General features: G+C 38.0%; 7 protein-coding genes and 1 long non-coding RNA gene across 10 annotated transcripts; 4 read left to right on the plus strand and 4 right to left on the minus strand.

Annotated features, from left to right (window-relative positions):
• The first annotated feature begins 605 nt into the window (after window positions 1–605).
• pde8a (phosphodiesterase 8A) lies at window positions 606–24,229 on the plus strand. Its single transcript, XM_038274299.1, has 16 exons — window positions 606–722; window positions 1,020–1,160; window positions 1,621–1,709; window positions 1,796–1,847; window positions 1,937–1,979; window positions 7,832–7,909; window positions 8,075–8,145; window positions 9,482–9,646; window positions 11,571–11,619; window positions 11,743–11,878; window positions 11,977–12,175; window positions 14,394–14,611; window positions 18,862–18,994; window positions 19,539–19,703; window positions 19,801–19,930; window positions 22,126–24,229. Exons 1-16 carry the CDS (start codon window positions 606–608, stop codon window positions 22,230–22,232), a joined length of 1,893 nt encoding a protein of 630 aa, XP_038130227.1. The 3' UTR covers window positions 22,233–24,229.
• A 2,490-nt stretch (window positions 24,230–26,719) lies between these two features.
• Window positions 26,720–35,930, plus strand: LOC119776325 (KH homology domain-containing protein 4-like). Its single transcript, XM_038274723.1, has 14 exons — window positions 26,720–26,877; window positions 27,464–27,731; window positions 27,807–27,926; window positions 28,012–28,082; window positions 28,683–28,735; window positions 28,867–29,072; window positions 29,622–29,830; window positions 30,432–30,492; window positions 30,762–30,819; window positions 31,003–31,241; window positions 33,866–33,970; window positions 34,964–35,049; window positions 35,123–35,244; window positions 35,681–35,930. The coding sequence occupies exons 1-14, from the start codon at window positions 26,849–26,851 to the stop codon at window positions 35,809–35,811; spliced, it is 1,758 nt and encodes a 585-aa protein (XP_038130651.1). The 5' UTR covers window positions 26,720–26,848; the 3' UTR covers window positions 35,812–35,930.
• Window positions 35,931–36,633: 703 nt separating this feature from the next.
• LOC119776255 (fibronectin type III and SPRY domain-containing protein 2) lies at window positions 36,634–47,630 on the minus strand. The gene is made up of 13 exons (XM_038274601.1): window positions 47,510–47,630; window positions 47,020–47,294; window positions 46,657–46,752; window positions 44,592–44,825; window positions 44,408–44,430; window positions 44,061–44,182; window positions 41,421–41,585; window positions 41,155–41,289; window positions 40,333–40,486; window positions 39,703–39,836; window positions 38,759–38,891; window positions 38,497–38,673; window positions 36,634–37,013 (listed from the first exon to the last, which is right to left on the minus strand). The coding sequence occupies exons 2-13, from the start codon at window positions 47,260–47,262 to the stop codon at window positions 36,764–36,766; spliced, it is 1,866 nt and encodes a 621-aa protein (XP_038130529.1). The 5' UTR covers window positions 47,263–47,294; window positions 47,510–47,630; the 3' UTR covers window positions 36,634–36,763.
• A 536-nt stretch (window positions 47,631–48,166) lies between these two features.
• Window positions 48,167–62,288, plus strand: LOC119776402 (WASP homolog-associated protein with actin, membranes and microtubules). Its single transcript, XM_038274822.1, has 11 exons — window positions 48,167–48,832; window positions 51,125–51,298; window positions 51,426–51,576; window positions 52,689–52,858; window positions 54,396–54,606; window positions 57,864–58,048; window positions 59,256–59,342; window positions 59,458–59,553; window positions 59,903–60,314; window positions 60,817–60,956; window positions 62,088–62,288. Exons 1-11 carry the CDS (start codon window positions 48,251–48,253, stop codon window positions 62,241–62,243), a joined length of 2,364 nt encoding a protein of 787 aa, XP_038130750.1. The 5' UTR covers window positions 48,167–48,250; the 3' UTR covers window positions 62,244–62,288.
• Window positions 62,289–64,672: 2,384 nt separating this feature from the next.
• On the minus strand, window positions 64,673–99,867 carry homer2 (homer scaffold protein 2). Of its 2 annotated transcripts, none has more exons than XM_038275015.1 (9): window positions 99,621–99,867; window positions 87,050–87,206; window positions 79,973–80,104; window positions 79,656–79,748; window positions 79,045–79,181; window positions 74,759–74,915; window positions 74,098–74,208; window positions 68,042–68,122; window positions 64,673–66,398 (listed from the first exon to the last, which is right to left on the minus strand). In XM_038275015.1, exons 1-9 carry the CDS (start codon window positions 99,623–99,625, stop codon window positions 66,210–66,212), a joined length of 1,062 nt encoding a protein of 353 aa, XP_038130943.1. In that variant the 5' UTR covers window positions 99,626–99,867; the 3' UTR covers window positions 64,673–66,209. The 2 variants fall into 2 exon arrangements, with proteins under 2 accessions (XP_038130943.1, XP_038130859.1); XM_038274931.1 differs by having other exon boundaries at window positions 79,045–79,184.
• A 19-nt stretch (window positions 99,868–99,886) lies between these two features.
• On the minus strand, window positions 99,887–100,460 carry LOC119776604. Its single transcript, XR_005279800.1, has 2 exons — window positions 100,257–100,460; window positions 99,887–100,104 (listed from the first exon to the last, which is right to left on the minus strand). It is a non-coding gene; the product is annotated as an uncharacterized LOC119776604 (long non-coding RNA).
• Window positions 100,461–101,311: 851 nt separating this feature from the next.
• Window positions 101,312–103,105, plus strand: LOC119776118 (RNA guanine-N7 methyltransferase activating subunit-like). The gene is made up of 3 exons (XM_038274416.1): window positions 101,312–101,403; window positions 102,261–102,431; window positions 102,502–103,105. Exons 2-3 carry the CDS (start codon window positions 102,262–102,264, stop codon window positions 102,695–102,697), a joined length of 366 nt encoding a protein of 121 aa, XP_038130344.1. The 5' UTR covers window positions 101,312–101,403; window position 102,261; the 3' UTR covers window positions 102,698–103,105.
• Window positions 103,106–111,980: 8,875 nt separating this feature from the next.
• Window positions 111,981–127,217, minus strand: LOC119776639 (BTB/POZ domain-containing protein 1-like). 2 transcript variants are annotated; one of them, XM_038275290.1, is made up of 8 exons: window positions 126,607–127,217; window positions 126,226–126,382; window positions 117,354–117,459; window positions 117,065–117,262; window positions 116,717–116,846; window positions 116,533–116,620; window positions 112,740–112,886; window positions 111,981–112,643 (listed from the first exon to the last, which is right to left on the minus strand). In XM_038275290.1, the coding sequence occupies exons 1-8, from the start codon at window positions 126,999–127,001 to the stop codon at window positions 112,485–112,487; spliced, it is 1,380 nt and encodes a 459-aa protein (XP_038131218.1). In that variant the 5' UTR covers window positions 127,002–127,217; the 3' UTR covers window positions 111,981–112,484. The 2 variants fall into 2 exon arrangements, with proteins under 2 accessions (XP_038131218.1, XP_038131145.1); XM_038275217.1 differs by having other exon boundaries at window positions 116,717–116,909.
• Between the last annotated feature and the right edge of the window lie 16,962 nt (window positions 127,218–144,179).

Consider the following 144,179-nt stretch of genomic DNA (forward strand, 5'->3'; position numbering starts at 1 on the left):
CTAACTAGAAAGCAGCATCACCAGGATAAGAAAAGCTCTTCCTGGAGACAGCAACATTTTTCTCTTCTTTTTTTTCTCTATCATGCAGCAATTAGACTAAAAAAACTATGAATTAAACCCATTTTTCAACCTATTTCCCTAGATAACCAAGCAAATATTGTTGAAAGCATCTTTTTTGAAGACTATGTATTTTAAAAAAATGACATGAATCTTTGGAACAGTTACTATAATAGAAAGATCAGTAAGAACTTATATTTTAACTCAAGAAGTTTAAATTGAGCCAAAATAATTCCTACCCCTGGGTGGAAATAAGGTTTTGATTTTTACCAACATATTTCTTCTGGCTACAAATAAGATTGTTGTTTGCAGTGGCCAAGCTTAGAGCCCTGACTTGAATCTGATGGAGAATCTAATGGATATGTTGCTGAAGATTAGAGATAGCTTAGAAACCTTCTTACATTAAAGGACATCTGCACAAAAGAAAAAAAAAACTTTTGCCTGTGTGATCCAGCTGTTGAATTTAAAATACATTTATACATAAATCTGCCAGGGAATTAATGTTTTTGGGCTTAACTTTGTGTCTTTTTAAAATTTATCAAATGTTAATGTGTGCTGCTCTTTGTTTGTTTTTTCTGCCTACCAGAGCTAGCAATGCCATATTCACAGCTCTGGAACAAAGCCAAGACGCCATAGAGATCACTTCTGAAGATCAAGTTATTCAGGTGGGAGGTTTTACTTTTCTTTTTATAATTTTTCCCCGCCAACCAAGCTTGTCTTTCCTTCTCTCCCTCTGTTCTGCTCTGTTCCTTTTTATAGCTCCTGTTCATGTCTTGTGATCTCAGATCTCTGTCAGCAGTAGTAGTGGATTCTGACATTTAAATGCTCTCAAAACACTGCAGCCTGTGTTTCCACAGAGTTTTAATCGAATGAGCTGAAAATGTTTTTATTCCTTCTGTTAATGAAGCGACATTGGTTTATAATGCCTAAACTCATTACTTTTTTCCCCCTCCCCTGTACAGTATGTGAATCCTGCCTATGAGTCCATCATGGGCTACCAACAAGGCGAGCTTATAGGGAAGGAGATAATAGAAGTGCCTAAAAGTGAGAAGAATAAGCCTGATCTTCTTGAAACGATAAACTCCTGTATACTAAAAGGAAAGGTATGTATACCTCATATCTCTGTGCCCATTACCACAATTCTAGAAAGCTGTCTCTGGTGCACGTTGCTTCACTATCAGATCACTTGTGCAAGCACCTCAGATATCTGCACCATGCGTGCTGCGCCGCTGGTCATCCAGCAGCTCCGTTTCATGTGCAGTAATCTCACTACACAGAGCACGAAGGTCAGTCCCAGACAGCTCAGCAGCAGGAAGGGTCTTTTTAAGCTGCGGGTGGGAGTGGGTGGACATGAAACAAGTGCACTGGACTCCAGTGGTGCTCCCTCTATCCATTAAAGCAAGCTGCCATTCTCTGAAAATACTCTGACCCACACCGTCTCACCACCTGTTACACAAACACTGGCACGCTAACGGGACGCTTTTAACTTTTACCTTTCTTTATTTTTAGTCATACGTTGCAAAAAAAAATACCAATAAGTCGTCCTGTTGTGTTGCCTTTCAGGAGTGGCAGGGGATTTATTATGCCAAAAAGAAGAATGGAGACAACATTCAGCAAAATGTGAAAATCACACCTGTAATCGGACAGGGAGGGTGAGTGAGTTGAAGAGTGGATTCCTCCATTTGTCGCAGCTTTTTTATTACATCTGATGTATCGTTGATGCTTTTGTCCTTTGCAGAAAAATCAGACACTATGTGTCTATCAACAGGCCTTTGAATGATAATAATAAGGTGAGATCCGTGGTTCTGGTGAATAGTGAATAGTGAAAGGGGGTTTGTTTTGGCGTGTGTCAATGTGCTTTTCCCGTTTTTCTGTGCAGAGTGAAAAATCCACTGAACGCGTGCAGGCCGAGTCGCAAACAGGTGAGATCGACATTTTTTTTTGTTCCCTAAAACAAAATTTTCAAGACCTCCATCTGCTTCCTAAGCTAATTAGTATATCTGTTTCCTGCATATTGTTACTGCCACTGGACATTGAGTGCAGCAATATATTAGAGATAATAGATTGAATAAATAAACTTTAATTATTTATTAGTAATAAATTCTTATTTTTTACATCAATGTGTAATCAATTCATATATTTAAAATGTCATTATTTATGCTGGAATTGTGCATCATGAATTAAGAAAAAACGAGGAAATGTAAAATCTCTGTAAAAGTGCAGATCTATAAAACCATGCCATAATTTCTTTGTTAAATTTTGCCCATTGATTCCCAGGACCATTTGTTTGGTACATATTCAATTTCAAAATGAAAGATAGTGGGAATAATTGTGAAATCAAATGAAAAGAGAATCATTGGCATTTTGCCTAAAAGCAATAGAAATATCAGGCGGTGGCGAATTCAACTTCAACTTCCTAAGAAATAATCTAAGAAGGGCGTGAATTTTCATTTATTGAACCTTGGAAGATGTTCTTTGGTGCTGTCTAAGCGGGTCATTGTTCCTTGCTGTTTTGTGGTACCAACTGGAAAAAGAAGCTGCAGCTGTGACTGATTTCAGAACGCCGCAGCTAGACGTCTGACAAGCCAACAATAAACAGGGATTGTATCTGTAGTTGGTTTGCGTCACTGGCTCTCTTCTGTTTGTTTCTGAAGCTTCACATGATGTTCTTGTGCAGTACATCTCAGTGCGTTCCCTCTGCAGCGCCTTTTCACCTTGTGGCTTTTGATGAGAGGCGGTGAAGGTGGATTAGGCTTTAATTACCTTACTAAAACCTTCTTATCTATTGCTTTCAGCATGGATTACTTTTAGTTCATTGTTTTTGTTTTTTCTTGATTTTTTTCAAATTATTCAAGTTTCCTGCTTATAATTTAGTTGTGTCTGTTTCCATTTAGAAATCCCAAACCACACTTTTTTTTAATCAGTGCTGTGCTATTAATTAATCTTTTATTTCCTTGCAATTCTTTTTATTTTAGACATGCAAATGTATTTTAATTGTTTTATATAAATGGTTTGTAAAAGGGACAGAAGGAAGAGTAGTCAACAAGTCAACGACAACTAATGGGGATTCAAGTAATAAACAAATGATAATTAAAATCTACAGGATCTCCAGAAAAGGACTTTTTACTGTCTGTAAAAAAACCTGGACGGTAAAACTCCATTGCACCAGAACTGGCTGGTTAAAACAAAATATATCCAAGACGCGAAAGTACAAACTCCATTCCATGTATGAAAACATAATATTTTTTTAATGTTATCTTAATTTCACAGGTGCTGAATAGCACTCTCTATAGTTATTCTCTCCCACTGTACAGGTGCTGGTCATAAAATTAGAATATCATGAAAAAGTAGATTGATTTCAGTAATTCCATTTAAAAAGTGAAACTTGTATATTATATTCATACATTACATACAAACTCATATATTTCAGATGTTTATTTTGTTTAATTTTGATGATTACAAATGACAACAAATGAAAATCTCAAATTCATCATATCAGAAAATTTGAATATTGTGAAAAGGTTCAAAATTGATGGCCCCTGGTGCCACACTCTAATCAGCTAATTAACTCAAACCACCTGCAAAAGCCTTTAAATGGTCTTTCAGTCTAGTTCTATAGGCTACACAATCATGGGGAAGACTGCTGACTTGACAGTTGTCCAAAAGACGACCCTCGACACCTTGCACAAGGAGGGCAAGACACAAAAGGTCATCGCTAAAGAGGCTGGCTGTTCACAGAGCTCAGTGTCCAAGCACATTAATAGAGAGGCGAAGGGAAGGAAAAGATGTGGTCGAAAAAAGTGTACAAGCAAGAGAGATAACCGCACCCTGGAGAGGATTGTGAAACAAAACCCATTCAAAAATGTGGGGGAGATTCACAAAGAGTGGACTGCAGCTGGAGTGAGTGCTTCAAGAACCACCACACACAGACGTATGAAAGACATGGGTTTCTGCTGTCGCATTCCTTGTGTCAAGCCACTCTTGAACCACAGACAGCGTCAGAAGCGTCTTGCCTGGGCTAAAGAGAAACAGGACTGGACTGCTGGTGAGTGGTCCAAAGTCATGTTCTCTGATGAAAGTAAATTTTGCATTTCCTTTGGAAATCAAGGTCCCAGAGTCTGGAGGAAAAGAAGAGAGGCACTTCATCCACGTTGCTTGAAGTCCAGTGTAAAGTTTCCACAGTCAGTGATGGTTTGGGGTGCCATGTCATCTGCTGGTGTTGGTCCATTGTGTTTTCTGAGGTCCAGGGTCAACGCAGCCACATACCAGGAAGTTTTAGAGCACTTCATGCTTCCTGCAGCTGACCAACTTTTTGGAGATGCAGATTTCATTTTCCAACAGGACTTGGCACCTGCACACAGTGCCAAAGCTACCAGTACCTGGTTGAAGGACCATGGTATCCCTGTTCTTAATTGGCCAGCAAACTCTCCTGACCTTAACCCCATAGAAAATCTGTGGGGTATTGTGAAGAAGAAGATGCAATACACCAGACCCAACAATTCAGAAGAGCTAAAAGCCACTATTAGAGCAACCTGGTCTATCATAACACCTGAGCAGTGCCACAGACTGATCGACTCCATGCCACGCCGCATTGCTGCAGTAATACAGGCCAAAGGAGGCCCAACTAAATACTGAGTGCTGTACATGCTCATACTTTTCATGTTCATACTTTTCAGTTGGCCAACATTTCTATAAATCCTTTGTTTTTATTGGTCTTCAGTAATATTCTAATTTTCTGATATGATGAATTTGAGATTTTCATTTGTTGTCATTTGTAATCATCAAAATTAAACAAAATAAACATCTGAAATATATGAGTTTGTATGTAATGTATGAATATAATATACAAGTTTCACTTTTTAAATGGAATTACTGAAATCAATCTATTTTTTCATGATATTCTAATTTTATGACCAGCACCTGTAAATAAGTGTAAACAGCATTAAAATGAATGCAATTTTTAAGGTGTGACTTTCGTCTGGTCATTTCCTTATTTCAGTAAATCATCACAGACTTGCTTGCTTGAATGTCATGTCCTCTTATGTTTTCCATTTTGAAGATGTGCTGAGAAATATAGCCCTCTGTTTCTTGCCATGTTTTAATTTGCCTGGGTCATGGAAGTTGTTTAGGCTTTAAAATTTGCCTAAGACTTTAACCGGATTTTCAACAAAGTAAGACATGTTAAGGAAATGTTGGACTCCGACAGGGCTGCCCTCTGTCACCGGTCCTGTTCATAACTTTTATGGACAGGATTTCTAGGTGCAGCCAAGGACCGGAGGGGGTCTGGTTTGGGGAACAGCGGATCTCGTCCCTGCTTTTTGCGGATGACGTAGTTCTGCTGGCTCCCTCCTGCCAAGACCTACAGCGTGCGCTGGGGCGGTTCGCAGCCGAGTGTGAAGCGGCCGGGATGAGAATCAGCTCCTCCAAATCCGAGGCCATGGTTCTCGACCGGAAAAAGGTGGCTTGTCCCCTTCGGGTTGGAGGGGAGTCCTTGCCTCAAGTGGAGGAGTTCAAGTATCTTGGAGTCCTGTTCACGAGTGAGGGAAGAATGGAGCGGGAGATCGATAGACGGATCGGTGCGGCTGCTGCAATAATGCGGACGCTGCACCGGTCTGTCCTGGTGAAGAGAGAGCTGAGCGAAAAGGCAAAGCTCTCAATTTACCGGTCGGTCTACGTTCCTACCCTCACCTATGGTCATGAAATTTGGATCATGACCGAAAGAACGAGATCCCGGATACAAGCGGCTGAAATGAGCTTTCTCCGCAGGGTGGCTGGGCTCTCCCTTAGAGATAGGGTGAGGAGCTCGGTCATTCGGGAGAGGCTCAGTGTAGAGCCGGTTCTCCTCCACATCGAGAGGAGTCAGTTGAGGTGGCTCGGACATCTTCTTCGGATGCCCCCTGGACGCCTCCCTCGGGAGGTGTTCCAGGCATGTCCCACCGGGAGGAGGCCCAGGGGACGACCCAGGACACGCTGGAGAGACTATGTCTCTCGGCTGGCCTGGGAGCGCCTAGGGCTTCCCCCAACAGAGCTGGAGGAGGTGTCTGCGGAGAGGGAAGTCTGGGAGTCTCTGCTTAGCCTGCTGCCCCCGCGACCCGGTTCCGGATAAAGCGGGAGACGACGAGTACGAGTACGAGTAAGACATGTTAAGGAAATGTGTCATTTGCATAATTTTACAGGAATAAATGGTGATTTTATGAATAAAATCAAAATAACATGTGGTTTAATTCTCCCCTTAATAGCTGTACCCCCTGTTGAGGATATTTCTATAATTTTAATGCAAAACTAAACCTAAAGAGCTTTTTTTAAAGTTCTGTTGCTTAAACCGATTCTTTTCTTACACAAAGAAGCGTAATTATTATTTTAAAGATGTCACATTTTTTGAATAATGAAAGATAACCACAATAATAAATGCACTTTGTAGTGAGACGTATGTCTATATATATATATATATATATATATATATATATATATATATATATATATATATATATATATATATTAGTGCTGTCAAAATTATCGCGTTATTATCGCGTTAACTCGAGGCCATTTTAACGGCGATAATTTTTTTAACGTGAGATTAACGCTATGTGGTTTTATGGTACAATTTTCCAAGTACATCCCGCTGCATCCTGCGAGAAGGCGGGGCAATTTCCCCCCAGTCTATGCATTTCTCATAGGCTTCGAGAGCGGAGCTCCTCAGGGGAAAAAGACGCTCATACACTGGGTGACGCTAGTGCCTTTTCTTTAAGCCCCACCACCAACAAACAAGTTGAGTGTCTGGTAACTAGTAGCAACCTGAAATACGCTGAGAAAACAGATTACTGAGGTGAAATGGAATCTGCTACGGCACTCTTGCTGTCTGTGTACGCCACAGGTCGGTATCGTGTGTGTGGGTGGGTGGGTGTGTCTGTGTGTGGGTGTGTGTGTGTGTGTGTTCTCATTTTTGTTAAGAGGCTGAAAAGTAACTTTCTAGAGCATAGACTACCTCCATCTAGTGATGTCGTTCTATTGATTTTGATGTATTGATTGAAAATTCTTCATTATTACCTTGGTTAATTGACATCTAATGTTAACTGTACTACATTTTATAGCAGTAGGGTAAAATGCTTGTCTTTGTTCAAAAGACTGTATTAACTGTAAAGACTGTCTTTTACATCAGCCTGTTTTCAGGGCCTTTTTTTTTGGCTACATATTTGTTATTTTTTGCTACATGTTTTCCCATCTTCTTGCCAGATGTTTCTATGGCATAAATCAGTGTCTGTGACCTGTTTTCATTTTAAAAAAAGAACATTGGCACAAACCTAGCCTGTATGTATTTTTTGTATGTCATCGAGAGTATTTAAATGATTTTCAATCAGAAAAAAAATTTGCGATTAAAATGCGATTAATCGCGAGTTAACTCAGGCATTGATGCGATTAATCGCGATTAAAAAAATTTAATCGATTGACAGCACTAATATATATATATATCACATATTTTAAAACAGCATTTATATATACATTAATATATACAAAATTTGCTAATTTGCCATAAACTAATCCAAGCTTTCAATTTTGAAACTAATATTATAGTTAAAAAGTAAAAATTCTTTCTTTTTTTAATTTTTGCAGCTTTTACCTTTTTTCTCACCTTCAAACACGACTTAAAATGTAGCAACACAACCAAAAAAACTGCTTAGTCTTGCAAATATATGCAGACTTAATGATATGCAGTCAAAGACATTGATTATATATGTAAATGTGAATAATAAAAAAAGCGTTTTCCCTCCTCCAGATATACAATCCAGTAAGCACAAAGACCGAAGGAAAGGCTCTCTGGATGTCAAATCCATCACGTCTCGAGGGAGCGATGGTGAGAGTGAAGGGACATAGATGATGGAAACACTCTGCTTCTTGTCAGCTTATGAAACCTTCCCCGGTGTTTGTTTGTGTTATGTGTTGTTTGGATACATGCACACATTAATTAGAGCAGGGCTTTAAACTGGCTCCCTAAGATTTCTCTCTTCGATCCTAACAGGGAGCTCGCAGAGAAGACACTCCTCGATGGCCCGAATTCACTCCATGACCATAGAGGCTCCCATCACTAAGGTGGGTTCATACCAGGCCCCTTCCTCAGGCACAGCATCCATCATATGATTATCACTTAGTACCCATGGTTAGACTCTAACCACTAACCACTTGTGTTCTAAAAGTGCTATAAACCTCATGAGCGCTTCTTGTATCGCTACCTAAATGGAATGTAGAAGTCACACACAAACACCCACCATTTCAATTGCAGATGGGCTGATAAAACGCCACATTTCATGCACAAGGCGAGGAGAGCATGTCGGACCAGAATGACCCGCTTTTTAAGCAGTTGGTGAAGCGAGGCTGGTCGGAAAAAGTGAAAGTCCCTAGGGAGGGGTCATATGACACACTGCTGTACTTCTGCTGTATCATTTGACTGTGCAGTCAGTCCCTGTAGGCATTGTCCTCTGGAGAATAAAGCAGTGATACAACCGCTGCCTGTGTGTGGAGATGTGCGTAAGCAAATTAGTTCAAACTTGTGTTCTTGTACATGCATTGCTGACCTTGCTACTGGTGCCTATTGCTGGAGCCTTCTTCACTTTTTTAAATGTTAAGAAAGGCTTATCTTTTTTGCACATAAGAGAACTCTGATTTTAAATAATGCTTCTTTAATTAGTGGAAATTGAACTCTAAGCTTTTTATGAAAATAATGCACTGTGCTTTTCTTAAAACTTTATTTTTATAATATTTTTTAAGGTACAAGAGTCTGACTAAATTTCACCAATCACGTTAAAAGACCAAACTTAAATCTATTTCTTGAGAAAATTTGACAGAACGGTAAAAGCTAAAGCATAATTCTGAGGTGGAAGTCTCCACAGCGACACATTGGGTTCTGTGGAGATCTTTTTCCACAGCAAAGTTGGACAAAAACTGATGGGAGGATAGGTGGAGCTGGAAAACGAAAGAGAAAACCGTTTGATTCTGCCCCACTGGTTAGGAGTGACGGCCCTGATGATTCACCGGGATGTCCCAAAATGTTTTGCATAGCTCCATAAAAAGACTGAGACATAAAAAGCTCCATGAAAAGACAACAAATATCAAAAAAGTTATCGATGAAAGATTGTCTGTTGTGCTTCCTACAGGGGCTGCGCTGGTGTTTCTTTTGGCTGTTCAGCTAGACTTTATGGCAATTTTTTTCTGCCTCTAATGGCAGAAACATGCCGTTTGTGTCCAAAGGTTTTAAATGACCCATATACTGTATAGTGGTGATGATTAAGTCTGTTATCAGACTTTTTATTTTGCAGTCTTTACTACAGACCATACAGCATATTCAAACCTTTTTATTTTTTCATTTTTTTTCATTCAATTTTCCTTGCACTATTACAGTAATACGTTTTTTGTTTTTTTTATTAACTAGGTCATAAACATCATAAACCAAGCACAGGAAAGCAGTCCTATGCCTGTGGCAGAGGCCTTGGATCGAGTACTGGAAATCCTTAGGACTACAGAGCTGTATTCCCCCCAGCTGGGCACCAAGGATGAAGATCCCCACACCAACGACCTTGTTGGAGGGTTGATGACGGTAAGTGGTAAATACTGGGGCAAAGTCATCCTCAGTAGGTGGAGAACCCATTTTTCATTTACTTTGAAGGTCTAAAGATGACTGCAACACCCAAACAACATCTTTTTTTCTATTGTATACAAATTGAATCCATTTGCTTTGCAGCAATGTCTACTCTAACATCTTTGATTGGATTAATAAAACAACACGAGTTCAGAGTGCGTGGATAGTTTTTTTTTATTTCCAGAGAGGAAGAGATGAAGAAAGATTAACAGACATTAATGCTGAAGAATAGAAGTAGTGCCAAGTTGGCAGTCTTGGCAACAAATCCAGAGGAAGTGTTAGATTGTCCTTTGTGCTCCTGTAGGCTGGAGAGGAAAGCCCACCCTACCCTTTCTCTCTCTCTATGTCTCTGCACACATACACCCAGTCACACTCGTTGTCCTCTCCACTCCACAAGCTCGGAAACATCCTGTTCTTTGGACCCGATGAAAAAGCCCAACTTTACTTCTACATGAAGAAGGCAGCGAGGTGATGGTTCATCCCTGGAAAGATTCATTCTGTATGAGTGATAAAAGCCAGGGAACGCTGGGCAGTTTGTCTGAGCTCAGAAGGTTTTATCGGGACAGATCTCATCAATGAGGTGAAGATTAAAAAGGGGAGCTATTTCTCTCTCTCTCTCTGTTCTTTTTTTTGGGGGAGAAACGGTCCTAAAATAGGACTGAGGCAACACCACCACGAGACAATGCATGGGTCAAAGATGATCCCGTCTCCTCTTCCTTTTTCACTTGTGAAGTAAACACTTCCCATTGTGACACACACCCATGCACTCACTAACACCCAGTATATAATATAACCTGTGCTGTGCACCATGAGCAAGTTTGAGCAATTTTCAGGGATTTTTTCTGCACATATGGGGAACACAAAGATGTTACTGTGGTGGAGACATCTCTGGATGACGAATAAATTTTATCAATCAGCGCCCTATATTAAAAAAAATTAAGTTTGTAAAACTGTAGTTTTTAGTTTGCAGATTTAAAAACTTTGCATGGTTGCCACAATTTCTTACAACAGGTCAAACTTTTGCATGGGTTGCTGCACACTTTCATGCAGTTTCTTTTTAAACACCCTGAGTTTTGTGTTAAACAGTGTGCCCCATGTTTTCTTTGCTTTTATACACAAGAGGCCTGATCAGCTAACAGAAGGTACAAAGAAAGCGCTGACATCTGCAGGTTTAAGAACATGAAATGCAGATTGAGGCATTGATTTATTTTGCAGTCGTCACAAATGGCTTTTTTTGAGGTTTGCCCAAGAACGTATATATGGGAGACAATTCTGTTTTTTAAGTGCAAACAAATGGAATTCAAATCTTTATAAAGGCCCAAGAAGTAATATAAAAAAAATGTAAACCGTTCTTTTTTGTGTTATTTGTTTTGCCTTTTTTTGCATGTCTCAAAAGGAAGTAGGAAAGTTGCCATCATTGCTGTTAATGTCTTCAAATTCTTAAGAAGCAGGCTGTTGCACAGCTGGTATGAATTAGTACTTAGAGAGCCGGATCTTTTGACTTCTCTCTGGATGGTTGATAATTAGGGCGACGCTCTGTTTGCCCTCTGATAAGCCCCATTTGCTCAAACATCATCCACTAATACCCAAAGACAGACAAAGGGCTAAATCAAATAACTTTCCTATATATTGGTTCACATATGGACATAAAATAATATTGCTGTCATTAGTGACACGCCTGTCACAGCTTGTAATCCTGATAACTGTATCTTTAAAGGACTCTGGATAAAATCTGTTAAAGCTCTCCTTAATGTCTTAGTCTGTTTTTTGGAGAAACCCTTACAGAATATAAGCTGATGTTCTTACAAATGAGGTAAGTTTCTACTGTGAGGTTTACAGAGAGGCTATTTGAAACGTCCCTTCTCATCTCTCATCTGAACAGGACGGTTTACGGAGGTTGTCAGGAAATGAGTACATCCTCGCCACAAAGCGTAAGTTCACACAGAAGGTTAACCACAACCAAAACTTTACTGGGTTGTCTTTCCCTCAGCTCTATTTATTATGAGTCTAAACATTTTTTTTTTACTTTTCTCCTGTTTTTATTTTGCTCACAGAACCCCACCATCTGCCGAGTCACCTGGCAACTCCCCTGTCGTTAAACGACATCCCCCCTCGGATTGCTCAGACCATGGAAACTGAAGCATCATGGGATTTCGACATCTTTAACCTGGAGGCTGCAACCATGAAAAGGTGAGGCTTCCCAATCTTGAAGGATTGCAGGCATGTTATCTTTATGGAAAAGAAATTGCATTGACTGCACTGAACTTCCTCTCTAAACCCTCCTGCAGGCCTTTGACCTTTTTAGGTCTGAAGATTTTCTCCCGCTTTGGGGTGTGCGAGTTTTTAAACTGCCCTGAAGCTACTCTGCGCTCCTGGCTGCAAGTCATTGAGGCCAACTACCACTCCAGCAACTCCTACCACAACTCTACCCATGCTGCTGATGTCTTGCATGCAACTGCCTATTTTCTCTGCAAGGAGAGGGTCAAGGTAAAATAAGGGAGGATAATAATTTTTATTTTTATATTCTTGCAGGGAAATGCAAAATATTTCGTCATCTTTCATTTCTTCATTTCAGCTCTATTTCAGTTCTAAAAAATTACTTTATCATAAGTTTTCTTAAGCTATTAAGTCTTTATGGAATTTTTTTCCCTGTTTAAACACACTTTGATTGCTTCCTTAGTTCAAATTTATGCAATTTGTTACTGGCACTTCCGTCTTATTTCTGTAAAGGCATCAATGGAAAATACCAAATATTAAAAAAAAATACTTTAACATAAACATGCTGATATGCAGGGAATTAGGAAGCTAAGTAAATGTTCACACAGTGGTCATGGTCCTTCTGGCCTCAAACCACCGTTTTTTTTCCAAACCTATTTGTCCACATGATATACTGTTTAGTTTACGTCTGGCTTCTTCGAAATAAAACACACTGACCGTGTGTGTTTAGAACCTTTAAGAAAGAGTAAATCACAAAATAAGCTTCGGTCATCTTCCAACCCAAACTTCAAACCTTTTTCTCTCTGGTTTAACAGGACAATAAACACCAAGAACAACACATAGTAGTGTGGGAACTTGGAGGGTTGTTTAGGGAACATCACTGAAAAAGCATCTTGGAGACCAAAGAACAGAGAAATTTTAAGCAGGAATAGATTATTAAAAACCATTTTCGCAGGGCTCTGTTTAACACTGGTACTTGTCCTCTGGTTATTTGGAGCCGGTGTCGGCAGAGAAGTCCAGATTTCCGTCTTCCTTGAAGCCGCCTCCAACCCCTCTGGGCGAAGGTCAGCTGAGACACAGAGTACCTCCAGTATTGGTGAAGGCCTCTACCAAAACGCACAAGACATTTCTCCTGATTTAGAAAAAATGGGGCCCCATCCTGTCCTTGGCAAGGTTACTTCTGGCTGGACCAGCTGGGCTGAGCTCGAACAAGTGGCAAAACCCCATCTCATATTAGACCCACCCCCTGCATGGAAACAGTGAGGGAATTGTGCATGCACAGGGCCGATCTTTGGATGCTTAAACTGATTCTGTTCAATCTATTTTTACATCTTCAAACCTACAAAGAAATGACCATCTACCTAACAGGCCAGGCAAGAAAAACTGTCATCACTGAGGATGCCAAGCAGCCTGTTGTAGCGCTGGAGGGGCAGCAGGGGGACTGAGATCCATTGGTTTGCCACCCCACATGAGCTACTAATGGAAAAGCACCAAGAAGAAGGCTATTTTCTAAAAAAAAAAAAAAAATGCATAATATTCCCTTTTAAAGTTTGGAGCAAGCTACACAGCGGACACAACAAATTGGACGAAGGTGGTCTTCACAAATGGGAGCTAAAGTGAACCTTTTAACCGTCATGTGGTGCAATACTAACTCTGCTCATCGCACTCATCGCACTCAACACAGTATCCCTGATGTCGCACATGGCAGTGGGAGCATCATGGTATAGGGAGGCTTTCTTCATCAGGGACAGGAAATGTATCCCTGCTAAAGGGAAGCTGTTCCAGACAGATATTTACAACTCTAAATGTGAAAAGATGGGGGAAAAAAAGAACAAATCTTTCTTGTGAAGAATCCTAGACTGACATTTGAGCTTGTAATGTAAATTAAAGGGCAATAAAGGTGTATATGTTGTCATTGTTAAAATTTAGTGTAGTTTATACCTAAATGCTACCGATTATTAGCATTGTCTTCTGTCAAAACAGAAGACAAATAGCCTTTTGTGTCAATAGTCCATCTAATTCAACTTGATCCTAGAAAGTCAGCGTTTTGCCCAAGTGTGTCAGTGGTTCAGTAATGTGTTGACGGTTTGGACCTGCTAAGCCGATTACCACAGCGTCTATTTCTGATCTCGGCCCAGTGATCTTTTAGGGCTTTAGCCAGTGAACTGTAAAGTTACATCACACAAGGTTAATGAGTCCCAGGATTTCTATAGGTCAACATTTTATGTAAAAGGTCACTTTATTTTTACAGATAGCCTGTTTTAAGAAGTTAAATACTGTTTTGTTGTTGTTTCTTTTTACTTTGCGTTCAAAAGGACGCAAAGGACACATTAAATGAATAAAACGAATTCTTTGTTTTAGAGTAATACCATCCAAGGCTTTTGTTTATCTACTCAGTCAGATCTGCCACATTTAGGTACAAAGATAATGGAGTTTTCTTTATGCTTGTTCTTTAATACTTTTTTTGTTGTTTGGTTTATCATGACAGCAAAGTTTGGATCCCATTGACGAAGTAGCTGCTCTGATTGCTGCCACTGTGCACGATGTGGACCATCCGGGCCGGACAAACAGCTTCCTGTGCAATGCAGGAAGTGAGCTGGCCATCCTCTACAATGACACAGCTGTGCTAGAGAGCCACCATGCTGCCCTGGCCTTCCAGCTCACAACGAGAGATGATAAGTGCAACATTTTCAAGCACATAGAAAGGTAAGGAGATCTTATTAGATTAGACATTGCAGCTTGTCACAATAAAATACGAACAGATTTACTATACTAATTTGAATCTATAAAGTTGATTGAGTTGATCTATACCTTAAATATAAGGATGTACAACCTAATAAGACTAAACCTTTAAAGAGTCATTTTATAGGCATTTTGTTTTTTTCAAATAAAGCTCTAAATAAGGTATGTTTTTCTCTGGTGTGTACACAGCAAGGCCTATGTTGCTTATACACCTGCTGCAGCGTTTTAACAATATTAAAAAATAATTTTAAAATGTTTAAATATTTCTTACCTATACAGGAGGTAAAAGTAAATTGGAAGTACTTGGAACTCTTAGGCAGATCTTACTGTAAAGACGCATAATGCTATAAAATATAGATTACCCTGAATTTCAACACAAAAAGAAAAGTTTTGTACATTAAGTTTATTTATTTTTTTTATAGTACCGTTTTTATTTGCATTTCGCATAATTTCTGTAAACCCATCTATGTATATGCTATTCTACATAACTGTAAAAACCCTTTTTATAGTAATATCCACCTGTATATTATATTCAGTACATATCCAGCTGTAAATTTAGTTCATAACACTAGTGATCTATATATTATATTCATTATTTATAATAGTATTCATCTCTATACTCATACAGTAGAATCCCATGTCCTATATTTATGGAACCATTATTCATCCTGCACTTGCTGTAATTGCACTTCTGGTTAGACCTAAACTGCATTTTGTTGCCTTGTACCTGTGTAATGACAATAAAGTTGAATCTAATCTAATCTAATCTAATCTAAAAGGCATTCAAGTGAAACTTTCAATTAAAATCGCAGTTGTTTACTTTTGTTTACGATTGATCAGATTGTTGAATTAACTTCCTGTTTCCCTGGGCTATAAATATAACCTGGCACAGAGGTCAGTGTCTCTGGATCACTCTTCAAAATGGGAAAGAAAGGAGAACATCCAAGCATGTATTACAGTTGTTTGGTAATCTAAATTTGTTAGTAGATGCAAGAAGAAAATCTGCTTGCTTAAACTTTATAACTTATTTCTAAGAGGCACCTGTGGAAGCGTCTTGCAATCAACAAGACAATAAAAAAAAGTAATTGGTCAGTTTTTCTGAATTAACTAGATAATTTTTACAAAATTAAATAAAAACTCTATTTTTCTTATTTAACAACATAACTTAAAAAGAAATAAAATGCTCAGTAAAATGCTCTGTTTTACTGAAATTCACAAAATTATGCTGTTGTGATTTCATAATGGATGTTCTGTTACTGCTCTAAGCAACAGACATCTTTCCTTGAGAGAAGCTTCAACATGTTCCACTAAGTTGAATCAATTGTGACTTTCTTTTAGGATTTAGACACAGAAAAATTTTCTTGTCTCTTAATTATGTAGATGAGATCATTGTTGTTGCAAAGACACCTGCGCGTTGGGTGCTGCTCATTTCACGGTTGTTTTCCTCCCTTCTTTTTTTTCATCTTTTAAAAACAGGGAAGCAGTTACTTTACTTGCCGTTTTGTTCAGATGCTCATGTCTATAGCTAGGGCAAGAATTAAAACAAAAAAGTTCAACAGAACTGGAAATGTGAATTAGGAATCTGGATGCATCTAAATCTTTTCTGCCTTCATATACAGTAAGGAGAATGGGAAATCTCCAAAACTGCAACACACATTTTTCCAGTGACATTATTCTGTTGATGTTGAGATTAATTTTATACATCTTAACAATTCAATTTAGTTTATTTATATAGCGCCAATTCACAACATATGTCATCTCAAGACACTACAGTTCAACCAGATCATACAGTCAGATTGATTCAAAGTTTTCTATCTAAGGAAAATCAGTTGATTGCACCGACTCATTGACTCAAATACAATCCCTCACACTAAGCATGCTTGTAGCGACAGGGGAGAGGAAAAACTCCCTTTTAACAGGAAGAAACCTCCAGCAGAACCAGGCTCAGTGTGAGCGGGTCCATCTGCAGAGAAACAAGACTTCACTGAAAAACAGGCTGATCTCCAACATCTATGAACAAAGGTGTTGATGGCAGCACAGAGCTGATATTTCTCTCCAGGATGGTGTCACAGACAAAAAGAAACAGATGAGGTGAAGCTACTATGAGAAAAAGCAGAGAGAGCTTAATGTTGGAGATTGAACTAAGAGATTCTGCACAGTGGGAGAATAGAGATAGAATGAAGCAGAATGATGAAATAGGGGTCCCAATGTCCTCCAGCAATCTAAGCCTATAGCAGACTATAGGCTTAGAGATAACTATAGAGATAGCTCAGGATAACCTGAGCCTCTCTAACTATAAGCTTTATCAAAAAGGAAAGTTTTAAGCCTACCTTTTGTATTTAACAGGAAGCCAATGAATAGAAGCCAGGATAGGAGAGATATGATCTCTCTTTTTAATTTTCATCAGAACTCTGGCTGCAGCATTTTAACCAGAGGTGTCAATAAATATGAAGGGTGGTATATGCTGGTCAAACCTAAACTGGATTATTTAATCCTGTTATGTACTGCTATTTGCTATGTGAGAATAGCAAAAACTGAAAAATTTAGTCCATAGACTCTACATAATGAAGCAAGCATTTCCCAGCTGGATTTTTCTCTTAACTGAAAGGCCTTTTCATTGTAACTTTAAGAAAACTGTAGGATTATCGATCATGCAGTTGAAAATCTAAATGCTTAAAAGGTCCAGACAGAACTGGATAACTCTCTACTGAACAAATATTCATGAAAATGATCTCTGAAACCTCAACTCACTTTGTGAAAACACAAAAAGCTATTTAATTGACCTATGGAGCATTGAGACTCTCTTAGACGGAAGCATGCTGGAAAAGGGTAGTCAAACCCACACCCAATTATTCTAAAGATTCTTCAAAATCTTCAGTATGTAGTTAACACCTTGTCTCATTCAAACCTGCTATCATACGATTTTCTTGTCTCCTTTTTTTACATCACTTGAGCAGGATGTACCATTTGTCTAAAAGGTCCTGAATATCTGCAGCTGTTATCTAACTAAACAGTTTATTTTTGCTGATATATATGCATCAATATGACAAGACCTCTTTTTTTACTATTTAAAGATTAGCCTCTGGACTCCTCTGTTTAAAACTGGTTTTATTCTGCTATTCTGTCCTTTTTTATGCATAGTTTATTTTAATACACAAGCATCTCGTTATCCAAGCTGAAGTCAGTCTCTCTTTATATCATCATGTAACAGGGGCATACAGTATTTTCATAATGCATGCACTGTTTTCGCATTTGTTCAAACATTTAACATGTTGCTTTAAACTTAAGGATTGTTAAGCTGCTAGACATTTTTTTGTTGTTGTTTTTTTTGTTCCATAATTTATGACACATTACAATAACAAAAGACAGAATTTCCCTGTTTTATGTAATCAGCTCCTTTTTAAATAAACTTAAAGCCACAGAAAACGGTACCTTTAACACATATATCACCAAGTGAAACGTATATATGTGATTTTTACCATTTTAACATAATTACTAAACTAAACTAATGAGATTTATTTTTTTTTTGAGGCACCTATTGATGTAAGTTGAAGAAAATTATGATTCTTTTATTTATTTTGTTACTTTCTCTATTAGGAAATATTTAAAAAAGCACATTACTGTAACTTAACTGCTACATAATAGTAACATCTGAAGATAATATAGCTAAACTGATTGCTACCCTAAAACAAGTTCAGCCTTGTAACATAATTGTATAATTGTCTATTTAAACATTTTATTATAAGGCAGCTCCTCTGCTTAGGCCCCTATGTTTTGCTCAGGGTTAAATAAATATATCTAAGTTCAGAAGTTTTGGGCATTATTTTGCATTCCTAATTTATTTAAGCGATTCTTCTATGTGCATTCATTATTATTCATTTTTGAAAGAGACTTGCATTAACTAATGCAACAGGCAGTAAAGTATGTTTGAGTTCATGCTAATGAAAGATCAGAGTGTGTTTGTGTACATGTTTGTGTGTTTGCACTGGTGGGACAGTAATGCGATTTGAGCCCCAAAACAGAATAGCTCACATGAGCTGGTCCCCTCTAAGGGGCGGGGGGCAAACAAAGCAGCCATTCATGGCTGCTGTCACTGCCGTCAGTAGAAAACTGTTTACACAGGTTTCTATGCTACTTAGCATGCTATCATTCTCACTCTTTTCCTCCTCATCTTCTTCTCTTTTTTTTTTTTTTTTTTCTTTTCTTCTCTCCAGGAATGAGTATCGAACATTAAGACAGGCCATCATAGATATGGTCCTCGCTACGGAGATGACCAAACACTTTGAACACGTCAATAAGTTTGTGAACAGCATCAACAAGCCGCTGGCTGCTCTGGAAGAGAATGGGGTAAAATGAAAAGTGTTAAAGTGAAAAATGTATTATTTTATTATTGTGAAAATAAAGATCATATAGTTTATTGCTTATACAGAGATAACATTTATTTTTTCCCTTCCAAGTAATTGGCATAATATGCTTAATTCACACACACACACACACACACACACACACACACAGCTAGAGATTCATATATCAACAGTGGGGATTTAAAAGTTAAAGATTTTTAAAAATAAGTGGAAAATCTTAAGGAGATGTATGACCTGTTGAGTAAAGAAATATTAGAGCAAGGAGAATTTGATAACCTGGTTCTATCTTTACCAGTTTAGTGTGGAATAGTCGACCTGGAAACAAATGTTTCTCTGGCCTTTAAAAGGCAGAGTTTGCAACAATAAAGAAATATCAACACCCTGTATTTAAGTCCGATGCATTGAAATAGAGAGTGCCTAACCAAACAGACGAAACAAAAAGGTTAAAGTTGGTTTATCTAAGAAATTTTGAGCTGTAATTAACTGCAGTTATGTTTATACTAATATCCTGGATTTGTTTTGTTTAGGGAAACAGCGATGAAGAATCTGTCAAAAGCGTCCTGACGTCCCCTGAGAACCGCATCCTCGTCAAGCGGATGCTGATCAAGTGCGCAGACATCTCTAATCCATGCAGGCCTTTGGAGCTCTGTATAGAATGGGCTGGGCGCATCTCAGAGGAGTATTTTGCACAGGTAACCATTTCCCTACTGATTATAACCATAAACATTTGATAAGATGCTGTTTTACTGTTGGGCATGATGGTCACTTGTGTTCTTGTCTTTACTGCAGACAGATGAAGAAAAGAGACAAGGTCTACCAGTGGTCATGCCTGTGTTTGACAGAAACACATGTAGCATCCCAAAGTCCCAGATTTCCTTTATAGACTACTTCATCACAGACATGTTTGATGCATGGGATGGTGAGGCAACACTGCATCACATAGAAACGATTTATAAAGGTTTTTTTCTTTTGGCATAAACAATATAATAAGCAGCATTTAGAAAGAAATTTCAGGCATAACTGTATATTTAAAAAAAAACTTAATCTAAAAATAAAACTGATGATATCTGAGTTAAATGATTCATTAACTACAGATGCGTCACTCAAACGTTTCTGGCTGAAACTAGTCTCTAATTTGGATTAAAGGGATATTGTGTAATAATTACTACCATCTGGCGTTGAAATGGTGGTATTTCATTCAAACAAACACTTTACAATAACGCGTCACTACCTCAAACACGTTTTTGTGGCAACAGTAGCCGCTGTGTGTCAAAAAGCCTCGACAAAACAGATGTAACCATGTCAAATAAATAAATAAAACATTAAAGGAAAATTCAACAACACAGAGACGGCAGTGAAATGAATGTTTACATGGCTTCAGTAGCTGTAGTCGTCACGATGAAGGTCGATAGGAAGTCTTTACCAGCTGTATTTACTGTGACGAAAAACTTTGACAGGTACTAAACCCACGTAATCCTACAATTCTGTACCAACAAGATTGGTATAGGTTTGCGTGATCTACTGTTATGCTTCCTAAGGTAATGAATAACTCTGTCCAAATAAACCGTATGGAAAAAGTTTGTTTTGAGCTACTCAATGCAGTACGGTTCACTTAAATGTAAAGGAAAATAATGGCAACTTCAGGGTCCATTTTTTAAACTTTATGCTTGCTCGATGTTGATCGTCGATTTATCTGGGATTTCTGTTTTGGTGCCCATGGTTTCATTGTCTTTTAAGTTAGCTTTTTGGGGGATGGTGAAACGGTTTCTTGTGCTGCTGCTGCATATGCATGGTCCTGCATTGTGCTGCAGTAATGCAGACTTTCAGTCATTCTCCAAAATGATCTTCACCGCTGTTTATTAATCCCCAGCGCTTCAAGATGGCATACTGTTCTGGCGCTTTTAAAACAGGTGACCAGACTTATTGATAATCGAATATAACATTCTTGGCTGATGACAATGTATCTGATTATTAGTGGAGGTAATAATACACCAGTAATAACACACATGTAAAAGTGGTAAAAAATTGAAAATAGAATAGAATGGAGAATTCCATGAATTGTCCCAAATGGGGAAATTCTAGTGTTACAACGGCAAAAGATTGTAGCAAAGTGGTCACACAAGTGTGCATAAATACTGTGCATCTGGAGAATAAACAATCAATATACAGATGTTACACAACTTGTTACACAATATCCCTTTAAGGTTGTACCTGGTGATCACTTCATCACCAACGCCTATAGATGAAAACATTTCTTTGATGTAGATAGTGGGCTGTTACTAGACAAAAAAAAAGGAACTACCAGTATATCCTGTATGTGATTTCTACCTAACTTTAAAACTTTCATCAATGTATTCACTTGTGTAACTCTTTTGATGCCCTTTGCCAGTAAGAGCTTTATCTTAACAATGTTTTAATCTGATTAAGTCAAGTTAATTTGAGTACTGCTGTTGATTAAAGACCAACAATTTATGGAGGAACCCAACATCTGTCAGCATTCGACCTGCCAGTCACCAGTCTGAGGCATAAAGGGAAAATTGCAGATTCTAAATTCACTCAGATAAATGTATCTCTAATAATATTTGTGCCTTTAGGACAAAGTTATGTCGTGACTACGCAGGTCATCGCTAAGCTATTTATGAAACAGAATTAATAAACAGATGTGTGACTATATTTGGTGTCACTGTGACAAATCTGGTTTTGTGCCTTCATACGTATGACAGTTATATAGCCATATGGCTACCCATATCATTGCCTTTATTTCCCCCTAATTTTCTTGTCCTGGAGAGATATTTAAGCAAAGTTCCCAAACCGAATCTTAGGAGTTCCTTTTCACAATTAATTTAGGTCAATCAGATGTCTCTTGGTTTGAAAAGCATTGTCTTGGTTTTATACTGCTGTAATAATACAAACACTTTTCGTGCAGAAACCTGGCATGCTTTGCTTTCTTAACAACCACTCATTACTTCTATGATTGATCTTATGTAGATATTGTACAGTTAACAGTCTTTCTGATGATGGTTGGTGCTTAGTGATTGCTGGGTTGATGCTGGTTGTGTTTATTCACAACTTGCCGTATATTGCCTCTCAAATTACTTTTTCTTTCCCCACCAGCTTTTGCGGACCTCCCTAATCTTATGCAGCACTTGGACAACAACTTCAAGTACTGGAAAGGCCTTGATGAGCGGAAGCTGCACAGCCTGCGACCGCCTCCAGAGTAGCTGCTGCATCGTTGGGACCCTTGCACGCACCTGAAACCAGGGCAGAACCTTCTTTCCGCCTGCTAGGGCGTCTCTCTACCTGTCGGCCCAGGCCACACAGGACGTCCTCGCCTCCACTCTCTTGCTTCTGTAGCACGCAGAGGGCCGACATGTCCGTCCACAACAGAAACCCACAGAGAGACTTCCTGACACTGTTGAATTGCTGGTGGATATACAAGCCTGTGTGATTGGAACTGTGACCGTCGAACAAGGACATCCAGCATATGTACTTCTACACTCGCAGTGTAGCTGTTGGCATGACTGAAAGAGGGGCGAGGGTCCTCACAGGTCCTGTGGCAATGCATTCATCCTTTGATTATCACGGAGGCACTCCCGGGTGCCTGCGAAGTTGCTGTTAGGACTTCAAAACTGTGTCTACACCACGTAAAGCCGTGTAATCACTTTAGGCGTCTAGCTTCTGCACTCGCAGCGAGGCAGGGACGCTCCTAGAAACTTTTGGAGGCCACGTTCATGAAAGTACACTCCGCCGCTTATCTTTTGTTTGTTTGTTTTCAGACAATATTTCCACGTGTTCTACAGTCACACAAAGTTGACACAAAGCTGTAATAACAGCAATGAGAGCAGATTCTTCCTTCATCTGGGTTGGACCTTAGTCCCAGGCCACTGCTCTTAGAAAAAAAAAGAAACTCTATATCCTGGTCATAGATATCTAATTAAAGGTTATTTGGTATGCTAGTTTTTTTTTTTCTTAAAGGTTTCATATTTCCTATATTAAAATCCACCAACAAATTAGTACAAAGGTAAGAACAGAATAATGAAATAAAGCCAAAGCTATTAAAGTCTAGCACTACTATAACACTCAGAAAGAAATTTATAACTATTAGTCATGCAACCTTATTAAGCATTTTTATTTTCTTATCAAGATTACAGTACCAGTTTGAATAGACGAATGAACCCTTTTGTATTGCACTGTATACAATATTCAAAGTGTCTACGTCTCACTGATTTGTGCAGGAACGGGATGTTGCATTGGAGAATAAGCTGTCTTTCTGTTGATCATCAGGAGATCGCCTGCTTGTGTGAACGCGTGTGGGAGTGTGTTTTTTTTTGTTTTGTTTCTTTCTTTTTGGTCGTTGGTGTGTGACTGCACAGGTGTGTTCATTATTGCAGCAATCCCATACTCTTGGTTTGATGCTGTAAAACACGCTTGACATTTTGACAACAGTAGAAATATGTGAAGAAAAAAAAAGTTTTGGACTTGAATAATTTTTTTTTTTTTTTTTTTGGTCCTCCCAGATTTTTTTTGTATCTGGTTTATCCTACTGAAAAAAAAGACTGCCTTATTTTGTACAATATTTATACAGTACACCCCACTGTGCAACTGCAACGGACATCTGGAGTTTTTTCTTATAACACAGTCAGAAGGTTACCTTCAAGTAAATCTCAATATTTTTATAGACGATGAATTTTACACTGGATTTGAAGCAGATGAGATCAACCATAATAGCTATCTGAACACCTGTGAAGGAGAAAGCCACACAGAAGGTGCATATGGAGCTGAAAGGTAAAGCAGGATGAGGATCGCAGCGTTGTCTATCACTGTCTTTAAAGCAGTCTCCTGGAGGCCTGCTTGCATTGATTTCCTTTTTTTTATTATTATGATCAAACATCACTCTATTTTTGGCCAATCATCCAACATCCTTATGCACAGACCCGGGTAACTTATTTTTTGTTAAAGATTGAATTCATATTAGGATACTAAAACATGGATGCTTCATAAAAAGATTTTCTCTTTAAACAGTATATAAATGCCATAACAGCTAAGCAAGTACTGGTTAAAGAGATGCATTAACCACCATTTAATTTTGTTTCTCTCTTATGACAGAATTGTACACTTAATCAGGGGATTTGTTTGTTCCTTCTGATTCACATTTTGGTCTGAAGGCACGGGGGATAATAGAAACTATTCAATGAAAAATAAAATAATGTCAACTACATCCTTGCTGTGTTTTTCCTGCAACAATCTTGTCTCTGTCCTCAAACCCCCTCTACCAGTTTGGGTTAAAAGGTTTGTCACCTTGCCCAGTTTTTTTTTATTGTATTTATTATGATTTTATGCCAGGCCAACACAAAGCAGCATGTGGTTATGGAATGGAAGAAAGAAAAAAATACTCTGTTTTCTAATTATCTGCTTAACACTGTTCCATCCATCTGTACTTACCAACCCTTACTTTATACTTATTTAACTACCTTTCACTGCAGTTATACAGAACTCCTGATGGGGTACATTTTGGCTCTTTCTTATTGGTAAAATATATAGATTCCGTTAGGGAAAAAAATAACACGTTAAAGGAGTTATCCAATTCATACTGTTGATCTGTGCAGCTCCTCCAGAGTCACTGTTGTCCCCTTTGCTGCTACTCCGATTATGGGGTGATATCTCTCTGTTTGCATTTACTTTCTTATCATTTTGGTATTTTTACAGTAGTAGCACACTTTCCATTTTTAGATGCTGGACTGAATAGTATTCTTTGAGATGATTAAAGGGTGGAATATTGTTTTATAATCTTACCTTGCTTTAAACTTCTTCATAACTTCTATTTGTTGACTGATTTTTCTCCAATCAGCCCCAATGTTGGGTTCGCTCTAAAGGTAATTAGCAACAAGAAGTGGTTTCCTAGTTAAAGCATCATGACATCTTTCAGTTTTGTGTCAATATAAAACATAATTATGTCTTACTTTAGGTTAGATTTAACTGAGATGTGTGACATGGGAAGAGACATGCAGCAAAGGACCACAGGTCGGATTCGAACCCAGGTCAGCCACATCGAGGACCAAGGCCTCTGTACATGGGTTGTGTGCGCTATCCATTGCCCCAACTGCTTGCCCTAACTGAGATGTTAAATATATTCCCATATTATGCAAAATTCAGATTATGTTTGTATGGAGTAAGTATGAATAATTTTGCAATGCCGTAAATGAACCGGATATCTGCATTCATTTCTTCTAAGAAAGAAAAAAACCTGACAATTATAAAGTGATTGTATAAAGCTTAAAGTAGTTTTCTTATTCAAGAGCCAAAGCTACATCTCCTGCGTAGATTTAAGAAACCAAATGACCAAAATTAAATCCATTCATCCACCTTCTTCTGTTTACCGGGTCGTGGGGGTAGCAGTTTCAGTAGGGAGGCCCAGACGACCCTCTCCCCAGCCACTTGGGCCAGCTCCTCCAGGGGAATCCCAAGGCGCTTCCAGGACAGCCGAGAAACATAGTCCCCTCCTGCGTGTCCTGGGTCTCCCCTTGGGCCTCTTCCCAGTGGGACGTGCCTGGAACACCTCACCAGAGAGACGTCCAGCAGACATCCTAATAAGATGCGCAAGCCACCTCAACTGGCTCCTCTCGATGTGGAGGAGCAGAGGCTCTACTCTGAGTCCTCCCTGGATGACTGAGCTCCTCACCCTATCTCTAAGATAGAACCCAGACACACTACGGAGAAAACTCATTTCAGCCGCTTGTATCCGGGATCTCGTTCTTTCGGTCATTACCCAAAGCTCATGACCATCCTCCCTAACCTAGGGTTGGGGAGGATGTACTGCCCCTAGTGGAGGACTTTAAATAATAAAAACAGTTGTCTTAATTTTTAAATTAGGTTAGGTAACAAAGACCAAACAATTATATCCCCCCTGGAAATGAAATTTATTTTTTGTTGGATTTTTTTTTTTATTGGAAATCTTTAGAGGGACCATGCTTGGAGAGGACAGCCATCTTTCTTAACCATATGGGGTTTAGGGAACATGGGAGAGAGGACACCAATTCCAACAGATGGGACTGTGCTTGCTGTGGTTTACAGCACCATTGGTTTTTGCTGTCTTTTGCATTAGTAGCATGCAACTCCCTAGATTATTTTCTTAGTTTTTTTGTTTTTTTTTAAGATTCAAAAACAAGCTGTTGTATTTACATTTACATACATATGTCAAACTCGAGGTATCTAGGAGTCTTATTATCCTTAATTAATCAGCCGAAAATGATAAATTTAGTTACCCCACATACTTAATTTTCTCATCTAAAAAAAGAGGTCTTTCTCTCGAAAATGCAGGGAAGCTAAAACTGGATTTTTTTATGAAATGTAGATTTTTTTTTTTATCACGGTGCATGTTTAACATGTTGAATAAATGATTAAATAAGTGATTGATTCAAACATGAAATGAAATTAATGAACAATAGTCTACACTAGGTAAAAGCTCTGCGAAAAAGGATGTTCTCATTGATATAACACATTAAGATGTAGGTCTTCTATTTATTTATTTTTAGATTTGGACTATGGGACTATTTTTATTTGAAAAGACTCATACGGTGTAAACTCGCATAACCTGAGCAACAGCGGTACGGGATTTATATGTAAACCCTTTAAAGTTATATATTTTTCATACATTTTGCGCAGATTGTTCCAGAGACTTTACGTTACGTAACATGGCAACAGCCCAACTTCCGTCAGATCATCTTTGCGACAAAGTCGCAGAGGAAACAGTCAGCGATATCGGACTGATGGCTGCGGTCGTTCGACATAAACTATATTAGAGACAGTTAAAAACTCTTGGATTTTCTGGGGTCGTGCTATGTCTTCGGGAATGACAGGACAAACGCCGTGAGTATAACATTTATTTTAATTAAATATGCTGACATAAGCAACAGGCTAAGACCGCGTAGGCCGTGTTTAAAATATGTACTGCTATGCTAACGGTTAGCGTTAGCAGAGCAACTTGGCCTAGTCGTAGCGGATAAATGAATGCATGTTAGTGTTATTTGTAAGTTTCAAATTTTACTTTTAGGCTATTTTACATATGATTTACATTCTTGGTTTTGTAAATGCTTATAAATACACACGTTGGTGATGTAAACCTACACAGCTAGAAAGGTAAATTTAGATGTGCTAACTCCGCACTAGCTTCACTGTCTTCGGATCGCTAACTAGTTTGTTTGTTCTAATAGTGGATAAAATTATTACTATTGCTCAGAGACACGCGTTTCATCAAATATTAAAGGCTGTTTGACTTGGTTTTAGTTGTAAAATCGAACTATATTTGAGAGGGAAGAAAGGTGTGGAGGGAAAAAAAGATTAATTGACCTGGTATTTCATCATCATAACGCAGCTTTCCTATTAACTTTGACATGAGTATCTAGGTGTCTTCACTTCTTCTCACTTATCTGTCATTGTTTTTTTGCTTTCTTAGCTGCCTAACCAGTCGCTGGGACCAGCCAGCTCAACCTAAAAAGAGTGTTGATGCACGGCAACAGGAAAGTTTTGGAAATGCAGCTCTCCCTGTCTCCTTGCAAGGAGTTGTCGGCTCCGCTGGTTCAAACAGTCCAGCTTCTCAGCCACCTGAAGCCGAGGAAACGCCTAAGGGGGGAGTCGAAAAAGCAACAGCAATGGCTGCAAAAATAAATGCCATGTTGATGGCGAAAGGGAAACTTTTAACTCCTCCGCCATTACTTCCTAAGGTGCATAGTTTTAGCAAACCTGTAAATGAGTCTTTGTCTGTTTTCGCAATGCTAATAGTGACACTTTTTATTCAGAAACCTCCAAGTATCCCGGTACCACCCCCTACAGAAGAAATGGTGGTCACTGAAGTGGATATAAATGACGTACCGCTAAATTGCAGAGAACTGCTTACTAAAGGCAAAACACAGGAAGAGGTAAATGTGGAAAAATGTCCCTTAGTTAATTATATAAAAGTCAGTGTCATGTCTTTTATTTTTAATTTCTCACCCTGTCTTTCAGATCAGATTGTTTAGCGGAGCGGTTGTCTCAACTAAAGGTCTTTACATGCCTGAAGTCATAACTACAGGAGGGTATGTTCCAAATCGAATTTTATATTATATTTTCCATTACTTCTTTTTCAGAATTTGGTGCCTATTTTGTCTGAGTCTATGACAAGAAAAACACTTTTGGGATCCCAACATTATAAGACTTGATCAACACATTTTTCTCTTGTGATTTTGACTGGCTTTAGCACATCAGAGAAATGACAAATAACTTGTTTATAGTAGCAAGTTCTCACATTCACTCTTTAAAACATAAAAAATAATAGTAATAATAATAAACACATAACAATACCAGTGACAGATTGAATTAACATGACCTGGGATGTAAAGCAGTTTAGATTTAAAATTTTTAACTTTAACCCTTATAAAAATACAGTATATTTAAAATTATATGACATGTAAGCTATACTTTAAATGTATGAGTTTGATTTACATTGTTATCATGATTTATTACATACAAATCTCACTCAGTTACTCTAAAGCTATCATAACATTGTCCAGTAGGGTGTTAAAAATAAATGGTAGAATTGTTTGTTTTTTTTTCTTAACGATTTCAGTGAGAAAAGTCAGTATTACCTTTTATGGGGAAAAGGGTTTCCCCTGACATTATGATTTGTTTTCTTTCAGACAAAGACCTTTGTATTTACATGTTCAGGGAAAGACGCAAGAACAGGTCAATAGTAAGTAGAACCTTTTGACTTTATACACGCAAGCAACATCTTGCATAGTTTTCAATGATTTTTTTTTTTTACAAACTTTTCTTAAGCTATTGCACATTCCTCACGTTTCTCTTTTTCCTTTGGGATTTTAGAAGCTGTAATGAGGATAAAGGAGATAATTTCTGAAGATGCGATAAGGGCCTCGGCAGCATCAGGAGGACAGCAGGCTCCTGTAATTCCGCCACTAACACTTTACCCTCAGCCTCCTCGGCCTGTCGTCCCAACTCCTGTGCCACGTGTGCCCAACACAAACTCTGTGCCTGGCCAAGGACATAGACCAGCAGCTCCTCACATAGGGGTAGGCAAACATCTTATTTCTGTTTTAGTCCAAGCAACAAAGCTTCTTGTTGTTTAGATGCCTAGTGTTATCAAGTTCTTTTTATGTCAGTATTGCTCAGACCTCTGTATAAGCAGGGCCTTTTCTCACTTGGTGAAAAAATGACTTTTCCTCTTTCGCTTCTCGCACAATTGTGATATATTTTTTGAGATATTTAGATCATGTGCAAAGCTAAAGAAACACACAACTGGTAATCTAACAATTGAAAAGCATTTTTTCTCTTGTCGTATATAGATATATTTAACTGTTTGGTATTTGTTAGAATTTTTTTCTGTCCTGAAGCACTCTTTAATGGAGGTGATTTTAAGTGAGGTAAATTAAGGTAGTTGCCTTCACTGATTCCCACCTCCAAGATTAACTGGCAGAGAGAACATCCTTGGTTTGCAGTGGAATGCCTCGGGTCGCTGCATCTGCTCACAAATATTTTCTATCTGTGAAATATTTGCCGATTTAACTGGAATGATTTGTTGACATTCTTCTCATTCTTATTATTTTTTTTTTATCTGTCAGAGTTTTGTGCATACCAAAATTTTTGTTGGCCTGGACCAAGCGTTGCCCTCATTCAATGTAAAGGAAAAGGTCGAAGGTCCCGCTGGATCGTATCTGAGTCACATCCAGACTGAGACAGGGGCTCGAGTCTTCCTCCGGGGAAAAGGGTCTGGTTACATCGAACAGGCATCAAAAAGAGAGTCTTTTGAGCCTCTTTATGTCTACATTAGGTATGTTCACTTTTGAAGGGTTCCATAAACCTTTTTAGTAGTGTTGCACCCATACCAGTATCGGACGGGACCCCAAGCTAGCACTAAAATGGTGGTATCGGTATCGACGAGTACCAACAAATAGGGCACCGATACCATTTTGAGAGCCAAAAGTATATTCAACTATTGTCACCCATTCCAGGTAGGCTATAAAAAGTTCTACTGGATTCACCTTGTATTAGTATTTTTCCTGCTTCACAAAGGTAGGCAGCAGCTTGACAAAGCAATGATGGCAATTATTTTACATCCAAGTTGTATGCACTTCTTCATATATATGCACACACATCAATTTCAAACAGATTGTATCAGTATGGTATCGGCCAATACTGCACAGCCAGGTATCGGGGCCTAAAATGGCATCGGCGCAACACTACTTTTTGTATGATGTACAGGAATTTCATCTTTAAATGAAGCAAATAATCAGAAATGGATGTATCCCTCTTGATAATGTGTAGTTTGTCACTGCTTGCTTTGAAACTATGAAATGTCTTTTGCTTTGCTCTGTGTGAATCACTCCTGTCTGCCTCATTCTACTTCATCAATGGTCCTTTGTGTGTTGCAGCCATCCGAATGCAGCTGGATTGGAGTCAGCTAAGAAACTCGCTGAGAGTCTGCTGGAAACTGTAGGTCCCTATAGTAAATTTTACTGTGTTAACCAGAGCTAGAGATTATAATAGGAGGTGTAAGAAGGTGAAACTATTGAAGCATATAGTTTTCTCTGATACTCACCTCCAAAATGAATGGTAGCGTGAACCACCTGATCTCCAGTTATAGATCTTGAGTGCTCTGCACCTACCCACATGGTCATTATTGACAATGAATTGCGGTGTTTAAGGAATTTAGTCATCTCCCAGGTATTTTTTTAGTTATTTTTTCCATTTTTTTCCTGTAGGTGAGAGCCGAACATGCCCGGATGATGTCGATGTACACAGCTACTGGCGCACCTCAGCGTGAGTATTACTTCACAAGTTGAAACTAGAAGGACAAAGTCCAATAAGTTAATCTAATGTCAGATATCAGCTGGCTGAAATGTTCTTTTGATTAAAGAATATTCCCCTGGCATCTTTAGTGGTTGAGTTGGTAAGCCTTTATTTAATTTATTTTGAAATTAATCGTCTATAATTTCATTTCAGCATACGCAGCACATGGATTTCCAACTAATAGCAGTTACTCTAGCCAGGGGTCCTGGTATAACTACCCAGCAAATGGGTATGCTGGCGGCTATGCAGCGTATCCAGGAGCCGGTGGTTATTGGAGTAGTGCAAATGGCCCCCCAAGTCAATCTAACCTGTCGACAACCCCATCTCCATCTTCTCAGGCAATGATTCAGTACCCAGTGTGTCCCAGGAAACCACATCCTTTTCTTGTCCAGGTAATTACTGACTCCTCAGGATTAGCTTCTTATAGTGTTGTCATGTATTATCAGAACTCAAAATCTGTTGTATGTTTTTCTCACATCCTAAATTATTTGGTTCAAACCAGGGAAACTCATTGATTCATTACAACAATGTTTATATTTAAAGTGTTTATTTCTGTTAAACTTGTATTTTTTTTATTATCCGTTACATTTATGGAAGAGCCAAAATCTAGTCTCTATTAGTATAAAAGGTTATCTAGCAAGCCAGACTGATGAGCACTAAGGTCTTGTTCTACCTGGGAGCATCTGGGTTCCCATCGAGTCTGTTTGGGGATACGAGGGGCTTTCAGCAGAGCCGATTGAGCAAAGTGACTGCTAGTGTCCATCTACCAAAGTTTTTTTAGCCCATCATAACAAATAAAAATGTCAGTAGATACGAGAAATAGGGATGCACGATACTGGGATATCCGATATGCCGATATTTTAAAACTCATGTAGCCGATAACCGATATCGATACCGATGTTATAGCTGGACAAAAATAAGTAGTCATTGAAAAAAGCAGTTTTGTTATCCATTTCTGACACTTTGAAAAATAATATACTCAAATATATTTTCATATCCTGATATCAAATTGATTTTTAAAAACGAGGTATCGATCTATTTACTTTCAAAATCTCGTGAAATTTCATCGTTCTGTTACAAACTCTCGTGATATTTTGCAAATTCTTGTGAGATTTTGTTAGTAAAATAGATTGATACCGCGTCAATATATCAACATATAAAAATATGGCAAAATTTTGTGAATTTTCGGGGGATTTCGTAGCATAACGATGACATATAGCAGTATTTTATTAGTAAAAGAGTTTGATATGGTGTTTTTAAATGGCAATATATCAGCATATGAAGATATTGTTATATTTTAATGTATCAATGTTTTTTCCCTCGTCTTTAGAAGTTTTTAATTCTGTAAAAAAGTTTTTGAGGAAGAGAAAGAAGTAGTATTGTTTTTTTTTTTTTAGACTTTAGAAACTCAGAAGCTGATCAAATATCGGGTTAAATATCGGTGGGGTGGCCGATGTCCAATATTCAGTTTTAAGGCCGATACAGGCCGATACCGATAGGGGGCCGATTATATCGTGCATCCCTAACGAGAAACCACCACTGCTTTCACTTATAATACTCTTGCTTTTTATCTTTTAAAGATTAAATAAGGGATTCTGAAAAAAAATTGGTAGCAGCAGCGATGCTTGGATCCTCCTCCGCTGCCATGTTTTCCATTCGGCTGTGGGCTTGGCAGCTCTTGCGTCTAAATATCCCACATTAAACCATTGGTCCCAAATGGTCGAAGTGGGAAAGATAAGACAGCTTGTCATGTGTATGTGAATGTGCTAAGATAAGAAAATGTACTTGTGTAATGTGCAGTTTATGCAATCAATGTTTGGTTGGGGCTCCCTTTGGCTTTAAGTCGCATGGAAGCCATCGGCCTTGGCTGAAAATGGCATATTTGCGGTTCTATGAGCCCTAATGCAAGCCTGGTTAAAAGCCCTAGAATGAAACGACAGGTTTCTTCCTTTTATGGTATGCTCATCAATATTTAGATGAGCTGTGCGCTGATTGGTTGGTTTACAACGAGCAAAGCTGCTGAGAAAACACACATCATAGCAACAAGCACTCACTCACTGAAAAATCAAATTGTGGATATGGTAGGTTGACCAGATGTCCTCCTTTTCTCGGACATGTTCTACTTTTCATACCAAAAAAATGTCTGGGGGGAATTTCAAATTCGTCGGGGATTTTTGTCGACTACAGTGCAGCACGTAGTTGAAACACACCAGGCACTCAAACCGAGCTGTCTGGTCCGGGAATCCCAGCGGACGGGGGCAGCGAGCCAGCGGGGATGGAGGGACTGAACCAGACCCGGTAACGGTAGCCTGGACACCAGCAGCCCCTTGCTTCCCCCCTCCTCTGGCTGAGGACGGGCATCTCAAGGCTCTCTGCTGAGATCTGGTCCAGTCACCGGCCCAGCAGATACCATTTTTTTCTAATTAAATCAACAGCTAGACAAGACATGGGGAAAAAAAACAAAAAAACATGTTGCTCCCAAATTAACTGGTAGGCGGGTCGCTGCATCTGGTCGCTGCATCTTGGGAGATAATTAGATGAAGAAGGGCAACAATGTTAAATTGCATAGCTTAAAAAAATAATCACCCTGAACCTAAACCAAGGTTATGTTTCTTTCTTCTATACCACACTGAATGGTTCATTAGTGTGCTTGGATTCAGCTCACTGTGAGCAGCCATCTTTATTAGGAATAAACAGCAAGGTTTTCCACAACATTGTAGTAATATAACTTAAGATGTAAACATTAATTTTGTTTTTTCTGAAAATCGATGTATTTAGGGTTTTCATTCACTGCAATTATAATTAATATAAACACTTTAAATATATTCTTGTGTTTAATGAATATATATGTTTGACGATGAGACACACTAACAGAAGAACATCTGAGTTATTTAGAATACATTGATCATTCGAATCGATGGTCACCTTTGAGTGGTTGCAGTATTTTGTTTATTTTACGATGCTTTGAATGGCCTGGCCCCAGCAGTGTACATATGTTGGTTGTGCTCTACTTAAGGATCCAAGCAGCGGTGAGACAGTGGAGCCTGAAGGATGTTTAAACACCCCCCCTGACTCAGGAAGTCCCAAACATCAGCTCCAGGAGGGGGCTAAGGATGAGCAGGTTAGCTGGAGCATTGACGCCTCGATACACGGATCCAAGCTCATTCTGTCCGTGCTAAAGCTTTGGATCTGTTTGGATTTAGAAAGCTTCAGGCATCACTGGTACACCTGGAAGCTCAATGTTGTATTTTAAATCAACATTTTGCTGCAAATCTTTCTATTCCTTTAAATTGTTTTTTAGAATGTTTTCTCTATGTTTTAATATTGAACAGACCTAAACGGTTCATTTGATACAGTGATTAAAAAAAAAAAGGAATCTTTTTTACAACCTCAATATCTTAAGAAAATATTCAGTTTTAATTATTGCAAAATTGTAAAGTTTAAAGAATGTTCGACTCTTTGAAATATATGCAAAATGATGAACTTGTATTTAATTATGACTTTGGTCATAAATGTAATGAGTATTTTAAAAATATTGAAGTACCTTTATGGAGAAAACCAAATGCTTTTTTTTCTCTAAGGCAGTAGCCGATACCAATGGTTTTCGCATCAGATCTAACTGATCACTGATATATGCTGTCGATCCTTTGTTTTTAATCTAACATTTTTCTAATGTTGCACATATCTTCACTTAAAGAGAAATAAACAATTACTACCAAACCAAAAAACATCAACAATTAAGAGCAAATAGAGCAGCAGTGTATGCACTTTACGTGGCCTCCAGGCATGCACTAATGCACTAATGAATCTGCAAACTTTTACAGGTATCACACAATAAAAGGGGAGGGGCATACATATTGGCCTACCTCTATTCACAGCTAAGGATTATGTAGCAACTCCTACGTGTTAGAATATAAGGGTGACCCGTTTGACTTCCTCTCTATTTAATACCTCCAGCTGGCTGCAGCCTTACTACAGTCTGAACATGGTTTTTATTTTGTTGAGAAAACAGAAGAATTACCTATTTATGCAGCAATAGGCAAAAAAATTGCATAAAGAAAATCTCAGGCGTGGTCCACCCTCTCAATTTAACAATCTTAAATGTTTTTTGTAGCCTACCAGCTGCCCTCCAGAGGGTCCGGCTCACCTGGAGTCCACCCTTCCTTCATCCAGTGTAGGAGAGGAGAAAGTCGTAGAAAGGTCTGATTTCTAAACGTTCTTTCATCTTTCTTGAGATGATTTTTAGGTATAAAACTTTATTTATTCTCTTCAGGATTTTGATGCCGCCTCCACCACCACCCTTTGTGGTTACTCCCCCCGTTGCGCGCAAGAGGCCAAGAGAACCAGAGCCAGAAGACCCATCTAGTCCACCGCCCAGCTCCTCCGCATCAACGGGTATGCGTTTCTTTTTTTCCAGAATATTCCGAGAGCCTGAGAGCTCAAGCATAAACTTCGGTGGAGTTCTGTGTTGCATGTGGTAGCATCTCCCCCCGTGGATCCATGGGGGAGGAGTGGAGACCTGTATGAATCGCACCACAGTTGAAACTCGCTAACACGCTCTTCTTGTATATGTTTTTTGTCTTTCCCTTGTTTTCTCTCTCAACATGTGTCCACGGACGTGCCTGTAATGGATGTGTGCTGTGCTGCCGTTTGATTTTGATATCTTCCCTCCCCTGGCCCTGGATCAAACCAACTCATAAACCTCGGCTTATGTGGGGCTCCTCACTGGGTTTCCATTTGGTTTTGTTCTTTCTCTTTGGCCCCCCTCCCCCTGTTTCTTCCCCACCTTCCCCTTTTCTCTGTTTCTTTTTCTCCTATTGTGCTCCTACAGGTGTTCAGGAAGAGGTGTCTGTGAAGAAGACTAAAGTGAACGCTGATACTTCTGGGCTTGTGCCCTATGGGGGAGATTCCTCAGATGAAGAGGATGAGAGGACCCACAGCAGTAAGACAGAAAACCTATAACCTCTGTCCACCTCATCCCCACTGCCCTGTGATTTTTACTGACCAGAAGGTTCCACTTCAAGTATATTCTCAGAACTCTTTAAAGTCACAATAAAAGCAGAAGTCTGCCCTGAACTGCCTATACCAGCATTTTGATATATTTTCTTGTTTTTCAGTGGTTTAGCTTTTATTCTTTGAGAATAAGTTTTCATCCTAGTTCTACAAGTTCAGTGAAAATTTCAGTTCATAAAAAATAATTATTTCAAGTAGGTTGGCAGACTTCAAAGAATAACATACAGTATGTGATTTATCACTTAAGCTGCATAGGTTAGATGCATTCCTGTGCTTTACTAATCGAAAAAAAAAATCTAATTCTTTTGTTCTTCATGTTGAAGTTGGCCTCGCAAAAGAAAGTCAGATCTCTCTGTTTATTTTTAAAGTAGGTCTTTGCTCTCAAATAAAACTTAATCTGATGTAAATAGAAATGAAGCCCATGAATAGTTCACAGCTTGCTTGTAGTCAGATATAACTTTGAACTCTTTTCACTTTAACCTGACTCAAAGTTAATACAGGGGATTAAGTAAAAGCAAATCCCAACCACTGCACTTGTCAAAATATGGAGGTACACAGGGCGGACTTAAGATGTAAATCCAGCTGTATATTGACTTTTTTTCCCCTCAAACTTGTTTTAAAAAGTCCCATATTTCCCATTTTTGTTTTTAAACATCTGGTCTTGCTGCAGTTGCATATGGTTTAAATACATAAACTTCAGTGGAACCTTTTCTTATCTTGGAAAATGGTGAATGCCTGTTCCCGTGGAATACTATAATAAAACAAATACAATACCTGTTTTGTCTTTATTAATGTAATTCTGTCTGTGGAATTCTCATTGTAGCACACAAAGAATGTCACACTATTGAGAAGTAATGCAAACTTAGCTGTCTCATAATATTGTTAAATCAACTTCCTGCAGTCAGATAAATGCATAGTCAGGAGCTGCTATGCCATTGTGTAGTGTAAGAGCTCCTGGGTTGTCCAGGCTGAAACAGGGGTGAACATAATTCTGGAAGTGACAATGGAAGGTGTGCAAATGTTGCTCTAGATTAGCGTTGAAAAAGCTCAGTGTTCCCCTGTCGTAGTTGAGAGCCACTCCAATCCGCAATGGATGCGCTGTAATCCTCAGGTCTGGACTCCAGCCATTATGCAGGAACTCATATTTGTGTCTAAAAGCAAAAAGGACAATGTAATGTTTTGGGGGGGGAGTTCTGTTTTCCTCTAGTGTCTTTGCTGCACAACATTAAACCAAAAAAAAATGCTGCATAAAAGTTTGTGTAGGCAGGATGAACATGCTGCCCACAATGGGAATCACATTTGAAGCTTGTACGATACACTGATCTAAAGGTTTCTCTAAATGTGACAATTCAAGCATCCTGGCATACCAGAGAGGTTGCTATGGAAACTCATAGAAGGCAACATACTTCTTTGTCCCTCCTTTAAGCTTAGGCTTTCACATAGCTGATGCCCACTTTTTTTTAGGTTGCTTAGGAAAGGGAAATATCTAAAAATACAGTCCTGCCCCAGTTTCTGTGGTAATAATCCCTTTGAGGATCAATGCATTAATGCTGATAGATTGGATATTAAAAATCTGCTTGGTCTTCAGTGCTGTTAAAATGAGAGCCAGTTTATTTTTGCAATCTGCTTGGTCTTCAGTGCTGTTAAAATGAGAGCCAGTTTATTTTTGCAATCTGCTTGGTCTTCAGTGCTGTTAAAATGAGAGCCAGTTTATTTTTGCCTGCTTGTACTAAAATAAATGATTAGGCAGCAAACTTATACCCCAGAAAAAAGTAATACATTCCTGAAGAAAACAGGTTTTCATACGTATACCTTCCACGGATGCACCTGGTTTAAAGTGTTTACAAAACCTCATGAAAGTTTTTAGACACTTGATATCAAAGTCAATATAAATATTGACTTTTATGGAGAGCATCCAGTATTATAAAGTAGTCACATAAGCTACCACTTAAAATGGCTAAAATACACAGCTTTGTCAAATTCAAGACCATGTTTGGCATTAGGCTTTTTTTTTTTTTTTAAACCACAGATACTTTAAGTCTGAATGTGAACAAAATGGTGAGATGAGGCCTGTGTCACTGAGCAGAAAGGTCTTCAAATCAATGGCAATGGCTGACTGTCCAAGCTAGTTCAAGAGCAAAATGCAACAAACACTCCAAAACCTATAAAGTTCCTCACAGGTCCTAAACTGACTAGTGTTATAGCTTTATTTTTGGGTTAAAAGAGGAACCCTTTGATGTTTGAGGAAAAAAAAACGCCCATCTAATATTGGTCAGAGAAAACAAAGCTAAAATGCAGCGTTTGAGGAAATTTCACAGCAACTGAGGCATGAGGGCGGGCACTTTATGTAAAAGCCAAGAATTTCACAATCCATCTGAAGCCTGATGCAGAAATTGTTATGCAGCCGATAAAAGCTGGACCCTGTAAGCAACAATGACCTAAGAACTATAAAGGACTTGCTTAAATTTAAGGAAGAACAGCCAGAAACATTCCTTGAGGTGATGTGATATTGGCTCTGCTAACTTTTTACCCATTTATTTATATTTTGCAACTGACACCACTTCCCAAAATTGGACAGTACAAAAAAAAACCCAAATAGGTATAATTCTTGATCAAAAAACACTTTTTTGTTACCTGGATGGGGTGCGAATGTGTCTCATACACCAGGAGCTATTGTTTGCCCCGAGGTACGAGTCCCTGTCTGCGTCTTTGTACGCAACTCCAACACGAAACTCCGTCTCATCATCCACCTCAACTTCCCAGTAGTGCCTGCCTCGCACTGGGATAAGGTCTCCCAGTATGGCCACACATCTGTGCATGAAGACAAACACATCTGCATTAGGAGTCAAAAGTTTCTATAGCATTCAGTCATACAAGCTAATGTTGAATATTTAACCTTGTGAAAGTATTGTCTTCAAACGCCATTGCTGTTATGGGCAATTCCTCATCTCCATAGAAGATAGTGAAGCCATCTTCTGACATGGAGAGGCAAGGATGAGCAGTGTCCTCCAGAAGATAGAAGAATGTACCTGTTCACACAATAACACACAATACAAGCCTGGTTAGGATATTTTTTTAATGTGAGACCCTATTTCTAATATCCGTCATAAAATCCATTCAATATTTATTTAAATGCATTCATTTGTCAAGTTTGGTTGTTTTTGTACTGAGATATAAGCAAAGCTGAAATGTTATTTAGTAATTTGATTGTTTTTAGTAGGAAATTAATTTCATTTGCATTAGAAAAAGCTGTAGGAGGTGGTTTATCATCACTGAGGTCCTTCAGTTTTTGTTCTTGTAAATAGCATTCTGTTGTCCCTGGAAATCTGAAACCTGCACTTTTCAGGCACCTATTTAGAAACCTACTTTTGACTTTGCTGTTCATGCAAATGACATGATCCTCAATAATGAAAATCTATAAACTTAACATTTCTTTAAAAACAATTCTGAAGAAGATTCTCTACAATCAACAAAGGACATATTCTGGAACAACAGAACATTTTAGAAGTTTAACAGTCTTTAAGTCTTCACAGTAAAGTAAGCAAATAAAAACTAAATTTTTTTAAAAGTAAATGCTGAGCAATCAGACAAAGGTATGGTTGGCCCAGCATTCTATCCAAAATAGTTAATAAGTTTAACAATGTTTTAATTGATCATAGAAACCATAAAGATCATGTAGCTACATTGCAGTACTTGAAGAGGTGTGCTGCACATAACTCGTAATTGAAAAGAGGGATTTGTGTCGTTAATAGGGTATTTTAAATGAAAAGCTCTGAGTGAATTGTCAATCATTTTATAAAATCACAGAAAGACTGTAAGCAAGGTTGTTTTGTTTTCTACCTGTTGTGGAGATGCTTATAGGTTCACTCCTGTCACTGGGACCACCAACGTTGACAGCTCTCACAAAGATGAGGTAATGTCGCCCTGCTTGCAGCTGGATCATACACTGACAGGTGGGCACAGCTACTATAGACCTGGAAATATCATACGAGGGGAAACAATACTTCTTTCTTAGAGGGTTTTTACAGCCTAGAAATTGCACTGTACCTAACTTTGAAATACTGAATAAATAAATTTAAAGTCTTAACTTGGAGCTTCAAATTGTATTTTGCAACAGGAGGATAAAAGATAGCAATGACCCCAAGTGAGGACACATAAGGAAAACACTGCTGCAGGAGCTAAAGCTAAAAATAGATTTTCTGGAATAGAGGACATCTTGATTCAGCAGCTGTAAGACCATGGGGCCTTGAAACATTTTAAGGCAAGCACAACCCAGGCTCTTTATGAAGGTAATAACTAAAAACGATCCTTTCAACAAAAGCAGATGGGTATTATTACCATAGGTTGCAGAACTTTGCAAACTTTTATCACCTTGCACGGCATTTCCTTCTATATTTAACATGAACATTTCAGTTTATTGCCTGGTTTATTAAGCAAGCTTTAATAGGGTTTTAAAAGCTTTGCTCTTACTCGGTAATGTTGCTCTTTGCACCACCAGTTCCTGTCTCACTGAGCTCCACAGTATAGGAGTCTACAGGGTTGGTGTTCCCCGACTCCCATCGGATCAGAGCAGCTTCTGGGCAGCTGCTGCACTCCCTCTGCTTGATCACAGGAGGCGACGGCACTATGGAGACAAAGCTTGGACTGTCATTTATAGCCTCAAAAACCTCCGACTCCAGGCTTACTTTATCGGCTCATTCATTGAAAAAGTTTTATTACTAAGTAGGGTTTTAAACGAAAAACAGTTGACATAAACACATTTTTTTCCAAATTCCACATTGATTCCTGCAATCAACCACCTGAATATAAATCTTCATTAGGTTTGCTGATCAGGTGCAGTTTCAGGCAAACCTGAGTATGTCTTAGACACTTACCTCAGAGACCAAATTTTAGAAAGACCAGAGAACTTACCATGAATTCCGATTAGAGATAATTGCATTAAAAAGAAATGATAGCAAGGCTCTGAATGTCTGGAGAGACACAGGTGGAGGGTTAGTTCACATGTTTAAAGTTGAAGCACAGACCGCTACACAACCAGGACATTGTTGTTGAGGAATTAAGGGGTTAAATTAGATTCCTGAGGAGAAAACCCTTAACTGGCTGGAAGAAGGCATGCAGGAAGACTTCAGAGGTTTTATTTTCTGCATAACTGGACTGCACACTTAAAATCTCTATGCTTCCAACATGTTAACCACCACTGACCCAAAACCACAAGAAAAGTCCCCTCTGATTTCTGTTCTGTGGAAAGATGAATAAAAACATGAACTTTTGGATTAGCAGCATTTTCATTACCTGTCATGTATAATGTCTTCTCACTAGCTGGGCTGATGCCTGTTGTGTTGGTCGCCGTCACCCAAAGCTCATACTGTGCATTAGGGAGCAGATCAGTCACAGTGCAGTGAGTCTCCTTCACTTTGATCTTGCTTTCTGAAAGAAAAAAAAAGTTGTATATCGGCTAAATAAATTCAGGAAAAAAAACAACTGCTTTATCTGTTAATGCTTCCATAACTCTGCATGGATTTATCTAGCAGAGTAAAGCAGATTGAAGAAAGTCATACCCTGTGGTGCAAAGGTATTCTCTGCAGACACATCCTCCAGCACTGGTCTGTAGTAAAGCTCATAGTACTCAACCGTGTCGTCAGAGAATAAACTCCAGCACACATGGAGGGATGTCTGGGTGGCTGAGTTGGGCAGCTGGGGGTTGATCACTGGTGCAGACGGAGCTGTTTTTTCAGAATGCACACAAACAATAAATCATTCACTTATCAAAATACCAAAAATGTCATGTATCAGAGTAGCTTTATCTACAGTAGACTAGCATAAAATTATCCCATGTATGAGTATAAATCATTGGCTTATAATTGATAATGGAATAGAGTAATATTTCCAGGAGGCAAGTTAGCATGACTTGTACAAACAAGAAAAGGGTGGTTAAGGTTGAATTTATTGAATTTTCCCCGATCAACACAGGATCAAAATTAAAAAACTGGGTTTAAATATACCGAAACACCAAACTAATCTTTGCTAAAAATGCCCCTCAGCAAACATTCCCTCAACCACACCCTTTTCATAGCAATTGACAATCTTCAGCCATCTTCCTGACTGATTATTGGACTACAGTGAAGGTATATGATCTACCTTGGGAGGTTTTCCTGTTATGGAAAAAAACACACTTTTAAGCATAATGCATAAACCCACCCTCCTGAGGTCTGGGCTTTGGGAAGGCTGCATTAGAAGTTTAATGTCCACCTGGTTTATCCATTTAAAAACCCAGTGTGATGTTTGTCTTTGCATTCTGGTCAGAAAAGTCAGAAAAATCTCAGCTGTCTCTTTGAAAGACATGTTATGGTTGGATGAGATAAAAAGTAAGCAATTTGGCCACAATAACTAAGACTGTAGGAGCAGAGGTTAATCTTCCCGATGTAAGGACAATAAATAAAGCATGGTAGTGGTAGCATCATGCTCAGGGTATGTTTTAGTCAGTTTGTATTGTTGAAGTTGATGGAGTTATAAAGAAGGGAAACTCTGTCCAGTTCCCTTACCTTCACCTCAACAAAACACTATGGACGCAGTTTATTGCGCCAACAGAACAAAATACTGAAACTTTGGAACAGGTCAAACAGTAATAAGCTATTGTAACAGCTCTACTCTCCAACCGTGCTGAACTTTTAAAATAATAACCAAGCACTTAAAATGAGCTGTACTATTTCTGTTAAGAAGAGAGTTTTAAAATCCAGTCAGAGTATTTTTCCAGACGCTTGTTGACGAGCAGTGTTGGGTAAGTTACTTTAAAAATGTAATCCGTTACAGTTACAAGTTACCTTGCTTAAATTGTAATTGTAGTGTAACTTTTTCGATTACTTTTAAAAAGTAATGTAACTAATTACTTTTGATTACTTTTTGTTTACTTTAAGGTTTTAATGAGTATTGACCCATGTTCAACATTTAATTTTTGAGAACTGAATGTGAACCTTAAAAAAGCACTAAGCTGAGAGGGAACTGCTGACAGGCTTCGTCTATCAGTGAGTTGCACTAACCTCTAAATGTTTCCTCAGGTTTTACATAGATTGCTTCGACGTGGACAAGTTCTTGATAGCCGGCAAACACTTCTTGCAATGCACGGTTAAATTTGAGCCATTTTCACAGATGTAAATGAAATGCTCCCTAAATTTCCAGTGCTGGAAGGCTGTCATTTTTGAAGCGCTGCCTGAGCTGAAATAGAACCGTCCGCTCACTTGCTGTTCCTCAAGGAGGCTCCACCAGCACAGGATGGATCATCAGAGTGGCAAATATGATAGAGACAAGGAGCTGTAGTGGGAAACGGCGATACAGGGAACGAAGCAATAAAAATATAATAACATATTTCGCAAAGGTTTTTCTTTATATTTAAAAAAAAATGTAACTAAATTTGTAATTCTTAATATTTTCGGAAGTAACTGTAACTGAATTACATATTTTCTCATTGTAACTGTAACAAATTACAGTTACTCTGTTTTTGTAATTAAATTACGTAACGTCGTTACATGTAATCCGTTACTCCCGAACACTGTTGACGAGGAACATTCAGCCAAATAAGTGACGGGGGTGTATTTATACCTATATGTATGCTGTCTACCCTGTGTCAATTAGAGGGAGTTCTATAAATTCAAACATGTGCATCAAGCAGATTTTTTTGATAATTCTGGTCTCTCAAAAAAAAAGGTTTAAATTGTTAATTTAAAACATCAATAAAGGGAAGGCATGTTAGAGTGCAGCTTTTGTTGAATCCCAATTTCAGAACCTTTGATAGATGCATTTCCATCTTTTTATCCTATCTTCCAAATTATTAAGTTAGGACACTAGTGCCAGAAATAGAAAAAAACCCTCTTCTAATAGAAAAATCGAGGCAGCTATAACGACATCTACAAACATTTCAGCTTTGTAGATGTTCTCATTTGCTTTTAAGCATTTCCTCCAAGTTATTTAAAAAACTGTAATGTGTTAAATAAACATTGGTTTTCATTGTCTTATTATACATTTCAGTAAATAGATATACTGTGTAACTAATGCAAGAAATCTATGAAATGATTTAGAACTCTGGCTGTCACAATTATCATTAACGGCTCAAAGTTATGTAAGACTTCTAAGTTTAAAATGCAGTGCCCTATGCTGATGATGCTCTGGTTTACTGCAATATGTGATGAGCTGATAAATCACACCTGGAACAATATTGATGGAGTCCATCATGGTTTTCACATCTGACAGATCAGCAATGGGTGTGCTGAATTCAAGGCCTGTAGACAGCGCGAGGTCAACCTCTTCTTTGGCAAACTCCTCGACTCTAGTGAAGCATGGAGGTCATTCTTATAAATCACATGATACTAAAACAATGGCGAATATTCAAGGTTCATGCTATCTGGATCACACACAAACTTCTGACTTGAATATGAAAATAAATCATGACATGGTCATAGTCAATTGCCTTAAATGTTAGGTTTCCTATAATCACTCTTCAGTCATTGGTAGTGTCACAGCATGCATCCACACAGAGCAGCGTAATGATTACCTTTTAATGGTGGGCATAACTGTCTGTCAACAAAAATCAATAGGAAATCTATCAAACAGGAAGCTTTTATATTAAAAAATAACACATCAGCTGTAGTTTTTATACATTTGGAACTAATAATAAAATGGTTTAATTTAGTTTGTGTAAGTAAATTATGGGGGGACATTTCTCTAGGATGAGGCACCTTTAGGAAAAGTCTCTTGTCCTGACAGCGGTAAATCTCTTTGGCCGTTTCAATGAGTTCCTTTGAGGCGTCCAGGGCCTGACCACAGACCAGCAGCTGACTGTACAGGGATTCCAGTTTAGCCTTCTTCTCCTCCTGCAGTCCACTCGCCCTCTCATCATAGCGCTGAGACAATGTCTGCAGCACATCATTGTAGTGCTGCTCCAAGTGCTGCTCTCGACGGCCAAAGTTCTCCTGGACAAACATTCAGGCAATCTGATGGGGCTGCAGCCTAACACATTAATCTCTATATTAATCTCTATATTATATAATCTCTATATTATATTAATATAATAAATATTATACAAGATCATGTGTAACAAATATTTTATATATGAATTTTATATATATTATACTATATAAATATATAATATTTGTTAGCCATAATCTTATAATATATTAATATAAAACTTTGTGTTTATCATATTAATATTTAATTGCAAAACATATAACTTTGCATATATTTCATCCAGTTTGAGGCCAGTTTAAATAGTTTCTAATCTGAATAAATATGTGTAATCCAACTGAAAGGTAATTTTTTTCCGTTGTGGCTTTTACACATATATATATATATATATATATTGCGGCTTTTGTATTTGTCTTGCGGCTTTTGTAATTGTGTTGCAGCTTTTGTAATTGTGTTGCAGCATTTGTATTTGTGTTGCAGCTTTTTTAATTGTGTTGCGGCTTTTTTAATTGTGTTGCGGCTTTTGTAATTGTGTTGCGGCTTTTGTAATTGTGTTGCAGCTTTTGTTTTAGTGTTGACACCTCTGGGCCACAGTGCTCTAGTAATGGGTACATGGAAATTGAACTGAATTGAATAACATTTTTAATTTAAAAACTTAAACTTTTATCAATCAAAAAGTAATTTTTAACTTTTTGATTGATAAAAGTAAAGGTTGATAAAAGTAAAGGTTGACCTTTGATGACCTCTAGAAATATTTCTTTATATCTTTAAAACGATAGCGGCACAAACATTTTTGCTGCACAAACCAGCACAAACGTTTGACACTAATTTTGTCTGATTTGTAGAAGGTGGGGGGGCCAACTTCATTCAGGTCGCCACCGGGCCCTCTCCACCATCGGTAGGAAATGAAGGTGAAGTGCCAACCCTTCGATTTTAGGTCAACACCTACACTCGACACCATTGTCACGCCGACAGGAGCTCATCAAAGCAGCTTAGGTGTCTTGATGAAAACAGAGTAAAACTAATTACGTCAGTCTGACTATAATTTTTGTTTTGTTTGTTTTTTCTAGTTCATCAAGTTTAAATGTGATCATAAGGGAGTTAATTAGAGGAAATACTGGTTTATAATAGGATTTTATTCTGTAGTTCGATTCCTTACTACCTTCCAGGCAACAAATTTATGTTATTAAAAATTTTTGCATGTTATTATAAAAGTTAAATGCTCAAATTAAAACATTAAGTAAAATAGTCTTTATTTATATTTCCGTTATTGTATGTTCCACTTTTCTTAAACACAATGTTTTGTTTAAAAAAAAAAGTATCGGTTAAGAGGTGGGCATTTTTTGTGGTAATTAACTAATCAGTTGGACCAAATTACATTCAGATTTAAATAAAATACATAGATCCTGCTATATTCTATTTAAAATACAAGAGCTGAAGGTTTTAATATGAGTTTTTACTTAAGAAGGCATTTTAATTTCCAACTTACAAAGAATAATTAACCAAATCTTATGGGAGGATACGTTTAGTTTCATACACTATGGGTTGTTGATTATTTATTCTCCAGAAGCACAGTATTTATATTGTAAAAACATTTTATTTTTTAACTCTGTCCCTAATTCTGTTCTATACTATTCCATTCTATTAACTGAAAACTGTAGGTTACAGAAATTAAATTCAAACACACTAAAGTTTACAACAATTGTTTGAGCACTATAGCCCTTTCACATTGTGAATAATGAGTGTTTGTACGTAGACTTAACTAAAGAAAGATGAGTACCAAATTCCACATATATATTGCGTTATTTAATTAATAAAGAAAACCACTAGAGTTTTTACCTCCACTGTAAGAAAGATTTCCTCCAAATGACCGGCAAAGTTCTCCATTTCAGTGACCTTACCCTGCAGCTGATTTCTGATGGAGATGATCTCATCCTAAAAGCAAGTGAAAGTCAGGATTCAATCCTTTCAAAACTACAACGTACTTTATAGAAATGAGAAAATAACAAATAGAGTTGAATCAATGATCAAATAGTTGAATCATTTCTGCATGTCTAATAAAAGTGTATTTTACTGTTACTATCTCTCAAATTTTAACATCTGTTAGAGTTTTTGTCTGTTATTTGCAGAAAAAAAACATTTTAAAGCAGTTTATTGAAAATCATTAAACAGATTTTACTCCTTTAGTGTTAATGCCCCCACCTCATATTCTCCTTTGTCAAACACATCATCATGTCCGTCTTCTGCCCCAGTGGGGGACGGGCAGCTGTCTTCACATGGCTCAAAACGCAACGATTCATTGGTGTTGACTGAGAACCTCTGAAAGGTTCTTTCTCCAGGCTCTGGAACAGCACGGTATGCCTCCATGGTGCTCGATTGTCTGCTGAAGTCCTGCTGCTCGCCTTCTTCAGCAATCACATTCAGTCTGCCCCCAGTCAGGTCCATAAGAACACAGGTCCCAAGTGGATGATGGCAATCTGGAAATGATAGATTATGCATATAAGATTAATTTAGATCATCTTCTAAATAATATTAACATGTAGATCTATAACCAACTTTTAAAAACAATACAACATTTTGTAGTTTTTAGTGACTTGCTTGTGTATGAATAAATAAGTTGAATTGGAAAATTATTGAACAATTAACAAAAGAATAACCGGAATGACTCAATATGATAATAACAAATCCTGACCTGTGTTGATGCCTGACAAGCAAACTTTGTGAGAGGTCCAACCCTGAAGCTGTGACTAAAATAGATGGAGCTCACACTGCTCATGTGACACAGCTATTTCAGACATCTACAGGGAATATGTGTTATATGAATATATATTAAAACGAATTTAAGACTAACATGGCAGGGAAAGAAACAAAATGTTAACAATGACAATAAAAATCACCAAGACTAATTTTAAAATATTATTTAATATGGAAATCCCCAAACATGTGATTCAAAGGTTAAAGTTGAACTCAAATCAGGATACTGTGGGACGTTCGTGAAACCTCGGGAATTTGCCTTAATATCCCAAAATAAATATTTTATTTGATTTTCATCTAGATATTAAACTGCTTGTTAACTGTGTGTCGAGTTAGCACTATTTCATCTTTAATATTGGTCTTAAATCCGTCCATTTAAGTTTTATTACAGTTTTACCTGTATATGCCGTAGTCTATTTATTACGCCTACTAATTAATGACACATATTTTGTGTATTTTTTTTCTTCCTTTCATATGTCTCGTACATATTTTAATGACATATGACAGTAATGAGTTTGCTAAAAATAATTTTTCATTGTTTAAGTCCTGATCATATGTGCTTTCATAATTTCCGAGCTTTTATGTGATACGTGAAGCCATCATCCGTCAGACAAATGGCGGACGTTGTAAACAGAGCTAGCAGCGTCACCGGGGCCACAGCGAAAGTCCTGTTTTTAACATGGACAGCGTAGAGTTTGAGCGTCTGGACAGCTTGGAAGGATGGGTGGCCGTTAAAAGTAACATTTTTGAAGAACACGAGCCCTTTAAGTTGGGTTTCATCGTTCAGTGGAACGTTATCGAGTCGAAGTTCGCAGTAACCTGCCACAACCGGACGTTACAGCGACAGAAACGTAAGGCTGAGCTGCCCTCGGCTGGCGAAGACCCCCAGATGAGCTGGGCAGGACTGTTCTCCGTAAACGACCTAAAACACGTCCACCAACAGTTCACATGCGTGGCGGACGTCCTGGGGGGCTGCTTCCCGGATTTGTCCGACTTTGAAGAAAGTAACATTTGGGATTTGCTGCTGTTGAATCGGAAATCCGGTGCAGAGGATGACGAACGCAGAGACTTTGACGCGCCGTGCAGGAAACTGGAGAAATACTTCAGCACAGCCATTGACCTCTGCGGGAGAAAAATCGTCCTGGAAACTTTATTTACCCAGGATGAGCGGGACGTTGATGAGTACTTTGAAAACATGCAGGAGTTTAAAAAGAAGAGCATGCAGGAGGAGATGTCAAGAGCCAAAACTCACCTGAAGGAGGTGAGGAGAGGCACTGCTGTCATATCTGTGCAGATCAGTCACAGATTATCATTAAATCATCCTTTATTGTCCCACAATTTCCCCATTGTGGGACAATAAAGTGATTTTCTACTTGATTCTATTAGATTTTCTGATCTGCCATTTGTTTTCTTTCCATATAGAATAGAAAAACAGTAGCAACCAATATTTAAGCATCTATTTTGTGAAACAGCTGTTTTCTATCATCAAGACCTGCTTTACTCATTTTGTTTTTGTTCCTGAATCTCCTATTATTGTTCAGCTTTTAGCAAATAATTCCCTCATCTTTCTGCTTTCCATATGCTAAATGTAGAGCTTTCCTTAACCGCTGGGGAAGTTTGTCTTCAGATGTTGTTTTGTGAAAATCTTAACTTTCCTGCAACAGAATCTTACAACTTATCAACATCTTTCCACATTTTCTCATGCATGACCAGTGAGCACTATGATTTAAAAAACGACATCACGATAACAAAAATATTACACAAGTCTCAATTTGAACAAAAAGAATAAAAGATTATCAACAAATCAAAGAAAACATTAACAAAGGATGACAAGTGAAAGGAACAACAATGCAAGTATTAATAAAAGTATTAATCTCATGTACTTATTGGCCAGAAAATGCAAATATTGGCTCAAAATATCAGCTGGCTGATGTATTTGTCTATCTCTTGTTACAATTTAAGTAGTGCATGTAAAAAAAAAAAAAAAATTTGAATAGGCATAAAGACCTGAATAAATAGTTTATATTTTGCTTGTTTCCATCCCCAAACAACATATTTGTTAATCTGTCAAATTATTTCCACGCTTTGGCTTTAATACTGTAAAAATGAAATATATGTTGTTACAATGTTTGAGTTGTTTTGCCTTATTAATGGAAAATGTTATTTTAGAATAAGTATTACTTTATACATTTAGTTTACTTTGCTGTGTTTTCTCAGGCAAAACAGTTGCCTGTTTAAAGAGCGCCCCACAGTGGCGGTGGAAAGATCTAAGATCAGGATAGAATGATCTTTCCTGCTTTCAAAGACTGAATAAAAATGTTAACTAAAAGAAAATGGACACCATAGAGGTTGGTTGTTTAAGCTGATGAATGAGAGGGATCATAAACACGATTGAAACACTAGACTAAATGCAATTTTATCCACACTAATAGTCTGATATATTATTCTTCGTTAGGTGCTACACTTATTAAAAGCACATGTTTGTGTTTCAGGGTGCTTTTTTTGCAATCACTATAAAAAGTAATCAGCCTGTTTGGATATTTGATCCTTTTATTGTTTTTGTTCTTGAAATTATGCCTGATATAATTTCAAGTTTTGAACCAGAATTTAAAAGAAAGTAGTTCTCAATGTCAAAGTGAAAATTTGGTTTTACAAAACTTAGTAAACTAGTTAAAAATGATAAGAAGAAGTGAATGATTGCCTCAATATTCAGTGAGGTGTGGATTTATTTTCATTAGGGATAGTGAAAAATCTACAGTGCTAAATGCTCTAAAGGGAACAAGGTGTAAGTTCTATAATTAGCATTTCAGATAGCAGATCTCAGTCCTGTTGAGAGAGCTGGACTTGGAAGACAGGCACTCATATCTGATCCTTGAGTGATTTAACATAGACGGCTGTTTAAAGGAGCATGAGGGGGGGACATGGCTTTCTAGACGGCGACTGTGATTGCAACAACTAAGGGCAGATATATATCTGTTTGTTTACTTTGCCTTTTATTTGTTGTGTAGATATGATTAGTCTTTTGTTTTTGCTTCCTTTCTTAAAATTCTTGTCCAAAAAAACCATTAATTCATTTATAAAAGCAAATCAGTAAATGGGCTGTGTGTTTTTTATCAAATTTTTATATACAACCAGAATAATTGCGTCCTTTTTACAACAGAATTTTTATGACAGTCCTCTTAAAAAGCTTCTGCAGCATCTCAGTCAGACAGTGACAGACTTTTCCATCTGTCTGGATTTATGAAACCTGCGCCTACATAAATATTTGTTCACAGGTGAACTCAATCAATTGAATTGTTTTATTAGCTATATTTAACCACCCTTACATAGCTTTGAAAGGCTATAACTTTAAGCCTCCCGCATCCTGTTTGAAAGGACCTGCACCCACTGTGTGTGTGATATCGATTGAAGCACAACAAACAGCCTCCACCAAAGATTTTCTCTCTCATCTGAGGTATGAGAAGTCATACAGGGTCATTCATAGGCCAGATAGGCTGAGAATCAACGAATGTGAATGTGTCTTTATCTTTGTTTGTTTTTTGTTTTTTACCAGATGCTGCAGAGTCACAGTTCTACTAATGGGATGGTAGCGCTGCTGAGTATCTATGAGAAGGAAGATGAGGCCTATCAGGACGTGGTGACTGTTGCCACCAGCTTCTTCCAGTACCTGTTGCAGCCTTTCAGAGACATGAGAGAACTAGCCTGCCTTTACAAGATGGAGATTCTGGTAACTGTCTGGTTTTAGGATGAAGCAAAATTCAGTGTAAAGTAGCTAAAAAATCCATTCTTTAACATCAAATCTCACTTTATCAGAACTATAAAGTGATGATCTACACCTCTGTGTGTCTTTGCAGAAGTCTTTGGAGTTTGAGGAATTGGGTCCCAAGAGAATTACTGCACTGGAGAAGGAGGCGGAGGAGTGGAGAATGAAAGCAGAGGATGCAGTTGCCTCCATTCAGAGCATCACTGTCACCTACTTTGCACAGACTTCAAAGGCTCTGGCTGGTACAAGTTTTTGGTTGCATACGTTATTTGTAAGGATCAAGTCATTAGTCTAATTTGGAGGAAGGCTTGGTAATATATTACAACAAGTCCTCCTTTCTTCTAAGAAATTTTTTTGTAATATGAGAGAAGCTTTCATTAAAAGTATATTGGAGGATTTTAGCGAATTTTAGAAAAAGACCCACCCTCTCTTTTTAAAAAATAAAAATGCACATGCACAACCCTATACCCACTCCCAAGAGGGAACGCCTATGAAACGCATGCAAGAGCGTGCACAGGCCCATTTCTCCTCGTTTGCATTTCTCATACAAGCTTACTTTCCAAAAGAAGATTAGAATGTCTCCACAATGTCAGACTCACCACCAGTAAGTGAAAATGGAGACGAGCACGCAGGATGGCCTTATGTAAACATATCACCAAAATGATTGACAATTAAGAGGACCACTTATTTTAATGATCCACCTGGAAAAAGAACAGCCTCCACTATACCTTTAATATAATCAAAAAATCTTCCATGCTTAGTCTTTGGTAGAAATCTGAACTTTTTGAAACTGTCCTGCAAAAGGGTTTACACTCAGGTAAAAAACAAACAAACAAAAAAAAGGATATGAGATTTTAGTTTTATAGGTTTGGAGATTCTATTCTAATCGGTTTTTGCTGTTTTGGAAAAGATGACTTCAGAAGCTTTTTTTTTTTCCAGCTCTCCTACTCTGTGCAGCATACAGATCGGTTTGTGGAACAGTTTGACATTTAGGCTGGAAAAACACCACGTTCTGTTTTCTGTCAGTTCAGTAAAACTCTGGTTTAATGGAATAACATATGAAATAAATAATGTCAGAATTTAATATTCTCTGCCCTCATTGCTGCTAATTTTGGAAGAGTTACAGTATAAGGATACCGGTAGATCTGTTTTCACATTGTGACCTTGAAAACCCCACATATGTTAGCTGAGATTTTGCTATCAGATCTGAGAAAAACACATCTCCAACATAAGTATTTTCGATTTTCTGGGTCAAACTTTATTTATTTTAGGCTTTTTAGTGGTTTGTTTACAAAATTTCCTAATGTTTTTGTGAGATCTAGCCTTTTGACACAGTTCTTGTGTTGATGTCCAGTTATGGTCAAACAGATGGAGGAGGATAAGAAGCGTTTTGGACCTGCTGCCTGGGCGTCTGCAGCTCCCAGACTAGAGAAACTACGTTTCCTTTTAGCTAAAGAAACCTTGCAGCACATGCGAGCAGCAGAGATGTGCCTTAGCCGCAAGAAGGATACTATCAAACAGAGGGTATGTCTTTCAGCAGCTTTCATGGGGCTCCTGTAATCGGTGAAAACATTTCGCACTTAATTCTTGGTGCTAGAAATAGATGTGAGCCTTTGGAAATCTGAAGCAATTTAGAGTTGTTGTTTTTTTGGGGTATTCTACTCTGAATGGATGTGAATCTCTGGCTGCAGAGGTTCTTTGATCTATTTATAAAACCCTCTCTGAAAACTGAAAACCTGCTCGCATGCATGAACAAGTGAGTGTGTCTGTGTGTGTCTGCATATTAACAATGTGTTGTGTGACTAAATGGTGTGGAACAATTTTCCTGTTAGAATCACTGGATGTAGGAAAAAAACTACAGCAGGTTCACTTATACTTATAACCTATCAAAATGTGCATTAGAGCAATTACTTTCCGGTTTTTTTTGGTTGTGAAACAGCATCTTCACCTGCATTATTCATCTGATTAAGCTTGTTAAATAGTCCGGATATTTAATGGATGCAGGAAATGGCTCAACATGGTGAAATCTAACTAACAGTCAGGGGAAATGATTAGACTCAATCAGATATCTTTGAATGCATGCAAAAAAAACAACAACAAAAAACCACCTTTTCTAAAAAACGAAAGCGATCACAGAAGCCAGATATTGAAATTTTAATAATATACTGAGCTCATTTGGGATATAAATTTTTTTCTTCAGCGTTTTATTGTCAATACACTGACACAATTATTGCGCAACGAAATGAACAATCTACATTTAACCCATCTCCTAGCAGAGCAGGGGGCTGCTATTGTGCGGTGCCTGGGGTGGTAGGCTGTGGTAGTGGGGCTCGAGGTCTTTCAGAACTTCTGGATTCCAAGCTCTATGCCCTAACCACCAGGCCGCTGTTCTGTCAGATCAACATACCTATAGTCAATACGCATGCCCAAGACGTCAGATTTGCGTTTATACCTTTAGCTTTGTACGGAAAATACACTTTGAACTACCTCAACAGGCTTATATCCCTTTAGTCATGTCCCAAAAAACGAATTTAACGTCAGATCGCCATACGCTTCAAAAAACACCAATAAGTAAGTAATTAAATAGGTTTTTTGTACATGACTAAAGGGATACATGCCCGTTGAGATAGTTTAGTGTGTTTTTCATACAAAATTGAAGGGATAAATGGGTTTTGACTATGGGTATTCTCATCTGACAGTACACCGCCACTCCCCACTGGCAAGGTCAGATTATTAGTATAGCACAATTCAATGCAAAAACTTTTGAAAGTGCTATACATGAATTAAACACTAAATAGAGGCAAAATAAAAGCAAGTAAAGATAAAAAGTTGATAAAAGCTGCCAATAAAGCAAACAAAACATTTGACTCAACCTCATTTGGGGCATAATACAGGGCATCATAAAACCTCTTTCTGTTTACAGGAAAGTGCTGTTGCATTTTGGGTAATTTTGTTTTAGACCGGGGACCTGGCTAACAAGGCTACAAAACTATAAAGCTAATTGTGACCCAGGTTTTAGAGGTGATTTAAGAAGCTTGTTTTGTTTCTTTTTTTTCTGCAGCTGGAGAATTTATCAGGAAGAGTCCAGAACCGGAGAGCTGACCAGAGATCTGCAGATCTCGAGGACAATCATAAACACGACACCGTGGACCAGCTGGAGCTGCAGTTCTATGAAACCCAACTAGAACTGTATGATGCCAAGTTTGAGATCCTGAAAAATGAGGAGCAGCTGCTAGTGGCTCAGATAGACACTCTGCGTCGGCAGATTAAAGGTATGTAAGATTTTTATAGAATGGACACGCTGCAATCTGAATAAGAGAGAAGTACATTTGCAGAAAAAATCTCTAAGTGAACTAGCGCAGGCTCTAAAAATATTTTCTGGTTTTATGTTTTCCTCTTTTTTTGTATTTTTTTCACACTTACATTTTTTAGATATTTATAGTGTTTGCTGTCCTCGGTAAGCCATAAGCTGCAAAGCACATCCTATTAGGATCTGATGTAAATCTAAGGCATCAGTGGTAGCATGATGGGTTGGGACTTAGTTTGAATTTCAGGAACTGAATGATTCACTTTAAATACTGAAACCAGGAATTCCCTTTAGTAGATCCTAAAGGGAAATTATTCAGCTACTAATGTATGACTGAAGTCCACTGATTAGGTGCAACAACAATGATCCAAAGTCCACAAGAGATATTAAGATATATAAAGATATTAAGATGCTGTAGCATGACCTTAACCAAACTTCTCACGTTGGAAACCCCACTAATGTAGCTAAATGAAACAATTATTCTAAGAACAGTGGTGAAAACATTCCTCTCTCCATGTAAAACACACTTTGCCAGTTTTTGTGAACACTTGATGTCGTTAGTTCCACCAGTGGTAGCAAAACCTTTAACTGAGTTCAGGGTGTGATTACTTTCAAGCAGGTCAGGGTCAGGTCACTAGCACCGTGTCCCTTTACCACTTATAACGATATTCCTTTATACAGGTGCTGGTCATAAAATTAGAATATCATGAAAAAGTAGATTGATTTCAGTAATTCCATTTAAAAAGTGAAACTTGTATATTATATTCATACATTACATACAAACTCATATATTTCAGATGTTTATTTTGTTTAATTTTGATGATTACAAATGACAACAAATGAAAATCTCAAATTCATCATATCAGAAAATTAGAATATTGTGAAAAGGTTCAAAATTGATGGCCCCTGGTGCCACACTCTAATCAGCTAATTAACTCAAACCACCTGCAAAAGCCTTTAAATGGTCTTTCAGTCTAGTTCTATAGGCTACACAATCATGGGGAAGACTGCTGACTTGACAGTTGTCCAAAAGACGACCATCGACACCTTGCACAAGGAGGGCAAGACACAAAAGGTCATCGCTAAAGAGGCTGGCTGTTCACAGAGCTCAGTGTCCAAGCACATTAATAGAGAGGCGAAGGGAAGGAAAAGATGTGGTCGAAAAAAGTGTACAAGCAAGAGAGATAACCGCACCCTGGAGAGGATTGTGAAACAAAACCCATTCAAAAATGTGGGGGAGATTCACAAAGAGTGGACTGCAGCTGGAGTGAGTGCTTCAAGAACCACCACACACAGACGTATGAAAGACATGGGTTTCTGCTGTCGCATTCCTTGTGTCAAGCCACTCTTGAACCACAGACAGCGTCAGAAGCGTCTTGCCTGGGCTAAAGAGAAACAGGACTGGACTGCTGGTGAGTGGTCCAAAGTCATGTTCTCTGATGAAAGTAAATTTTGCATTTCCTTTGGAAATCAAGGTCCCAGAGTCTGGAGGAAAAGAAGAGAGGCACTTCATCCACGTTGCTTGAAGTCCAGTGTAAAGTTTCCACAGTCAGTGATGGTTTGGGGTGCCATGTCATCTGCTGGTGTTGGTCCATTGTGTTTTCTGAGGTCCAGGGTCAACGCAGCCACATACCAGGAAGTTTTAGAGCACTTCATGCTTCCTGCAGCTGACCAACTTTTTGGAGATGCAGATTTCATTTTCCAACAGGACTTGGCACCTGCACACAGTGCCAAAGCTACCAGTACCTGGTTGAAGGACCATGGTATCCCTGTTCTTAATTGGCCAGCAAACTCTCCTGACCTTAACCCCATAGAAAATCTATGGGGTATTGTGAAGAAGAAGATGCAATACACCAGACCCAACAATTCAGAAGAGCTAAAAGCCACTATTAGAGCAACCTGGGCTATCATAACACCTGAGCAGTGCCACAGACTGATCGACTCCATGCCACGCCGCATTGCTGCAGTAATACAGGCCAAAGGAGGCCCAACTAAATACTGAGTGCTGTACATGCTCATACTTTTCATGTTCATACTTTTCAGTTGGCCAACATTTCTATAAATCCTTTGTTTTTATTGGTCTTCAGTAATATTCTAATTTTCTGATATGATGAATTTGAGATTTTCATTTGTTGTCATTTGTAATCATCAAAATTAAACAAAATAAACATCTGAAATATATGAGTTTGTATGTAATGTATGAATATAATATACAAGTTTCACTTTTTAAATGGAATTACTGAAATCAATCTACTTTTTCATGATATTCTAATTTTATGACCAGCACCTGTATTTATACAGCCTTTTAACATTTATAGTAACTGTTTAGTGTGACCGTTGTGAGTTTACAGACTTAATTCCTTGTCATGCTGTTTTAATCCTTAAATACTATGAAAGAACATTTAGAAGTGGTTCAGATTTAAATGGCTAATCTTTGTCTTTGCTGTATCCAAAACTATTTTGGAAACAAAGAAGTAGCTTAAATTGTTCATGTTTTCTGGATCTTAGATTAAAAAAAATTAACTATAAGCTAAATTTTGTTTCTTTGCTGAAAAAAAATGCATCACAGATAAAACACTGTAATTTAAAGAAGTGATTTTCAATAAATAATCTAGCTCAGACAAGTTAAAGTGATTTACATTTTCAAATGAAGTCTAAATTGGTTCCTATAAGAAACCAACTTCTGCATACTTTATTTTCAGTATTTTTTTAACATGCAGATAAGAAAACAGAAGTGCTTATTTTTGCACTAAAATCTCCAGACTTGCATATTAAAGCTGCAGGAAAATCTAAATCATGTTATACATATGTAGATTTCACATAAACATTGAAAAGGCTCTTTGATTATGGGGTCACCCTGGGGAATTGGTGGACTATGTTTATATAAATATTGCTCTAATTGCTCCTTTAGGGACATGGGGTTGTTTGCCTCTAAGATGTGTGTGCAGTATTAACACGCTGTGTTTGTCCACCTGTATTTTTACCCTCTCAATGGATTCCAGATTTTCTAAACTGAAACAGCTGTGCGACCTTGAACATTCATATGAAAGATGTGTCAGAAAAAAAAATGAATCTTACGAAATAAATTGTCTGACTTTATGGAGGATTTAATAGAAAGGACTTCCTTACAAGGGACAGAGAGAGAGATATTTTTAATATCATTATAAAGACAGGTAATTCTGTAGCATATAGTGGTGTTGTATGAAGGTGTGTTTGTTTCAGAGCTGAAGGAGGAGGTGGTTTACTACGATGTCTGTGAAGATCCAGAGGAGCTGCATAGCATGGTCCACACAGCATTTCAACAGGCTGAAACTCCACTAATCCGTCAGCTTAGAAGACGCCTGCAGAGCCTGGAGACCAAGAGGGGAAACATCTGTGCTCGGAGGGCTTATCTACGCAACAAAAAGGTGTGGAACACGCTGCAGCCCAGTTTTTTTTTTTTTTTTTTTTGCTACCTGTGTGTTAATTTAACAGAAAAATATATTTTTTGTCACTTAGCGTTTCTTAAGGGTAAAAATACAAACCTTTAATCTGGATGATAGAGCAGTTGGTTTTTATTATGGATTTCAGCTTTATGGAGTCATTATATGCATCATGATTTCTTCAAGTTATTTAAAGTAGAAATTATTTCCATGACAGCTGGTAGCAATGAAAAGCCCTCAAAGTGAACTAAAGTAGACCTTCCTATTGCATGATGGCTGAGCCCCCATGCTTCATAGTGTAGAGTTATGTGACGAACCCCCTGTGGCCTTCATACCCAAAGCAACATTCATACTGTTAGCAGGTTATGCTAAGTCTCTGTCAATCATGGTTTTCTGACACATTGTAGGCATTTTTTCCAGCATTGTGACTTGTTAAGGGCATCATACTGATGATTGGCTCCACACGGCTGTCCTCTAATGTTTACAGTGCTTATAGGCCTTTTTCAACCATCTGAGGCTCAGTCTTTTCCACTTCAGCTATGCTTTGATTCATTTAGTTTGCAGTGTAAGTGTTTTTCTTTTTTTTTTTCCTCTTAAAAAGCATTTAAAGTTTTCAGATTTTATCATATGTACTCTTCAATTAAAACAGAAATCTTAAAAAAATAAAAATGTCATTGCTTGGTTTTCAAGCGTTTTATTTCATGACGCATCGGAAAAACAAATCCGCAACCCATCTTCAATGCTCTTTCTGAGGTTGTTGGTTAAGGTCTCTCCCCATGTGGCTCCATCCATCCTCATCACAGTGCAATCCTCCTGTTCCTTTGCAGAAAAAACTTCCCCAAAGAATTATTTCTTCCTCCTCCATGCTTCCCCCCTGAAATTTTCTTTTCCCTCTGCTGTTCCTATCTCCAATTGCCTTTTTGATCAAAGTACGCCATCCATGTGAGCAACGTTTGGGACGTCTCTTTTTATTACGGTACGCTTACCAGGCAGGAATGCCCAATTCCCAAGATCTACAAGAGTTGCTGATTCCATCCCTAAATAATTACAAACTGGTCTTCTCTTACTGCAACAACTGGATAACTGTTATTTAGCGAAATAGTTTCAACCAAATGCTTTTTAATTTTAGGTTGCTATTATTTTGAACATAAAACATAAAGTGGCTTTAGATATCGTGTGTGTGTGTCTTCAGGATCAGTGCATGGAGGCCCAGGAGCAGAAGCAGCTGGCAGCCAAGCAGAGCTCCATCCTTTTCAGCCAGCATCATCAGGTTCACCTGGTACGTCACCACAGCAACCAGACAGCCCACACAAACCCTCCCAACGCCGTCGAGGTAGCGGACTTAGTTTTTTTTTCCTTCAATAGTTCTCAATGTCTCCCTCTGTCGTCTGCAGAAACGGGAGAAGAAGAAAGAGGAGGAGCAGAGGAGGAAGCAGTGGGTGGACGAAGAGCGGGAGAAGACCCTGAGCAGATTACGAGCCTTTAGAGAGGTCAGGCTCCGCCTTCTTTCTCCTGGAGATCCTCCTTTATTAAAAAGAGAAAAAACTGTATGTAGGTTCCTAATGCTTCCTGTTGACACCTATTGTAAATCCATATTTACAAAAAAAAAGCATTTATTTTGAATTTGGTCAGTTAGCATAACAGAAATTATTTTCAATAATAATGGAGAACTATAGAGATTGTTCATTACTTCAGTTATATTATGTTTTTTAAATGACCACTTTTCCTCTGGATTAATTTAACCCCAGGCAACAGAGAGGCATAGAAAGAGATGATTTGTCATTTGTTTGCAGTGCATTTTCATTATTTTTTACTGTTGTATTGTAATATTCTTTCTAGAAGCGTCAGGGTCAGTACATCCTGAAGACTCCTCATTCCAGGAGGTCTCCTTCTGAAGTGTCCTGTCCCTCCCAGCCATTGTCTATCATCAGCCTCTCACCTTCTGCCTCTCCTGAAGAACCTTCCTCCATCCGTCCGGCACCAAGGAGCAACAAAACCTCCAAAAAACAGCAGTCTAAAGATATCCCTGTTCAGATATTCTCTACACCACGTCCGCCAACATTAACCTGTCCCACTGCACCTCCTCCTCCACCACCACCTCCACCGCCACCTCTTCCACCACCGCCGCCTCCTCCTGCTATAGCACCTCTTCCTGTCCAAGCTGCACCTTCCCCTAAGGATATGCCGATGGCTCTCAGTGAAAAAGAGGAGCCTCCATTTCCAGCCAAGAACACGCTCAAACAGAATATAGGTGAGACTGAAGCACACCACATAATTCAGACTTTGAAGGGGAGCGTGCATTGAAAATATAAGCACAGAAAGCTTTGAGAAAAAGCCGGTGGGTATGGAGCAGGTGATGTAACATCTCCCCAATGCTGGTACAGTTGTTTGTTTTAAGGAAAGCGTGTGTGTGGTGTGTGTGTTTGCACATTCTGTCCTGCCCTATATTCTCCATGTTTCCCATGAGGAGAGACAAGGCTTCTTACCTCAGTTGCTGTCCTGTTCTTGCACACCTTCAGCTAGTCAAGCACAGATTTCTTATTTTACTTATTTTCTAAAACTATTTGATTCATAAAAGGACTCCATTTGGAAGTCTCACCTTTAAAAAATTTTTTTAAATCTCTGTGCCTTTTTTTTATTTTTATTAACAGCTGAAGAAAATGGTATTCAAAGTTGCCCAATAATGCATTCCAGTACTAGATTTTGCTTTGTTTTTCTATCTTTTATCTATTCATGCATTTCTTTTTTTGCAGGAACTATGGATGAAGTGTTGGCTTCCCTCCAACGCGGGCAGATTAAACTCAGAAAGGTCCCGGATGCCAGGGCCAATTCTGGGCAGGACGCGAGGAGCAATCTGTTGTCCGCCATCCGACAGGGAGTCACATTGAAGAAGGTTAGAAACTTCAGTAACTCAATAATTAATCAAAGTCAGTCAAATCTGACAGCGTTAAACATTGCTATACAGCTTAGCTGTTATCTTTCCTAGAAAGCATTGTTGGAATAATCAAAGGGGAAAACTATGCAGAATGGTGTGTATTTCCTTAAAAACATTTTACACTTCCTTAACACTCAGGAATAACAGCTTTTGGTTTACTCTCAGATCCTTTACCAGATTAAATTTCACAGCTGGGACTGTTCTGTTGCAGAACTATATGAAATGACTATTTCAGCTAAACCACTGAACAATTTGGTCGGAACTCGCTTTTACTAACGAGTATGGGTGATATATGCACTTGAAATCTTATGATAATTGGTGGTATTATTGTGATCAGAGATGACTGCTTTGGTTTATGATCCATGCTTTACTCAAACATGATGGAGCAAAGTGTTTATTTCCAAAAGTTACAGTGCTTTGCTAAGTTTCTGTAAAACAGATATGTTTTCAGGAATTGCAACTTGTATTTTAATTATCAGACTAAACCTAAAAGGCATTTCTCGTTTTTGATTGTTCTGCTAAAGATAATTTTCATAGTGAAAACAAAGTTTTACTTGTCACTATGGTGGCTATAGGTCAGTTGCTAAGTTTCAATATCTAATATTAGAGAGGACTAAACAGTACATTTCTAGTTTATCATAAATATATTCATAGAATAAGTGTCTAGGTTGGCCCTCAATAATAGCAACAGTTGCTACTTTAACCTTTAAAATAAGAGCAATGCTCTTAATTGTAACATTTGTAGTTAAAACAGTAAAAAATGTAGGTTTTACATCATAGTAGTTTAGTTGCACACTCATCAGGGCAATGAGTCAAAAGCCTTGCTAACGCAAACTGTAGGACTCTACAGAAATATTGCTGCTGTAAAACAGCTGATAACAAATACATGTGGTTTAAATCATTCTCTATTAAAATTGTTATGAATATTATGAGCCCAACTCAAAAGCTTCCATTAAAGGTGAAACATTCACTTTAGTTTCCAGTTTTTTATGAACGGAATCAGCATCTTGAACTGTAAAATAGTAGATCTGAGTTGCACTGATAATTGTTGTGTAGGAACGGGCCACATTGTGCCTCTTTGTGTTGAAGGTGGTCGCCACACGGGAGGAAGTCCAGAGCGGCACAGACAATGACCTGGAGCGCAGCATTAAAGCCGCCATGATGAGGATGAAGAAGGTGGCAGCAGACTCAGACGATGAGGACGAAGGTGACAACGACTCGCAGAACACAGAGTGGGACAGCTGAGACCAGAGCCTGTTGACCCCACCCCCCCGCTCTGTGTCCTTAACGGTTAAAAACTAGAGCTTGAGTTTTCACCCCCCCAACCCCTAAAAAATGCTGCTTCTTCTGACGAGGACAGGATTACGCCTTCTTCCGCTTTAGTTTAGTTTACTTAAACGCTTTAGTTTGTCTGAGCTGTCAAACTCTAATCCCGTCGGTCGTCATAAAGTAGCACTTAAATGTAAGAGATCAAAAACAGCTCTGATCCGACTAAGTATCAAGTGACAGAATCAGGATTTAATCTCCTCTGAAAACCTTTTCTGTTTTGGAGACGTCTCAAAGTGAAAGGCTAAATGGGATGGTCTGTATTATAAAGCAGAGTCAGAACCAAATCAGTTAATGATTGAATCCTAGCTGCCTGAACGCCTTCTGTTAGGCTGCTGCTCAATGGGGGAAGCCTGTTCTGCACCAAGAAACTGATTCCTCTCTTATTTCAGAATCTTATCCTATTGAATGTAATAAAGACTTAATTTTCTTAACTTAACCCAGTGGCTGTTTGCTTTGAAAAGCAATGATGTTTACAGTGTATACTGGTAAAGCCTTCAGCGTTGTTTGTACTAGAAGCTCCTGTCTTGTCAAAAATGTAACTGGTTAGAACTTGTCTAGAAATAAATCCATTTCTTTCCTCATGTTGCCAAAAGAAAGGAAGCGATCGATTAAGAGTGCAAGATAACTTTATAATGAATTCTGTTAAATGAAGAAACGTCCTATCCTCTCAGCCTTGGTCTGAATTGATTTCTGGTAAACAGCATTAAAGAGTGCAGAGTGAATAAAAAGCCTGTTAAATGAGCTGGTAATAACTGCACTGAAAAACATATATGCACCACTGTTTTAATAAAAATGTAATCAACATAAATCATTGCAGATTTAGCTTTAATTCAAAGCTTGCTGGACTGAGGTATCTGCTGTTGTGTTTGCTCCTTGTGACCCCTGATCTGCACAGACTCGCTGTACCTGGATCAACATCCCCTCTGCTTAAACGTGCTCTACAGAGGTTTCAAAGCAAGAGCAGGTAAACCCTGATGACTGCGCTCCAGGAGACTTTTCGCCCACCTTAATGAGTCATAGAGAGCTCTCCATCCAGACAGCTGTGGCTGTTTTCAGCTGTGTAAAAGTCAAAGAACAGCTGTTGGTGGAGATCCTTTCATCCTCTTTAGTCTGGGGTGGGAGGGATCTGTGGTTTTTTTTCTGTGGGGAACAACCAGGTCACGCATCTCAAGGGACCCAGACAGCAGGTACTGCTGACAAAACCAAGCCAATTTTGCATCAATGTGAAATTCCTCAGCCTGTTACTATGGTAACAGCAAGTCTTGGTTGTAATGGCCCGCAGTGCTAGGTTTTTCTGTCTCTCACACATTTACCGAGCAGCATAGTGTCTTAATGATGTTTCACCGAGTCGCCCACTCACCACCAGTCACACAATGAGCCTCGCAGAGACAAACGGCAGACAAGAGAGAAATGCTGCTTTAACTCTGGACTGGCATTAGGTTTTGGTGTAAAAATGTTTGTTCCAACTTCAATTTCAGTCAGATTTGATGAGCTATCTAAAGAAAAACACCATTCTGAGATTCCAACGTCTCATTTTTCAAAAAATGGGAATTGACGTTCAGTCTGCATCAAGGCAAATCATGGAAACGACCGTTTCTCATGAGGCCTGGCGTATTGATCCAGTTCATTAGGTTCTGCTGCACTAAATTCACTTTATTTGTGCCACACTTAATATATGCGGTTATAAGAACTTGAGGTGTCAGTTTGAACTATTGTATTTTTAATACTGCAGAATCGTTTAGTTTATATCAATTAGTTTTTTTGTATTTGTTGATTAAAATAACTGGATTTATTTTTAAAAATAGGACTAGTTAATAGTTTTGTTGTAAAAAAAAAAAAAAAAAAAAACCCTGCTTCTTGCATAAGTAAGACTTGACAGAAAATTCATAGTTTATCCGCATATTGATTATTTTTACACTGAGTGCCACTTTTATATACAAAAAAAAGTTGAGTAGGATTGAGTTGCCAAGGCAACACGTCCTCTGATTCACTGCAGCAGTACTGTGATGATGTTTCATGTGTTTCCCTTCCCCCGTCAGTCCCCAGAATGTGTTTGGTCTCATCTCCACACAGACATGTCAGCTGCTTTGCACATGTAGGTCTCCGTTATGATTAGCACCATGTTTGGCTCCATGTAAATCAACAGAGGAGGAGACAGGCGGTGGTAGAGCCTCGACAGCCCTTTGCTCCAAGTGTTCCTCCTCCTGAGGACTTCTCATCCAGGGAAAAAAAAAGGACTGTTTTAATTTGAGGAGGATTTAGCCATTTCTTTCACACACAAACACATTTAAAAGCTCCCATCTCGTCACACCGGAGAGCAGGAGAAAAAGACACTCACTCAGCAGTGTAATTAAACTAGACTTTACCAGTTTCAGTTCTCTAGGTACAGTATTGGACAAGAATCACAAAAGTGCACAAGAGGCATTGGTTCAACAGGAAGAATCATAATGACTCAGGTGAGTTACAAACAGGGAAAACACTTTAAAAAAAGTCCCTTTGATAAATATCTCAGAGTTAGGACAGATCTAAAGAGTCATGAAAAATAGTCCAGTGTAATATTATTACTGGGTAAATATTTTACTTTGATTGCAAACATATGGTCTCAAAATTGACTTCCCAAAAGCAGCTGCAACACAGTCTTATGAAAACCTTTAAATCCTCAGAGTTTGGTATAACTTTTACACATTATCCTACATCTGAACAACAGATCAAGCATTATTAGCCTGGTCTGGAAATACTAGTTGTAGAGAGGCACCAAAAATAAACATACAAGACTAAAAGCAAAGACGTTTTAAGCAGAAACAAAAAAAAAAAGGCTTGTTCCAACCAAATGTTTTGAGTGAAGTACACTTTCACATGATTCACCTGTCAAGCAGCACCATAAACCTCATTCAGGAAAAATACAAATTAAATAACCACCACCATGAAAAAAAAACCTAACGTCAGGAAGAACTTATCGGACACGTGCAGGTCTGTTCACACTAATGCACGCAAACGCTCTTTTAACACTACACCCATGGCGGATAATGGGTTATTGTCAATTTGGAAGGAAAGATCCTGAGTTTTCCTTCTTTATGCAAATATAATATAAAGCATCTCTACAATAAAGATCCTGCTGAAATCTCCTTTAAGGATCATTTCCATACTTTTTCAAGCGAACAACTCAGGACAGGATGATCCATTTGTTTAAATGGGAGAACTTATCTTGATGTTATATAACAGAAATAATCGTGTCATTATGGGGGTGGTCACTGGTTGGCCTGTTTTCCTTTCCAGGGAGATTTAAACTTACCTGGAGGCACTTTGTGTCACGGCCATTTATTATGTTTATGTGCATATAATTGAATGTATACAAACTGTCTTCTAACACACCTGAGATACACAAGAGGCAGCAGCAAGGACAGTCTGTAGAGGACTTCAGATCTGAAGGGGAGGGGCACCTTTTTTACCACTAATTATTAGTTTAATTCTGCTGTCTTTTTATTTTAGCCCTTCAAAGTCCCACCTTATGCAGCTTATAGAGACGTTCTGCAGCCTTTAGAACAGAGAGATGGACAGAATCTAAGAACCCACCACCAGCTTTTTAAGCCGCTTTACCCCCACTGAAACAGATGAGTAAACTCAGTGTGAGTGGGAGTAGTTTCAAAGCCAGCACCCAAAAAATGTCACCATTTTGTTAGACTTGCTGGCCTTCTTTCTTCTTTTAAAGTCTGCCAAGAACTCAATCCCTCCCCCCCATAAAGTTGTGTTATTAAAAGATGATCAATTCAAAGAGGACATCACTTTGGGGGAGTAGGTGCCGCATAGTTTTTGTCCTCAAGAGACATTTTACTGAATCCTTCATGCCAGACCTCTCGCCCTTTCAGCTCAGCAGCACTTTTCTCAGTTATCGACACCGAGCTTAGAGAGTCCCTGTCTGAACTCGTGCAGCTCATCCAGCTTTCCATCCAGGATATCCATGAACTTCTTCAGCTCGCCCTTCATGTTTCCCTGTTTCTGTCGACTGTCGTTGACGTCCATCTGAAGACCCTCCACCTTCCCTTCCAGCTCCTTGTTCTTTGACTCTGCAGTCTGCAGGGCAGATGTTAATGGGGTTAGATTAGAGAAGGAAAAGTCCGAATGTGACAAAAAGATCCATTGATTAAACCTGCTTGGGGAATATTTCTCTTTTATCATTTAAATCAGTCTCAGAAATCTACATACCTCTCTGCAGACAAAAGCTTTTTTATTGTGTTTTTTTTTTTTTATATTGCAGAACTTTAGGCATCATAAATGAAAACTTGTTAGATGGTATGATGATGCCTCCACCATGTGAAGCAGAGTGATTTGCAGGGTTGTTTTCCTCCACATTTATTGTTCTGAATTCATTTCAAAGTTGAAACTCTGTCTCATCTGACCAGACGTGAAAAATGTGAAAACTTGTGTCGGTCTGGCTGCTCAAGAGTTCACAGCTGTACCCTGACACAACATGAAAGCTGCCTAAAACCTTTCCAAGACACAGTAGGTATGTATAAAAAAGTGCAGAAGTCCTCAGTACAATAAAAGAATGAAATGCCAATTTTCTTTTATCTGAAAAGTACAGTATCAGGAAGGACTCATGTTTTCTGGGTAAGGATGGTTGTGCAAGTATGTTTCTCTGACTAATGGGCAACACATCAATGCCACAGATACTTTTGAAGGGAGGAGATTAAAATAGAGGTTGCCAAATGGGCCCGACGTCTGCATGACTGCATCCTACAGCTGACTCCTGAAACCTGATCTGCTCATGAGGAGGTCATCTTTAAATAGAGAGGAGCTCCAAACTGCAGCCCAATAGAAAGACACTTTATAATTATAACTTTGATGCGCTCAAGCGATTTCTTTTGTTAATTAAGACTGCCAGAGTTGAGAGACAGATGACATCTGGGAATCCCAAAGTTTATGCATGTTGTCAGGTTAGATGAACAGTTCCAGCCACAATTCTCCATCCAGCGGGCAGAATGAAATCCAACAGTAAAGTTTGTGTGATGTTGGAGCTGCAGGAACTACAGGAATGCCACTGTTGGTTTTACTCTCCTCCACTTTGTGAACGAAAGGCACCACATTCTTGATTGTTTGGACTGTGGGTCGGCCAGCGCGGGGTGAAATAAGCTCAGCTATCAACAGGCTCATGCCTGTTGCTGTCATCAGTGAGCCTGGCTCTTCCAGTTTCACAGAAAGTCTCACTGAAAGTAAAACTCGTTGTTCTCAAGACTTCATGTACCTGCATTGTTTTAGGATTAATATGTTTAAGAGGCACAGCCCATGCAACTCCTGAAGTGTTATAAGAACTAATCATCAAAGCTTTATAAAAACCTCTGGAAGCACTCCAATCATTTTATCTACTGTTCCACTAGAAAACTAGAGTATCCCGATAATATTGCAGCTCTTTTAAATTAAAAAAATAATAAAAAAAGCTTTTCAAAAAGCCATAATCCATTCAGTGCTCTGCTGGGTGCAGACCTTCATTAACAAATGAAGTAACGACAATGTGTGCTGGTGAGACATCTGATAGGAATGTAGTGTCACCAGCCCTTGAGGAGAATGATGAATAGAAACTCTCTGAAAGGGCTACATACAGCCTCACATTCTCATGTGTTCAAGGCCTGCACCGCTCCCCAGGCTCACCTGTTTATTCAGCTTTACCATGAGGCTAAGAAAGGTAACAGGATTGTCACTTTGAGCTTTCAACATACCTTCAGTTTTGCAGTGATGCTCTCACACTCTCCCATCAACTGAGGGATAATCTCTGCCTGCCTCCTTAAATTTTCCAACTCCTGGAGAAAAAAAAAAAAAGATAAAGAAAAGCTATTCAGAATGTTGAAAAAAATGCATTTCAGGTGAATATATTTTAACATGATTAACTCTAAGCTTTGAAACATACATTCATCAAAGATGCAGAAATGTAGTTTCAGATCAAAGTAGTTGCGTCCAATATTCAAAAACTTTTTTTTCAGTTCTATTCTAGTATAGTTTTGAGTTCTAAATATCATTCCTCTACCATTTGAAAGCAATCTGCTTTATGCAGAATACATTAACCAGAAGTGATAGCTCTAGTCTTTGGAGTAACCTGCGGCAGTTTTGTCCTTTTAGTTTCCGTTTTACCAGCACAGAGGTCAGCACCGCAGAGGGTCCTAAATAATTCATTGGCTTGTTTTTAATTGGAGGTAGTGACAATGTGCATCTACAGAAGGTGGTGAGTCACTGGGCAGATGAGACTCTGTGGGCCGCCTGCTGCATCAGTGCTCTGCAAACAGCGAGCCTCTCTCTCCAGAGCCCCCGGGTCAGTGTTTGGAACATAATGGCCGACATAGCGTGGAGAAGAAATGCTGGCACTCCCAGAGGGCTGCATATTTCACTTGTAATCTTTCAAAATAAGCTAGAGCATCTGAACTACTTTCCCTCCTGACAGTGTGCGAGATTCCCCACTGTCAAAAGGAAGATGTATATGTTCTAATAATATTCCAGCTGCCGGGGCGTAAACTAGTACTTTACAGAAACAGTTTACCTCAGAGTCAGTGTGAGAGTTTCTACTGGCAACATGGTTCCTAATTGTATCAAGTATTATTATAGCAGCGATAGAAAAAACAAAACTTAATCCACACCATTGCCTGAAGCTTACAGTTCCAGATCAATAAAAGTCCACCTAAAGAGTTTAATATTATCGAGTGCAAGTTAAAATTGAAATAACACGTATTACAAGACTCAACCTTAGTTCTCACTGTCTAACATTGGATCAGATAAACCCTCTTACTGCATTAGTCCAGTTAAGATTAACAAAATTACTTCAATTTGCTAAATGGCTGAAAAACAAGAGTTGTTTAAGATTTATTACTTTCTTTAAAGTCAACAGTTTATATGCTGACAGACTGCTTTGACTTTAAAGAACTGCAGGGAGTCAGTAGGATGCCATGTTTCTGTAAACTTCTGAAGGGTGCTCCTCAAACACAAAGCTTCCTTTTCTAACATCAAGGCATACATCTGTAATGAAATCCAAAAGCAAGGAATTGTAGACTCCCACAAGTCGTGTTTGGTCTTGGGTATGGAAAAAAAGCACCATCTTTAATTGTTCAAATGATTATGAACAAGGGTGGGAATATCTAGCTGTCCTTAAATTTACAAGGGAAAGGTTGTGTCTCAGAGATGAATATATGGAAAAAAGAAATCTATGCATCGACCAAAGAGCAAAAGCAAAGACCTTATGAAACATGCAGGATGAAGTTGGTTAGTAAATCATTATCACCAGTGAAAATCTCCCATAGCGATATGTGCTGGAAGACCAATTGTGTAGATACAGTTCATTTACACAAGTGAATAAAGTGAATGTGATTGGTGGTTTATCAAGGGGCCGGGATTGTCGTGGCGGAAGGTTCATAAGTAAGTTTGGTTGTGGCCGGTTTATCAGAAGCATCTTATTATCCAGTTAGCAACTTAGTGCTAGCAGGTTCCCAATGGGAAATTCCATTGGGACAAAGTAGCACTAAATTGGTGACTTAGAAACGACAATGTCAAGGAACGCTATGGACAGAGGAAACATGCAAGAGGAGGAGAGTTTTGTGTCGGAGGTCGTGGATGAGTCTCCTCTGTCATACATTTTTATTTAGAGGAGGAAAGCAGGATAAAGATGTTGTGGAAGAGGACGCCAGGGTGGCAGAAGCTTGGTTTGATGTAGAAGGCTTACAGCCGTACATGTTTGAGCCCTTGCCTCGCAACGCTGCCAGTTCTGTTAGCTCTACGCCTGCTGACATTATTCAAAAAAATATTGAAGTGTTAACTTCTTCTTCGCTTTAACATCTGTGACTTTCTTACGTAACATCAGTATAATTACCTGCAGAAATCAGTCCTTATATTTAGACCCAATTGTGCTTATATAAACTAGCAACACAGCAGATGAGTTAAGATTACCGTATTTTCACGACTATAAGGCGCACTTAAACGTCTTTTTTTCCCCTCAAAATGTGCGGTGCGCCCTATGTGTGTTGTAACTGCGACTTTTGAGACCACCTCATTGAGGAGATGATGAAAGAGTGGCTGAATGTAAGGAGACCAGGTGTTTTTTTTCCACTCATCACCATCGCTGTTAATATGTGACTCCATGCGTGCCCATCTCACAGCTGATGTGAAAAACATGGGGAAACAAATTAACGCTGTGCTCGCTGTTCAACCGCTCGACATCGGTGTGAACCGGACCCAGCAGGTGCAGCAGAAGCAGCGAGTTTACATGCAAAGTCAATGGTTGACGCGCGTATAGGCGCAGCAAAAGGTCCCGCAGCGCGTTTTGAGCAGCAGCCGCAGCGCCTCGGAAGCGTTAAAGCATCTGACGCACCGCCAACGCGCTGCTGCTGCTCGAGATGGAAAAATTGAAGTTTTGCTGCTGGACGCGCCGCATCAACCAATCAGAGAAGCTGATCTGGGAGCTGACAGCGAGACAGACACAGCGCTCTGATGACATATGATATTAACGCAAATGAAAAGGGCTGGATGGATGAGGAGATGATGAAAGCGTGGCTGAGGCAGGTGTATGTGAGGAGAACAGGTGTTTTTTTCCACGCATCACCATCGCAGTTAATCTGTGACTCCATGCGTGCCCATCTCACAGCCGATGTGGAAAAAAAGGTGAATCAAATGAACGCTGTGCTCGCCGTTATCCCGGGAGGTCTGACAAAGGAACTTCAACCGCTCGACATCGGTGTGAAGCGGCCGTTCAAAGTAAGGCTGCGAGCGGCGTGGGAGCGATGGATGGCCGACAGAGACCACAGTTTCAGGATAGGTGGAAGGCAGCGCCGGGCAAGTTACGCCACCGTTTGCGGATGGATTGTAGATGCTTGGACTAACGTGTCTGCTGGCTCTGTTGTTCGAGCTTTCGCAAAAGCCGGCATTATTTCTGAGGAGCCGCCCGGCACGGAAAGTGACTCTGACAGCGAAGAAGGAGAAACTGGCATTTCTGATTTAGCGCAGCTGTTTAATTCAGAAACAGAGGATGATGACTTTGATGGGTTTGATTAATACTTTGTAATAAATACATAAATAAAGCACAATCATACTCAGTTTTGCTCCCGCTCTATTTTTCTACCTGAACACTTAATTCAACAGCAGCCTCTGGGCCGGGTCTCCTCCTCTTCACCGCGGCGGCTGGCAGGTGTTTTTTCATCTAAATAATCTAAATCTTGCAGCTATATTTGCTGTGATCAGTGGGAATAAAGTAGTTTTAATATGTTTTTAAGTGAGAAAGTCCACCTGAAAACTTCATAATTGCAGTCAGTTCATCCAGATTATCTATTTCTGTCGGAGGCGCTCAGACCCCCACATACCAGCGGTGCACCGACAGCAGAAATCCTTTCATCAGCAGCCTCTAGGCCGGGTAGCCTCCAGGTTCACCGCGGCTGCTGGCAGGTGTTTTTCATCTAAATAATTTTAGCTGCAGGCACCAGGATACCGGTAATAAAAGCGAACAAATTCCGTCGGCAGGTTTCAGGATTTTAAGTTAATTTAGGAGTGATCACAGCGCACTGTCATCTGCGATGTGTCTGTCTCACGGCCAGCTCCCAGGTTTGATTAATAGTTTGTAATAAATACATGATTAAAGCACAGTCATACTCAGTTTTGCCCCCGCTGTATTTTTAAATACGCAGTAGAGGTATTTAAAGGTAGTAGAGGACATGTACCGGTATATAAAAAACGCGCCCTATAGTCCGGTGCGCCATATGTGTGTGTTAAATACAGAAATGGGACACATAACTGAGAGTGCGCCTTTTAGTACGGTGCGCCTTATGGTCGTGAAAATACGGTAAGCAAAAAAAGGAGCAGTAATCAGGGAGTCATGCAATAACTATGGTAAGAAGCACTAATCGAGAACATTGGGCCACCAGCAAGTTCAGCAAGGTACTAAAAAAAATATACTCTGAAAGCGAACACTCATTGACATAATAGCAATTGTGGTTTCTGTTACAGCTACAGTGGGGCCAAAAAGTATTTAGGCAGCCACTGATTGTGCAAGTTCTCCTACTTAGAATAATTAGAGAGGTCTGTAATTTTCATCATACGTACACTTCAGCTATGAGAGACAAAATGAGAAAAAAAAAAATCAGGAAACCACATTGTAGGATTTTTTAAAGAATTAATTTTTAAATTATGGTGGAAAATAAGTATTTGGTCAACCAGAATCCAGCAAGTTTTCTGTATAAAAGACACCTGTCCGAAGCTTCAAACCGTCACACTCCAAACTCAACCATGGCCAAGACCAAAGAGCTGTCCGAAAAACCAGAAAGAAAATTATAGACCTGCACCAGGCTTGGAAGAGTGAATCTACAATAGGCAAGCAGCTTGGTGTGAAAAAAAATCAACTGTGGGAGCAGTTTGTAAGAAAATGGAAGACATACAAGACAACTGATAATCTCCCTAGATCTGGGGCTCCATGCAAGATCTCATCCTGTAGGGTCAAAATGATCATGAGAATGGTGAGCAGAAATCCACAAACTAAACGGTGGGACCTGATGAATGACCTGCAGAGAGCTTGAAAAAAAGTAACAAAGGCTACCATCAGTAACACACTACTCTGAGAGGGACTCAAATCCTGCATTCCCAGACGTGTCCCCCTACTTCAGCCAGTACATATCCAGGCCCACCTGAAGTTTGCCAGGGAGCATATGGATCCAGAAGAGGATTGGGAGAATGTTATGTGGTCAGGTGAAACCAAAATAGAACTTTTAGGTAAAAACCCAACTCATTATGTTTGGAGGAAGAATGTAGAATTGCATCCCAAGAACCCCATACCTACTGTGAAGCATGGGGGAGGAAATATCATGCTTTGGGGCTTTTTTCTGGAAAGGGGATAAGAGAACTAATCAGTGTTGAGGGAAGAATGAACAGAGCTGGGGTCATGTTTCCTTAGATTTTAAGCCCAAACCTCCTTCAATCAGTAAGAGCCTTGAAGATGAAACATGGCTGGATCTTCCAGCATGACAACGATTTCAAACACACCACCCCGGGCAAAGAAAGAGAGGCTCCGTAAAAAGCATTTCAAGGTCCTGCAGTGGCCTAGCCAGTCACCAGACCGCGACCCCATATAAATTTGTAGAGGGAGTTGAAAGTCTGTGTAGCAAAGTGACAGCCCTGAAACCTCACTGCTGTAGAGGAGATCTGCATGGAGGAATGGGCCAAAATACCAGCTAGAGTTTGTGCAAAACTGATGAAGACTTACAGGAAATGTTTGTAACATAAACTTTATTGGCAAAGCATTAAGTTTAAATTTAGTTATTGACCAAATACTTTTAAAAAACTTTTTTTTTCATTTTGTCTCTCATAGTTGAAGTGTACCTATGATGAAAATTACAGACCTCTCTAATTATTCTAAGTAGGAGAACTTGCACAATCAGTGGCTGACTAAATACTTTTTGGCCCAACTGTAAGAGGTGTGCGTTGACACAAAGGGGCAGTGAAATGGTCTAGGTTTAGCTAGACAGAATCCACATACAGCTGGGAGAAAAAATAAATTACCACCACCTGTGGTTTCTTATGTAGTAGTATGAAAATCTCTTGAGAGGTTAAAAAAATAAATGAATTAGTTGCAGCAACTTCAGAGAACTGGAAGTTGGAGAGAAAACCTTAAAGCTGTAATTGCCTTCATGCAAGAGGATGGAGTAAATCACAGTGCTTTAAGTGGTAATAAACCACTTGTTGTTTTTATAAGCTCTTAGAGAGACGCCGACTGTGGAGAACGAGTCTGTTTAAGATGGATGTGCTTTAGTCTCACCTGCTCTTTCTCCTGCAGCTCTGCCTCTAGCTCCTTCACTCGAACGGCCAGCTGGGCGTTTTTCTGCTTTTCCTGATTGGCCTCATTGCATTGGGCCTCAAGTTCTGCAATCTGAAAAAAAAAAAAAAATAGCTTTTGTCTGCAGAAATGTAGTCAGGGAGTATACCCAAGGTTTCTAGCATACACCCACTTCTGAAAGCAGTTGTCAATGATCTCAGTCTCAGTGTCAGATTATAGCTCTACGGGACAAGCTGGGTCACAGTGAAAGCTGACAACTGATTAATGATCAAGTAAAATGTATGTTACATAAGTAAAATCATGGTTGCAACACGTGCCCAGCTGTAGAAACACAGAGATTATGACACTGAGCTAATTCTATTATTGCTACAGGGAAAAGAGTGGCTAATTAAAAGTATGGGACTTAAGTAATAATCGTTTCTCCTGTGTGAGGGATAGAAGTTATATGAACAATTCTCTCATCCTATTGAATGGATTATAATTACCATTATTGATGAGAATGTAATCTATTAGAGACGGAGAGTGATTCAGTTGTCTATTTTCCTTGAGGCAGAGATTTAAAGCAGGCAGCTTCTCGACCAACAGGATTGATGAGTTTGTATACACGTTTAAGCTTCCCTGCAGGATAGTGTGAGTGCGTTACCTTTTTCCTGAGTGTGTCACTCTCTTCTTGACAGGCAGTAAGCTCCTTCTTCCAGCTTTCTACATTAGCTGAGGACTCCTGCAGTGCATCCACCAGTCTGGCATTATTTTCTTTTAAAGTCTGAAGCTCTGTTTCATACTTCTTAGTGGTGGTGTTACTGCCAGAGAGGAGAGATGGAAATATCAAGGAGTGTTATTATTCATCAAGTTAAACCGCTCAGTGCTGAAATGGTCGTGGCTTATGGGCACAGAGTTACATAAAATTATTTCATTTATCAAACAAAAGAAAAAGTATGAATGCTTTAAGCTTAGACCATGTTTTCTATTGAAAAATGGCTGACGATGTTTCGATACATTTACTATGCATCACTGTGTGTTTATTTATGCATGGCTGGTTGATGTGTTCAACTCCTCTTTAAAGAGGGACTGGGATGCTCCTCTGCATCTGCAATCCTCAGTTTCTTTAGTCCTGTTTTCCACAAATCCAGATCCTACAGTCCCGATAAAGGAGAAAGTCCGAACAAGATGGGGTTCAAAGCAGAATTACTCCAGAAGCTGAAAGCTTCAAGTGAACAACTTTTTTTAGGATAATCCTGGTCTCATTCATGAAGAGTAAATTGCTTTTGAATATCATTACAAGGACGCTATCTTTATTATGGATCCCAAAGCATTTGCTTTATAAGTACAACTGGATATGAGAAAAGCAGAGAAAATGCTATTAACTCTAAGCCATAAATGATTCCCAAAATGAATAAAAAATTAAAGATGAATGAGAAACTAACTTGCCTTATGAATGCATATTTTATACATCATTCTGCTAGAAAAAGTCCCCATGTTTGTTTAAATATAAGAATTTCTGCAGACAAATGTGCAAGTTTCATCAGTACTTCATGTTGCAAACTTTTCCACCGATCTGTTCGACAACAGGATGAAGAACGTACAATTAAAGAAGCAGCGGCTCTTTTTGGTTGCTGCCTATTATTTTAATTGGCTCTGCCACCCTGAGGCCTTCTAATGCAGCTGGTTCCACATCTGGTGTCTTATAATTATAATTCAGACTCTTGGTATCAGGACTGAGGTCCAGATAACCTAACAGGAATAACCCCGTTATCAGAAGACAATCAGAAATGCAGGTATTTGTGGATAAGTTAGCTCCCATTATTATACAAAAGAAATGTTTAATAAAATAAATGAAAAACACTGTAATTGATGAGGAACAGCTGTCTGGAGTAAAAATAATGACAAATCCACCTTTGCTACACTATGTTGAGATAAAGAGTTCATGAATTTGTATGCCACTACATTAAAAGTGTAAACATGGATTAAAATGATCAGACTCATGATCCGTTTTACATATATTTATCATCAAGTTGATGAGTGAATTATCTTCAGTGAGAAGCATCTTAACGAGGGAATGAAGAGAGAAAATACAGATTTCAAAATACATTTATGCTTACAATTACAACATAACCAATTTAAACAGAAATTAATTGCATTGGAACAATTTAGCATTATTCTATTTTAATTATTAAGTACAGAAACAATAAATAAATAATGAAATGAAAAAATATTAAACCAAGCAACTGTAGGGTAATGTACAAACATATTAAAGGTATTGTGGAGGATTTTCACAATTTTTTTTAAAAGACCCACCCTCGCCCGGGAGGGAAAGCCTATTAAACACGTGCAAGAGCATGCAGGAGCCCATTTCTCCTCATGCACAGTCTGTTTAAAAGCTGCTGTTCTCATAGATCATACCAGCTTACCGTGTCCCAATGTCCACCCTAATTCCTAACCCTTCAATCACTATATAGGGCGGGGACCATATAGTGGACTTTATACTGAACTCGGTTAACTGACTGTTCAGACAGATGATCACTACTTTTTGCTTCCTGCTGGTCACGTAACTCCTCCTCGACCACGTGGTGCCTGCGCCATCTTTGTTATTAGGCCGCTGTGACAGCAAATCCCATAATTATTATGAGATATATCTGCCTCTTCTGAGGCCTTTCTCTTCTGTCATACACTTCGTAGACACTTTTTCTCTTACAACCCTCGGCCATTTTCAAAGAACCGTGGTGGGAAAGGTGAGCTTCCATGGCTGTCTGAAACCATAACTCACCACAGATATACGCCTGAAAGTGCGCATGCGCAGAAAAAGATAGCTAACTGAGCGAGCATGTATGACGCCCTAACGTAAACATATCACCAGAATGATTGACAATTAGGAGGGGCACTAATTTAGATTATCCACCTGGAAATAAAATCCTCTATACCTTTAAGAAAAACTGTTCAGGATGTTTATAATCTGCACATATTTAACAATTTCTATTCATTATATTTAACATCATTATGTTACGTTTACAAAAAAATGGAAGACTCAAGCAAAGCCAAGTCTTAGCCATTGATCCAGGTCACTACTGACAGAGAAAAACAGTATAACAGTGTACCTGACCCGGGTCTGCTGCCAGACCATCAGGTCTATGGAAACCAAATACAGGCTTCATCAGAAGCAGTTCCCAGGAAACTGCCCGGGACCTTTCTCACCGGGAATATCTCGACACACAGCTGCACAGTTGGCTTCGAATGGTTCCCGTTTTCAGAGTTTAAAACTGAACAAACAGCATGAGAATAAAAAAATAATAATAATTGTACTAAATAAAGTGGTTTTTTCCACTTATTTCAGAAGCTTGAAAGTAAATTATTTCTTATGAATTATAAGTGTTAAATACAAATAGGTATAAAGAACAAATCAAGTTGGGCAACTAAATTCAAAGCAGGTTGGTCAGGCTCGTCTTTTTATTCCAGATGAGGGTTGAGGTTCTTGTGAAGGGTTTGGAGCGTTTTAATTTTTACAGAAAATATGAGTCAGATTTGGGCAGCTCATAGAAGTTACGCCCTTTGACATCACCAGGTCACATGACCCAATAAGAATGAGAACTGAGTAATGCATATAGCCACCTTATTATAGGTTCTTAAGCAGGACAATAACAAAATCATCTGTCTGGATGACAGCATTGGTATGTCCAAAGTTCTAGACATGCAATAATTAACAATTAAAAAAAGAAAACAAAAATAAATGACTATTCATGATTTGAATGAGGGTCATTCCACAAGTTTGCAGACCTTCAAACTAGCAGAGTGAAATTATTCATCTTAAGAAATTCTGTGATGTGTATTTAAATGATATTTTTTTTATTTAAAAAAAACTGTTTTCAAATCACCACATTAATCTAGGATCTCATGAACATCTACAGAGTAAAAAGGGTTTCAGCCCAGTTTAAAGCTATTTTCTGAAGTTTAGGTCTGTTAAGTAAAATGTTTGCATAAATATAAGAACGCTGGGATTTGTAGTCCCTAAATGTGATAAATCCATTTAAACTACATAGGTAAAAATATGGTGGAATGGGTTAATCCCCAAAACTTTCTTTGGAGACAAAATGTGTCTGCAAAGCTTGTTTTATATTTAAACACAATTAAAAACAAAGTTTTCTAAAGCAAATCAATGTTCAGTTCAATCAGAGCCTCCAGCAGCCAAAACAGTACAGTGAAATCTGATGAAATTCAATAAAATAAAAATTTTCTCCTTTACAAATGGCTCCCACTAGCATAAAAAAGCACTAATAAAGTGTGCTTGCCTTGAGATTCAATCTCTAGTTTCTTAAAGGTTCGTAGCTTTACTCTATGTTCTCGGCCTCCAGCTGGTCAGTGCAGGCGGCTAATCAATCCCTACCTGTGATAATGAAGGACGCTCTATGAGCTCTTACAAGTTGGAATTGCTGCTTTTGAATACAGATGACTTAGAGTCTGAACTTTTTTAACTGAGCAGAGCTGAAATTATTACATTGGAATTTAACTTAATGTGGCACCCGAACAACATTTTTGTGAATTTCCTTAATAAATACGTATAAATAAAATTGAATCAAATGGGGAAAAAAGTGCTAAATGTTGGAAAAACTGTAAATCATATACCCGCCTCAAGTTTACATTTGATCACCATGTTTACATCACTGCTGCGTTTTAGAAATGGAAATGTCTTGAGAGCTGTACTGAATTAAATGTAGTTTTATACACTCTGTGTACACAAAATGACAAGGTTTGTCTATGTTTAAGTTAAAATAAAGATTGTTAAAAGTAGCAATTATCTTTTACCTTTATATAGTATAGGCATAGCTTATGCCAGTACTATATAAATAGAAATAATATTAGATGAGGAAAACAATGACTCACTGATGTAACAGACAATGTTGAAAAGTTCTTTTTTTTCTCCATAAATTAAAACGTTACCTTTGTTCTACGAAGCTTTTGAGACGTTCATTTTCACTTTTCAGCTGAGCAGCTTCTGGACTGAAGGAGATTTTCTCATCATCCGTCCCGTTGATGCTCGACGCCTGGTTTGATGAAGGGGTCTCCCGTCCAGACTCCTGCTACAAGAAACAAGTCAAATTGTATAAGAGATGAGATTTCCACTACGTTCTCTCTACCAAAGGGGGTTTGGGTGATATTTCAGCTGAACATTGTAAAGAAGCTGAATGTGTAAGCCCTGACAGAGGAGAGACAACTTCTGCCAGCATTTATCATGTCATACGGCCTTGCAGCTCCATGTGTCCCAGGACTGAGAGTGAATCTTACCATCTGGACACACTGTTCGCCTGACAGCCGAGCTGGCAGCAGACAGACAGACTTCTCAACAATGTTTCTCAAAACATCTCATCACACAAAGCTTATCTTCCAGATATCTGGCCTATTATGAGCTTTCGACTTTTAATTCTTATGATATATGTTTGCAAATCTGTCTAAACCACATGCTTTCATCTGAGGTTGGATAAAAGATTTCTGTTGCAGCGAGTTGTGACTTTACAGGGAAGAATATGTGAAACAGCTGAGGGATTCCTTACCTGGGAGTGGTTGCTTAATGTGTCCCCCTTTTCTTGCGATTTGTCCTTTGCCAACTTGGCTGCGTCTTTTACTTCCTGGAACTTCTCTGCAAACTGAAAGCATAACAACCAAGAGGTGTAAAAAGTGACAAAACAAAGCAATACTAAAATCACTACTTTAATTTCTTAACACCTTAAATGATTTGCCCTTGAGTGATTTTAAAAAACTGTATACACAAGTATAAATCTACAAAAGCAGGTTTATTTTAACCCAAGACAAAGAGCTGTATCCAAAATATTAAAGCGTTTGTGAAGACAGAAGAAATGTTCAATGTCACCTTTGACAGCTGTTGCTCCGAGGCAAATCCCAGTCCAAACACAGTGTTGGCCCTGCTGTCCGCCCACTGGCCAAACTTCTGGGACGTCTTTGTAAACGTCATGTTCGGTGTGATTGTGCTATTGATAATAACCTGATAAATAATAAACACAAATTAATATTATTGCATTTCATATATCAAACAGCTGCTGTACTTCTTTATTAGATCCATGCTCTTCCCTTAATAATCAGTTGAGCTTCCACAACAGAAGCAAATAAATATAAGCTGAATTTTCAATACTCAAGCATACAAAAATGAAGCATTATGATTGCTTCTGATGCGTGACACACATTCTGTTCTTCTAATAATATGTTCTCCTGTTGCTGTGAAGTAGCAGGTAGGATAGTGAGAATATCCTGCTGCAGTAGTAGACTGAGGACATTAGGAAATTGACTGGTAAAGAATAAATCACCTGAACATTTATGTTTTGCCCAGCAGACAAATCTAAAGTTATATTTAAGCAGAGATATACAAATAAGCCAAAGACGCTGTAGACCAGAACCAAGAACCCATCTTCACTACGATTATCTAAAAACGTACTTAAAAGAAGCACATGTTAATTACACCAACAATTAAGAAACAACAGAAGACAGATTAATCACAGTGCAGGCCTGGTCTCATAGCAACATGGCTCCGAACACCAGATTACAGATTTCAAACTGTTGATAGACTCGTGTCCTTTTCTACGCCCCCACCATCTCCCTCTTCATCCTTTCAGTGGCCAAAGCGTTCAAAACATTTCCACTGAATCATTGCTGGACACACAAAAACAAATGAGGAGCATAAGCTTAAAATAATCCTCCTGACTTTTAAACAGATCATCTTGTATTTCCCATATACCGAGAAGCCTTTTATCAAGCTGTCTGATCAAAATGAAAACCATCTCTTTCAGAGGTTTGACCAAAACAAATGTGACCCAGTTTAAACAGCAGAGAAACCTGTGTCAACCCTAAACACCACATCTCCGTTTAAAGCTTCCAAGTGAATATTTAACAGAGCTCATTGTGCTGTTAAGATTAAACTTTAATTATCTTTGTGTAGGTAATATATAAATAGGACTGAGGCTGCAGGCTATAAGAACAGGTAAACAGACTAGTTTTATTCTAGTGCTTCGTAAAACAACCTTGATATATAAATGAATCAGTATTAATGTGTTAAATGTCCAATTATTTTTAAGACATTCAAAAAGCGCATTAATATTTATATAATGCATAAGGGAAAAATAAAACCCTTTTAATAGGAAAATGTCTGTCAGAAAAAGAAATATTTTATGCACACATAATTCCAACAATGTAAATGTCAAACATTTTTTCAATTCACTAATCTAACTCACTAATCTAAGTTATGTTTATTTTGGTAAATCATCCATATGGGAAAGACAAGAACACATACTACTAACAAGAGGGTGGGAGGGAACTCTTTAAACTCTTTTGTTATCTTTGTACAAGTGTTCAAATCAGAAAAATGGTTAAAGAAATTAAAGTGACCAAAACGACAACAAAGCTGGATAAGGTGTTAATCATTCAACAACAGCACACTTAGCTGGAAGCTTACGGAGGTAGAAACATCCCAAAGAGGACTGCAGTCAAGAGTGCAAAAAAATGGTTTTACCAAAACTAACAATCCACATTCTATAGATCTAATTGAGAAACTGGAAAAAAAGCATTTTCTGCTGTTCCACCAAATTTATAGGCTTATAGAATTTGATAAATGTCAAACAAACATAACTGGAACAGTGTAACTTGAAGAAACCAAGCTGGAGCATTTTGACTTTAAGTTGGTCTGCTTTAAAAAAAAAAAAAAAAAAAGAATAACACCCCCACTTGTGCAATTAATGGCAGGTCTGCGATGTCTAAGAGTTTGTGTAATTGGTAACGGCATAAAGCATCTAGAACTCTTTAAATATAGGCACAATTAAATAATCTGGTGAAGGACTAACAATGAATAACTTCTGGGGCCATAAATCAGAGGCAGACCGAGGACAATGTTGCATGCTCAGATCTATTTGTTTGCTTCAACCTAAAGTAATTTTTGCAGAAGAATACGTGTCATCCTACATGCAAAAGAGGATTGCATAGCAGTGATCTCAGAGGAACAAATGACACTGCTGATTTTCTAAGAAATGATTTCTTCCCCACTAAATAGACTGTTTTACTTTTCCCTCCATTTCAGATTATACTAGAATAATAAAAGATTATTTATTTCAAGACATTTTAAACATATTTCCTAGCGCAGCAATATATGGGAAAACCTTGAGACCGTTACCATTTATTTTAAAAACTTCAAGTCAAGTCTGGTATGTTGGCCTTGTGACTTTATTTTAGCATGTAGGTGAGCAAGCAAAAGTGTGAGAGGAAGGGGTGTGAAGGAGGGTGAGTGGAGTGACGCTGACAGCTGTGTGGATGGTGAAATGGGCTGCAGATCAAGTGGCACGAGGCACAGACAAGATCACTGCTGGCTGGTCCCCCGAGATCCAGAAAAAAAGCTTTGATTTTCAAGTCGTCAGAGAAAAAGTTGCTGAAAAAACTACAGGATATATAAAGGTGTACGACTGGAATTGCAAAACATGGAAGGATATTTTTTGATAAGAAAGAAATGACATGATAGTTGAACTTTTCAAAATGCCTAAGAGGGAAAAAAAAAAGTGAAACCCAACAACTGGCAGAGTATCTTATTCCAGGATCATAGAAGCCAGGCTGCAAAACGTGTCACTACAGCATGACAAAGTACAAACAATGAAGAAACTGTCAGAAAGGAAGTCATAGTTATACCCAGTAGGAAATAACTACATAAAAACATTTTGTTGTTTTTTCCATATCTTTTAATCTTATACACAAGGAAGGAATGAAAATGTACTGGTATGCCCACATGGCTCTGTGGTGGCAGTGACGCAGGTTTACTTCAGAAGGTACATTAAGTTACAGTCAGCGATGGGATCAAAATCTCAGCTCATTAAGATCTAAATGAGGGTGAAAGCTCATACATTATGCATCTTTCAATCCGTTTAAGTGGGAATGTTTTCTTGCTTAAGACCTTCTGCATACAGGTAGTGGAATCGACCAATCGTGCCTGGAATGTGAGAACATCCTTTCTTCCGCATTACCTGCATTACCTACATTCCTTCAGTGAACAAAGCTGCAGAGATTTTTGAGGAACCGTGCAGAACTCTAGCTCCAGACAGAAAACAGTAAATCTTTTTTTGGATAATGTAGCATTAAACCTAAGAGGAAATTCAATTTCTGAACATTGAGCCGATAAAGTGCAGCTTGTTTATTTGTACATGATGTTTCAGATTACGTTGTTCTGCTGCTGCTTCAGAACAACTATTACCAGGCTCAGATAAGCAATAACCAAATTTTATAATTATTTTGCGATTTAACGGCTCTGTGTATACACTCTTATAAGAGCCTGGCATACAGTAAAAAACTAATGCAGCTCCATGAAAAAACAAAACAAAGATCCTAAACCTTTCTGTTAAAACAATTTAAAAAAACAAAAATTAGACACATTTACCAAAAAATGCAGTACCAGAGTCTTTGACCAGACCAGATTGCATCATGTATTTCACCTCAGGTCACTGGTTGAACGTGACACATTCAAAGATGCAGCATCTATGAACTTTCAGCAGGTGTTCTGTTTTTTTTTTCCCTCTCCTTTCAGAACTTTTCTTCCTTAGAGTAAAAAAAAAAGAAGAAAAATTCAAGAGCTAAGTCCTCCTACTGCAACCATGTTAACCGGGCATTTCTTAGACTTAAACAACTTTTATTATAATTTTATTGTCTTTTATTGCAACTCCAAGACTTCCATCTTAAATGCTGCTACAGGAAAACAAGAGGAGCCTGCTATGATTGGGAATTTAAAAAATAAGAATTTTTTTTTTATCAAACTAGAGGGGCAAATTTAAACAACTTTAAATTGTTGCAGAAATGCAAAGATATGAGAGGTGGTTAACTTGCATAATAAATTTGTGTATTTATGTGCAGGGCTATATAAACCTATTACACACAGAATAATGCATGAGTATAGCAAGTGAATTCTACTGCACAGTCACAGCATCTTCTAGGTTGCTGTTTGAGTGGTAAGATTCAAAATAGTGACAGTAAAAAGTGCTGGTGTATTCTTTCACTTGGCGTAGCATCATCAGTAAGATGCCTACACATCATGACTGGACAAATATAAGCTGATGGTCTGTCACTGTTCTTGCATTCAGCAGAACTGATCATTAGTCTGGACAGACATGCCCCCCCTGTAGCTACAGTGTACGAACTAGAAACTATATTTAACATTTGATGACTCAACAGTTCCTTACATTTGGTCGCTTTGCTCGTAGGGATGTCGCATTTACTTAGTAAACAAAAGATAAAATCAGAATCTATACAAGTCATCTCGTTTTAAACTGAGATAACATTTCACAACTCTTTATCCTCATACTTAATAGTTCCCTTTAGGATTCTTACGTGCAGTCTCTGGAGGCTACAGGAGGGTGGGGGACAGAAGAGCAGAAAACAGGACTCCTAAACTCCATTTATAAAGATATAGGGGATCTTAAGCTGCATTTCCAATGCCTTGCATGTTTCAAGTAATAGTATAGAAAAACCCAAATAATTGTAAAAATAGTAGGATAACGATGGAGAGTTTTAGTTTCTTTTTACAAAAATAATTCTGAATGTTTTTCATGTACCCCCCCTCCAATTTCAATATTCCATAATAAAACAAGGTATAACCAACTGAATTTGCAGATCAGTAACTTGCAAGTAATTTAATCTCAGTATAAATCAATTTTTCTTTTTGCCAAGGCCCCCAGATGTTAAATAAAGAACATTAATGCAGTGACGGTGTCATAATAGCTAGATAAAACATCAAAAATGTCAGGGTGAAAAGGTTTACGGTAGTATATTTTACAGTGGGACTGAGAAATGTATGGGAGCAGACAATTTGACTGCTTAATCGATCAATAAAAGGAAGAATAGAGTATACAGTAACACTACAACTATATAGCTGTTAAACTAAACTAACAAATCAGAGTTTTTCATTAGGGAAGCAAGCCAAGAGGCCAACAAATCTATTTTTTTGGAAAAAGTAGCATGAGGAAACCTATGGTTAAAAAAAAAAACGTTTAGAAAAATTGTTTACAGCAAGTCAGCGATTATAGTTAGCAGCTCCAGTCAGATAAAATCTAACATGAGCCGTCTATGGCTTACAGGCAAATCAACATGTAGCACAACCCCTTAAAAACACCAGGTCTCATGTTAAGTGAGACTAGAAAGTGGCAGCATCATGCTGAGTGGAGGTTTTCCATCATAAGGTTGTAAAAGTCTTGAGACTGGGTTTAAAGAATAATCCTCAAAAAGTGCAACAACTCTAAAAATACAGCCACAATGGAGTCATTTAGATAAAAACATAATCCTTTGTAAAATTGCTCTAATCCAGTGATTCCCAACCACGGGTACTCGTACCCCTACTGGTCCACGTGTGCATTGCAAGGGGACCATGAAAATATTTTATTTCCTGGGTAGCAAAAAAAAAAAAAAAAAAAAGGAATGGGATCTGTTTTGCTTTGTGAGGACCCAATCAAAACATAAAACTATTTTTTTCAACCAAAAACTTTTTCTTTTAGTTCACAGACACATCTAAACCAAGCAGAGGAACAGACTGGATCTAGAGAACAGCCTGCGATCAGCTGTTTTCCAAACTGAGCTATCAGAGCTCATCAAAGCAGCTCAGGGGTCTTGATGAAAACAAAGTATTAATTAAGTCAGTCTGACAATAATTTTTGCTTAGTATTTTGTTTCCAAAAGTTTCATAAAGTTTATATGTAATTATAGGGGAGTTACTCAAAGGAGCTCCAGTTTTATAAATACAGATTTTATGGCTTGATTCTATTTTGATTCCTTACTAGCTTCCATGCAACATACTAATGTCTTTTATTTGAGATGGAAACAATGAAATGCCTAAGAATTAAATGCTCATTTTATAATTAGTTATTGTACATTCCACTTTTGGACATGGTTTTGATTTAGAGAGGTGCTCATGGTAAGACCACACGCCCAAGGGATACAAAAGTCAAAAAAGGTTGGGAAGCACTGCTCTAATAAAAGGCTAGACCTAGACCTAAATATGTATAAAGAAAAACAAAAAAATACACTTTGAAAACTAATAAACTACTTTAAATGTATTCTTAGTTTTTAGTTGGTCAAAGACATAAAATCCAATGGGGTATGATTGTGCTGCAATAAAATATAGATATAAGTTTTTATCATTATAAATCACTGTATCTACAAAGAAAAAGTTGCATGTTGCCAGGATTTTTTAACAAATTCCAATTCAACAATAAGAAAAAAAAAAAAAAAAAAAAGTCATACAGGGCAAATTTTCAGAAATACGAGATCTAGTCTGTGGGATACGCTCAGGTTTGTGTTTATTGATCACTTACTGGAAGACAGCAGGAAGTGCTTTCTGTGCAATTTCCACTTTCGAACAAAACCACCCTGGTAATCCCAGTCCACTGTCTCTCAAGTTGCTCTGCATGTACACTGGCGATTTAAGGCTCAAAGCCTTTTGCTGTCTCAATGCTCCAGTATCACACAGAGAGGATTGCCATGGAAACTAATCATCTACCCTTTCATGCAGCTGGTAGGAATAGTTTAAAAGTGAAATATACTCATGTGGAACAACTCATAACTTGAATGTTTTGATACTGAAAAATTAGATAAATGAAATATAATCAAAATGATGAAGTAGCATCCTGAAAGCTAAAGTGACCGTTCTACAGTAAGCAATGCTCAGGATATAAGAGCTTTTGTCAAGCAGTTGTGTAATTATTTTTAATGAAAAAAAGGACCAGAAGGATAAACAACAATAAGAATATATGGTGCTAATCAGTGGGAGCTGAAAATCTACAATTACATTACTTAATGCGTCATTCTGTTCACTTTTAGATTTAGGAACATAACCTCCTCTTTGTCTCTAGAAAGCAGCTGAAATGTTCTCCTATATGATCGCTTTACACAAGGACAGAATATACACAGCCACACACACCTTGGATCCATCCACGCTGATGATTCGATAGCTGTTGCGTGTGCTGTCATAAAAATAAGAGACGGTGACGGCCTGCTTGCTGGCAGGAACCCAATTCTTCTTGGTGCTTGGATCGATCTGGAACACATGGGCCCTGGTGGTGTAGATCGGCTGCTCCCTGCAGGGATGAAAACAAAACACAGTGACCACATTAAAAAGAGACTTTAGGTAACCTGTAGATATGTTTCTCAGGTTAAGATAAGACCCACTGATAAATGACTCATATCTTAAACAGTTTCTTCTACGTGCAAAGGTACACTTTCCTCCAATGTCTCCATCTCAGCGTGCCTTTTCTTCAAAGCCCCCAGAGCGGGTAGGTGTTAATGTAACACAAACCCTTCAGTAAATCCTTACAGATATTCAGATCCATTAGCACATCAACACACTTCTCCATCTCAAAAGGTGTCAGTAACATCTCTTTTTGTATGTCAACAAAAAGCTGCCCCCATCATGTTTGCACCTGCCTTTGTATCCATTTAGATAATTACATTAAAAAGGAAAAAAAAATTCCTGAAAGCCATCACTAAAAAGTTTGTCAAAAGGGACAAGCAATTTCCTTTGTATATATATATATATATATATATATATATATATATATATATATATATATATATATATATATATATATATAAACTAAATTTCTTTATTAATGCACAATTACTCCTCAACTAGCACAATATGAAAATATTTTTCAGCAATCATTTGAATTATTTCTACCTTTAGATCAAAGATAGTATTTAATAAATTTCCAAACTGACTTCAGCTGTGCCTTGTTACATCATTATTCAGCTTTGCCCTAATCTAACCTTTCGTGAAACAGGTTTTCATCAGTTAAATCTCTAAAATCTACAATATACAACAAACTGAACTGGCTCAATGCAAAAAACAGAAATCTAGATAAGTCATTTTTTCTTAAAATAAGTTAATATTTTTTTTCAAATTGAGGAGGTAAGTGAGACACTTTGACAATGGAACAAGACAATTTACACTTAACAATTGCATTGTCATATTTCAAGTGCATATTATCCAATTATCTTATTTTAAGAGAATATTCAGTCCATTGGCAAATCAGCTTATTTACCTACTCAAATGAAAGGTAAATACATTTAATTTAAGACATTTTTACTTATTTCTAGATGATTTTTGCAGTGTAGTGAGGACAATCTTGGAAGAGTTGGGTTGGAGGAACCCTTAAAGTTGCATCATTTTTCTTCCAGAGTTAAGGCCTCTACCTCTTAGCAACAAACCATTTTCTGCACTTGTTAACCATGGGGAAAATTTAAGACTAACCACTTATCACTTTAATGACCCCAGGATATACTGTCATTTCTGGATACATTACCTTCTTCCTCTGTCAAGCTCTCCAAAATAACCCCACAACATATAAACATCACCTGACTAAGTCTTATTATGAAACAAAGAAACTGAAAGCATCTTGAAACACCACATAAAAACTTGCCTCCTCCCCTCTCGTCTACCTTGAAACTGTAGAGATTAGACTTGTGGAGCAAATGTGGTCTCTTTCAAGATATTATAAAGGTTTTATAAATGTATTATAGATCTACTAATTTTGTGCACAAACATGGAAGAGTTTGTAATTCTTCATTTTAAATTTGAACTGAATTGAGGCCTACTGTGCCATATTTGTGCACAGCAAGTGACATTCTCAGTTTTCTCCTGACCAAACAGACGCTGAAGCACAGAGTTCACCAGTGGAGCATTAGAGACCTATTGTTAGTTTATTATGGAGGGTGGATCCAAGCAAGTTTACTATGAAGTGTGGCTTTCAAAGGTGAGTATAAGAGTCTTTTACGGTCTTTTGCAGTAAAACTCAAAGAACAAGGAATGACCAGAGAGAGCCTGGATAAGAACTTCAGATAGATCACTAAAAAACGTAATGGGTGGAGTTTAAAACATCTGGATGAACAGTAAGGCTGTGATTATTTTTCAGCAGTAGAAGTGCAGTAAAATGGTTTTAGAACTAGCACAATTTTGTTATTTCTTTAAAAAAATATAAAAATCTCCAATATATATATCCACTTGGGTATATTAAACAGCCCAATGAGAGTTTGGTCCCACCCATCTCGTTACCATTATCTTTATACAAGGGATTCAACAAAAAAAAAAAAAAAATACAAATATACAAAAAGGCTGTCGGTAGAAAACCCTACAGTATGAAAGGAAACAATGCAATTTTCTATTACATTTTGATGCATGAGGGGTGAAAGATCTCATGTGAGAGATAAAAAGAAATCTTGAGAAAAATGCAGATTTTCATATAAAAGGCAGATGGCGGAGGGTTGAGACTGTCAGTTCAGTTACAAAGCTGTTTAAATCAACTAGCAATGGTTGTTATGACATGTTTAGCATAGGATCTTTCCACTTCTTAGGAAAAAAACTACAGATGCAACAATCAGGCTCCAACTGTTAGATACTTGTTTTGTTTAACTATATTTCTCAAAATTTTCATGTTATGCAAACCTTGCTCATAAAGGAGATAAACTTACCAACTCTGCTGGTGTGAAGTCAATACATTGTTGTTGTAGTATTGCCCTTATTTATGCATATGAAAATGTTACAATACATTTACTGAGCAATAAATATGTACACAAGATTACGTGAAACCAAACTTTGTCATGTCGAAAAGATTCTGCAAGCAATCCCATTTCAGGAGAAGGGTTAAATCTGTGGCGCTAAAAATAAAACAATAACAAAGATTGTCCATGCATTCATTTTCTCCTGCTTATTGCGTCAGGGTCATGATGGGGCCGGTGCCTATCTCTGGCAGGCTATGGCCAACAGGCAGGGAAATAGACACAACCATGCTAAAACATGCACACAATTTCATGTTTTCGAGACGGGGAGAACATGCAAACTCCATGCAGAAAGACCCCGGGCCAGGACTCAAACCCAGAACCTGCCTACTGCAAGGAAACAGTGCTACAAACTGTAGAACAACCAGTTTGAAATGCTGAATATTCAGGAGCTAATAAAGCTTTCCCTTCCACTGGGATTATGGTTCTCTGAAAAATTACAGCCTAATAAATTTGCTGCTCCCTTTAAGCCTAATCTCCATCTTCATCTGCTTTGGGAAAAACAAAACGCATTATACAAATCACTGCTGTTGCTCCACCAGCGAGCAAATGCACACATAAAGGCTGACCTTTGCTGGGGCTACAGTGTCTGAAGCAAGTTCACTCTGGCAGGAGAAGACAAGCGAGAGGCCAACGCTGAACACATGGCTGAACTTATACAACGGTTAGTGGAATCCAGTGATCTGATTTTTGGGGGCTAAAAGGCATTAAATTAATTGATTTTTCCTGAATCAAAAAACTGAGGATGTTTTCAACAGAATTCTGCTCCCAGTTACTGTGGAGTGCTCTCTGTCCCCATCTGGTGCTTTAAATAATTTACAGGTGTCTGTGTTTCTGTGAGAGGAGGCAAGTCTGAGTTAATCTACTCTGTCTGTACATACACTCCATATTCAACTCAAGCTAATACGTAGTCATGGGACATCAATAAAGCTGCGTGCATAAAAAAAACACATTAAAAACAACTAAGTGTAAATATAGGACAGGTTAACTTAGTCAAATGTGTTCATTTAGCCAATAGATTATAAACCTTTACTTTATAATCCAATTTGAGTCGACAACACTTAAGATTTGATTTGCACCACCTTTTTATGTCCCTAAACATGACATTTTCCAGCACTATGATTAGCTTAAACAAAGACATTTCAAAATGATCTGAGATGACACCATGTACGAGGAGAAAGTGTGAATAAAAGCACAAAGCTTTCCTTTTTTTTTTTACTGAGACTTTAGAAGTTATTTTAAAGGCACTTAGTCACAGTCACATCGTATTTCTGTCATACATGTTTTTTTTAAAGAAAAAAAAAATATACAAGTGAAACTGGTTCCAACAAGATTCCAGAGTTTAACATTTCACTCCAGGCTAATTCCCTAAGCACACTTTGCTCATCCATCAGCTCCGTAACTTTCCTGACTGAGAGGTAAACTGAGGTCAAAGAGAATAAGTCAAGATGTCAAAATTCAAACCGAGCCTGTTTGACAGAAAACCTGCAGCTCCAGAGATGGAGGCTGCTTATTTCCATTTCCAACAGCAAGTGAACTGTATCTGACTGGCAGGTTATACAACATATTAAAGATAGAAAATAAATCAGCAAATGTTATTCATCCCTATTTAATAAATAGGTAGGGAAGAACATGAAAATGCATTAGTGTATTGAAAGGATATATAGAGACACTAATTCTGTGGCCGTTAGAGAGCAATTACAATATCCAGAGATCACAGGTCAGAGAGAGCATGGCTAAATGCTGCTAGTAAATATGTTTGGTACTTTAAATGTTTAAAAATAATAATCAGATTCAGATAGAAGTAGATTAACAGAATCATCATATTATATAATAAAAGATCTTCATTTGTCTCCCTGTCACTGGGACATTTTAAGGTGATAATAGCTTTTTATCTTATTATCTGTGAGCAAAACAAACCTCTACATAAAAAATAATGGCATAGGTGAATGAAATATTTAAGAAAAAATAAACTAGTTCCAGAATACTAATCTTATTAGACAAAGAGAAAAGGCCTTTTTCCCCATTTTCTTTTACATTTACACATAAGTTTAAGAGTCGAGCAAAACTGTCACAAACAGAATATTAAAAAAAAAAAGTGCTGACCAGTGTCTGACCTAATATGCCTTAGAAAATTAAGGGGGGTTTATTTTCCCACTTCAAGTAATGAAATAGAAAAAAAACGACATAAGTCAATGTTAACTTTAGACTGTTTTATTGCCTGCCCTACGACAGAATCGGCTGGCTTTTCTATAGGAAAGAAAAACAGAACATCTTCTGTTAGAGAAAGAAAAAAAAAGAAAATATATTTCCAGTTAAATGGCAGACTTGAATGCCAGCTATAGAAAAGATGAATTTTATAGCTTTGAATGAGCAAAATAATCATGAAAGAAAAGGCCTACTTCAATCCAAGTGGGATTTCAATGTAATAAAGATGCTGTTCCTCTAATGAAGTCGGGAAGTTGAAAGTCTTGCCCCCAGATACTTCATGCAATAACTTCACTGCAGGATTTCAGCAGAATGAACAGTTCTGCATTCTGATTTGATCATTTCATAGAGCATGATTTTGCTGATTCATAAGACCTAGTGATACTCCAGAAATGCAAAATAAAAGTTCATCCTTTGCTACCATGATTACTTTGAGCATTAACGATTTTAAAATAAACTTGACCATAAATCAAAGGAAAAAATCCAAATATAGGAAGGGTAAAATGCTTCTTCACCATCCTAAATTATGATTGGGCTTAAAATATTTAATTGACCAACATTATTATATCTAGAAAATAGAATTAAAGTAAATGTAATACGATACACTAAGTAAATAAACAAACTAAACCAAACTGGAAGAAATATTTTAGGATGAGATCTTACATGATTCTTTTAGCAAAAAAAAAAAAAAAAAATTCTGCTAATTGCATATCTTATTAGTATGACCTTCCCACATACGGCAAAGTACTAACTTAATATGTGGTGACGCCCCCAATAATCTCCCTAATAAGGCCTGTGCATATTTTACGGTTGACTGATTCTTATTGATAGCATTTGACGTGCAGAAAACATAATGTTTCATTTTGTTCCTGTTGCAAAGCTAGATCACACCGAGATAAACGTAATGACAAAACATTTCAAATGTATTCTGTCCATCTGAAATCAGCTTCTCCCTGCCTGCTTTTCAGAGTAGCACCAATGTAGCCCTCCCCCTGCTCAACACATTTCTACATTCAGCCCTGGACTGTGTGCGCTGTCGAGGATGTTGTGAAACGCCCACTTAGTTTTATTTCAGAGAATGCCCTTTTCACCACTACAGTTATATGGTGGCAACTTATTATGCTGACAAACACAGATTGAGTAACAGACTTGTTTGCCAGACTAAATGTTTGACCATGCATCTACATTTTCTTAGACTTATAAATGAAGAAAAAAAGCTTTCAGGGTTAATTTCTAAGGTAACGCTCAGTTGGCTCTGTGGTCATGCAGGTGAAGAAAGTTAAAAGTTAAGCAACCTGCAACAGAATGCCAAGTATGGACTTATTTAAATTTTGGTCTTTTTTTCCACAAATTTGTCACCACTCCAAATAGCACTATAGCATGAGAATATATCGTCTCACTGTATACGTTTGCATAACTGTATAAGAGGAGAGAATTATTGAATTACACTCATGGCCTTTTGTCTCATCATGTCACTACTTTGTGTACTGATATCTAATCGATTGGATATAGTTTAGATGTCACACATTTTCACAGGAGCAACATAATGACTAAAGCTAATAAACAATGTTTTTAACACCAAACACTACTATTTAATTAAACTGTAATTACTTATATCATGGCTTACCTATATTAAGGAAGAAAGTTATTCCTTAACCACAAGCTAAGTAACCTACAGCATGTGGTCGAGTAAACATTAAAGATATGTTAATAGCAGAAATGTATATCAGATGTTAAAAGACGATGCTTGGATGCAATATTTGGTAAGAAACCACTTTTTAGCTGTCAGAAATGCAGAGATTGATAGATTACCTGCCATTAATACTCGCACCAGATAAGTATTCTTAGTCATAGAGAAGCTAAAGGTGACATAAATGGCTGAGCACATCTTAAAATGGTAAGGAAAAATGAATACAGTCATCATAATGTCCTTATACAAATGTTCATAGATTAACTTAGACCTTGCAAAAGGAGAAAAATAAAAATGTGAGCCTTAAAAAAAAAAAAAAAAAACAACAACAACCTTAACTAACGTTAATTGATAATAATGATCCTTATAACACAAGGAAATACCATCCTCTTCAATACCCTGTATGCTGTTGGTTTCAATTGTGGGAATTGGGGTCAATGACAATACAATTGAATCATTCAGTACCTAAAATATTGGCTAATCCTCAGTTTTATTCTAATCAGGTCTCTTCGAAACATTACTTGTACTGTATTGTAGACACATACATTCCTCTTAAACCGACATATTCTGAAAAATAAACTTTACTCCTTCGGATACCAGTCTGCTTTGGTTGCAGTCATCAGTGACCTTCACAACTCTTGCCAACTTTTGGCGTCATTCTGTATCTCATATTAAAGGCGCCAGGCCAGCTTCACTACAGCAGTCGCAGCAGGCCCCCCACCACCACACTGAGGTGAGATGAAGAGCCCAACTTAATCTGAGGGATCCAAGGAAAAGGGAGTGAGGAAATCTCCCAGGATCCCCAGTATGACAGCAGATGGCCTCCTGGGTTTCGACCATCTGGCAATACAGTGTTCAATCCACCATCAGTCTGTCCCCTTTCCTTTACCTGTTATTGTTAATCCATTTAGACCTGCTTCTGTTCTTATAAGCAAGACCTATAAGAGGGTGGGCCCCAAACCAGAAGCAGACAGAACACAGACACTCCAGTTAGGCTTGAAGTCCGACTCCTGTAAGGGCGGCCAAAGAACCGCTGCCATGTCACAGAGCCTAATCAATAAGTGTTAAGCCTTTAGATGTCCCTCACTGGCCAGCTAGGAGATTATCATCTATCCCGGTGTTAGAGCTGCTCCCAGCATAGCTTGCTTTAAATAGCAATATGCTGATTATACTGCTGGCTGCCTGTGTGCTCAGACTGTATAACAGTGCTTCAGGCAATAAGAGCTTTATCTTTTAGTACAACCAGAGACATGGTGCATTAGGGGCAACACTCTTAAAATACAACTATCTCTCTTACCACGACTGCACTTTCCTCACTCCATAAATGTAATGCTCATCTTCTATGAGTCCCAGAAAACTTTATAAAATGTTATAAACAAAAGACAGACAATAAGACCACTAAATGACTAGTAATTAAGCAGAAGGAAAATATCCAGGGTGTTGCCTATAGCAAATATTATGTGACGTGATTAACCTGAAACTTCATTTAGCAGCAATTAGTTTCAAAGAAAAAAGCTGCAACAATGAAGTGAAAACAAAAACTAAGACACACCTTATCAGCTCCGGCTGATCCTCAGGGTGTGACATTATTGCATCATTGTTATCCAAGAGCAGATGTTGCGCAATTAAGAATGTTAGTATAGAACTTTAGCAGCAATTTCTCACAACATCAACTTGCATGATAAGATATCCAAGAATCAGCTCTTAACCATCAGTCCACAAGCTGGACTCACACACAAAAATCAGATAAGCACTCCATCTAGTTAGCTACTCATTTTTCGGCTTGTCACAATCTAAAGTGCCAAAACATCCATGACGCATATTGTGTTCCAATTGAATAAAGGCTTCACACTGTGTCTTAAAAGATCTATAGAGCAACTGGATTCAGGTCTTACCAGAGGGTGCACCTTATATTGTGCAATAGAGTCACATTTAAGTCAGACTCCTTCAAACAAACAAACAGCAAAATAAGTGCAAGAGACCTGTAATTTATCCCAGAGTAGGATTTTAGTCAACAGCTTCAACGATCAGATTTGTAAAAGAAAATAAAGCAGCTAAAGCCCCTGTCACACATTGAGGATGTAGAATGCGTATGGAGACAAACGAAAAAAAATCGGGAAATATCACTGAAATACGTTGGATAAGTTATGGGAAAGTTTTGTATAAGTTATAAGTACACTAAAGCACGCTGACGTATGCTGGCACACGTCGACATGTGCCAAGTACATTGAGAAATTTCCTGACGTATCCTAGCGTATGCACATACATGGGACACAAGTTTTCAGGTAAGTTATCTGATCGTTGACATACGTTAAAGTGGTCATAGAATGATTATATAGGGTATTTGGTGCTGGTCCTTAAGGTCTCTGAATAGGGTGTGTAATTGGTTGGGATGAAAATGACATATTTGCTTTTCTACGAGTCTTAATGCAAGCCTGCTTAAAAGCCCCAGAATGAAACGACAGGTTTTCTTCCTTTTATGGTATGATCATGAATATTTAGATGAGCTGTGCGCTGATTGGTTGGTTTACAAGGACCACTTACTCCCTGAAACATCAAATTGTTGATAAGGTAGGGTGACCAGACGTCCTCTTTTTCCCAGACATGTCCTACTTTTCATAACTAAAAAAAGTCTGGGGGGAATTTCAAAATCGTCTGGGATTTTGGTTGACTACGGTGCAACAGAACAGAGCCGTCAGCTCGGGGGCTGGTCCGGGAACCTGACCCGGGGACGGTAGCCTTGACAACAGTGGCCCCGTCCTTCCCCACTGCCCGCCTGCCGCACACTCTATGGTGGAAGTTTAGAATTGTGAGATTTGCAGAGAAAGGAGGTGTCGATCGGGTTTGAACTTCTCTGTATGTCCATTTCACCCACAGAACTATCGTTATTCATCTATGACAATGTAAACTGGGTTTTGCATTCTATGACCCCTTTACGTGTAAGTAACTCATAAGTTCTGCCGTATAGCTTATCCAAAAGCTATGAGTAACTTGTGCATAACTTATGCGTAACATATCAAGAACCTATCTCCAAGAACCTCCCTGTGTTCACGCCCACGGCCGCGACCAACAATCTTCCTAGCAGGCATGATTGCTGAATCTGCTGTGTCAGTAAACAGCAGCTAGGTTATTAGTGCAATCAAAGACATGTTTTATGCAAGTCTGGCACCATCGCTGCTCCCCTCAGATACACTGGCTTGCGCAACATTTCATGGGCATTACGCTGCCGTGCGTTATGCATAAGTTAGGCTGTCATCGGACATAGGTTCTGGACTCGTTATGAATACTCTATGAATATACCCAAACTTGGAGAAAAAAACATAGAAAGTTCAGCGTATGCCAGTGTTTTAGAAGACTTTGGGACGTCAGGCATGCACTGACTAAAATGTCAAGGTGTGACAGGGGCTTAAAAAAAACAATCTCAGTGTTCATGTTGCCCCTTATGAAATAACTACCTAAGAGGTGAGAAATACCATAAATGGACAAAAAATAAATAAAATAAAACCCATAAATAATATTTAAAAGTAAAACTTGGAGTAACAACTTCAAATGCTAATTCATGACACTGATTACTGCAAGCTTGAAGGAATGTTTTGGAAGTGCCTTAAACATCACCATTACACTTAGTTACACACCACTGGGTTTGACAGGGCTGCATTTTGGCTTTCCCTGAGACCTGATGGTTGTATTTATAATAGCTTAGTTTGAAAGGGAAACTTCTCAGGATGATAAGGGATGTGGGTGTCGTTTCCAGCATCAGGCCAGTGGGACATCTTTATGCCCCATTTAATCCAGCAGTACATGGCATCACTTTGCTGTTGCTGTCAGCTTCGTATAATCTGGATATCAGTCTGGTCCCAGACGCTCCAACCAGGGGTACAAATCTCATCATTGACAGCCATATTGTGATTGCTATTGATTGTTTAGACTGGCAGCTATTTATAGAATTAAATGCCTCATGACTCTGGCTAAACTTGTGTTTGATGGTATTCAAATGTACCCTTCTTGTCATAGGGGATGCAATACGGATGGAGAATTATAAGCAAGGACAAAAAAATTGTATGCCGTCTATTTCAAATGTACCATCTTGTACCCAAACAAACACTCCACATAACAATAAATGGCTTACAAATAAACGTATCTAATCTCTCAAGAGCTACAATGCAATATTACCTTAATGCCAAACCAAACAGTTACATCAGCAAAAGGTTTTGATTGATGACAATCATAGGAAAAAGATGGATCACAGCCAAGACATGCTTATTTTATTTTTGCATACATGTAAGTGTAAAAGCTGTTTCACTGAGGTAGTTGATGCACTAGAGATTCCTTTGGCATCATGCACTGCAAATATATTATTGAGTTCAGAGGCAGAGCTCTGCTTATCCAAATTAAAAATATACTATAAATTATAAACTGGATGTTGGTTTTCAGAAGTCTAACAAAAAGAAGTGTTGAACAGAGCATCTTCAAAAAGTCACTTTTGGTCCTTCAGCAGTGTAATAATAATTTTACATATTGAAAAAATCAGGCATCAGCTGATCATAAAGAAGCTGGTGAATATTCTCAGTCATCCAGGTCATAGTCATTCCAAAAAATGAAAAAATTTTTAAAAAAAACAAAAACAAAAAAACCCTCTGGACTTTGCCTTCCAAGTTTAAAGATGTTTTGCTTCCTGATCCTGGAAGATTTTTCAATTTAAAATGTCTGGATTAGCGCTGAGTTAGAAGCTTTATATAGTGGCCCAACAAAGCCTTGTTATGGCTTAGAAAACGTGCAAATAGAACCGGAAGAATAGGTCCACCCCTTAGTAATGGGGAGTCGTTGAGGTCTTTGTTAGCCTGCAACACCAGATACTGGTCTATGCCCCTGAAAGGGGCAGTCGTCAGGGTCATTGTTGGCCTGGCTGACCAGGTGAGATGTTTTTGTCTGCTGCATGGCGATGGAATTGAGATGATAGTGGGGAGGAATCAACACTAGATCATACAGAAGGCATCTTTTAAACCAGAGTGATGGCATACTTTCCCTACAATCTTAAAATGAATCTCAACTTCTAAGGAAACGCTTGTTTCCTCCTCTTAAAACGCCTTAAGGCATCAAACTATTGAACTCATAGTTTGAACTCACGCTGTCCCCACCAGTGTGACCTGCCCGTCTTGGCTTGGCTGCTGGTCCACTGGGCCAGTTTCATTACGCGACAGAGCCAACTCCTTTCAAAACTGGTTCGGTGACTGTGTAAAACGTCCCAAGACGGTGACAGGACCGTAAAACTGGTTTGATGAAACATACAGCCTATCTGAATGGAATACTTAATAAATCGGGGGGGAAACAGTGTGGAAGTGGTTCTCAAGTTTTCACTCCACTGAATTTCCATCACATAACGCAGTAAAACCCACATCATCAATATTACATGCCTAGGTCTCCTAAGGTAGAAGGATTCCTAATATTTACATAATCTTTCAAACAAAGTGCAAATAAACTTTTCAGTTAAATCTATAACTGTGTTAAAATGGTGAAAAAACAACACAGAGACCTGAATCCTGCCTATATGAATTGAGATGCTGCTTACATAACTATGGCAATGAGCCAGAATCAGCACTCACCACAGCAGACTGTAGAGACAAAATAAAGTGTTTTTTTTTTGTAAACCACAGTAAGTACACACAAGTACACACTGAATCCCACTAGCTCAATCTCTGTGCATGTGGGCAGTGTTGACTCTGACACCTCCATATCATAAACCGCAAACTAGGGCTGCAAAAAAATATGAATAGTGGCAGTCTGAGAAAAAAAAATCCCAATTATCCACTAACAATGATATTTCCTATCAACATCATACTTAATTATTTATTTCAAGCCTGCAAAGTCTGATATAGGATGATCTTCTCGCACAAATAAAGCAAACTGAGGTAATTACAGTCCAACCAAATCCACCAACTATAATAGGGGAACATCTATAGAGACATTTCAGCAAAAACACACATTTGACAGCCAGTGCTATTGGAGTAGCTCTGAATGGCAGCTCTCTTTGATCACTCACCCCATCGCCGCGGACTTGAGGTGCAACTCCGTTTTATTTGTAGGATAGAAAAGAAAAAAACGAATAAACGTCTAAAGTGCGGTCCTCAGATTATTAGTGGTCAGTAGAGGCTGCGCTTTATCCGCAGCAGAGAAAGTCCTCTTGCTGCAGAGAGACAAGTGGAATACGAGAGGACTTCTTCCTAAACTCGATCCACCGGGTTGTCAAGATCTGTCCTACAGAAACGCGTTCAGTTCAGGAAGTTTTTTTTCTTAAAAAAAAAAAAAAAAAAAAAAAAAAAAAATCATCTATTGGTTTGTCGCTGTAAATCCCACTAAGGAATTGCTTCCTCCTCTGTGTCCTCCCCCCGCGCAGAGCGATAATGAAATAAGTTGATGTTTGCCTTGTGTGATCTCTACGCGGAGTTTCTTCCTCCCCGGTAGGATTGGGTTTCATATGAAGGGCAGCGGCAGAAAGCAGCAGCGACACGGAGCGGCTTTTTCTTCTGCAAAAAAACAAAAACAAAAAAACACCCACTCTTTATTTAAACCTGCGGTGTCTGCGGTGCTGGCTGCGGTTTCACGCTCACAATTGTATGGAAGCTGTGGACTGAAATCACGAAATGTTAAAACAGCGCTGGCTTTTTTAAACACTTACATATTTAAGGTGATGTGGCGCTGAGTTGCGATCATCGACCGTTAAATGATTTTAGATGCTTTACTTTGCATATTCTTCTCAAAATTTATCTCTAGTCCAAGATCAAACACGAATAGGTAACACTACCAAGTAATTTTTAAGATCTTTAATAAATGAGAGCCCTTTAATTGAGAGCAGGTGCGCTCGCGGAACCTTTATTCGAGTCTGGTGTGTTTCAAGGGGGGGATATTTTAGTGACGTTCCGACGCTGCTGGATCATTTAAAAAGGCTAACAGCAGCTTAAAAGTCAGTTCGTAATTTTTGTGTGTAAGTATATTTGTATAAATAATTGTATAAAATATAATTGTATAAATCGCTTCTGCTATATGATAGTCAAGTCGTGTTTTTTTGTGTGTGTTAAACGCCGTTATATATCTGGAATCAAAACATATCGTGTTTTCAATTTTAGCTTTACTCTTTGTGTTAAATCCCCGATTTAAAATATACACTTTACTGAACTAGAGCACCTATGGAGGGTAGAAAAGAAAAGCAACATTGCAAATCAGTCATTATATAACGGTTATTGTTGATTACTATACTACATAAGTTTGAACATGCATGTTAAAAATGGTTGACGATTGACCTTTTTTTTTATAATATTGCGACATTGCTCAAAACACTGTTGTAATAATGGACGTAATGGCGCTTCTAGGTTAATCTGATATTGTAAACATTGATTGATGTTTCATCTCCTAAGAACCAGCAAACATTACAGTGTGGACATGAAAGAGTGAACACGTTACCATTGCAAGTTTTGTTTTGTAATGTAAAGAAAAACAAAAAGTTGAATACTTCAGCTTTTTCTGTTTATTCTGTTGAAATAAACTAAAAGTAGCAGGTTAAAAGGAAAAACTAAATTTAGCTTCTGTAAGAGTATGCACACCCACATTTCTTAAATGTAAATATACATTTTAATTAACCCCAGTATACAGTCTTCTTTAATGTTCTATCTGCATGCCACATCCTAACTTGGCACATGTTTTTTGTCTCTCTACATAACAGAAATTGCAGTAGTCTTTTTTAGATAATCAGCAGACTCAATGGATTTTTCTAGTTTTTGCTTTGATTGCTCACCAGCCTGTTGGAAAAGGCTGTGATTTTTGTTCTAGTGAATATTTCCTGTCAGTTTGGCTTTGTATATGCCCGTAATTCTAGAAAAAAAAGTTTTTCACAGGGCAGTCATTTTTGTTTTAATTCAAATTGACTTATAATTTAAAGTGAAATTTGATTCACTTTCAGTTTAAACCCCTGTTTCAACATGATTCTTGTATCCGGCGGTTTATGGTGTGCCTCTGAAGCATTTCGTTTTGATCCAGTCATGGCTGTGTGACATTTTCTCCTGCCACTGTCATCACTGTGCCTCTGTTTGTATAATGTTATCTAACTTTCTAATGCTTGTCTCCTGACTCATACTATTTGTACATTGAGATAGTTCTGATAATTTGGAACCGCTCTCCAAACAGTGTTTTTCATGTGAAGGATGCATATAGGCAATTGTTGGGATAATCTCATTAGGAAATCGATTTCAAGTTCACTGGATTGACATTTGGTGTGTGTGCAAGACAACTAAATGTTCAGATTGCATTTTAAAAAGTACATGAAATGAAACGAAAATGAATCAACGGTGCCTCCAATCTTCAACGGCTGCTGAATGTTCAAATGGCATGACATTATCCAAAAGGGTTCCCACAGGTGTCCAAATTAATCCAATATATTTTATCATCCACTTGTGGAAACATAAAGGTGTGTTTCTTAAAGGAAACAAGAGTTTTATTGTTTGTTTTTTTTTTAAATACAATTTGCAAAAGTTTTTAAATCTATAGCTGTTTTTTGGAGTTCAAATTTCTTATAGCACTACTACCAGTCTTAGAGCGCATAACTAGAAATGTGTCTTTACATAAATCTTTGTTTGTTTTTAATTATACATTTTTAAGTTTAACAGCCACCTTTTTGACTTTCTAACAGAATGTCTGAGACCTCAGAAAACCAGCAGAGCTACGAGGAGCTGTTTGCTCACAGATTTACATCAGAAGACCATGAATACCAACAGTATCTGAATCGTCCAGCTGATCCACCACCAATTGTTGAGGACTGGCGTGGGCGTGGAGGGGGAAACCAGAGGGGCCGAGACAGCAGGTAGTACCAGTCAGCGCTGCAGTCGGCAACATAGTCATTATTGCTACTCTGATTCCCACGCGTCTTTCAGATATCAGGACCGCCGAGGCTCTAGAGGCCGTGGTTGGGGAGAAGACAGGGGATGGCGAGGGGACCGTCGTGGACAGCAGCACTGGCATGAGAGAGATAGGAACTGGGGGCATGGCAGTGGATATCAGTCTGGGCCCAGAAGCTCCAACCAAGGATACAACTCCCATCACCAAAGGCCATATTATGATCGATATTAGTTGTTTGGATTTGCCAGTATTACCTGTCTCATGAGTTTGGCTATATATGCGTTTATGGTAGTATTCAAATGTTCCCCTTTGTCATAAGTGATGTCATTCGCATCAAGTGTTAAATGGGCTGTCTGGTGTTATGATTATAGTGAAGATGCATTGTGGAAGCAGGAAGTTATAGTAATGATTGAAATATGAATTTAAAGAACACATGTAATGATGTATTTTTATCTTTGAAATATTAATACATGAATTTGCAGATTGTTTTCTGTTGCTCTTATTATATGCGTTTTTCTAATAAGGCTGTATGATGTCATCAGATGATACGTTTCTGCATCCACTTTAAAGCTGTCAACCACTTGTTTTACAGTCCTATAAAAATGTTCTTGATTCATTAAATTCCTATTTTTCTTTCAATTAGTTTAATTCTGGTTAGTTAAGTTACTATACATTATAAGTTAAAGGCTTTAACATAGGTGCCACAGAAGCACATAGAATTTTGTGACCAAAACACTGATTTAAAACATTCTTGCATGTTTCTTTTAATTGGTTTTATATCTAAGCTAAGCAAACAACTGTAAGTCTCTTATTTCAATAGAGAATGAATACAGCAGAAGATCTTTATTTACTTCTTTAGTAATTATTAAGATTCCCTGGTCTTTTTGGTAAGGATTTACCTTATAGTTATGTAGATAAAAGCTATATTATCATGTATCACCCTATCAACTCTAATGAACAATAAGATTGAGATGATAATCCCTATATTAAGACTTAATTTTAAGCTGATTATTGGAGCTCATCACTGGGACATTGGACCGCCTCATTCTTGCTCACCTATGCACCAGAGTGAGCCCTGCCCTGGACCTACTGCAGTTTTCTTACCGACCTGACATCAGAGTGGAGCTCGCCATCATCTACCTGCTGAGGCACTCACCCACCTGGAGACCATCGTAAGCACAGTGAACGTCATGTTCCTCAAGTTTTCCAGCAAAGGGTCTGCCCCTTTGGAATGCGGGTCGTTTTAGCTCTTTGTTAGCCTGTAATACCTGATTCATGTCTGTGTCTCTGAAAGAGGGCCAACAATTCCGTCTAACAACCCTCTTTCAGAGTCATAGAAGGGCATTGGGTATTACAGGCTAACTAAGAACTCAAACGACCCCCCATCCCAAAGGGGCAGACCCGCTCGTCCGGTTCAATTTGCATGCTTTCTAAGCCAAAATAAAGTATTTTTGGTCCACTCTATCTTGAACTCGACGCTATTTGTGACACTTTGAAATGAAAAAGCTTCCTGAATGGGAAGCAAAACGTTTTCATACTTGGAAACAAAGCTTGGTGGATTTTTAACTTTTTTGACTTGCTTTAAAGGAGAAGCTGCCCTAATCCGAGCCTCTCCCAGTAGTTTCTATATACCGGTACTCAATTTTCTGTCTCCATTCTTAAAGGCTCTTTTATTATTAGTGGTGAAGCATTTAGCTTCTCCAATCAATTCTTTTTTTGTGTATGAAATGTTGAAAAAGTTTTCTGAAAAAATCTTCACTTCGAATTTTAAGTGCTAAATCAATAGAATCCCCCATTACATTTAATTTAATTTCCCCCTGCCTTCATCCTCATCTAGTTCTAAATATCATGGTCTGAAAGCAATGCTGCTAGAACCAAAAGTGGCCTGCTTTTAATAAATGGTGCCACAATAGGAATATCTTCCTTTTCCCTTTTTGTGGAACTAATTTTCCACTTACACAGTAAGCAGTCCCACTATACTGTTAGTCAACATTTTCAGGGGTGAATACAGCTTAAACATTTGAATAGACCATATTGTGTTCATAAAGCATGCTTTTGATTTGTTTAAAGTGAATTTGTAATTTGTTAAAAAAGAACACTGCTAAAATGTGATGAGCTGACATTCTATGAAAATATTTCAAAAGATCATGTCTTGAGCTTCACACCAGCAAGGACTAATCTGGATAGCACTGTGTTAATCTGGTTCCTCAGGAACCATGAAGCATTGAATATCCCATTCATTGCACTTATTCTATTCAATGAAAAATCTACTGAATATTTTTTATTTATTAAGTAACGCCAAGAACCTTCTAAATGGATCTCCTTAAAAACTCACCCTTGCTGGATTTTAATTAGTTATCTTATAACGAATTAGTTGGTTTAAAGACAGAGAAGAAAAACAATGGAGAGAGCCACACTGATGGCAGTACACCCTCAGTCTCATCTGCTGGGCTGTCAGATTTCATGTGGCCTGTAAGGGACAATACAATGTGACAGCAATGGAGACAGTGTGCTGGGGGCCATGTCCTTGGTGATGAACTCATTCAGAACAATCATGACTTTACCCCCCCCACCCTTACATGGCCCGCACAGAAATACATGTGTGCACACAGTGCACTCCAGCCTCCCTTCTATTACACACAAACAGGCGGGCCCTGCATCCCCCAGCCCCTGCAGCACTTTGTGACCTACATCTGGTGTTGGAGAGTGCAGGGACTAGGATCGGCCCGGGTCAGCCAGACCCCAGCAGACAATACAGAGTATTCGTGTAGCATGTGAGTCTGAATGGTGAAAGTATGCTTGCTTTGCTGCTCTTATTTAAATACACACTTCCCTGCTTTCATGAGAGCATCCAAGCCCCTATACATTTGCATCTTATGAGCAATATGTAACCAGCCACTTTTATGCACTTAATTAGGAATTAGAAATTGACTTTTTAGACATTGCTGCTGTTGGATGAGGTCTGATATATTGTCCACTGTTCATCCAGCTGCACACGCTATAAGTTAATCATGCATCTGCTCAGGTCATGCATGTAAAGACACTGGACCATGCTGCAGAGAGGAGCTTGTTAGTCTGATTATATCTGGTGATATCTTACTGCAGTACATAATAGGGCGATGGGAGACTGTGACCATTTTATTCAATAACACTTATTATTCCTGTTATTTTCAAATGTCAGCAAAGTTTTTTTTGGCAAACTTCTATTTAACTTAATTTCACCTTCAACAATTATTTATGGTATATGAAGAGAACTGGAAGTACAGTGGGAAACTGTGTCACTGAAGGTCATAGCTACACGCTATGCTCTTTCTAAGAAGTTGACACAGTTTGTTAAATGCTTATCACTTCTGTGAATAGCTTCGACAAAAACATCACTTGACTATGTTGGTAATGACTGCCCCAGTTTTAGCAACAAACATGTGAGCGCGTCCATCACTGATGCTGCAGGTAGACGAAGCTTAATTTCTATATATAGGAACAAATTCTGGATCCGGAAAACTGTTTATTCCTTTTCCTTATATTAAAAATTAAAAACGAGTCATCTTTAATTCCTCCAGTCTGCATTGTTTTGACTTACTTGCTGCTTACTGTTCAGGTAGATATTATTTTACCACAGAATAACAACTGGATATTTTCAGCATGGTTCCTCATCATTTTTTTTGTTAAGGTATTTATTTACAGCTTGATGGTACCCTTAACTACATTTTGAGTAAATAATTCAGCGTAAGAAAATCAGACTTTGGTCATTACATTTTAATTTTAAAAAACATTGTTGATATATTCAACCTAAATCGGATTATTTTTGTAAAAACTCTTCTAGCAATTCCTCCTTCACCACATCGGCCTCTTTAATTTCCTTTGTCCACTGGGATTTTGAATTCACAGCAGCTTCAGCTGCCATGAACAAACCCAAACCTTGTTAATTCAGAGGCTTGCAGGGGTTATTGATGCTCGCCATGCAATCCTGTCTACATGGTGTTTAATTAGCCAACTGTCTGATATTGTCAGGACACAGGTTGCATAACCTCCACCAGGAACACACAAACATGTTTCCTTCTGCATATGGGTGTTGCCTAGGAGCAGCCAGCACACACATATCCACAGCTGGGTCTCCCCCAAGAACATTCTGTATAGATGCCTTTTTATTGGGTTACAGATACAGAAGATGTGTCATTGTGCATAAGAAAACCCTAATAAATGTAAGTGTAAGAAAATATGCCAGCACAAGAGAGACAAGCTTTTAGGAATAAAAAATAATGGCTTTCTATTATTTCAGACTGATCACACTGGGTAAAATTATAGGAAAGGCATATATGTGAGATTTTAAATAAAAAAAATTGGAAATACAGTTTTATATTTTTTTAGTATTTGCAAATGTGCTGCTTGAAAGTTGTTTGTGCTTTGGCATATGATCTGCATATCATTTAGTATCATATCAGTTTATATACTGATGCCACCTGATTATGGATTTTGAGACAGGTGGAAACTTTGCAACACACCTGAATCCTTTTTCTTGACTGTTGAAAAGGAGTCTGTGTAAATCTAGATGTACGTTTCTAACACTATATATTTCAGGAATTTAGAAAATGAAAGCAGCATAACCCCCTCTTATGTTTCCATGTGGTTCATGATGCCTTGATATTTTCCATATCTCGTAACAATACAACCACCAACAAAAGTATTTGACCAACATAATGGGTAAATAACAGTGTAGTTCACATTTTTACATCAATGAAAAATTAAAAAAGGGCATTGTGCAAAAGTATTCAGCCCCCCTTTTGAGAATATTTTTTAAAAGCACATTTTGCTGTAACAGCAGCTGCGTGTTTTAGATTATGTATGTCACCCCAGTTTTGAGCATGTAGTGACTGATATTTTAGATTACTCTTCTTTGCAGACCACCCCAAACTTTAGAATATTTTGATAATGATCATGAAGTAGAAGGGGAAAAAAACTGTGGTGTTTTTACAAGTGTGCCATGTCCTTGTTCTGTTAATTTGTAGATCCAACATAGCTTAAGTTTGGTAAGGTCTGACTCTTATCAGCTTGCAAAAAAACCTTAATTTTTCTTTACTTCCAACAGATTCACAGGATGCACTGTATAAACTTCATGCTTTTCCTCCTTTGTTCACCTCCTGTTGTTTATAAGAGCTGATTTTCACAAGTGAATATCTCCATCGTCTCCATCAATAAAGTTCTATTGTTATTCGACTGGGAGGCAGGCGCGCTGGAAGCTGTTTCAAGCGAGGGGGGCTGATGGCTGGGTTGGAAAACACATGACGTCATTATGTTGAGGGCTGTTGCTGACGTTTTTAACATAATATTGTAGGCCTACATTTGTCGCAAAAAACTGCCATTTAAAATGCATCGGAACAAAGCATGAACATTTTAAAGTTTATTTCTTCTCTTTTAATCATTCAAAACAAACAACAGCTCCCAATAAACAGGATCAGAAATACTTGAATAAAACATGGCCTAAATATAGCCTAAACTAAGCATTGAACGTCTTGAAAGTCCATTCGACTATGGATATGGGGAATGATTTCATTTCTGAAACAAAAAACACACACAAAAAAAATTAACTAATTTCAAATTTTATCACTAAATAGCTTAATACAGACATAATATTTAGTGATGTGCAGCCTTATTCTAGCGTAGACTTCTTTAGCCACAGCACTACGACGAATAGGCACAGCATATATAAATAAATAAGAAATAAATAACGCTAAATAAATGCTCGGCGGCAGTATAGGGGAATTAAAACCATTTCTTACCTCGAAATAGTCAGAAATACGTTTCTGCTGCCTATTGCTAGCCATGCCTAAACAAATGTGAGGTGCAGAAGCACATCTGGGGGAGTAGCCTAGTTTTTTAAGAAATATTTAAATAATGAATCATTAGTTTATATCTTATACACAGCCCATCATTTTAATCCCATATCAAACACAGTCTTTTAAAAAATAAATACATAAATAATTCCATGTTTTTAAGTACAATATTATATTACTCCACAGCCCCCCACCATGGGGGGCTGATGCTATGACGAGGGAGGCTGCAGCCCCCGCAGCACCCCCCTTCCCGTGCCACTGCTGGGAGGTGAACATTTGCCCCAATATCAGCCCCTCTGCAGCTTTTAAATCTTATTTTCTATTATTTTCCCTTTGCATTTCTTTTATTTAAATTAATTAATGAACATAAACATTTTTTGTCCATCAGATAAAAGTAACACATCTCCTAGTCAATTTCACAAAAGACAACAATCATAGTAATGGACTGAGAAAGACATTTACAAAAAAAAAAATGTTTTAATTTAAAAAAGAATAAAGCTCAGTGGGATCTACCAAGCATGGATCACTGGGCTGAAAGATGCTGGCCTCATTGTTTCTTTATCACCATCTGATCTTCTAACTTCCAGCAAGCTATATTCTTTGTTTTGATTCATTTATTTTTTCCCTGCTGTAAAACTGAAATTTCTCCAAAAGATATAAAGGAAATCTATTCTGATTTTCTTAATCTGCAAAATGTATTTTTGCACCACCAATCTTGAGCTTTAAATTATAAACAGAGGAACCAGAAATACATCTGTACCAACCATAAAACTAACCACTTCCCAGGGTCAGAATGTGTGCTGTGATTGTAATGCGGAGGTGATAAAACTAGGAGCTGATACCGAAATGTAGGAACTCCCTTATTCCTACCTTTAAAAACCCCAATGATTGTGGGGTTTCATTGGGAATGCAACTGCCTAAAGGTAGCAATCCTGCATGAGATGTTACCGTCTCCATCAGTCAGCCCGCTTGTGGGCAGATTTAGTTTGATGAAAATATTGGTTGGTCAACCAGGTCATGTAAAATCTTACAAAATGGGGAATCTGAGTATTTAATCTCTGACTTTACTTAAGAAAAGCATCTCAGTGTGATTTCATCACCACCATGTTCCACCATGAGATGTTTTAAGCCAAAAAAAGTATTTTTTCTCTCATCTGAGAAGAGTGCCTCTTTACACAATTCCAGCTTCTTTTAGATAGCTCAGGAAAACTGGGAATGGGACTTACAAGCTCTTTAAGTAGGATGGAAGTTATTCAATATTCCTCATTTACAGATGATGGAGTACATAACTGTTGGGATTTTACAGATTAAATGGTTTAAATAAATCTGATCTGAGAAAAGTGGTGAAATCCAAACAGATGTTAAAACATGCACTCTTATCTTGGTTTTAAAACTAAGGTTTTTAGAAGAAATTAAGATACTATGTGGTGCTTTTCTCTAGTGTAATCCTGCTTCATTGTGATAAAGATCTCATTTCTGCACAGCCGTGTGTCATATATTATCAAAAACCAACAGCAGAGGCAGCTTCCCTGCTGTTAGTGTTCAAGTCTAAGGCTCAAACTGTCAAGGACAGCTCATTCTGCTGTCATACAACCACCCACACTCGAGCAGGCAAGCCCCACAACAGACATTGAAATATCACAAATCTCTCTAATAAACCTGAAGGATAAAACTTTGGAGACAAAAAACATGATTCAGTTACTGTTCAAACTTGTCATTTACATGTTCCTCAATAAAAATATTCTGTAGTTCAAGTGGTTCTTTTAAGCATAATATGAAGCTTTATCCAGACCATTTCAGATAATCAACTCAGGTGAGGATGTATGCTTGAATGTGTTTCTACTTTTAACTAATTTACATTGTGGCTGGAATATAGGAGGAAAAAAACAACAAAAATATTCCTACGTCAAGCTGGTTTTTCTTCTATAAAAGGTTGTCTAAGTGGGCAGACAGCGAGAGAAGCTCTCAGGTCCTGGTGACTCACCCGACAGCCTTCGTGGATCCATCTCCTCAAAGCCCACTCACAGCTGTCTGAAAGGGCCTCAAATAATGTCTCGAATAATGTAGGTGCACCTTATGCAATGGAGGAGCACTAGCAGATCCAGACGCTGCAAGCTTCAGGAGACGGCACTACAGCTCACACAGGCATAAAAAAATCCTTTGGGGCTTTTGTTTCAAACTTCACAGCAGAATTTTGGAAAAAATGAGGCTGAAGTTAGTGTTTTAACTGACATTTGGTAAATTCTAGATGGTAAAAAGCCATTAAGATTGTAAAAGATACTCACCAACCCTGGGAAAAAAAAACAGCCAAGAACAGTATTCTTAAATAGAACAAGAGTTTTCAGATTTTGCTAAAGATTTTTGATTGGGATTAGGTCTGGACTTTGACTAAGCCATTTAATGTTTTGATTTTCACTGTTAATTGTAGCCCAGACTTTAGGTTTATTTTCCTGCTGGAAGGTGCCCCATCTATTCCAGAGTATAACGCTACCACAATCTTTGACAGTGGGGACGGTGCATGCATAGTGATGTGCAGTGAAAGTTCCTCACACAAAGTTGTTTTACTTTTTACAAAACCCTTTTTTTTTTTGTACTGTCTGAGCAAAGCACTTCTTTCATGTTTGCAGTGTCTCAAACAGGGAGCTTTTCATTTAACAATGGCTTCCTCTCCTTCCATGCAGAGCATGACTAATAGTTGTATACTGGAAAAATCTAAATCTAGATAATTTTTTCTTAAAATAAGTGAATTTGTTCTTGGATTGAGGAGGTAAATGAGACATTTTGCCAATGGAACAAGACAATTTACGCTTAAAAAAAGAAAAAAAAACAATTACATAGTCTTACTTCAAGTGCATATTATCTAATTATCTTATTTTAAGAGTGAAAATACTCATTCCATTGGCAAACTATCTCAATTAGATACTCAAATGAAGGGTAAATACACCTAATTTAAGAAATGTTTACTTCTCTAGACAGTTTTTCCTGTGTAACACCTTCCACCTGAGCTGCAGATCTCTGCAGTTCATCCAGTGCCTTCTGGCTGCACCTGCGATCAGTGCTCTCCTTGCTCAGCCTTTAAGTTTAGTGGGTGGTGTCGTCTCCATAGGTTTAGTTTCCATCCTTTTCTGATGATGAATGGTATAGTGATCTGTAAAATGTTCAGTCTCTTTATGGCGTAATCCTGCTTTAAGCTTCTCCATGTATTTACCCCATACCGGTCTGGTGTGCTCCTTTGACTTCATGATGCTGTTTGCTTCCCAATATTCTCCTAACCAACTTGTGAGGCCGTCAAAATTATAATCAATCATCTGGCAACCTCTGAAGGCAGGTGTTTGCACTCAGAAAAAGGAGCTAAATATCTCCCACAACTTTTCAGTCTATTTGTAAAAACGTTTCTTTCTACTCTATAGTTGTTTACCACTTTGTGTTGGTTTTGCACATAAGATTCCAATACAATATTTTCATGTTTGTGGAAGTAATGTGACAAAATATATGAGTTTAGTAGATATACTACCATAAATAATTTCAGTGGTTGGAACCCAGTTTGGAAGGAGACAGTATCACCTAGTGGCAGAAAAGAAGAATGCACAAATTTTTAAATGCTAAATGTCTTAGCACATTTTATTGCTAAAAAATAAACTAATGAACGTTTAAATTAGCCATAAATGTCTCAGGAAATGTTATTTTCCCGTGTACATTTTAGTGAAGTGCTAAGTAAATATTGACTAATAATTTACAGAGTGAACCACTGGCAAAATGAAGACTGGTCCTTTTTGTACAACAAACAGAAAGTACTTGAAGACACCTGCTTTATAAAGTACAACAGTGCACGATTAAAATATGCATCAGTACAAACCGATATAGTGAGTTGGCCTCGATGAAGGTTGGATTGCTGCATTTGCCTTTTTATCTGTACAACTTCTGCATCACAGAACATCAGTATTCAGACAACTTATGACAGAAAAAGTATTTTAGGCCGAAAAAAAAACCTTTTCCACACACAAACCGAGCTGCATGTTTATGTACATAGATTCTTCCACTCTCTCTCTCTCTCACACACACACACATACATACATATTTTAATACTCCATGGGATCCCGAGGCACTGCATTCATTCATAGCAGTCCAATCTACCCAGTGGTCTGAGGTCTCCTGGTTCTTTGTACCTGCATGGCAACACGCAAAGTTCATATGTAATAGATGATCTCGGGTATCTGTCCGTCCTCCACTGACGTTCCATTGTTGTTTCCAGGTGAGCTAAAAAACAGAAATGTTGTTTTGGTCCCAGTGGTTGATTCTTTTGTCACTTTCTTCAACCCTTTAGTGCCATAATGAGAGTCTGGACCCTGAGTGAGAAAAACGAAAAAGAGTAAAAACAAATAAATAAAACCAGTCTGTTTAGGCTTCAAAGATGAATTGTTTGGATGATGGGTTCGACTAACCTTTAGGGTGGCACATGCAGTGTAGCTGATGTTGGGGAGGATCTCCACAGGCTCTTTAAACATCACTCTGAAGGTGTTTCCTGAGCCGTCGCAGCTGAAAGCGGTGTCATTCTGACCTAGTGTGATGCGTTTGTCGCTTTCTATGATCTGAAAATAGAAAAGTGTTGATTTGTTACTGGAAACATGGTTTGATTCATCAGCATATTAAAAAGAACATGGCCTAAAAAAAGGAGTCCCATTTGCCCAAATGGCGAGACTGGCGGCTATAGACCGTTCGGGTGTGGAACCTCCACAGCAACCATCTTCCCACCTTCTATCTCAATCCCACATGAGGAGACTGAGGGCTGCCTCTATGTTCCTGGGTTTAACCTTAAAGACTCTACAGAAATCTTTCTGTCTTGTGATCTAATCAATTTAATATACAAAACAAAATGTCAGAATTCAGAAACAGATTCATCTAGTTTACTTTGTGTTTTTACATCACTACCCCCCTAAGGAGTAATACTAATTGTTTGCCAAGTGAGGAGACTGTTACACCATGTAGATAAAGAAGTCATGGTTTTAATAATCTAGGATAATCACTCAGATGCTGAAGCAGACCAAGACCTTCAATGTTGATGTGCTTATGATGAAAGGCTTTTTTAGTTTTATAATAAAGTTAACATGATGCAGACCTTCCAAACAGCTCATTTAGGTCAGAATACTTTCATGTGTTCGGGATCATGAAGATGTTTTTAGGGGAGAAACGTAGTCTTTGAACGCCTCATGGACGTTAGCCACAACTGTCCATCTTATTTAGATTTTGAACACTGATCTTAATAGAAAATAATTGGGTCTAAAGGATGGATGCTGTTATTAGTTCTTTTGTTTCTCCCATGACAGATGATTAACAGATGAGGGGAGGTTCATCGCTGCTTCATGTTAATAACTACCATGGTCCTCTGATCAATGTCAGAGAATCAGTTTATCTTTTCCTGGATTTTCCTGTGATAGTTTGGCCAACTTCATGCCATATAGGTTGACTGTTCCTGTTTTAAATCGTATTAAGTCTCTGATTCTACACATCTAACAGAAATCAGGTCTGGATGGGGCTACTGAGATTGAACTAGTAACTTGAGGTTAATTATAATTACCTAATGGTTTAATGAGTAAAAAAACTTTATTTTGTGACACAGGACCATGTGTTTACTTTAAACATAAAATATCTATTTGAAAATGTTGGAAATGATTCAAGTTATTTATCGAAGTTAACTTGATGATCTGAAGTATTAAGGTGTGACAAAAGAAATGAAAAATTCTGTTAAGTGAAAGTTCTTTTCACGGTGTAACGGTGAGTAATCATAAACATAACAGAAAATCCTGAGGTGGTTCAAAGTCCCGGAAAGCATCGGCACTACTTGGATGTTTGGATTTATTTCCTCTGTTTGGATTATACAGCAAGTTAATGAATTACTTTTACAAGTCGATGGTTCAGTCAGTTCACACCTTTGTTACTGGGTTACAGTCTTATTTCAAGTGAATATATATATAGTACTGTTAAGACCAGTACTCGAGTTGAGGGCGGATGGCATCCCCCTTCTTAAAAGAAAAACTTAAAAAACATAAAAAAATCACCCCCCTTCTATTATATATTAACAGTAATGGCAGTAATATTGCCCTTTCAACAATTGGCAGGCTGTTGAGTAGCCTGAGCAAAAATGCGATTTCATTCTTGAGCTCAGTCGCACAACCAGCGGAGCAGCTTACGGTGTTCTGAAAAGCATCACACGCGACGCGACGCGATTTGAGGGAATGTCAAATTAAGGAGGGGAGCGAATCTTCGGCAGGTTCCAGGTTCTAAGTTGAACACATAAAGTGTCAGAAATTATCTACAATAGTGTTGATGGCAAAGATGGCAGAGAATTTATTCATAGCACAGTACACACTGACTGTAGCACATCGACTGAAAAATGTCTCTATACAAGTAAAATCCTATTAATTCGAATTTATCTGTCCACCAAAACTATCACTTTTAAGGCATCCATGTATAAAAAATATGAAAACATTAAGAATTTGTTTAAAAAGTCCCTTTTTGTTCATATTTCAATCCGCTTTCTCATCAATGGGTGTGAGTTTAGGGCGATGCGCGCGCTTGCATCAGGGGAGGTAATTCTCTGCACGACAGACAAACTGGGAGGAGAGAATCGAAGCAGGGGCGAATTAAGGAAATTTGGGGTCCTAGGCAAAGACAAGCATGGGGCCCTGTGAATTAAGAAGACAACTAATTTTAATACAATGGACATACATTATTTACTAAATTTTAATTTGTTATGTTTTAAAGATTTTTTTAATGATGTTTTATATTTTTATATTATTTCTAGAGAAAAATAACAACTCAAGATATCTTTAATCGCATTTTGGAGAGGCAACATGCATTTTCAGAGCCGAGTACCTACTGGCTCCTAACAGGAAGGAGCAGACTCTCTATAGAGCTCCCCTCAAAGGGCAGCGGTCCTATAAGGCCCAGCCTAACGCTCCTAAACCATCTCCATCCTTCCATTACTTATTAGCAAGAGACCATTAAACTCTGCAGGAGTCAAAGACTCATCACTACCTAAAGGACGCAGAATAAATTCTCCAAGGTGAGAAAATACTAAGATATCTAACTTTAATGTTAATTTTATTGGCTGCATTTTGTGTTTTTAATCAGCTGTTTTAAAGAATCGTCGTGTAACAATTGCTCTTACGTTTCTCTTTATACATAGGTGTTATTATTGCTCTATTATTTCCTCCACTAATAATCAGATACATTTTCATAAGAGAGGAATATGATATTAGGTTATAAATAAGGCCGGTCACCTGTTTACAAAGCGTCATGACAGTCTACCATCTTGAAAGTACCTATGTTAGGGAGGGATAAGTCAATACTAACAAAGTGGAAGAACAACATGTTTATTGACACTTCAGTGTGATTAACGGCAGCTTGGAAGGTCATTTGGAGACACTAACCCAACAACTGAAAGTCTGCATTACTGCAGCACAATGCAGTACCATGCATATGCAGCAGCAACACAAGAAACGGTTTCACTATTCCCAAGAAAGCAAAAAAAAAAAAAAAGGATCAACACCGAGCAAGCCTTCTCGAGGTGGTAGGGGCGAGGGATGGAGAAAGATTTTAAAAAGGACTAAGTTGCCATTTTGTAACACTAAAATTTAAATTCGGTTTATAAGACAGTGTTACTCATTACTTTGGGAAGCATAACAGTAGATCATGCAAACGTATACCCATCTTGTTGGTGCAGAATTGTAGGTTTATGTGGGTTTAGTTCAGTAGCTTTCAAAGCTGCAGTGAACACTGGTATTTAGTCACAGTAAATCAATCTTGTAGAGACTTCCCATGGACCTTCAGTTCGCCTTCATCATGACGACTACGGCTACTGAAACCATGTAAACATTCATTTAACTGCCCTTTCTGTGTTGTTGAATTTTTTTCCATATCTTTCATGTTTTATTCCATTTTTGATACAACTGTGTTGTAGAGGCTTTTTTTTTTCTTCTAGTGGCACTAGTGGCTTGATTTTCTGACAGTAGGCTGACAGAAAAGGGGTATGAGAGCGAGAGAGACATGCGGCAAAGGACTACAGGTCGGATTCGAACCCGGGTCGGCTGCGTGGAGGAACAATACGCTGGAACAATACATGTTTAATAGAGGGACGTTTCATCACTAGATGGCAGCAATTCTTACAACATTTAACCTTTAAGCCTTGTATGAATGTTTTCCTAAAGAAGACTTTCCAGTGGTTGTAGGCCTTACCTGTATGTTGACCTGATAGTCGGTGGGTCCATGTATGGAACCATATAAGCCAAAACCCACAATGCATATTCTTCTGTTAACATTAAATCTAAAGGGAGAGATAAACAGGAAAAAAGTCATTAAAAAAAGAAACATGACTCAGCTTTTTTCTTATTCTGGTGTCGTCTAACAAACATAGCCTGACCTGATTCTGTCGCTGGTGCCGCTGTACCCCCACCGACTCTCAACCTGCTGGAACCTATTAATGCTACACTCCTCCCCCCTGAGGCAGCAGCGAGGCCTGTCAATGTAGTCGACCCGTGGTTTGGGGTTTACTGTAAAGTGTAAAAACAGATTTACCACCTCCCGATCGAACAATATTCCAGACTGGGCAGGCCCTGTTGCACAAGAAAAAATATCAAACTGGTTTCTGTGGTTTGGAGCTGTATGGACACATCAGGAACATGAAGAACGTGCGGAGTGATTGGAGAACTGCTCAGGATCAATGTTATCAGCTTGATAAGCAAAACAGAACTTCTGCCAGGACACATACCGGCTGCAAACTCTTCAACGGTCATAAGAGGGAAGCGGATCAGTGGAAGGGCTTTTCCCAGGACTTTCTGCTTGTTCTCCGATGTCGGGGGAAGCTGCTGTCTGTAACACTCTGCCTCTGCCCAGCGGACCACTGCTTCGAACAGACGATTCTCCCTGATGCTAAGAGTGTCTCTCTCCAACACTGCACATAGAGTATCTACGCATACAAACACACAGAGCAGCTACACTTTTAGATCATAAATCCACATGGTGGAATAGCACACGTGGAGTAAAGAGGACAAACATACCCAGGTCAATGTCAGTAAAGCCCTCCGCGTTTATTGCGTCTGCAGTGCTTTTGTCAATGGTGTCCAGGCAGAGAGTGGCAAGCTGAGGCTCATCAAATAACCTCGCCTGTTAGACAAAGCACAAACAAAAACAACCCATATAAGCCTTTCATGACAGTTGATATTAATAATCGATTCATTTTTTCCTTTAGGTATTTGATGTAAGAAGCAGTGCAAAAAAAAAAGGGTCCTAACCCTACTAAAAAGGTCAGCCCAACCACTTTTGCGATACATTGTCGCTGAAACAGGAACTACTCCTCTGAAGACACACCCCTCCGGCGTAGGTTTTAAAAACACTAGCTTCCCATAATAGTGTCCTATTATGCCCGTGGCTCTGCGCCGCTAATGGCTAGGCAAAAGCGCTCCCAGCTGAAGGCTATGCTACATAGCAATCAAATCCCTCCGGGGAAGCCTGTGCTCGCTGGACCGAGTCAGACTGCCTTTTCCCTGCGATTCAGAAGGAGCTGAATGCAGTGTTTATTCTTCCCGCGATTCAAACCGAGTGAACGCAGTGTATCCTGAATTCTGCTGCAGCAGAGACAGAAAGAGCTAATCCAGCTCTGCTAACCGCCAAACAACAGGGGCCCCGATTGTGTTTTCGTCGAAGGAGCTGTTAGAAGCTGCCGGACCGTGAATGCCTGGTATGGAGCAGCATCGAAGAAGCTTCAGCTACAAGCTAACCACCGTAGCTAAAAGGGAGATGTCCCGTGCTACAGTGAGTTATGAAATTAACCCCCTTGCAAATCGCCTCTTATTGTTGCATCACATGGATCCAAATCTCTTTGAGTTGCTTTTGGAAGAACGGAATCGACCGCAGATGGGCCTGCAGAAAACCGGACCAAGCCGAAGGCCTTCGAACCACCGGACCAAACAGTAACTTCACTCTTCCCCCTCCTTCACATCTGATGCTTAATAAGTGCTCTGCTTGGGTGAAGTATAGGTAGAATAGATAGTGGTGTTGGTGTTTTTATTTGAAATAAGCTTTCTGATTGAACTGCTGATGGTTTCTAAAGGTTTTACTGAATGCTAATGCTCACTACAGACCGAACAAGTCACGTGTTGCTGAATCTAACCGCTACATCGTGAGCTAACTAGGGCTGCAACAACGAATCGATAAAATCGATAAAAATCGACTTTTAAAAGCGTTGGCAACGAATTTAATCATCGATTAGTTGTGTCGCGCGATTAATGCGTCATCCGCCGCCGCCGTCATCCGGGGGAAGAAAAAAAAATATGGCAGAGCGAGTCAGCGCCGCAGTTGCAGTGTTGCCAACTCAGCGACTTTTCAGACCCCTCCAACGACTATTTTTCAAAAAAGCGACTAGCGACAAATCTGGCGACTTTTTACGGTGTCACTGGCGGCTTTTGCCTGCCGTGGGGCGCCTCCCCCATCCCAACGCCTTTCTCCCTCTCCCACAGGAATCCCTCTCAGCGCGGCAGTCAGAGTCAGAGCAGCAGGATTTTAGTGAGGAGTTTACCCTCAGCGTCCAGACTGCAAATGAAGCGCGCATGCGCCGGGATTGACGGCGCAAATTGATCACAATAATTAAAATAGCCTGCGCTTTGTAAAGTGAAAAAAGTCGTAACATGCAACTTTTGTAAAAACAAATGAACATGGCGCGGAAGCACCACTGTTATGACGCAGCACCTGAAAAGAAAACACGTTGGAGCCTTCAATGGCAGTGAAGAGAGCTGATCAGCAGGATGAGTAACCATGTTTGTTTCATTTTAAAGAGGGGAAACGTAACGTTAGTTTCTCAGTTCGCTCATCTGATGCTTTCCTTACCGTGTTAGTAGGTTACAGACAGTGATAAGGTTGGCTACTTATTTTACTTTTAATTTCATTTAAATTTGTTTAAGCAGCGTTTATATTTTCTTTATAAATAAATTAACTTGCAAATTATGAGGGAAAGGCTTTTAAAGTTTAAATCTTCTGGCAAAGATAAAGAAAAGAAGATCCTGCAATTTATGGAAGTAAAGCAGAATAAAATCCAGCAAGATCAGTAATATGTCAATTAATTATCTGCCACATTCCCATGTAAATATCTGTCTTTGGAGGATGTGTTTTTTTTACCACCCCTAGTTCTCTAATTTTTATTCCAAATACAATTTATAATTTGAATCACAGGGCTATTTTTATCTCTATGGTTCAGTATTTTCTCAAGCAGCAACTTTAACTGCTATACTTTCCTGTCTTAAAAGGCAGAACTCTTCTAGTCTAAAAAAACCTCATTTGTTGAAATGGGGGGGCCTATTGTTTGAACCCCTTAGGGGCTTTAAAAAACAAAAATGCCTGTCTCTTTTTGCGCTTTATGAAACAAAGTAGCCTATATTTTGTGGATGTACAGCTACATTTCTCATGTAAGTTTGCGTAGTTTTAACACAAACATTTATTTTTCATATTGCACCAGTACAGTTAATGAGCAACCTGTACTTGTGTGCTTGTTTGTTCTGTCTAAAATGTTTATTTTGGAATAAAGAGGTTAATATAAATTTTTTTTTTTGTCCGATTCATCGATTAATCGAAAAAATAATCGGCCGATTCATCGATTTTTAAAATAATCGTTAGTTGCAGCCCTAGAGCTAACCCTCTCTTTGTTTCAGCTGGACCCGACCAGAACCCCTGGGGGCAGCTAAGCAAACGGGTCTTTCAACCTCATCATAGTTTAATGCATTCCTGAGTCATTATTCATTTTTCACCATAAACTGAATGAAATTTCACTCATTCCAATTTTGACTGCAGTTAACATCTGTGTCAGGGTTTATTTACATTTTATCTGCTGCACTTACAAAGGACACTTTCAAATGCATTACCCCCGGCTCACACCGACTCCGGTCTTACTGTTGCGGTGCGGTGGGTGCGGCGCCGCAGTGATTCCAAGTCATTAAAAAGACGTAAACCTCTCACCGGCTGCTGAGCTGTCCGGCTGCGGTTACCGAGACACTCCGGCGCTGCAGAAAATTCAGCAAGAAAGCTATCCCTGCAGCGTGCCGGAGCCCTCCGCAACAAGCTCTCGCAAATATCACGGCACAAACAGGAAGTTTTCCAATGAGAATAAAAGACTGTTTTTTTCAAAATAAAACACGTTCGTTTGCATGTATTGTCTGTCCTTTCTCTCCGCCTTCCCTCTGTACAACCCATATGACGTCCCTGCCGCCTGCTGGTAAGACGGGGTCAAAACTTTGTGGCCCCATCACTTGATTCATTTACATTTGGGCCGTGTTATCGCGTGAAGTTACGTGAACTCAAGTGAACTTCTGTTCTCGCGAGTTAAATCTCCGGACCTGTTGCCGGAGCCGCACCGCACCATAGTCAAAAGGGCGGTGTGAGAGTGGGTGTGCGGGAGCTGCGGTCTCCGTCGGCTCGGTAACCGCACCGGAGCCAGTGTGAGCAAGGGGTCAAGCCTTAAACTTTAAACATAACTATGACTTTGAACGGACTCTTAAACCCCTCTTCCCCTTTTATTTCTTTCATTTTGCTTAATTTCAGGAGTGTTTAGTTTTGTTTAATTATTAGATATAATACTGTGTGATTGTAGCTAATGAAGGTACCATTGTATTTTTAACCCGTGGTCTTTTCTGTTCATTTTACACAGAGGGCCGGATCTATCAAAGGTTTGCGCGTACAAAAACGTGAGCTATTTCACTGCGCACGCTAAAAAATGTACAAACTGATCTATCAACAGCGTGCTAAAAGGATTTGGTCTTTAAAACGTGCTAAATAGCGCCTCTTATCCATTTAGTACTTTTTCTGCAATGAATATGCAATATGGGGCGTTTACACGCAAAAGTGCGTCTTGTGGGAGGAGAACATGTAAATATATTAATTTAGCACTCGCAAAGTGATTTATTAAACCTGAAAGCAATTTTGCTAACGGTATCTGACTCTATATTTAACACGTTTCAAAAGAAGGTGCAAATGGTCTGCATGCGTAATTGCGCACACATGGCAGCGGTTATTGTCGCAAGAAGGAGACATGGAAATGAAGCAAGGAGACGCAGAGAACGCATTTTTTCACTCCGTGTGAATATTTTTGGAATGAACGAGGACACGATCATCAAAACATATCGTTTATCCAGCATTGCCATTTTGGAGCTGTTGGGGGAACTCCGAATGGATTTGGAGCCAGCCACAAGGAGGACCCACGCAATACCAGATATCACAAAACTCCTTGCAACATTGCACTTTTTTGCATCTGGGATCTCCCAATCTCGTTTTTCAGAAGTGCTGTCCGACGTTTTAAATGCCATGTCGCCCGGACGCCCTAACGGAGAGAACCCCGACCTCTGCGCCTGTGGAGCAACATGCCAATGCTGCGAGGATGCCTACGCGCAGTCATCTTATCCACATTCACTTCTTGCGAGCCATTTGGTATGTGCATTTTTCTACAGGCCAATACAAAACACCAGTTTTTTTGTTTTTTGTTTTTTTTTACTGCAGTGAAGTAGAAATTCAGCCACATACCACCTTAGGGAATAAAGGTTGCCAAAGTGTGTATATATATATATATATATTAGCGCTGTCAATCGATTACATTTTTTTAATCGCGATTAATCGCATCAATGCCTGAGTTAACTCGCGATTAATCGCATTTTAATCGCAATTTTTTTTCCTGATTGAAAATCATTTAAATACTCTCGATGACATACAAAAAATACATACAGGCTAGGTTTGTGCCAATGTTCTTTTTTTTTAATGAAAACAGGTCACAGACACTGATTTATGCCATAGAAATATATGGCAAGAAGATGGGGAGGCATGTAGCAAAAAATAACAAATATGTAGCCAAAAAAAAGGCCCTGAAAACAGGCTGATGTAAAAGACAGTCTTTACAGTTAATACAGTCTTTTGAACAAAGACAAGCATTTTACCCTACTGCTAAAAAAATTTGGTACAGTTAACATTAGATGTTAATTAACCAAGATAATAATGAACAATTTTCAATCAATACATCAAAATCAATAGACCGACATCACTAGATGGAGGTAGTCTATGCTCTAGAAAGTTACTTTTCAGCCTCTTAACAAAAATGAGAACACACACACACCCACCCACCCACACACAGACACACCCACCCACACACACACACACGATACCGACCTGTGGCGTACACAGACAGCAAGAGTGCCGTAGCAGATTCCATTTCACCTCAGTAATCTGTTTTCTCAGCGTATTTCAGGTTGCTACTAGTTACCAGACACTCAACTTGTTTGTTGGTGGTGGGGCTTAAAGAAAAGGCACTAGCGTCACCCAGTGTATGAGCGTCTTTTTTCCTTGAGGAGCTCCACTCTCGAAGCCTATGAGAAATGCATAGACTGGGGGAAAATAGCCCCGCCTTCTCGCAGGCTGCAGCGGGATGTACTTGGAAAATTGTACCATAAAACCACATAGCGTTAATCTCACGTTAAAAAAATTATCGCCGTTAAAATGGCCTCGCGTTAACGCGATAATAACGCGATAATTTTGACAGCACTAATATATATATATATATATATATATATATATACATATATTTTTTTTTTTGGAGGGGGTGGGGGTGTCACTGTAAGATTAAAATTTCTTAATGCACTAGTTTGCACAAACTACAAACTACTTTGCCGCAAACCACCAAACGCGCAAAACTAGCATTTAAATAGGGCGTCTCCAACAGTTTTGCACCTGCCACCAGTTACGCAATCGCTCTTGTTAAATCACCCGCAAACCATGGTTCAGCCCCTCGCGCAAAATTCCAGTTTGCGAGCGCAAATTACTGCACGCAAAATTGGATCTTGATAAATCCGGCCCAGAGAACGATTTATCACTCAGGTTGGATTCACCCTTCCTCTACAGGGGAGTGGCGGCCTAGTGGTTAGGGCATAAACCACATAGAATCCTGAGGTTCTGAGTTCAAACCCCACTCCCACAGACTGCCACTCTGGGGCCTTGAGCTAGACCTTTAACCCCACACTGGTCCCCCAGCAGTGTGGGGTTACAGCCCACTATTCCCAAAAACGGATGGGTTAAAATGCAGAGAGTGAATTTCGCGCTGTACTTGTGACAATGTAAGGACTATAAAGTTGTTATAAAGTTCTTCTTCTTTCATAGTTAAATTTAGTTATGTCTGTAACTTTTACTCAAAACAAGTAACCTAGTAAACTAGCTCCACCTGCCAGCAGCCAAAATAATTTTTGCATGCGAATGGTCTAGCCTTGATCAATGGCCCAGGCTCTAGAACTGGCGGGCCAATCACAACGCAGAGATGTGATTTGAATTTCTGGATGCAAAGCTCAAGCAACGCTGGAGAAAGCACAACAAGGAAGATGGCAACAACTATTGAACTGTTCTCGTTTGACTCAGCTTTGGAATCAGTTTTGGAAGGATTAGACTTGGGGTTTTCGTTGAAACGTGAGCAAGAAGAGGCTCTACGCTCCTTCATTTTTAAGAAAGACGTATTCGCCGTTTTACCGACAGGCTGTTTGTTTACACTCCCCCACTAGCTTTCTTTTGCGCTTACTACGTAACAGTCAGTGGCGCTCATTAGATGGGTTGTTCTCATGAACAATCTTCTGATGTCTCATTCATCGGGACCAGACTAAATTACACATTTCATCTCACATTTAATCTGGTTTATCAGGCTACAAAACAAGGACATTAGGGCTGTCAGTTTTAATGTGTTATTAACGCGTTAACTGTTTTAGACTATAATGCCAACATTTTTTAAACGCACATTAATCACGCATCAAACACACGCACCGTTCGCTTATGTTCTTTTTGTACCCGCAGCACTATCTGTACTGTTCGTTTTACCCCGTGCACTTTCCGGAGTTCCAGGAATGCTTATCTGTGTGTGAGAGTCCGCAGCATAACAGACCCGTGCTTTGAAAAGGCAAAGATGGCCAGCAAACAAGGTATCCTGAATGATACGTTTCTTTTTAAAGTTATGCCAGAAGTCTCTCTTGACAAAACCCGAGTCGTCTCTCTATGTTGTCCAGAAGAAACGAGCATCTCACTGGATTAGTGCCACCAAGACAACAAATGAACTAAGTCATGTGGACTGCACTGCTGCTGTGTTCCTCTTCAGAGCAAAGGAATATTTAAGCATTTTGAAAATGTTCTAAATGTAAAATGTTACGTTGTTGCGATGACTGCAGAAGTCAGTTATTGTAATTTTGTTTGAATTATTTATTATTTTGTGAGTAACTTCATTTTATTTGAATGAAGTCTGTATTTCATAACGCAATGTGCACTTCATTTTAACAGTACATCTTTATTTCTGTCTATGTTTGAAAGAGAATTAAGTTTACGGAGTACTTTGAAGTACTGTTTACTGTTATGTAGTTTTGTAAAGTTTTGATAGAAGCATAACACCTAATTTTTCTTTAAACAAATTTTAAATAATTATTGCACAGTATTTAAACAAGGATATTTTTATTCTAGTTTCTTAAAAGTGCTTGAAAAATAAATATAATAGAAACAACTTTTTGTATAAGTATGTTTTTTTACATGTCATTTGCAGGAATCCCCAACCTGAATCCTCGAGGCCTGCTTTCCTGCAGGTTTTAGAGGTTTCCTTGCTTCAGCACAGCTGATTTTAATTGAAAGCTGATTAACAGGCTTTTGGTCTACTGCAATCATTATAATCAGCTGTGTTAAAGGAATAGTACACCCAAAACATGATTAGCCTTCATTTTCTACTCACCCCCATGCTGAACAACACTCTGGAGTACTTTTTTGATATCTCAAATGCATCTGGAGATCTGGGAGGCTTCTTGCTGTCTGCTGACATTCAAATAATGGAGGTCTATGGTGCCCGAGACAGAAAGATCCATAAAAGTCCACAAAAACGTGTCAATATTCCTCCATACTGCTCGTCCAATGTATTCCAATTGTCCTGAGTGGGTAGCATCCAGAATTTACTCGAAACAAAGTCATTTAGAATGTTTTCAGAGCATAAACAGTAGTGTATAGGATTTCCTGAAAGCGCGCACATGCGCGTTTACGAGCCTACGGAAGCCGGCAGACAAAACCAGCGCATTCAGCTCGGCAAAGAACTCCTGCTCTTCCTCAACACCGAAGTCCTCAGACATTTTTCTTTCGTTGATTCTTTCTTTGCACAGGTAAACAGCACATTTCTTCTTCTACGCTTGCATTATCAGCAGAGCAGACGCTGAATGCGCACTTTCATCTGGTTTGGTCTGCCGGCTTCCGTAGCGTCCTGAACGCGCTGGCGCGCGCTTTCAGGAAATACTATACACTACTGTTTTAGTCTCTAAAAACATTCTAAATGACTTCGTTTCGAGTAAATTCTGGATGCTACCCACTCAGGACACTTGGAATACATTGGACGAGCAGTATGGAGGAATATTGACACGTTTTTGTGGACTTTTATGGACCTTTCTGTCTCGGACACCATAGACCTCCATTATTTGAATGTCAGCAGACAGCAAGAAGCCTCCCAGATCTCCAGATGCATTTGAGATATCAAAAAAGTACTCCAGAGTGTTGTTCAGCATGGGGGTGAGTAGAAAATGAAGGCTAATCATGTTTTGGGTGTACTATTCCTTTAAAGCAGGGAAACCTCTAAAACCTGCAGGACAGCGGCCCTCGAGGACTGAGGTTGGGGATGTCTGATTTATTGCATAATTTTTAAAATGCCCAAATAGGCTTTTACACTTTCCGAAATAAAAAGATAAAATATGCGATTAACTGTCGATATTATGCGATTAATCGCGATTAAAATTGTTAATCGTTTGACAGCACTAAGGGGCATACATTTTATAGCTAGAAAATGGTGGGTGTCCTTAAATTCAACTCAATTAAGAATAAAAAACAACCAACAGAGGTGACAGTGACCTGGGTGAGGAGCATGAAGGCGTTGTCCGCTCTCAGATGCTTGGTCAGGAACTCCACACAGTGACCCTCCAGAGCTGGAACTGCATATTTCTTCGCTGTATACAGAGTCGTCATCACAGTTTCTGGACCAATATGGACCTCGTCAGAATACAGAAACCTGTAAAAATAATAAAGCAACGACACTTTAAATTTTTTAAAACATGTTAACAAAAATCTAAACGCAGACTGAAGTGGATTTTTGTAGCACGTAAGAGGAAAAATATATATATTTCTTTTTAAACTAATTCACGTATTTCTCATTCCCTAAGTATACTGTCTTGATGAAATGTGAGGTGCCGTGTGGGTGCAGGCAGAGATCTGAGGACCACCTGTCTCCCCCACCTGAGCAGGGCCAGGAATGCAGCCGGCTCCACATCAGGGAGCTCGATTTCAGCCGACGTGGTGGCCATCCCTCCATTAAACATGGCATCGAAGACGGCGCTGCCAGCCGCCAGGACGAATTTGTGAGCAGGTATCCTCTGGGCCTGTCTGCCTTTCCCCACGACGAACCTGACGTCACTGAGCAGCTCGTTGTTGAACAAGAAAGCGAAGCGCTCTTTCAATGAGCTCTTCGTCGCCTGCCAGTTGTAGACGGGCTCCCGCTGAAGGCCGAGGCCCGGCGGGGAGGCGGACGGAGCCGGCATGTTGCACAGAGCCGCTGCAGCTCCGCATTGGACCGAGTTTGAGGGAGCCTCCGGAGCGCTTTGGTTCGACGCCAATCCACCGCCGCTGGCCATTCCAAGCCACAGCTGGGTTTTCTACCTCTTAGTGCTGAAATTTCTACTCTTTGATTCTATAAACAGCTAAGTACTTATGATAACGTGACGCAACAACAGAGTTGATTCATTAATTCAAGTTTTATCCATCGCGCAGGAGGCCATTGCTTATGGTCGGCTGTTGCTAAAGAGACTGTCAGCGCACTTCCTCCAAAACACGTTTTCCTCGTTTGAGGTTTGACGGCGTTTAACATTGCTCAACTTTCATTAGCGCCCCCTTCTGGTCTAGGATGTAAGGCTCAACCTCGAAATTGTGTTTTTTTTAAATTCTCTCAAGTGGAACGTTTTAACTTAAACATTTTAATTTTCTATACGTAAACAATTACCTGACAAGAAAAACACTGTGGTTAATTATGCACATCAATATACTAACATTAAAGAAGATAAATACAAAATTCATGCTCTTTTCAGAACTAGATTTTGTCTAATATGGGGTAAAGAGAAAATTACGTCTGAGCAAGTCATCTAGGAATCTTTACTGAAATCAGAGATAAGTTACTACTTTAATAACAAGTAATTCATTTAATGTAGATATTAGTACATGTACATTTTTATTTTATGCAGAATGATTTTTAATAAAAATAGGTAAGTAACGACAATGAATTGAACAATGAACAATGAAGATGTTTGCCCCAGAACTCAAAACTGAAAGAATTTTGTCCACTACACCTTTAATTTAGACACCATGTGTGTTTAAATATATGCAAATGAAAGTATAGTTTGTCTTTATGTAGAAAATATGGATGTTGTGATTGTTAATTTTCCTGTTGGAACAGTTTAGATTGACCCTGAGGTTCTGGCACCTGTCTGCTTTCGGCCACCCCCCTCAGTGTACACTAGTTATTGCCTGGCCCGCTTATTAATATTTTCTGGCTTTCTGGCTCTGTGTTTGAGTCGATGTGTTGTAGAAATTATGTTGGCGTTGATGGCAAAGGCAGGGATCGCTATTGACAGAGGAGATATGTATTCTAGTCTCGAATGATTCTCATCAAGCCCCGGATCTTTTTTTTTTTTTCACAATAAAGAGAAAGGAGTCACCCCATGATAGTAAAGATGGGAGTTTTTATTAGGGTTGGGTAAAAAAAGCAGATTTTGAATCGATTCCTTTACATTTGTGCAAAATCGATGTTTAGGGAATGAGATCGATTAGTTTTATAGTGACGCGCGTGACGTTCACATTCAAATGAGCAGGAAAGATGCACTCGAGATTACTTCAAGCCAGACAGCTGCAAATATAGCCAATAGGTTGACTGAAGACATTAAAAAATGGGGGCTGAACAGCAAACACCCTGTAGTTGTTACAGAAAATGTTGCAAATATGGTTTGTGCAGTGAAGATAATGCAGCTCATGCATGTCTGCTGGGTCCCCGTTCTGTCACGTCTGCTCACTTGAGTGAGGCTTCACTTTTTCACTTTTCACAAACCAGTTTGCACTTTTGAGACAGTTTTGTTCACGTCTCAAGTTTAAACTGTCTGATTTACAAGTTTGCACTTTGTGTTTAATATGACAGGAAAAAATTACAAATATGAGTATTTTATTTAAACATAGTTGAACCACTTTCATTATTGTAAAAACAGATTGTATCGAAATTAATCGATTTAGAACTCTATGAATCAACATCGAATCGATTCAGGACTTTGGCTAAAATACCCAGCCCTAGTTTTTATAATTTCCCAGCTTTTATTTTTAATAAAAGTCTATTTGTTCCGTATTTTTTGTAGATTATATGACCAAAACAGTGAGGCATGAAACATCTGTCGTACAGTCCTTCATATTATCTTTACGGAAGACGATTAGGGCCACTGAGAAAAATTTTAAATTTTATTTCAGTTTAATATGGGAAAAAAGTGGTTGGAAACAAAATTCAGTGAATGCAATATGCTTCCGTACATTTCACATAGGAAAAGGTTCTTTTCCTTCTGGATAAGGTCTTTAATAATTACACGTACACTCCATTTTCTATTAAATTTTTATTACAAGTATATGGTTGACAACAGTTTTCAATGGGATGCGAACATTTAGACTCACTGAAACAACGAGAGATTTTTTTAAGGAATGTGTTGAAACGAACAAGGAGCTGTTGGCTTTCAGAGAAAGGGACAGACACTGCTGTCAGCGACCTTCTTTCAAGCAAACGCTCGTGATTTATTATTTTTTTATCATCACTGCCGATATTTTGCTATAACATGTGAGGGGAAGAATAAAGCAGAAAAGCTCATCTTTCATAAACATAAAACCTTTCAAATGTCATCTTCAGTACGTTGGGATTTAGGCGGAGTGAATTCGGTCAGCTCTACCTACTCAGTGCGCGCCCTCGACGAGGGGATACAAATTTTCGCACGACACCGGTCTTGTGCGAGATTCTGTTTCCCTGTGAAAATCTGGTCCCCCTGTGTCGGGAGCGAGCATTGCAGCCAGAGAGGCGGATCTGACCATTTTCAAGGCACTCTTGATAATTTCTCGGTGAAAACAGCTCATATTATCATTTCCACTTTGTAACATTCAGTTTAATCGGTTGCTCTTTTTACAAATTTGTTAAATAAATACATTAACGAGGTCTTCTTACAATGTTTTGTGTTGTTTTTTTAAACGCCAAGAAAATCGGGATTTCTCCAACTTTTGTCCCTTCAGCCTGACAGAAATAAACGTCAGTCACCAAACACAGATTTCCAACACTTAGTTTATTTTTTATGTTTCTTTGCTTATATAAGAGGATGGAAACTGGCCGATAACTGCGCACAAAAATTAAGACATCCTGCGAAGATGAGTTTAGAATTTCTGGTTAATCCCCTTCTAATGTAAAATATGACAGATTACTGGATTAAGGACATTTCTAGTATAACTTATCACACATATCAATTTTAGAGAAATTGGAAACAGTTGCTCTTTTTTCCCAAATATATGGGAGGAGGAGAGGAGAGAATGGATATTTTAGCTGCCTGAAATAATCTGTTCCCCTCTATAACATGGGAAGAAGTAAATGTACCTGCAAGTCTTTAACTGTGCTTATTCCTCTCATCATCAACGACAAATCCTGAGCATTTGTTCATATTTACACCTTATTTGCAAAAATTGAAGGAGGGGAAACATATATTTCAGCTGCCTGAAATAATCTGTTCCCCTCCATAACATGGGAAGAAGTAAATGTACCTGCAAGTCTTTAATTGTGCTTATTCCTCTCACAATCAACAATAAATCCTGTGGATTTGGTCATATTTACTCTTAATTTGCCATAATTAAAAGAGGGGAACCATATATTTCAGCTGTTTTAGCTGGCTGAATAATCCATTCTCCCAATAACATGGAAAAAAATTACCAGCAAGTCTTTAACTTTGATTCAAAAACATTTGCTCTTCATTTCACAAAGGCAAGGGGCCTTGGAATTTAAATGTTTCCATAACTATATTAATTTAAAGTCTTGGAAGAATGAATATCAAACATAGTTTTTAAAATGTAATTTATGAAGCATTGAACAACATACATAAACCAGCACACCACAGCAAACTTAGGAACCTAAGGCAAACACGCAAAGCAGTGAAAGTTTTTTTTTTTAGTTGGTGGGCTTCTCACACACGCCTAATGGAACCACCTCAGGCACATGACACACTGGATCTAGGAAAGAAACCAAAAATATGAGGTTTTGTTTTAAAAATATGTCTTTGCAATTACACTACACAATCAATAATTTCAGATTCCCTTATATTCCAATTGCTGGAGGATCCTATCAAAGCTTGATTATGCAAGATACAATTCGATAACCCTTGTCCTCTTCATTTAACTTACACTAAATCTTTGAAAAATTCTAAAAAAGTTCTTACCCAGTTCACGTCCGTGTCACTTTTCATCTTTCCACAGAAGTGGCACATGTCTTAGGTCATCTGGTAATAACATTATAAAAACATACACACACACACAAACACACATGATTATCCCAGTACAATGTCCATAAATAAATATTTTTAGATTCTATGCTAATGTAATCGTGATAGCAATTGTCATTAACACTCAAAATAAGAATATGAATGTTATCCTCACCACTGTTAATAATAATAAGTCTGACAGCAACCTCATGCTGTAGACTGCCTCAGTGGAACCAGGAAAATCCAAAACCTCTTTTGCTAGGATCATTTCTGCAAACTGAGAGGTACAGCTTCATTTAATGGATTTAAATTAAAGTAACAAAGAAAGTATTCCCTGTGCATGTCTCAAAATACATATCAAAATCCTGAAGTCTTACACTGTGTGACAATATGTATGCACCTTCAGTGCAAATGCATCACATGATGTCCTATCTTGTTGTTTTGGATGCTTGACAGTGTCACATTTCCAACGTGAGACATTGCACTTCTTCCTCATAAATGCCCTGTAAATATATTATTAAGAACAATTTTATATGGCTTTCATACTTCAGTAAAAAAATTCATTTTTAACCCTACCTTGTGATTTGCAAACATTTCTTGATTTCTTGTTTTGATTCCCCCAGTGGATCCAAGAACAGACTTTTTTTTCTTGTGGATAGATCACCTTGAAAGTGCAGTTGACATTATTTATGTAGTTTTTGTTTATGAGATAAGTATGCTAATTAATGTTTCTAAAGTAAAAAAAAAAAAAAAAAAAAAAAAAACATGTATTACCACCAAAGTCCACTGGTGGTGTTGATTGTTTATTCCCAGAATTATTTCATAATTCATTGAGTTCATCTGTGAATGATGAAAAAATGAATTAAACATTTTTCTTATCAAGAACAAAGCATGTTTTGTAACACACATTTTGCACTAAGATTAGATTTTTGTAAAGGTGATACAAAAACATTTTTAAAAGGATACTGTATAACCATTGTTAAGGAAGAAATTATTCTAAAATAGTTAACTTTGGAAAAAGGTTGGCTTTCTCTCTTCCTTTTTTATCCCAGGTCCTCTCGGCGAGCTGCGTGTGGCCCCAAGGAAAACCAGCAATGCGTGTTGACGTCACAGAATTACAGAGTTTAATCCAATATAAGACAATGCATAAACTTACACCAGAAACTGCAGAACAACGCAGACACACATTCAATTACCTGACATAAATGGAGAGAAGGAAAGAAAGCAAAGACGTACAAAGACATCTTTGGAGAGTTGCAAGAGCAAATCTAATTTGTTACTTCTGTGTAGAAAGTTTTATCCTCTTGTATTTACTTTATTCAAATAAGGCTGGCTTTTGCTCCTCCAACCAGGAGCTATCTCTGACACTCAGAAAAACTTAGAGCTTCCCCTAATTTACGGCAAACATCTGGGGTGATTTGCTTCTTTGTTTTAACAAGAAAAAGCGGAAAGCTTGTCTTGGCCTCTAGAATTCTTAAGGTCATAAAACACAAGACAAGCTTCCACAGATAGCTGTGGAATGCGGGGCCTCTTCCTACCATAAATTCTCAGGAACAAACTTAAATTCAGTAATTTGGTTTAAGGAAAGGTTATCTTCACAAACTTGTTCAAAATTAAGAAATATGTTCAAAATGAGAGTGCTCAACATACCTTTTACACATGCCATAAGATTAACTGTATTAAAAACTAAAAATAATCATTTTTCTTTAACACCATCAACATTTTTTTTTATTGATTCCAAAAATATTACTAACACATGGAGGACTAATACATATAGATTATAGATATATAGTTTATAGTTAAAGAAAGATAGTTGATAGTTAAAGGAAGATAGATAGTTTATAGTTAAAGGAAGATAGTTGTTAGTTAAAGGAAGATAGTTTATAGTAAGTGGGAAAGATTTTGATGGTAAATTTTAAAGAGAGTTTAACAGTACAGTCGGAGGGTTAGAATGTGTCAGAGAAGGGAGAAGAGAGGGAAATAGTATGTGTTAATTTTATTAATGTAGCATGTTTTGGTTGGGTTTGCTTTAGCTGTGGTGAAGAAATCTATGATTCTGCTGCTACTTTGCCACAACTTTTCTCCTGACTTGGTCTAAAATTGATAATATTTTCCCCACTGTTGATTCTGGTTCAGCTCTACGTGGGTCTGAATATGTCCACGGATTTCTTTGTACAATGCCTTCCATTGCAGCCGGTTTAGACGGAAAAAAATAATCTTCGTCTGAAGAACTATCTTCTTCAATCTTTTCCTGTTTAGGTGAAGGAGAGCAGTGCATTCCTCTCATAACGCAGCAGCAATTGGGCCTATTTAGAGCTTCCTTGGAGGTTGTGGGTCTGGTCTCAATGTTTCTGGCTATACCTTTTATGTCAGCTTTTCTCTCCAGCATTTCCCAGGAGGTTCTGTTTCTTTTTTAATTATTATTTATTTTTATTTGGTAAAAACATGAACCATTTCTTTACAGAATTTCATAAATTGTTTACATTTTTCTTTTCCAAAGGTGTTGATTTATAAATACAAGCAAAACAAAATTACAGAAGCCAAGACAAATACAAATACAGAATAAATAAATAAATTATAAGAAAATTTTTTATAAATGAAATAAAAAAATTAAAAGTACAAATATTTCAAAGATTTAGAGAGAACACTTTAATATGTCAATCCATACACGTTCTGTATTCCTATCCATTCCAAAGATGAAAATTATTTTAGTTAAAGTTCCAGAGCAATTAAGGTTTTTCTATCTCCATAAGTACAGGTGCCAATGTTTTTTGGAACAATGTATCTTTAAACTGTAATTTTGCTTTAATTTTTTTCCATTCCCATCACTTCCTTGACTCTTTCCCACCAAAGGTCGGTGCTCGGGGGTTGTGGCTTTAGCCAGAAGATTGTTATTATTTTCTTAGTCGAGCGAGCGGAGAAACAGCCGAGCTCACAGCTGGTGTTGAGCGCGGAGAGAGCAGGTCGAGCGCGAGCAGAGACGGATTCGAGCATGCGCAGAGATGCACGCTACAAGCATGCTTAGTGTGAGGGATTGCTGAAGAGTCAATGAGTCGATGCAATCAGCTGGTTTTCCTTAGATAGAAAACTTTGAATCAATCTGACTGGATGATCTGGTGAACTGGAAAGTGACCTGAGATGACATGATGTGAATTGGAGCTATAGAAATAATCTGATTAGAATTAACTTCAACTATTTTCCTTGTTGCAGACATTTTGCTCCCCAGTAAAGTTCCTCGTCTCTCTTCCTCTCTCACGTTTGAAGCCATTTCTAAGAATGAATTGGCTCTAATCTTAGTTTTTCTTCCCTATTTTAACTCGCAGGCCTGTTTACTCTGTGAGGCTCCTGTTGATGACCTGCTGTTACATAATGGAGCCTCTACATGGACCATTTAACTTATTAGAGGTCAAAGGTCACCTGAAATCAAACATTTCCTAAAAAAAAAAAAAAAAAAAATATTATGTGTTTTTTTTTCTCTCCTTTTAATGAAATCACAGCTGAAAGCAGCATGATGTCACCGCGGCGATGGGCGTGATGTCACAAGTCTGTTTACCTTCTGCTGATTGACGCACCAGCGGCACGTGAGGTGCAGTGTTATGTAAGAGCAGCCGACTTCTGGGAAAATAAATAATGACGTTTTTCTCTCATTCTGGGATTTATTTCTGCTTCAGAGGAAAAAAGCTGAAATCCTCCAGAAAAATTCACAAAGAAGTTTAAAGAAAAATGATTAATAGAATTACTATAATTGGTTGTGAAGGTTTATTTCCACATATTTCACTAAGTTTATTATTACAGTTAATGTTATTATCTTATTATTTCCATTATATTATAATCTCATCATTTAAACAATTATTATAGAAATAGACAACCAGTTTTTCTTCCTTATTTTCTATAAATTCTTCTAAACTAAACCTTCAGCTGCATTTTCTAAACTCACAAACATTTCTCCTAGAATTTGAACATTTAAAAATGATTTTAAATGGTATTTTCTCTTAATTCTATTATTTTAAATATAGGAACCTTTGTTTGTTGCAGCTGTAGTTGATAAAGGAAGCTGTAGATCATTTTGGATCTGAATTTAATTAACTAAATCTATTTAAACAATGTTTCTGCTTAGCTGTTTTCTAACAGAAAACCTGGATATCAGATGCGTTCAATAAGCAAAGCCCCTCACACACTTCCAGTTCTTTGATCTAGCTGACATTTTACATACATAATTATTTATATCTCTATAGATTAAATGGCAAATTACAGGTCTGAAATAATTGTGGTTTCTGATTTACAGGAGTTTGAGCGTGCCCATATTAACATTTCTTAAAATTTTTTCCAAAAACCTCTGTTATTCAAAGGACTCTAGAGGGAGAAACAGGAGTGACTGTGCAGATGCAGTGGAACGGCTGAGAGCTGGAAAACTGATTTAATTTCAGATGAAGATCAATACATTTCAATACAGTTTGGCATTGTGTCAAAACGATTCAAGCTCCCTCATTACTATTACAAAGATAATAACGTCTTGCAATAAAACTCTTGGCTTGAAATTTAGATTTTCAAAGTATTTAACTGAGTGTCCTAAAAAGGGTTAAGGAGGAAGATTCTGATGAAGATCAACACATTTCTGCCTGCAATAAAAGCTACGTTCAATGGTCTTTCCAATGCTGCACTATAAAAACTTTCAATCTAAATGTAAAGTTTTTTCTTAAAATAAGTACATTTGTTCTTAAATTGAGGGAGGAAAGTGAAACACTTTATATTGGGATGCAGGACAAACATTTGGTGTGTATGTAGAAAGATAAGCTTGTTTTTGAACAGGGAGTTATTTTATTTAGATAAAATGTGATGAAACAGCCAACCCTCTGGTGTATATTGGACATCAGAGGGCTCTTTCTTGACTTCCACCTTTGGTAAAGGACGACTTCTTTCCATGAGCTTTCTTCCAGGCTTTAAAAAGAAAAAAAAAGAAAATTCATCAATGCACATGTTTTTCTTTAGTTTTGCTTAAATTTTTCTTTTCTTTTAATGGAAGAACTGTATAAGACCAATTGTGGTTAAGTTTCTTTGCTCAAAAGGACAAAACTGCTATTTTGGATAAAGTGAAGTACCTTAGAGGCACTAACATTTCAGTTAACAAAGATTACTACAAAGCTTTCAGACAAAAAAAAAATCTATTCCTACCATGATAGAAACCTAAAAACGGGGGTCTTAGCTGAGATTTGCAAAGCTCATTACTCATCCTATCAGAAATCATTCAAACATTTATGAAAGCTACTAATTTGTTGTTTTTGATGTGATGCAACATAATGGCTAAAATTACATAAGTGAAAACTGGCCTGCATAAAATAATCGAAAAAAGACAGATTTTAAGACAGGACTTTTTTCTTTTAATAGAAATGTTCTAACTTTTGCGACAATAGTCTGATATAGAGTACATTTATATACATGTTTAAGCCAGAATGATCTGACATTCAAAACAATGGCTAACTTCCAGCCATCCAAAATGAAAAAGGCCTGTGTAAAATTCGCTTTAATATTTGTGGATGGGGACTTCACTCTGTGTAAACCTTATGGAACTGCTTGTTGGTTTAATGATAAATGATAAATAAGTGCTCCATTTATTAAAGAAGTTCTGACTCCATATATGTAACTCTTTACATTGACAGTAAAAATTGGATGTATTACTGCTGATTTTAAGGTTGCCAAAGTTATCCCATTGTTTAAATCTTGTGATCATTGATCTTTCAACATTTATCGCCCCATTTCCCTATTAACTTGTTTTTTAAAACCTTTAGACAAAGTAATTTACCAAAGAATGATTAAACATTCAAAAGAATATGATATTATTTAACTTTATTAAAAAGGTTTTTGAAAAAATTTTATGAATCGAAATATATGCAGGTCTATGCAGCAGGTTTGTTTTTCACACAGTGCACAATATTTTATTTAAGTAAATTATATAACTATGGTTTTAATGGAGATTTATATATATATATATATATATATATATTATATATATATATATTATATATATATATATTATATATATATATATATATATATATATATATATATATATATATATATATATATATATATATATATATATATATATATATATATATATATATATATATATATATATATATATAATATATAATATATATATATAGTGAATAATGTGAAGTGAATAATGTGATCTTTTGTTGTTTATTAATTGCCATGTAAAATAAAATAAAAACATGAGCGGTTTAGTGATAGTTCATACCAGCAACAAGGTCGTCTAATGAAGGGAAATGAGCTCTTGATGTATATTGAATTTTGATTCAATTGAATATTGAAATTGGAAGTGTATTACACTATACAAAAAAACAAAGCAAAAAAAAACAACATATAGAGGCCTCGAGTATTATACTAATACAAATTGTAAAAGCAGTGTGAACGCCTGTTTAAAACATTTAAGAATGGCTTACCATTTTCTGTCTCACTGTTAGAGCTCGTTTACACTTCCTCTGCTTCTCCTTCTCCCTCTCCATCTCCTGCTGACGTTTCTGCTCACGTATTCTGGAATGATAAGTCCAATAAGACAACCTATACCAGGTAACTAACTCTATTACCTTTATTCCTTTATTAAGCTCTTCTAGTTCAAGTAGCTTTATCAAACAGCTTTGGTGTTTGAAAATTTGGCGTTTTTTTCGGGCAATGGTTCATATTAATACATTGATGACTTGGAAAGCTACTTTTTAGGCAGATCATCCTTTGCCCCTGGAGTCAGAATTGGAAATTGTGCAAACTTAGGTTTTCCAGCATTTAACACCAAATTAGCATTGTGGAATAGTCTCCAGAGATATAAGTGTGAGAAATGTTTAGTCTTTCTTATTCACTTTTTTTTTTTGTTCTATCTCATAAAATCTCTTTAAAAACTCTCAAGCCTTTCAAAAAAAACATAGATTAAAGAATGAATGAGAATTCTTTAGGAAGATGTTATATGTTCACATGACTCATCAATGTTAGCCAAAGCTCTTGAAAACAAACCTGGCCTTAATGAGGGCGTCTCGCTCTTGCTGAAGTTCCTTTTCAGGGATGTTTTCAAGGGTCTTCATCAAAGCGAGGATAGGCTCTATAACACTTCTGAGCTTTTCCCGAGTTGGTGTAGAGATTGGTTGTTTTTTGAAGAAGCAGGAGTAAATTTCTGTCGCCCTCCTATCCACAGTCGTAAAGATGGGATCCTGTAGAGAAGAACAGAATTATATGAGTTATTTTGGATCTAAAAAGGTTTGACAATTGAAAACAAGGCTGTGAAAAATATGTGCTCTGTTACACATTTCCTTTTTTTTTGGCTCACATAATGTTGCATTTGATCAAACATATGTCATTATTAGATGACAATGACCCAAGTAAATATATAAAAGCTTTTAAGCTAACATGCCTAAAAAAACAGATCCTATGTGAAACAATAACTGACCATCACACTACCATTTCCATGTTTTAGTTTTGCCATGATGTTCACAACGATTGCAGTTTTTTTTTTGAAGATCAGAACTCTAAAAAAAAACCTGTTGATTTTGATTTCAGCCAGTACTGATTTTGTTTTATTTGTTTATTTATTATGAATTTACATAAGTGCCATTCGTACATGACTGTGCCATCAGTGCAATGCCCATACTGTAATGATCTCTGCACTGATGCTGGGCTGATCACTCCTTCCATACACCTGCTCAGCTCCGCCCGTCCCTCAATCAGCTTTCACCAGCTTCACCTGGTTCCATCACTATATAATCACCATAACACCAGACGTCAGGGCCAGATTATCTTGTGCTAACCCGGTAAGATTAATCCAGCGTCATCTAAATTACTTGTTTGCCCGTCTGTTAACTGCCCCGTTCTGTTTCTGATATTGAGCATAATTGATCCTGTTCTGACTCTGTCAGCCTGTCTGGATATCCTTTCTGTTCTGCTCCTGGACCTCTCGATTTCCAAATCTGTCTGCCTTCCTTTGGATCATAAACCCAGGAAATCTCCTCATAAACTGTCTGCCTATCAGTCTGCAGCCTGCTGGCTCCTCTCAGACTCAAGCCCTGCTCACAAAGCACGCTGCTGAATAAACTATGCTCTAACGTCACTGAACTGTCTTGGTTGTATTTTGTTCCAGCCTCTGTTCTTCACACATACATGTGAGCAAATACATCTTGCAATTCATTTGTCCAAGATTTTAAAGATCCCATTTCCTTACAGAACAGACATGATTCAAACAGATCATGTCAAACATGAACAAAGAGAGCTATCTTATCTATTGTATTATTATATTATATTAATATTAAATCTGTTTTTCTTCACCTTCTATAAGATTTGCATATTTAATAAACAAGTTACTCAAACTGTTCTTGATTCTTGATTTCTTAATGATTATCGACAATGTCCGGTTTTATAATACAAACTTGTTTTAACTACACACGACATAGCACTACTAAATGTAAAAGAACATTTTAAAGCATCGAGAGACCTCAGTGGAGGTAGATATTTGTGGAGAAGGTCAGATGAACGCCAACCAGCCAGAATGAAGGACATGCCCCTAATTAAAATAGCTGCTTGTTTTACGTTGGATGTAACAGAATCACCCATCCAGAAAGTTACCCTTTTTCCTTGTGGTTCCATGAATCATCGAATGTAATTTTTACCCTGTCTCTTCTGTATTATTGAATCATTAAAAGTAAACATTGATGGAGGCCAGTGAGGCCTGGTGGGCAATCGATCTTAACTTTGTTTTTTTTTAACGATCTCCAGAAGGAGTCATTGAACCGATTTTGGGATACTTTCTGTTCATTCGCTGCTCCCAGAGATTAATCACTGTTTGACACATCCCTGTGGTCTGCTCGACTTCAAAGAGTTTTAAAAATGGCTTCTTCAACCTTTTTCGGATGAATAGATTCCATTAATTCTATTTTTCATCTGTTCTTGAATTTGTTGTAGGGCATATTTTGTTGTTTTTTGACAGCTCCCACAGTAATCAATCCTTCATGTGGCTTGTGATGTTGGCAAAAGATGCTACGATTTATTCATAGTGAACTCATGATTTTGCAGAGATGTCTGATTACGTTTTTGTTGTTGTTGAAAACCACCATTTATAGTTTTCCAGGTTCCCTTGTGTGACAGTTTGGTGAATAATCTAAAACACTTAAATGAGTTAAAAGCAGAAGGAAAATATAATTTGTGCCAGTGCCTTTTTACCTGTGTTTCTGTCTTCTTCCTCTTATGAACTTATTAGCCCTCCTGTCTTCCATTTCCAACATGGGCTTTATGTCGCTTTCTTGGATTGATAGATTCTCTTCCAGATGGCTAACTTTCTCTTTCCTTAAAACAATCATGTAACAGTAATGTTAGCCATTTGTCTGTAATTTGCCTTTATTTTACATGTCACCATACGTCTTTGTGTCGCCTGCATCTGTTATAACAATACTGCTTTACAATTAAGACTGATCTGTCTAAAACCTCATTTCAGATTTTAAGGCAGCTTCTCACATTTCTTTCACGTCCTGTTTGATGTCCTTCAGCTTTTGAACTCTTGCTTCGATATGCTGATGCAGAATCAGAATCCGTTGTCTTTGCACTTTGTACAGATCAACAACCTCAAGGGGGTCTGATAAGTAGATCTTCTGCAAATTGGAAAGGGGGAAAAGCACAAAATTTTGGCTCTGAGCACTGAACAAAATTAGAAATTATGCTTTTAGATTAGATTAAGGCTCTGAATAAAGTCTAACCTCACTGTTGCAGTAGCTGATATGAGACCTAAGAATGCAACAGAGATCAAATGAATGAAGAACAAACCAGTAAAAATGACAGAACTGACAATCAAGTTTAACCTTAACTATGAAACTTAACATTCAGAATAGTTCCCACTTGGTCAGTTTTCAGCCTCAAGGTAAACCTCACTTAGTTTTAAAAATGATAAAAACTCCAACCATAATGTCTTTAAATTTGAAACTTATTTTAATGCAGTATCACAGAAAGTGCTAGAGTGAACAAAATATATTCTAATGCAATGTGACAGATGAACCACTGCTAATCTCCAAAAGGCTTTTGCTCACTGCTTGTAAGCTGAACAGAAAAAGGCTGTTGCACAATTGCCTCAATTTAAGCCAAGTAACTTGATTTTTGTTGGTGTATTGTTCTGCTTATGAAACACAGAATTATTTTTTCTGTTAAAAAAATTGTAGACTGGCTTGGATCACCTGCCATGCAAGTTGCAATCACTTTGATGCTAAACTTCACACATATTGCAACATAAATTCCAGATCCTCAATTTAAACTTTATTCATTGCAATTATAAATATAATTGTGATGATTTAAGTTTTCTTGAAAAAGTTTGAAATGTTCTATGTTCTTAAAGGACTAATGAATCAAATAGGAGCACTTTGCAGTCAGTGTCTTTAAATAAATTTGATGTAAAGTCATCAGAAAGGGCTTTAGGCTCTAATGGTTTTTTTGAGCTAGTATAAAAATAGGAAATGACTCATCTTCCTGCAAAGAAATCAGAATTTGATTCACAACAATGACAAATAGGAGATAATGTTCATCAACTCGTCTTGATTTAGTTAAAAACATTTAGAAGTGTCAGTGTTTTCTTTCAGTTTCTCACTCAGAAAGGGTGGGAAAAGGGACACTCCAAAGGGAGCGTTCCCCTTTTGGGCCGGACTTTTTTTTCTGTCCCAACACCTGCATTTAAAATCCAATTTTTTCTGCTTAAGGACTTTTTTTTCTTTGAACCCAAATTTTTAATCCCATGTACTATGATTTGGATTCCCGCTTAGATTTGTGAAAGGGCATTTAAAGAAAAAAACATATTTAAAAATTTATTCATAAAGGAAAAAAATTTTAAATTTTTTGGAATCAATTTTAAAAAACATTTTTTTATTCAAAATTTAAAAAAAACAAAAAATTTGCTTAATTTTTTGGGATTTAATGATTTGGGTTTCCAGTTATAAAATATTCCCCATATTTGGCACCAAACCTTTCTGTTTTTTTTTTTTTCCCGGTGTCTCCAAACAAAACTTGTTTGGAGTTTTTTATTTATATTTGAAAAATCCCTTTTTTAAATCAAAACATTTGGGCCTTTTTAAAACCAGTTCGGGTATACCCCAAAAAAAATGTTTTTTTTTTGTGAAATTTCTATCTTAAAGGGTTTGTATTTAAAATTTTAAAAAGGAGATTTTTCAATTTTTAAAGCCTTTTTTAAAAAAGGGAAAATTTAAATTTTTTCAGTGCAGAATTTAAAAAAATGTTATTTTTTGTTTTTTTTTAACTTGACTATGCAAAATGAGAAAAAAACTGTTTTATATTTTAAAAGCAAAAGGGCCCAAACAATTTGGGCCTTTCCCTTTAAAAAAAAGGGGCAGGACATCACTGCCCCCCAGGGAAGGGGAAAAAAAAAGGGATCTGAATATTTTAAAGGGGGGGCCCCCAAAAATAAGGGTTTTAAAGGGCAATTACCCAACGAAAATAAATGGTAAGCACTACCCTTAAAAAACCCCACCCCCAAAAAAAAATCACTGAAAATAGACCAGATTTTTTATGCGGGTTTTTCTAAAAAATGTACACACATATTTAAAGGGTTTTATTAGTTTTTATAAAGAACCTATTCATCAACATAATTTTTTCCATTTAAAAAGGGTTTTTTTGCAGTTGTTTTTTTTAAATTTCATTTAAGATTCTAGGGTACTTTAAAAAGAGAAACTCTTTTTACAAAAATAAAAAGTTTCCCCAAAAAAGCTAAATTCTTTATTTTCCTCCTATATTGTTGGGACATTTATTAATTTAAAAAAATGATTTTTTGGGTTTGTGCGTAACCCCTTTTTTAAATATCAAAGAAGGACATTATTTTTTTTTGGGGGGGGGGGTGGGGGGGGGGGACATAAAATTTTGTAAAATTTTTTAAGGGGGTTAATTAATTCTTAATTTAAAAAAAAACCAATTTTTTAAAATTACTTTGCTGTCTGCAACTTTTTCAGGGGCGGTTGGTGCTACTTAACAACTGATCGGCATAATTTATATGTCTTCTAGTTCATCCCCCTCTCTTTGGGAAATTCACTTCAAAAAAAGACAGAGGCATTAGAGTCCCCTTTGGAAAGCCCTGCACCTGCAGAATAAGCAGTCATAAAAAAAATCTAAAATAGAAAAAAAAGTTTAATTGTTATTCATTGCACTTTTCTTCTCTTTTTGCAACTTATTCCCCCAAAGCCTCACTGGCCCCTTTTTTTGTTTGGACCCCTTGGCAGCATTTCCAATTCTGTTGATGGAAAAAAAAAAGCAATCAATTCAAAGTATTTTTTTTAAAACATGATTTTTTTAAATTTTTTCACCCCTTTTTAAAAACAAATTTTTTTTTTTTATCTTTCCTTTTAAATACCTTATTTCCCTTTGGAAAACTGACTGGCTTCTCTTTTTTTAAGCCAATTGTTTATAGCCAAATTGCGAGGGAGGGCACTTTTAAATTTTCCCGAAGGGGTGATTGTCATCCACCAAAGGTTTTGGGCGTTTTTTTTTCTCTAACAATTTTAAATATGCCCGGAGGGCATAAAGGGGAAAGAAAACTTTTTGATGCAACTTCCCTGAAAATTTTGACCAAAGGGGGAAAAGGCAAAGATTGCAGAATTTACAACCCGGTTTGGAAACAAAAAACCCCTTTTAAACCAATTTTTCAAATTTAAATTTTTAATCCTTAAGTTTTTCCAAACCTTTTTTTTTAATTTAAAAGCATTCAGAAAAAAAAGACAAATTAAAACAGTTAGTACAAGATTTAAAAATTGATCAGTCCCAAAAGTTTAAAAAAATTTAAGGTTTGGTAAATATCTTTGATTTCATGTAAAAATATTGTGATTCCCAAAATAATTTCATCAAGTTGCTGCCCGCATGAAAAGGGCCCTTTTGAATTAAATCCATAAAAAAAAGCTTTTATAAGCCCAAAATTTTTTTCCCCCTGTTTTAAAACTGAAGTTATATAATTATATAGGGTAACAAAGTTTTATATTCCTTTTTGCTGGTTCAATTGCAAAGGTATAAAGGTTTCCCCGTGTCAATTTTAAAAAATTTTTTTGTAACTGCAGTTCTTTTTTTGAAATTTCAAAAAAGGCAATAATTTTTTATTTTATTTTTTTTCTTTAAGCCCCCCTTTGGAAAATTTTCAGTCCCCCTTTAAAAATTTTCATTTTTTTCATCATTCTTTCCCCGGAAAAACAAAAAATTTTTTTACATGTTTCACATGCAATTCCCGCAAATTTTTTGTCCAAATTG

This window comes from Cyprinodon tularosa, unplaced genomic scaffold, assembly GCF_016077235.1.
Source record: "Cyprinodon tularosa strain WSP-4 unplaced genomic scaffold, ASM1607723v1 ctg1000, whole genome shotgun sequence".
Lineage (NCBI taxonomy): Eukaryota > Metazoa > Chordata > Actinopteri > Cyprinodontiformes > Cyprinodontidae > Cyprinodon > Cyprinodon tularosa.

Excerpts from the sequence above, each read along its gene's own strand:
- pde8a (XM_038274299.1), top strand. The coding sequence starts at position 606 with ATGTGTGCTGCTCTTTGTTTGTTTTTTCTGCCTACCAGAGCTAGCAAT. Across the intron at positions 7,910-8,074 it reads CACGTCTCGAGGGAGCGATG|GGAGCTCGCAGAGAAGACAC; the intron begins GTGAGAGTGAAG and ends CGATCCTAACAG. Across the intron at positions 19,704-19,800 it reads CAGAGGAGTATTTTGCACAG|ACAGATGAAGAAAAGAGACA; the intron begins GTAACCATTTCC and ends TCTTTACTGCAG.
- LOC119776325 (XM_038274723.1), top strand. The coding sequence starts at position 26,849 with ATGTCTTCGGGAATGACAGGACAAACGCC. Across the intron at positions 28,736-28,866 it reads GACGCAAGAACAGGTCAATA|AAGCTGTAATGAGGATAAAG; the intron begins GTAAGTAGAACC and ends TTGGGATTTTAG. Across the intron at positions 35,245-35,680 it reads CAGCTCCTCCGCATCAACGG|GTGTTCAGGAAGAGGTGTCT; the intron begins GTATGCGTTTCT and ends GTGCTCCTACAG.
- LOC119776255 (XM_038274601.1), bottom strand. The coding sequence starts at position 47,262 with ATGGACCTGACTGGGGGCAGACTGAATGTGATTGCTGAAGAAGGCGAG. Across the intron at positions 46,753-47,019 it reads TTGACAAAGGAGAATATGAG|GATGAGATCATCTCCATCAG; the intron begins GTGGGGGCATTA and ends ACTTGCTTTTAG. Across the intron at positions 41,290-41,420 it reads GAATACCTTTGCACCACAGG|AAAGCAAGATCAAAGTGAAG; the intron begins GTATGACTTTCT and ends TTTTTCTTTCAG.
- LOC119776402 (XM_038274822.1), top strand. The coding sequence starts at position 48,251 with ATGGACAGCGTAGAGTTTGAGCGTCTGGACAGCTTGGAAGGATGGGTG. Across the intron at positions 51,299-51,425 it reads TTTACAAGATGGAGATTCTG|AAGTCTTTGGAGTTTGAGGA; the intron begins GTAACTGTCTGG and ends GTGTCTTTGCAG. Across the intron at positions 52,859-54,395 it reads AGGATACTATCAAACAGAGG|CTGGAGAATTTATCAGGAAG; the intron begins GTATGTCTTTCA and ends TTTTTTCTGCAG.
- homer2 (XM_038274931.1), bottom strand. Across the intron at positions 79,185-79,655 it reads CATTAAGCAACCACTCCCAG|CAGGAGTCTGGACGGGAGAC; the intron begins GTAAGGAATCCC and ends TGTTTCTTGTAG. Across the intron at positions 74,209-74,758 it reads GTGACACACTCAGGAAAAAG|ATTGCAGAACTTGAGGCCCA; the intron begins GTAACGCACTCA and ends TTTTTTTTTCAG.
- LOC119776118 (XM_038274416.1), top strand. The coding sequence starts at position 102,262 with ATGTCTGAGACCTCAGAAAACCAGCAGAGCTACGAGGAGCTGTTTGCT. Across the intron at positions 102,432-102,501 it reads CAGAGGGGCCGAGACAGCAG|ATATCAGGACCGCCGAGGCT; the intron begins GTAGTACCAGTC and ends CGCGTCTTTCAG.
- LOC119776639 (XM_038275217.1), bottom strand. The coding sequence starts at position 127,001 with ATGGCCAGCGGCGGTGGATTGGCGTCGAACCAAAGCGCTCCGGAGGCT. Across the intron at positions 112,887-116,532 it reads ACTATCAGGTCAACATACAG|ATCATAGAAAGCGACAAACG; the intron begins GTAAGGCCTACA and ends TTCTATTTTCAG. Across the intron at positions 112,644-112,739 it reads CTGCATGTGCCACCCTAAAG|GGTCCAGACTCTCATTATGG; the intron begins GTTAGTCGAACC and ends TTTCTCACTCAG.